The sequence below is a fragment of the Gopherus flavomarginatus genome, chromosome 2 (assembly GCF_025201925.1).
Source record: "Gopherus flavomarginatus isolate rGopFla2 chromosome 2, rGopFla2.mat.asm, whole genome shotgun sequence".
Taxonomy (NCBI): domain Eukaryota; kingdom Metazoa; phylum Chordata; order Testudines; family Testudinidae; genus Gopherus; species Gopherus flavomarginatus.
The window spans coordinates 85534277-85678455 of NC_066618.1; the positions used below are offsets into that span (position 1 = coordinate 85534277).

The 144179-nt window shown below is 42.7% G+C and overlaps 2 protein-coding genes across 4 annotated transcripts; one reads left to right on the forward strand and one right to left on the reverse strand.

The window, feature by feature from the left end:
* Positions 1 to 2328: 2328 nt before the first annotated feature.
* MYRIP (myosin VIIA and Rab interacting protein) lies at positions 2329 to 93213 on the reverse strand. Of its 3 annotated transcripts, none has more exons than XM_050937991.1 (14): positions 93080 to 93213; positions 88608 to 88688; positions 84104 to 84201; positions 83672 to 83752; positions 74500 to 74649; positions 54827 to 55004; positions 49950 to 50605; positions 37896 to 38135; positions 15763 to 15951; positions 9311 to 9472; positions 7716 to 7820; positions 7568 to 7628; positions 6103 to 6221; positions 2329 to 5111 (listed from the first exon to the last, which is right to left on the reverse strand). In XM_050937991.1, the coding sequence occupies exons 3-14, from the start codon at positions 84191 to 84193 to the stop codon at positions 5079 to 5081; spliced, it is 2064 nt and encodes a 687-aa protein (XP_050793948.1). In that variant the 5' UTR covers positions 84194 to 84201; positions 88608 to 88688; positions 93080 to 93213; the 3' UTR covers positions 2329 to 5078. The 3 variants fall into 3 exon arrangements, with proteins under 3 accessions (XP_050793948.1, XP_050793946.1, XP_050793947.1); XM_050937989.1 differs by having other exon boundaries at positions 88608 to 88685; positions 93075 to 93145; XM_050937990.1 differs by lacking the exon at positions 6103 to 6221 and having other exon boundaries at positions 88608 to 88685; positions 93075 to 93145.
* A 19375-nt stretch (positions 93214 to 112588) lies between these two features.
* On the forward strand, positions 112589 to 114572 carry LOC127043857 (uncharacterized). The gene is made up of 2 exons (XM_050938080.1): positions 112589 to 113305; positions 114075 to 114572. Exons 1-2 carry the CDS (start codon positions 112783 to 112785, stop codon positions 114485 to 114487), a joined length of 936 nt encoding a protein of 311 aa, XP_050794037.1. The 5' UTR covers positions 112589 to 112782; the 3' UTR covers positions 114488 to 114572.
* The last annotated feature ends 29607 nt before the right edge of the window (positions 114573 to 144179 follow it).

The following is a 144179-nucleotide window of genomic DNA, read 5'->3' on the forward strand; positions in this document are numbered from 1 at the left end:
AGGCAGAAAAATGGACTGCCTGCCATCAGGAGGTGATTTTATTTTTACAGACTTGATTGTATTTCTCAGTTGTTTGATAAATAGTTTGTGTGAAGGAATTTGAGCCCTGGGCTTGTTTGTAGACTGCTTGCTATGCATATCCACTATTTGTTGCTCATATGAGGTGTGACCTGAGTCACATATTATTGCAGTTACCTTTTTTAGGAGTGTGTGGATAGCTTATGAACTAAGACTACTCCAGTTCTTAAAACCAAGCATTCCGACTTGTTAGACACAGCTATTGCTTGAATAATAATAAAAAGACAATCTACCAGCACCACAATGAAGCCTCTGTCACACCTATCTTAAAGATAGCAGGCTTTTAGATAACATGGTGTTTTGTCAGCATTATACAAAAACCTTCTGAATAGCTTAATCAAAAAGCTAGTTACAGTACCACACAATCCTATCAAATCTTGGCCACTGTGACCTGTTGAAGGAACAGTGTCTCCCCTCAATGGCTTCTTGGAATCACTCTGGTTCTGTTAACCTGCAAGGGTGTGTACTCTTAAAATAGATCCTTCATGTCACTGAGGTAGGTAGGGCCCAATATCAATGCAAGAGATAATGGAAATGTTCAGTTCCTGATGCTATTCTAGTTGCTAACTGCCAGCTAAGCTAAGACAGCTGTATCATAGGTGGGGGCAGGTATGTGAACTGAGCCAGAAATCCAGGGTTCTCACTATGGTCCTCATCCATTTGGCTGTTAAAATAAATCCACTATCAGCCTTGGTAGCTCCTGTGCCACTACAGAGAGAAAATTCAACAGCTCATATGGCCTTTGTAATGGAGTAGGGAAAACACTATACCAGAACTAGTCCCAACTTGGCCTGGGATTCCCACACAAGGTGAATACACTGGATCAGATGCTCAAGATTGTGCCACTGGTCCAGGCCTGATGAATTTAGAGTGGCACCAGCTGCTGGCTCTCAGTAAGTCATTCTGGTGGTCAGGGTTGACTGGAACTCAGCACTGCTGCACCCATACCCCTTATTTCTAAGGGGCTGGAAGATATGTACTGTATAACTGCTACTCAGGCTTTAGGTCAGTCAGGGGATTCTACTTCTGTGAGGAAAACCTTTAGAGAGCTGGTTGAGGCAGTTTTTTGCATGTACATATTTTTTTTCTGTGAAAGCATTCTGCAGCCATATTCTGACAGTTGACACTCACTTAAAGGAAGGCTTGTTATCCACAGCACTGTGAATATGAGCACCACTGAGGGGGACGACATTTCCCAAAGGAACAGGCCAAATGCAAACTACTCCCTGCTTGGCAATGCAGTAATCCACACTAAGAGTAGTGGCACTGACTGCCCACAGCATAGTGATGGAACAGTGCAAGCTACAGCAGTAAAAGCCTCAGACTGCACAATTCCAGCTGGGCTAGGAAAGTGATTCTCCTAATCATGAGGAGGACAGAGCCTGGGGTTTAGGACATATGTTATCACTTGCAAGAAAAAAAGCATGGGGGCAAGAACACAGACCAGAAAGATAAAAGTGAATGTGCTACCTACAAGGAACCTGCCACATGGCATGAAACTTGCATTGGACACATTAGAACAGAGAAATATGTATTTAGAGAGGTCCAAAGCCTGAGGTTACCCAACCCAGCTCATAAACCCCCACTGACATCTATGGGAATTTTGCCAGTTGAGGGACAGTATTTAGCACAATGTGCATATGGTTTAGAACAGGGGTAGGAAACCTATGGCACAGGTGCCAAAGGCAGCACTCAAGCTGATTTTCAGTGGCACTTACATTGCCTGGGTTCTAGCTACCAGTCTGAGGGGCTCCGCATTTTAATTTAATTTTAAATGAAGCTCCTTCTATATTTTGAAACCTTATTAATTTTACCTACAACAATAGTTTAGTTATATATTATAGACTTCTAGAAAGAGACCTTCTAAAAACATTAAAATGTATTACTGGCACGCAAAACCTTAAATTAGAGTGAATAAATGAAGACTCAGCACACCACTTCTGAAAGGTTGCCAACCCCTGGTTCAGAAGGATGTAATACATTTCTTAAAGGGCTCTTTTCTTTCTCCTCCAAAATCAGTCTGAAGGGAAGAGTACGTCTCTTTATCCCTCCGTGGCTAAATTGGTGCATTTCACACACTGGAATACTGCAGTCCTTTTCTGAGCTGTATAGCTGTGAAAGAACCAGTGGAGAAGTGATCATTTATGTACAGCAAGTTCCAATACTGCCAGGGTGGAGCACCTACCATACTACTCAAATGTATGGCAGTGCATTGCAGTCGCCACCTTTTCTGAGTAAAGTGCACAGAAATCCAAACAACAGGAGATTTATTTTCTTTTTTCTTTATGACTCAGGTCCCTGAAAAGGCATTCTTTTGCATAAATTGCTTTTACTCATAATTTCGCTTAACAATAATTCCTGGTGAATACGCAGATAACAACAACAAGGCAAGCTTTACTTTCACTCAGACTTAATCAAACAGATCATTATGTAGTCTTATTTTTTTAACCATTAAAATATTTTCATTTATAAAAATTAATCTAAATATAAATATTAACACTAAAGGTTGAAATCACTTGATGACAAAATCATTCTGTGTGTGCTATAACATGTTTTTATGATTTTTTTAACACGGTAAATTAAATCTTTGCACATATTTGGCACAAGTAAATCTGTAAAAATGCAAATACCATGTAGCGAGGTGGGGCAGAGTTTGTTTTGTTTTTTGTTTAGCAATATCTACACAATACACATTTTTGTCAAAGACGACTTAACACTGTAATAACAGTAGTTGCTTTTCATGCCTCTTATGGAAAACATCCTACTCCAAAGTCTGTTTTTGAAATCACACTAACAGAACAAAAGCCATTAATCTATTAAAATCAGTCATTTCTGAATTGATATTACATACACAGTATTAGCTTATTATTAGACAAATATGTAAACTGACCACTATTAGTGACATTTCATGACATGCATACTTGCATAAACAAAAATCTGGGAATGTATTGTACACACATAAGAGAACAGTCTACTGGATGGAGATTGAAAAATGTATTAGGCATCCTACTCTGTTTAATTGTCTTCATTAGATGGTGTGTGTATATATACACAAACACTCTATTTTTAAACATACTGGACCAAGTTCTGTCCTCAGACTTGTGCAAACAAATTGAAGATAATGAGGTCTGCAAGAAAATAATACAAGGCATAATTTAGCTCAGAATGACCATCCTGGGCTGGATCTTCAACTGGTGTAAATCACCATAATTCCACCAATATCAATGGAACTACAGGGATTTCCACCAGTAGGGGATATGGCCCTATGCTTTTAATTGGACCCAATTATTTTCAAATAATCGGATGATCCAATTGCACTGGTGAGGAGACTTCAAATTTGGATGGAAGTTCACACCGGACCCATTTATCTGGCTACTTTGACCAGGTCTGGGTGGGCTTGGACAAAATGGAAGCTGGATCTGACCCGCTCCTTACTTTTAGTAGTGCAGAATCCAAGCCTACTGATCAGATCTTGCTAAACTAAAACTATTCCATCTCTTTGATACACAGGCCTGAACTGCCAAAATGGCTACCTACAACATATGTCCAATTTTCAGTAGTGCTGAGCATCCGCAGTTACTAAGGAAGACATGGGAGCTGCGAACGCTCAGCATTTCTGACAACCAGGCTGCTCTTCTGTAGGTAGCCTAAATGTAGCTCAAGGTGCCTAAATGGAGGCACCCAAATTTGAACATGTTGACCATCATTTTTTGAATCAGTCAGAAGCTGTTTAATGTCCCCAACTTTTAAATTACTGCATATTTTAAAATTTATTTCTAAACCTCTGTGGTTAAATACACTAATCGCTCCTTAGGGTTCTGTACTGCCCACTGGTGGTCAGTACAAAGAGGTGCTACCCCTAGTGCAGCTTCAGGAGGCATTCTGGGATACAGGGAGAGCATGTCTGTTGCTACACTCCTGTATGGTGTGCGGCTCAGCACCCTCAGTGAACTGATCCTGCTCTGGGGGTCAGCATGGAAGGGGGAAGAACCATGGCCCCATCTCCTCTTTGCTTCCTTTAGATTACAGGGGAGAGCAGTCCCAGCGCTCCTCAGAGCAAAGAGACTACAATTCTGAAAGGCCCTTCCACGCAAAGAGAGGTGGCCCTCGTAGCACTCGTACAAGGGCCTTTTATAACTAGCCCTTAATGCTTAAAAATACGTTTCAGGAAGCACTTTCTTTGAACAATATCCAACACCCAGCATTGTTTTATTCTAATTTTGTAATCTTAAACATTTGATAAGATTAATTCAGAGATTCACCTGCTGAGTGTAACAAATATTTAGGACACTGCCTAAAATGGATTATGCTTCTAAGCATAGAGGTGCAAGGGGTTGATTTTGCAATAGTTTTCAGAAGCCAAAATAATGACTCAGAATTTATCTTTTTGTAGACATGATACATGCTCATCCCCCACCACAGTATGGTGGAATGTGCCAGCCTATCGCAAATGTAAACTGCTCCTTTAGCATCCAAACAGCCCAGGTCTGGAGATAGAATAATAACTCAGACAAAGTTACGCTATCAGCATACAGAGGGTCTTTTAGAAAATGATATTGGGACTGATCTGTAAACACTGAACTCAGTTTCAAACGTGCCAGCAAATATGGATCACAGGTTTGTTTTTGATCTTTCTCTTCACATGAAATATTGACCAACAATTATGGTTAAATTAAGTATACAAAAACATATTGTATTTTAAAGACAATATACTTTAGTACAATCAATGGGGGGAAAAAAGTGCATCTTAAAACATGGAGCCTTGCTTATGAAACTCAGTATCCTTTCTGGAGTCTCATGAAAACTTTAAGGCAGAGTTTCCATTAGCAGACCACAATGCTGGACAGCTTTCTCAGTGAGGTATCCAAACAAAGCCCTATTACTGAGGCATTGTGGGTTCTCAAGGGTCCGTTTCTATTGGACATATACAATGGCTGTTAAATAAAGGCACTATAGTGTACAGCCTTAGGCAGTATGTTATTGGCAGTAGTTTTGTAAGTCTAGTACATTACAGCAGATCCTATAGTTGGTTCCTAGAATGGAGAGAAAAGGAAAACATTAGCAAAAGATTTCATAATGACACAAAATGTATAGAGTACAATGCTGACAAGGCATTTTAAATGAAAGGGGACCATCAATGTTTTATTGCCAGGTGAAATATACCCCATGCAGTACAAAGACTTGTATACCACTTAAGTCTCCTCCTGATTGTTGAGATGAGCTGAGCTGCTTCTGTTGACAGTCTTTAGATTTGAACTCTGGGGGTGAAATCCTGGCCCCACTAAAGGTAAAAGCAAAACTCTCATTGACTTCAATGGGGCCATGATCTCAATTTGGGTGTCTGGGGCAAGGTGTTTTCCGCTCTTGGACTTGTTCCCCCATTGGCCTGCTAGAGATTATTGATCTTCATGGGATCAAATGGCCCATTTGTTTACATGGGGAGGAAATTCATCCTAAGCAGAGAGCCAGTAAATGATCTATGCACCACTTAACTCCCACTAAATCCCTATGCTGAGCATTTCCCCGTAAGCAGCTGAGATATGAAGAGAGTGTCTTCTATTGTATTATATTGTGGCATTGTTGCTGTCTGGGTCTGCCCCACAAGTTTGTGCTGTGGAGTGAATGTCTACTAATTCTGTCTGTTTTGACAGGATTTTTTTTGAAATGCTTTATATTTATAATTCTATAAACACACCCAGAGAACTTGCAGTAGGAGCGTGTTTATACATGTCAATGTAGTACAGACTAGACTAGGGCTTGTCTACACTTACCGGGGGTTCGACATGTGGTGATTGATGCATCGGTGGTCAATTTAGCGGGTCTTCACTAGACCCACTAAATCGACCACTGATTGCTCTCCGGTTGATTCCTATCCTCCACCTGAATGAGAAGTGCAAGAGGAGTCGATAGGAGAGCTTGAGCAAGTGAGTAATGGCTAGGGACAATCTAGTCTTAAATGAGTAATCTCTCTCTCTGTATTTCCTGCTCTTAACAGTTTTAACAAAGTCTGTTCTCAGATGTTACCATCAAGTCCTTGGCAGTGCTTTTTCTCTCTTTAGTTCTTTGTGTTAGAGATCCTTGGAGCATAAAGTTTCTGTTAAATGTTCTAACAGGAGTAACTGGAGAAGCATCAATATTTTCACCTGGGAGGGAAAAAATGGGAACATCCTTTACGTGACAACTTGAACCAAGCATCAGACTTGAAAAAGCAACTCTTCTAGTTCTTTAGAGACTTAAACCTAAGTTTTGAGGAAAGTTGGGTTTACTTTAAATGGAAACTGGAAGGCTGTGATATTGTAAGAGAGGTTTTTGGAATTATGAGACAGCATGGTTCACTATCAAGTGACTTCACTTCCATCAATGGAGTTACACTGCCATATGATTAGAGTAAAGCAGTGGTGAATCGGGTCCAGAAGTTGTCTGAGATAGGTATTTTCATACCACTGAAGAATTAAAAAAATTGGAAGGCACACACTGAAAACTTAGGAAACGTGGAGTAAACAAGAAAGCAAAGACAGATCTATCGCATGAAAATGTTCATATGTGTACACTATATCACCAGATAATGTCACTAAGCCAAAAGTTATAGATGAATTCAAGAGATACATTTCTTAAGATGATTTGGTGGCATGGCAAAAACGTGACACTGGGATGAAGGTAAATAAAAGAGACAGGCATGTTAGCTGGGTAGCTTCACCTTGTCCCTAAAACTTCCTATGCCCTCCAGCCTGGACTCGGCAAGGCACTTAGAGATGTGCTTAAATTAAGCTCACATTTAAATGTTTTATTAAATAGTGCTTTACTGGATTCAGGCCTTAATTACGCTTTTCCATGTGTATATAGTAAACTCTAATCAAGTGCATTGACTCTCCAGAAACTAGAAATATTTTTAAGACAAGAAATGGGATCTGTTGTCTCTGGCACAGGTGGCTTCCTGACACATGCGCCACATAATTCCAGAATAATGCTTTGAACTACAATTGTCCATCGCTAACTAGCAGAGCTGGTGCTTGGCATAAGCAGACTATGCAATTGCTTAGGGCCCCAAGCAGCTCAAAGGGGCCCCCCATTTGCTTTTTACTGCATGTTATATGGGGGCCCCCCAATGGGCTAGCACCATCTCTGCTAACTAGCATGCTGTGATTGCTCTGTCTGCTGATTCTAACCTTCACTCACTCCAAAATACCCTTTTTGGGATCTTTTCAGGTCACACAGTCATCATTTCTTATTTGCCATAGCCAGTCTTCTGCTCTTGACCCTATTGACGTATGGCACCAAATTAAATCAAATGGGCAAGTGAAAGCACCTTCCAAAGGGCCAAATCAGTATTTGATTTTATGTACATAACAGCTCTGGGGTACTGTTTATTCTCATTGTATTCACTTTGTAATTTAATTCCCCTTAGCTGCCCTCTTTAGGCTGTACACTATAGTTTAACCAGAAAGAGAACATAATAAATAAAATGAGTTGAATGAATTTTTTGGTGCACCTTTTACTGGTGGAGCTGGAAGCTTTCTCCTCTGCTGTCTTGATGTGTCTATTGTTTGCATCTGTGAAAAACACATAGGTTTTACTAAGCTTTAATTCAGAAAGAGGCAGAGTCTTCCCCCATGCAAAACTGCATAATGTTGTGGCACCTGCTTCATTTGCTTTTGATCCCGTTTTCTTGTCAGGTGAACACATGGAGCCACGTTCAAGCCTGCAACACTGAGAGCTGAAATTCTGCTCTCGATATCTGAAATCTTAAAGCAAAACAATAAATTAAAAAGAAACAAGGAGAGGGAGAAGTTTCAAAATTACTGTAAACACCACTAGTTAACGGCAAATGGAACTCATGCTCACATCCTCATCAATCAGAAATATAAAGAAAGAGACAATTGATTTCTTCTGTAGCTCTCAAAGACAATCTAATTGAGACATTGTGGACTGCTGTGTTCTTTAGTCATGAGTGCCAAAGGGAACATTCACATATTAGAAAAGATGATCGCTCATTACATGGAGTAAACGAATGATCTTGTGGCACTGTACTCACATTCTCTATGACTATGGACACTTTCCTACATTTGAAAAATACCCAGTACTCAATGACTCATGGCTGTGTAATTCTAACTTCATTCAAGTTGTGTTTTTAAAAGTTATGCTTAAAGCAGTGAATTTTGTACTGCATTTGCTATATCACATTGGTTCTTATTCCTTTGAACGCAGAACAAAGTGGTTTCTTTGTAACAACACCGAATTCTTCTACCTTAAACGTTCTGTAATTCATACTTCAAATACCTCAGTAAAGACAGGTTATTAAACCAACAAGCAAACAAATAGCCAAGTAAATAAGCTTTTGGGGAGAAAGCAGGCTGAAGTGGACATAGAGGAAACAAATTACGCAAAAGGGACAAAACTAATAGAGAAACGAGAAAACAGCCAGACAGATAACATGTGCAGGGGCACACTGATGACGATATTTTCACTGGGATCGATTGCTTTTTAACTGTTTTAAGTAAAAACTTATTTTCCTTCGACACCTTGTATGGCTGTCTTTTTTCCTATTTATATTTTACCATACGCTAAAGATTCAAGCCAATACAAAGAAAACATCATCCTTGGTTTTAAAGCTACTCAAGTCATTAAGGCAAATCCTGAGGTCTTAGTCCTTACACAAGCAACTGCTGCTGAATGAAGGCAATGCAAGTTTGCCTGTAAAAAAAATTGTAGTAAAGACCTCAGAATGTGCCACCCAGTATCTATCGGCACAGTGAAACAGTTCAGAAGGTTGTTCAGAACAGAGGTGGTACAATAGCACAGGCACATTATGTGACTGCAGTTCTCTCACTCTGGTGTATAAACACCACCTGATTTAATTTACTGCACAGAGTCCAACGTCTTTGCTGAATCTGAAGATGTACAGCATGCTGTCAATGGAACTTGGGCATGAATCAGCACCTATTGACATTAATGGGTGTTTTGCCAACCACTTCAGTAATAGCAGGATTAGAGCCAACATATCTAGTCCAAAGAAGGGGATTCCTCCTGCATGTGATGTAATATGGTCCAAGCTACACACACCCTGCTCAGCTGCTGCTATATGGATACATATTTTTGGATTATTAAAAGCGAAGTCCAGCTAATTAATCTATGTGGGTACAGACAGAATCTGTATAACAGTGATGACAAGATTGAATGAGTGAAATATTAATATATAAGGGCTAAGCATGAGAAAGGTAGTGAATTTCCTCACCTGAAGCTCTGCATGATGAACCTGTGCTGCTGCTGTTGCTACTTGATCCTCCAGATCCGCTAGTTCCGATTCTGCTGTAACACTGTTGATTTTGCGTGCTGCATCCTCTAATTCATTCAGCTGACCCTCTAACCCGTACACAGTGCCTGCTGTCAGGTACACCTAAGGATCCAAATCATGGTACAGAGTAAGTCAGATTTGTTTTTATTCATGGTGTAACTCAAAGAGACCACAGACTATTGGCAGCAAAAGATGAAAGCCAAAAAACCCCAAGACCCACATAATCTCTGCATTCACCACAGTTGTTATGAAATAGATCTGGTTGGAAATTTATTTTTTCCCTATGGAAAATTTCAACTTTTTGATGACAAATCAAAAATTTAAAAAACTTTAGACTGAAAATGAAAATTTTGAATTGGAATTGCCTCCACGGTACCTCCTGGAAGTTGTATGTTTGGATACCTCATGACCTCATTTTTCATTATGTGCAAGGCTACCTATCCTGCCTATATCTCCAATTATGCAACACAGTTTCTTACAGAAGTCCTGGCCGTGGTGGCTCATGGGAGATGTAGTCTGGCTGGGGAATCTGCCCCCTTGAGGAGAATAGGGGCAGGAGGCAGCCAAACTACAACTCCCATGAGGCACTACAGTGCTGTTTTGAAATGGAAATATTTTCAGCCAAAAACTGAAAACATTTTAGTTTTCAGATGTTTAGTTTTTTGATGAAAAGTTGAAATTTTAGCACAAACTGACAATTTAGTAAAAAGTTTTGTTTAAACCCCAATTTTCTGTCAAAAGCAGTTTAGATGGAAAATTTTCAACCAGCCCTACTATGAAATAACATTATCTACATATTTAAATTTAAAATAAAAATGTCTATACACAAAGTCAAGGTAGTCTGACAATTAAAATTCCACATAGGAATAATCACTCAGCAGAATATCAGCACTTAGACCCAGTACAATAAATTATCTTGATAATTAATCAAAGCAGCAGACTATACGCCATCCCACACCATCCAAAACTCATACCTTATCCCCCTCCACAAGCCTTTCCAAATAGATGGGGTTTGCAGTGTGTCTTGAAGATCAACCAATTAAGCTATTTGGATACAAAGTGTGTGTGGGGGGAATTCCATAGTTAAGGAGCCCTCTCAGAGAGCATTCAGTTAGCAGCTCCCTCTCTTCTGTAACATGGGGAGTTCCAGGTCAAGTGTCCTTTTTGACTGCAGCAGTGGCAAGGGAGAGAGCAAGATTCTCAAGCAGGCTGGTCCCAATTCATGTCAAGCTTTATATCTTAAATCTAATACCTTGCATTATACCTGGAGACCAAGAGGCAGGCAGTGCAGATCTCAGACCATGGTGTCATGTGTTTCCATTGAAACACAACACTTGCTAAGCAGGTTGCCACATTCTGCACTAGCTTCAGTTTCTGAATGAGTCTCAGGGGTACCCCCACGTACAGTGCATTAGCAGTCTGACCGTAGGGAGATAAAGGCATGGATAATTTGTCCTTAGTTATAAGATGTTTGGGATAAATAAATGTATCGCTACAATTCTGTCAGATCTAATTTTTAAAAGAATCTCCCCTGCACAGCAATCTCAGCTAGGGAGAAACCACTAATAGACCGTTTATTTCCTAGCCAACTATTCAGAGCGATCATCCATAATACACAGTGGTCTATTTACTTTCTTTCATCTTACTCTGAGAACAAAGTATGTTGTCCAGCTGTTGGGTTTTCTTGACAGGACACATGCATCCACCATGTAGTGCTCTGCCTAAATGTCTGCCAGTCCACATGACAATATTGCATCTTCTACCCATTCCCTAAATAACTAGCACGCAATCCCACCAGCCACTGTTGTTGCACAGTGGAAGGAAACGAAAGAATGCTGCCAAGTATTTCAGCATCCCTGAATGATCACATTGTTACAAAAATACCATGAGTGAAAAACATGGTGCAGCTGGGTTCTGGGTCCCACTGCTGAGCACTGCGCACGCAGGGAGAAGAGCCTCCAGCAGAAACGCCACTCGCCCTCACAGCAGCATCACTCCCTAACAGCCCACACAAGCCTCCCAACCTAGCAGCAACAGTACCAGCTTATGTTCCAAATTCCACAACTTTTTAATACAGTGGGGTGGGATACAATTTTGGGGACCTTTTGTGGGTCATCATGGACCAAAAGGGCTGGAGAACACTACATTAGATGTCATCATTTTCTAACTATTTGAACAAGATTGTGTTTTCCTTAAATCAAAATAATTTTAACCCTCATAATAAAAATAAATGGGGCATCTTGAATTGGTTGCCGTAGAGCAGTGGTTTTCAACATTTTTTTCATTTGCAGAATCCTAAAACATTTCAAATGGAGGTGCGGACCCCTTTGGAAATCTTAGACCACAGGTTGAAAACCATTGTTCTATGGTAACAACCACCTTTCATGGACCCCTTAGACATAGTCTGCGGACTCCCAGGGGTCTTTGGACCACAGGTTGAAAACCCGTCTTAAGAGTATAAACCTGTATTGTATATTTTTACACATGTGACTATGCTGATAAGCTAATACACCTTGTCCTGCACTAGGTGAATCTCCAAAATCACAAGTTTTAGCATGGAGGATAAATCCTTTAATAAGAAGTGACCTGCCTTGACATCTTGGTGGAAGCACCTAAGACACAAAAGGATGAATAAAAGATGAAAATTCTGATTTAAACAAGAATTTCCATGCTTTAGTGGGTTTTAAAAAAGCCCTTTCATTTCAAAGCAATTTCTTTGTGGTGCAACATTTCCTGCACAGTAATTTTAGATTAAAAAGAGACTGTATGTCTATATCTATATCTGACTTCTTTTCTGCTAAATACATCCATGCAGCTCACAAGAGGAGAAAGAGGAAAAAGGAAACATTTAATCAGCAAATCCTTCAGAAAGCTGAAGAAAAGATTCATTTAAATGTTATGGCAAAGTTCAATGTACAACAGGCTAAATTTTTCACAAAGAAAAAATGCTTACGGAAAACAGAACTGTTTGGAAAACAGGAAAACTTTGTGAAAAATGTTTTCTAACTCCTCCACCCTCAACTTTTGTTGAAATTTAATTTCACTGCAGATTTTCCAGTAAGCTCTAATGGGGAGAGTTTCAAAGTCACAGAGAGTAGAGAAGCACCCGAACCCCATTCATTTTCAATAGGAGTTGGGCTAACTCCTCTTTGTGCCTTTGAAAATCTCCCACTAAATTATGTATCTATAAATTTAAATGTATGAACCAAACTCAGCTATAAGTTAGCGGTGTGCAGCTCCCACTGAAGCACATGAGGCTGTTCCCATGTATCCGGCAGAAAAGTGTGCCCTTTTTTCTCCCCTTTGACTCATACACATAATTCCCACTAATTGTTAAGGAGAGTTACTCGTGATGGATAAAATCCTGAAGTCTCTTCTCAGGCCCAGATCATGTGCAGAGGGGATCCTGTGTGTGCAGATCTGCGCTCAGCCGCACTTGAGGAGATGGAGCAGCTGACTTGGTGGCACCAGTCCTGGATTTGCAGATGGCTCATCACAAGTCTGCACATGTATATATGAGGTGTGAAAACCTGGACCATTGAAGCCAGCTGAAGTTTAGACACTGATTTCCATGGGCCAGGATTTCACGTGGAGAGGGAGAGGATGGGCTGAGGCTGAGAGTGGGGACAATGTGCATCATCCCCTCTTGCAGCTTGCATGGCTTTTGCAGGAAAATGAAATCAGGCTGAGGTTGTATGCCTCTCTTGTGGAGCCACTCTGTGCTGGGGAACCCCTGTTAGAGGGCAATTCTGGGCAGTGCTGCAAGTGTGGGCAAGCTCTGGCACTGTGACCGGGGTTGTCCTGCCACAGCCGATGTGAATGCACAAGTCCCTGTGCCCCAAAGGATCCGGGGGTACCCTCTTGGAATTTAAGGGTGAAGGTCACTGTTTATTCCTTGGTGGGTGGGCAGGGAGCAAAAGAATGAGGAGGAAATCTTTTAAACTGGCATCCTCTTCGGATGCCTCTTGTGAACTGGGACAATCTGGCTTTCAGTTTTCACTCTGTTCTCATTCTCCCAGTCCTTAGTGCTCCAGGCAGGCACAGGAGTCAGCCCACTAGAGGATCCCAGTGCAGGATTAAGGCTTAAATCATTAAATATTTCAAGTGACTAAAACATCTACATTTCCTGACACTCTAAACTTGCTACTTCATTACACTGATTAATGCACTATAAAATCAATTGGACACTGGCAGGAAACTGATTTAAGGACACGCTGGCATCTCTGTTACACATGCTGTAGTTCAGTTTAATTTTCTGACACCCTTTCAAATGCATTCAAACTAAGAAGTATGGTTGGGGTGAAATTCACAAATTCGCAACCATGAGACTCTTTACATCACCGAGGTTCCAGGGTTGGGCTGCACAGGAGGAGCAACTACACAAGGGCCTGGATCACCAGGGTTCACGCCAACCTCAACACATAGGATGAGGGTATGTCTGCACTGTGGTTGGAAGCAAGCCTCATACTTCCGATAGCGCGGCTTGAGTCAGTAGAACTTGAGCTAGTGCACTCATAATAGCAATATGGACCTTCTGGCTCGCATTGGAGCTTGGGCTCTGAAATCTAGGGGATTGTAGAACCCCTGCCTGAGCCAAAATGTCCACACAGCTATTTTGGTGCACTATCGTGGCCCTGCTAACCCAAATCTCTATACCTAGGCTCCGAAGCTCACTCCCAGCTGCAGTGTAGACATATTCATAGATGGCAGCAGTTGCAGCAAGGTGGGGAACCAGTCAGAAGAATGGGTCATGGGATTGGTGAGCTCCAGTGCATTTGCAAGTGATGCTAATGGGCAGCAGCCACTATTCCAGATCACTGGCAAGAATAGCAGTTACGGGGAATGGACTAAAACACCAGAGCCCTGATAGCCTGGTCCCAGATAAGAAGGTGGGTGGCAGATTTAACTTTTAGTCCAGATTTATTTTTACTATTTGTATTATTAGGACACTGAGTCCCAAGCCTGGACCAGGATCCCACTGTGTTAGGTGCTGTACAAAAATATAGCAAAAAGACAGTGCCTGCCCCAAAGAACTTACAATCTAATATGGATGAAGTGAATTCACCCACTGGGAGGAGCTCCTTTCTTTATGGGTTTTCAGACAGAGTCAAACAGGTGTCTATTTCCTTTAATTGTTATAATAGGAATCCCAACTATCCCATTACACTTTAAAAATCACTAAAGAAGAGAAAATACAGTAGTTTAAATATCAGCTAAGACAGACTTAGGAGACGATCAAGAGGCATGAAAGAACTATTATTCACTTCAGGATACACCAGAACATTTAGTTAATGATGACTTACAAATAGCTAAATTCTTCCTTTGGGTGACGTTAGGTAGCACCTGCTCATTCAAAAGGGCAGAGGAATTTGATTCTTCTGAGGAAATGTTTTTTTTGGTATTTTTTAGGACTACTTTATGGTTTTCCAGTCTGCTCTATGTAATGGGTGCAGTACCTAGCTGCACCAGCCCAGAAGATGTGCCGGAGTGCCACAGATGTCCATTTCCCCTTACTCCAGGCTCTTCTCAGATCAGACTGGTATGTTGGGGGTGGAGGTGGAATCAAAGCTGCTCTTACTCCTTGCATGCCTGGATAGGTTCCTGCTTACCCTTTGTACCCTGACTTGATGTCCCAGGAGGTTGTGCCAGGGCCACCCCGGGGGGTGGGGGGACGGCAAGTGGGGCAATTTGCCCCAGGCTCTGCAGGGGCCCACACAAGAGTTTTTTGGGGCCCCTGGAGCAGGGTCCTTCACTCGCTCTGGGGGCCCCGGAAAACTCTGCTCTGGGTCTTCGGTGGCAATTCGGTGGCGGGGGGTCCTTCCGCTCCGAGACCCACCGCCGAAGTACCCCGAAGACCCGCAGCAGGGGGTCCTTCCACCCCGGGACCTGCCGCCGAAGTGCCAGGTCTTCGGCAGTAATTCAGCTGTGGGGGGGGTCTTTCTGCCCCAGGACCCACCGCCAAAGTGTCGGGTCTTTGGTGGCAATTAGGCGGCAGGAAGACCCCAGGCCCTTGAATCCTCTCGGCGGCCCTGGGTTGTACAGGGACAGAGATATTTTGCTTCCCGGTAAGCCACTCCACAGTTGTATACATCAGGCCACCACTTGACTTTAAGGGATTAAGTTTCTTTTTAGAGTAAGATAATTTTACAACAGCTATAAAACCCAACAGATGTTCAGTTTGTTCCTATTATTATGAATGTTTCCCAAACTGAATCTAAAAAATAAATAAAAAATAGCTGATGATACTTTCAAAACAAGTTTTTATTTTTAAAGCAGAAAATTAAAACTATACTCAACATGCTATTGCTTAGGTCAAAACATATCACATGCCACTTTTTTTTTCCTCTAAAGACGACAATTTGCTATATTTGACATTGATATCATACTCTTACATTTTCTTCCAAGGTGGTGAGCTGCTCATCGAGTCTGACAGGGTCTGTACCTAATGGAAATGCCCCTCTCCTGCTGTCATCTGCTGGGAAATCACAGGGACCGGTGGATTCTGCTATCAGTTCCTCTGTGGCATTGATGACTCTTAGGACCTCTGTAGATATGTTGCAGAGAGAGACAGCAGAGTACTTCTGTTTTGTTACAAGAGCAGATAGGGATAAACAACAGCATTATGTTAGGATGGAGATATAATTATGGTAAGAGTCTCTTATCTGTAGCTTTACTTTAAACATGCCTTCTAAAAGAATACCTAGGTGGTTCATATGAAAAAAGAGGTTAAGCCATATACTTTAAATAGTCAAACACACACACAAAATAACTCTTCCTAGGTTAGGGCTCAAATGACAAGGACCAAACTCTATCCCCAAATGTGAACCACACATATCACTCCCTTTGAAATCAGTGGGAGCTGAATGTGCCTATTTGGTGGCAGAATTTATAATCAGATTTTAAAAACTTGCCCTCTCATACGTTAGGTACCTGCAAATAACTGGGATCATTAATTTATGGGCCCAAAGGAGGATATATAAACATCTATCTTACTGTCCCCACAAATAAGGAAGTGCCATCCTCATTTGACTATTAAAATAATAGTTTTCTAGGAGCTGTTCCTCAATTATTTGTCAGCCTCCCAAAAAAGAAGCTAAATTAAGGACACTTTAAAAATCAGCATCAAAATATTTGTCTGCTTCCTATATTTACTAACTAAATTACTTTAACTAGCATGGAAAATTGTGTATCCTCTCCAACCCTGTTCTACTGAGTCCTGTTTGCATATTCAATGGAACTTATTCTGATTAGTCTTACATTGGTTTTAGACCAGTGTAACTTTGACAACAATAAAGTTACACATGATTTACACCAGGATGAGAGGATAATTAGGACTAGTGAAGACAGGAACTAAATCTGATATTGTAAATGCGTAGGGCTTGATCTAAAGTTTACTGAACTAAATGCAGATACTCCCACTGACTTCACATTGAAGCACATGGGAATACTTCAGTGCAACTACTCACAGGAGTAAGTGTTTGACAGGTCAGTCCTTAAATGTAATTATTAATTCCCAATCCTGCAAACATTACGCATGTGTGTTATGGGACTCCTCCTGTGTAAATTTACCCACATGCAAAGTGTCTAGGATAAGAACTAATGATGGTTAAATAGTGGAAATATTTAATCTATTGACTTTACATATAGTAATGTGTTTACACGACTGTCATTTACTAAAAGTAAGTCACATTAAACTTTCACATTCAATGGGGAACAGCAGAAATAATTTTCTTTTGTTTCCTGCAAACTCTGGTGCATTTATGTTACAGTAACTCTTATGTTATTTCTTTTTAACTAAATTAGCTGTACATTTAAAAAAAACCAAACCCATTTATCTACATGTCAGATGAGGCCAGTATTGAAAACTTGCTTTTTTTTTTTTTTTTCAGACCATGTCTGGATTCATCCCTTGTACACATACATTAGGTCATCTTTAGTTCTGTTATTCAGTTAAATTACAAGGAAAAATTAGAGGCCTGAGATTAAAGAGAATGAGAACAAAAGCAAAGCCAATTTGTTAACAGGTCACAGGTCGGCAGGTTGTCAGGGAGGCGAGAGACAGAGTCATTAACAGGCAGGATAAAGGACACTCTGTACAGAGCGGAAATACTTGAATCACAAAGCGTTACCTGCATCTCTCTTAAGATTCTAGTGTTTTCTCCATTTATTTTTAGAAGTGCCAATTAGGTTAAAATAGATCAATAATAATACAGGAGGGAGGAGGAAATCAATGTTACTTTGCTTTTATTATTTGCCTTCACAAGCATCTTTTCTTGTTCTAGCCTATTCATTAAGACAAAAAGGGATTCTGGATAGACATCTTGAATTTTCTTCAAAGTATACAGCATTGACATATGTTCCAAGCAATTGCAGATCTGAATTCAGTGTTTATTTTTTCATGAAATCTGTAGCACTTACTGCTATTATGGATCATTTATAAAATTCCAGCTCTTTATAGAGTTTTTCAGTCTAAGTTGCTGCGAGCATGTCTACACGGGGAGATAGTGATCAGAACAGCTATTCTGCAATAGCTCTTCTGGAATAGCTCCCTGTGTGGCCATTATTATAAGTTATAATACACTATTCACAGGCACCAACTTTCCAAAATGCGGGGGTGGTGGTGGTGGAGAGGGTGCTCGACCCACGGCTCTGCCCCAGGCCCCGCCACCAACTCCCCGCCTCACCTCTTCCTGCCCAGTTCCGCCCCTCCCCCAGTGCAGCATGTCCTTGCTTTCCCCCCTTCCTCCTCCCTCCCAGCATGCCGCGAAACAGCTGATTGCAGTGGGCAGAAGGTGTGGGGAGGAAGGCGAAGGAACTGATCAGCGGGGCCCGCTGGTGGGTAGGAAACAACGGGGGGAGCTAATAAGGGGGCTGCCAGTAGGTGCTAAGTACTCACCATTTTTTCCCTGTGGGTGCTCCAGCCCCGGAGCACCCACAGAGTCGGCACCTGTGACACAATTATATAATTATAATAAAAGTGCCTTTTTCTGATGTAGCTTAATCTGTTCCAAAGTGTATTAAGCTAAATCGGAAAAAGGCACTCTTATTGTGGAATAAGAGTATCCAAGACAGGCCCTAAGAAGTCAAGATTTGAAGCAAAACACTACTTGTTCAGTACATTACTGACCAAAAAAAATTTTCAAATTTAATGGCAGCTGTAGTACTGCTGCTTTTTAAAATTGTAGATCTGCCCCAAAATCAGTATATCCAAAGCAGCAGCAAATCCTAGAAACTGCCTTGAAAGTAGTACTGAACGTTTAGGATGTGTGACAGAGTCTGTGAATGTATCTTGAGAATACAGTAGTTGGACAGGAGTAATAGATTCCATCACTTCCTATTTTTCTCTAGAAGGTCCTGGAGAATCTACTCAAGCCGTATAAGAATGCTGCAATGTTTGATTTCAAAGAAATGATTACATGTAAACAAAAATCTGTTTCCCTTTAAATTAAAATATTTCTGATTACTACATTCTCTAAAAATTTTCAAAAACAATAATTAAATTCAGTCTAAACTTCATGAAAATGTCTCAGTGAAGGGCATTTACAACTCACCTTTCTCCTGGCCTGCATTTTGAAGAAAATTGATGGTAAGGTTTAATAACTGCCAAACAGAGATATCACAACCAAATGTTAGGGAGTTTAGGATCCCCTGTGAGCTCTTAGGCCCAACCAGGAAATGCTCCCTGCTTGATCACATTTTCCTCCATTTTTTTGGAGCATCTACAGAGCTGGTCAAAATGATTCCAGTTTCAAAATGTCAAATTTCCAAAATCGGGGTTGTGAAGGGGCAGGAGAACACCCAGAAAATTCTTTTGTGAAAATGGTCATGACTTTTTATTCCTAGTTTTTTTGACCTGCTGTTGTGTATGAAAAGGAGTTTCTGGGGCGTTCTCCAGGCAGCTGCAGGAGGTGGACATCAGGAGGTAGACCAACAGCTCTGATTGTGAGGCCGCAGGAAACTGCAGGGCTCCCTGGAGCTGGTAGGGACTGTAGCTGGGAAGAATGGAAGGCAACTCTAAATCTCATGTTAATGAGGGTCAAGTCACACACGAGTATCCCTCCCCTACCAAAATATGAACATGAGAAAAGACACCCTTGAAATCCAGAGATAACAGACAAGGGATTCAGGGTCCCTCACCTCTCTAGCGATCTACCTGCCTGGGATTGCTGATCCTGGATGCTAACGACTCTATTGACCACTCTCTTTAAAACATCTCTGTATGAGAGGGAGTCAAAACAAGAGGGAGTAGGGAGGGCAAAGTCCTATTTTAATTAATGGTGCAGATATCCAATCAATTTTGATGCGACCATATCTACAAGAAAGAAAAAATAAACATGAAATTACAGCTCACAGAATGATGCTATTATCAGTGAGGGCCATTTACTGTCCTCAACCAGTGGAAGAAACAGTGATGTCAATGGGAGTTCCATTCATGGGCTGTGTAATGACAATATTATTCTCAAGCTAGCGGCACAGTGTATTATGGAAACATCATTTAAAGTTCCATTTTTAAGGTTGCATTAAAGTTTGCACTTGGAGCAGAGGTTCAATCTCTTTTTTCTTTTAATATATGAAGGGTACAGAGTATCCTCCTTAAAATTACAGTACTTCCCTTTGGATAGAGAACAAACATCCTGATATTAAGGAAGCTGACAGGAGCAGCAGCTGCTTGATGAAGGCCTTGATCCTGCAAACATCTGAGCATGTGCTACACTTAAAAACATGTGAGTAGTCCCACTGAAATCAATAGGAGTAGTAATGTATGTAAAAGAAAGCACATTCATATGAGCTTTTACAGGACCAAGGTCTGACTGCTGATCTCATAAAGCTGATCCAAAGGCCACCGAAGTCAAGGAGTGTCTTTACATTCGGTTCATTGGGTTTTGATCATGCCTTCATAGATTGTAAGCTTTTAGGGGCAGGGACCATATCTTCATATGTGATTGTAAAGTGCCTAGCAATCTAGACTCAATCCTGATCTGAGGATTTCTAGGCACTAATGTGATAACAGACTATTCACTAACATCATGACAAGAAAGGCTATCGTTCATAACATTGCATTTACACATGGCTGAGGATTTTACTAAGAAAGAGAAAGATGTCTGAGCAGTACATGGAATCCTCAAACATGGCATGATCCCTGGACACATTTGGTCAGACCCTCAATGGAGCTACACTGATTTACACCAGCAGAGGATCTGGACTGCAATCACCAATGTCCATACTAAGAGTGAATATTTTAGGGGTACCTATGAGATTAGTTTCCTTTGTAAAAAAAAATATCGAAAAGCTATGGGACACAAACAATCTCCTAAAATTCATAGACACATACCCAGCCTAGGCATGTTTGTAGGTGGACATTTCAAACTGATAAAATGCTCTCTTGGCGGACATTTGTTATATGCCTCATTCATTGTGTCACTGGAAGAAGGGTCATCATTACCTCCTACAGGTGATTCAGAAAGACAGCCATCATGCCGTGATAAAGTCCCTCACATCTGCCTTGTCTCATAGTCAAATAACTAATACGGGTGAGCCAGACACGGAAGCAATCTGTATTACAAATATATAGCGCAGAACAACTAAACACAACCATGATTTGGAAGCACTAGGCCAGATTCTGATCTCAGCTATACTGGCATAAATCTGGAGTAACACCACTGATTTCAACGGCATTCAATGGAATTACTCTGAAATTTAACATCTGTACTTGAAATCAGAATCTGCTCCATTGAGTTTGAGATAATTTAAGACAATCGGAGCGGGGGTGGGGGTAAGGAAATACAGGCCTTGAATATGTTCTTTTGCTTAATTAATGTCCACATTTTTACAATATTGCAACTCTTTATTGTGTTTTTAAATTTATATCAAGGGCACTCAGAGCTCTGGATGGATGTTCATTGGTGAGGAGTTTTAAATCTAATGAAATAACACAATATATATAAAGAAAACACCAGCATCTAATTCTTAGGCAATTTTTCATCCTTCTTTCAATTTGCTCCCTGTATATTATGTACAATTTTTCAATAGGGTAGGCAGCTCTTGCTAAGTAAATCATTTTTCTTTCTCCTGTACTGTGCTTTGTTTAGTTCGAAAGGTCTGCTCCAGTTAGATGGTGTCTTAGTTTATTCACAAAATGTGTGCTATGGGGTGGGAAATTGTCACATAGTAGAGGCAGCAGCTAGGGACATCAGGGAGCACATGTAGCTACAACAGAAATGCTTTACTAGAAATAACCCAGGAATGACACTGATAGACAACACTATTTCTGGGTGTAATGTGACTTACAGCATTAACCCTTCAAGTACTTTCCAGTAAATCTCATCTCTGAGCTTCAGAGGCACCCTTCCTGAACTTTGACCACTTCTAATACATGTTAGTATCAAAAAGAAAATGTGGTCTAACTATAATCTTGAACTCAGAGGCATTGACTTCCCCAGTTTCTGGGGGGAGCTTGACCCCTGCTCCGCCCCAGGCCCTGGCCCAGCTCCACCCCTGCCCCCAACCCTGCCTCCTCCTGCCCCCACTCTACCTCTTCCCACCCCTGCCCCTTCCCTCTCCTTTCCCCCGCCCCCCCCCGTGCATCCTGCATGCCACTGAACAGCTGATCGTGGTGGGCAGGAGGCACTGGGAGGGACGGGGAAGACTTGGTGGGGGACTGCCAGTGGATGCTATTTTTTTCCCCGTGTGTGCTGCAGCTCCGGAGCACCCATGGAGTCGGCACCTATGCTTTAACTAGAGGACAAAGTAGACGACCTGAACCTCTGAGCCTGCTGAGAGGATTATTCTACGCCAAAGTCATTTGACTCTCTAGTAATACTCTGAAATTCTTTCTTCTCTGGCTCTTCATGTTTTGTTCTCCTTGGCTTCAGACTTGGCTTTTTCCTCATTCTTTTCTTTTCACTTTCTACTGGTCATTTTAGACTTGGGGACTTTTTGCTGCCCTTTTTTTAAAACTTGGCATTTGTCTTCTTTCAATCCTTGGGTTTCAAGCTTCTTCTTTTCTTTTTTTCCCCTTCATTTTTGTCTGATTTTGCCTTGCTTTCTCTGTCCTCAAGGTCTGTAATGGCTCTTCTCTCATCATCAGGCTTATCACAGAAATCACCAACGGCAGCTCTAAAGCTCTCATTACAAATTTGGTCATTTACCACATGACTCCTGGGTCTGTGGAAAGGAAGCTAAATTTTCCTGACCTCAGTAACCACAATTTGCAAACTCTTTAGCAAGCCAGATTTTTAAAACCCCAGAGGGGGATGAAAATTATTGCCTGGAGCTTCCAATTTGTGTCTAGCCAACGAGTTACCTCAGCTTTCATCTGCCACAAAGTTCCATGCTCTTTCAGGTTTCAGTCTGTTTGGTTAGCATCAAAGGTCTCAAGTTTATGTGACAAATTTGCTGCTGTCTCCTCTATGGAGCTACCATCATAATCATCAGTATACTGCTCCTCACCAGGCTATGACAGCAGAGAAGATGGGAAATCATGGTCAGTCCTGCCTCAAAAAGATATTGTCAGTCTTGCCTTATCTACAGCGAACCATTCTCCAAATTATATCTCCTCCCCTTTTTCTGTCCCCCTCCAGTCTGCCCAATTGTAGCTTGCTTCCCATTTACAAGACAGTGTATGTTGAAAGAGGCTTTCACCTTGCTTCCTTTCCTCTCCCTCCCCTAACTAATCGGGACAGTTAGAATGCTATCACAATATACAATCTTGACCTTTCTTTTTAGAAGTGCTACACTGTGAAATTCTGTAGCACAGCATTGGTTTCCTAGGTGAAAGCTAATAAACAATGGAAACAAGCCAGCAGTACTGCCACAAATATATCATTAGAACAAAAAATTAAGACAAAACCAAAACGGTGCCACGATCCACACAACTGTGAGCCAGCAAGCATGCAAGTCTTCACTTATGTTCCAGCTGTGTATCAGGACAGCTCTGTATCAGGTTTTCTCATCCAGAACTTACTTACACTCAGAACATCTCCATGCCAGGTGTCCTACTCCTGGACTTATGTACATTACGAACGATGGCTCTTAAAGTGCTGTGCATTATTTTCACTAATCTTTTTTCCTCATTTTCCTTATATTTTTAACCAACTGCTAGTATTTGTTCACCTTGCTACCATACTGTCTCTGTTAGAGGTGAGGGCACAATCTTCAGCCTCAATACAAACATCTCTCCTTCAACCAACGTCACCGCTGTGATTTGCGATATAACTGCGGAAATTTCACATCAACATTATGCTCAAAGAAAGAACAAAGAAAGAAAGTTTCCATCACTAATGGCCCTGACAGTATTGATCAGATTCTTCATCACTGTTAGCGCAAACATTACCAGTTTCATTCTCAAGTTGCTTTATCACGCTCTCTGCAGTGTGGCTGTTTGATGAATATCTGTCGTCTTAATTTATGGAGAAGGAAAAGTTTTATTTCATAGGATGTGTAACTCCCTTTGTGATTTAGAGAGCATGGCCCCTTTAAAACATTGTCCTGAGGCAGGGGAAGTGCTGTTTTTTCCAGGGGGAAGGGAGTATGGAGAGGGAGAGTGACAGAATGTGTGTGTCTCAAGTTCCAGACAAGAGGGCCTACAGGGAGCAGACCCTCGCATAGGGAAGTAGCCAAGAACTAGCTCAAAGCTGGGGAGGGACAAAGCGGCCAACCAGGGATATCCCAGGACAGGAGCCAGGAAGAGAACTGGGCCAGGGAGGACTCACTAGAGAAGGACAAAGTGGAGCCAGATCCAGTATCATTGCCACCCAGAGCTGTATGGGACCGTGAGTATTGAGGCTTGTGACTTTGCATTGGGAATACGGAGGGAGGTTGTAGCCAGTTGAATGAAGAGGTTGTCGCTCTGCATAGGTTTGCAGAGAGTGACAGAAAAAGGCACCGGAGGGGTTTGTTGGGGAAAGTTTACTGGTGCTGAAGATGACCAGGAGCACCCAAGACTCACCGCCAGACTGGAACTCTGCTCAGGAATCCTGAACTCTGGGTCTAGACGCATTGCTTGGCATCTACCCTTGTATTTTGTGGTACCACCGGTCATGTGGGTCCGCGTGTTGGATGTAACCTTCTTTTATTGCTCCCTCTATCTTCTTTCCCTGTTCATATTTCCCTTTCTTATATTCATTGTACTGATCCGACGTGTTTACTCCAGGGAGATTGGAACAGGTGCTTCTGGGGTAAAAGTGAGTTTCCCTGTTGCACTCATGCCTGTGCCTCTCCTTGGCTGGAGATGCCAGCACAGTGCACTCCATCTTGGTCATAAGGACGCTATAGTTACATGGGGTCATAGATTCCAAGGCCAGAAGGGACCAGACTGATCATCCTAGTTAGACCTTATATATAACACAGGCCACAGAACTTCCTCAAAATAACTCCTAGAGCAGATCTTTTGAAAAACATCCAATCTTGATTTTAAAATTGCCAGTTAATGATAATCCACCACAATGGTTCCAATGTTTAATTACACTTACTGTTATCCTTACTTCCTGTCTGAATTTGTCTACTTTCAAATTCCAGATATTGGCTCGCATTATACTGTTCTCTGATAGACTGAAGAGGCCATTAGCAAATATTTGTTCCCCACATAGATACTTCTAAACTCTGTTAATCACCCTATAGCCTTCTCTTTGTTAAGTGAAACAGATTGAGCTCCTGGAGTCTATCACTATAAGGCAGGTTTTCTAATCCTTTAATAATTCTTGTGGCTCTTCTCTGAACCCTCTCCAATTTATCAACATCCTTCTTGAATTGCGGGCACCAGAACCAGACACTATTCCAGCAGTGATCACACCAGTGCCAAATACAGAGATAAAATCACCTCTCTGCTCACACTCAAAATTCCTCTGATTATACATCCAAAGAACACATTAGCCCTCTTGGCCATGGAGACACACTGACAGCTCATGTTCAGCTGATTATCTACCATGACCCCCAAATCTTTTTCAGTCACTGTTTCCCAGAATAGAGACCCCCATCCTGTAAGTATGGCCTGCATTCTTTGTTCTTAGAGGTATACCTTTACATTTAGCTGTACTAAAACACATTGTTTGCTTGTTCCCAGCTTACCATGCAATCTAGGTTGCTCCTTGTCAGTGACCTGTCTGCCGCATTATTTACCATTCCTGCAATTTTTGTGTCATCTGTAAACTTTATCTGTTATAATACTATGTTTCTTCCAGATCATTGGAAAAATGTTAAACAGCATAGAGCCAAGAACCTATTTCTGGAGGCCCCCACTAGAAACACACTTGCTCAATGATGACTTCATGTTTACAATTACATTTTGAGACCTATCAGTTTACCAGTTTTTAATCCATTTAACATGTGCCATGTTAATTTTATATCATTCTAGATTTTTTAATCAAAATGTTGTGTGGTACCAAGTCCAAGTACATTTCATCAACACTACTGCCTTTATCAACCAAACTTGTAATCTCAACAAAAAAAGATATCAAGTTAGTTTGACAGGATCTATTTTCCATACACCTGAGTCACCTGTTGAGAGCAGTAAGATTCACTCCAGCTTTTACACAAAGATGTGTGGAGCTTATTCCCAAGAAAGCTCTATCTTCTGCACAGACGAGCTTTGCCTTTGTGGTGGATAGCTCCACTGTGTTTCAAGAACAGAGCTGTTCACCATAGTCTTCATCTGGAGCTTTAGGTGATCTTTAAGGTATCCTGGGCCCAGATCATTTTGTACCATGAAGAGAAACACAGAAATCTTGAATTTGACTGAATATTCTACGGGAAGCCAATGTGGAGTGCAGAGCGGTGACATGCTCACGGTAGCTTGTGCTGTTAAATGGATGCACTGCCACCCAAGTGTGAAAATTCTGGCCTTCTTTTAGCATCAGTAATTTCTTCCTCAAGGAAAACTGAACACTCATTTAGCAGCAGAAGACAGAATCATCTTTGATAATGTTCTATTCCACCAATATTCTCCAATACACAGTAAAGTTAGAGAAACTTTAGTCTTTCTTTTGAACTGTGCTGATACTTCTCTGTATTAGAATTTATTTTTTTGTAATGAAATTAAATCACTTTCCCAATATAAACACTGAAGCTACTATTAATTAGAACTAACATTGTTTCTGGAAATCAACTTGCCACAAGATAAGGAGGAAGGCTATTTTGTCCAAATGAAATATTCTGACCCAAATTGTAAATACAATATTTTTTAAATCTCATAAAATACAAGGCATACAAGATTCCATAGCTATGTAAAAACAAGCACAAATTTATAAATATTGAATATATGGAATGAAAAGATAAGAAATATCTTCTGTGATTTTTACGAAAGGAAGCCAGAAAAATGGTAGTTCAAATGGATTAACAAAATAAGTGTATAAAAGGGATGAAAAGAAAAGGGTGAGGGGTTCATTTTATTGAATTAAGGATCAAGCTTTCATCCAAACAAATGGGTCTCTGCTTCATGTCTATTTTGTGGAACACAATGAAATGAGTTCGTTTAGCTGTATACTATATGTTAGTGATTTTTGAACATTAACTTTTATTAACTATATCACTGTAAAATTAGTACAATTTTTTTATTTGCCAATCTGATTCAGATATGCTACGATTCAACTAGCACTGATCATGAAACAACCCCAATGCTGGAGGGAAAAATAAAGGTAAGGCATTAGTAACAAAGAGTGGGGAAGGTATATTATTAAGCTCCCTACATAGTGCCTTGATTGTTAAAAATTAAGATAGAGAGAGTGAGACTTAAGTGTGATTGTAGTCAGAAACTACTGTAATTCACCTCATCTAAATCTTCATCTTTTCTATTTATTTATTTTTCTTATTTTTAAAAAAAGATTTTCTTTATGGTAAAAACCACTAATAAACAACTTTATGACAGTAGCAACTTTTTTACTCTACAGTAGAACTTCAAAATTACAAACATCAGAGTTACGAACTGACCGGTCAACCACACACCTCATTTGGGACTAGAAGTATGCATACACTATAAAAATAAAGGGAAAGTTTAAAAAAAGATTTGATAAAGTAAGGAAACTGTTTCTGTGCTTGTTTCATTTAAATTAAGACAGTTAAAACTGCATTCTTCTTCTGCATAGTAAAGTTTCAAAGCTGTATTAAGTGAATGTTCAGTTGTACATTTTTGAAGGAACAACAACATTTTGTTTGGAGTTTCAAACATTTCAGAGTTACGAACAACCTCCATTTCAGAGCTGTTCATAACTCTGAGGTTCTACTGTACATATCTACCCTCCGCTGCTTCTCACTTTACTGATAAAAGAAGTTCTTTTTCCTGATAGAACTAAGAAAGAGCAAGATAACTACTATTTGGCTTAATGGAGCATCAACAAATTGTCTGCTAAGTTCTGATTCCAAAATCTTTTCTTTCCTATCAGTGATGAGGCATGAGCCAGACAAACAAGCTTGATTTTTCAGATCTATATTTTTTCAAAGCTGACAGTCAGAAAAATTATCTTGACTTGTAAAGAAAACAAATTTGTTCTGGAACTATGGAAACCCTCAATATCATTTTTAGATCCCTTTTACTGAATAAGAAAACACGGACAAAATAAAGCACTCTCACCTTCTGTAGTACTGAGGATAAAACCTGCAGTTTTAAATGGAGATCAAAAGCCTTTTGTTTTTCCTAGGTAGTTGGTCAGCAATTAAATAGAAAGGCAGAAAAGATACGTTAATTCCTAAACAGGTTAAGACAACTTGCTTGCAGAAAACTATGGAATTAAGGTAAGGGATAAGATGCAAATGAATATAAAATACAATAAACCATTATATTTTACATGTGTAACTAAAATATATGAAATAAAGCATTGTCTATTTCTTTTTATTTGCAAGATTCAGAGTAGCATAGCTCATTAAAGACAGCTATATTGCAAAATGTTTGGATTCTCAGGAAACATTTTTGATAATATGAAATAAACATGAAATGATGATTTGTATCATCACTAAAGAAAGTGGCTCCAGACAGATGACTTCCGTAGTAATGTTGAGAAAGAAGAAACTTGCATTCATAGCTTTTGGATGCACATGATGACTCTCTGAAAACAGATTTCTATGCTTCTTTTGGCAACAATCATCTATGCAACAAATGCTGCGTGAGTCCATGTCAACAATGTTAATATCTCACTTTCTTATATCATTGTCAAGTTCTATCAGATGCTGATGAAATAAATTCAAGATGCAAAGACTTTTTTTTTTGGGGGGGGGGTAAGTCAAGGTCTCCTGGAGGTCTTTACTTTTTCTTTTATTACACGGTACATTTCTTATGTGTAGCGAGTGCTGGTATCTGAATAAAAGGACTCTAAAGTTCTTTCTGAAGAAGGTGAACCTTTTGTACTGGGAAATCTATAAAGATTCAGGTTCCTAATGTGCTGTGGGGGATTACTTCAGGCTAAATTTTCAGAAGTGACCATGGATTTTGGATATTCAATTTGACATGACTTGGATCTGATTCTCAAAGGTGCTGGACAACCACAACTCCAAATGAAATCAGTGGAGTTGCAAGTGCTCAGCACTTCAACAGGCAGACCAAAAAGGTGTCTCCGTTTGGGCATTCAAAATTGGGGGAACCCAATATCAATATTCATTTTTGAATTTTTTTCTTTTAAGTGTTTACCCTGGCATCCTTAGCCAAAATATTTCACCTCACAGTCGTTCAGAATGGCGTGTGTGAATTGGTTGTCATTCTCCACCCTCGAGATGGCTCCATATCTATGATGCTGCGTGCATACAATTTGTGAAGTGCTTTAGGATAAAATAAGATTGTCTTAATTATTAATATAATAATAATATAAATCATGCCGTACCAAAATGCAAGAATCATTCTGTGTGTATCGTATATAAGTGTAAAATATTTAATAAGAAAAACATCTCTCAGGGCTTGTCTACACAGGGACATTTGATGGCATAATTATACCCATATAGTTATGTTGCTATTGTAATACTGATATAACTCCCCATGCTGATGCTCTTATTCTGGAATATATGCTGGTGTATTTCTCCATGTAGACAAGCCCTCAGTTTTAGGTAGAGCAGCAGTCATTCAGATATTTATAAAGCTCATTGATACCTGCACTTAAGAGAGCATTTTTCTATTAATTCTTTTGTAAATGGATTAAGCTAATTTGGAATAAGGTACTCTTTTTCTGGAATAAGAGTGTCCACACACAGAGTTAATCAGGAATAGATAATTTACTTTAAATTCACATCCTATTTTATTCCAGGTTAACTTTCATGTGTAGATAAGTCCTGAGTCTTAGGCGTGGTCTACACTATGATTTTAGGTCAAATTTAGCAGCGTTACCTCGATTTAAGCCTGGACCCGTCCACACGACAAAGCCCTTTTTTCAACTTAAAGGGCTCTTTAAATCGATTTCTTTAATCCACCTCCGACGAGGGGATTAGTGCTGAAATCGACCTTGCCTGGTCGAATTTGGGGTAGCGTGGACCCAATTAAACGGTATTGGCCTCCGGGAGCTATCCCAGAGTGCTCCATTGTGACCGCTCCGGACAGCGCTCTCAACTCAGATGCACTGGCCAAGCAGACAGGAAAAGGCCTGCAAACTTTTGAATTTCATTTCCTGTTTGGCCAGCGTGGCGAGCTGATCAGCACAGATGACCATGCAGAGCTCATCATCATGATGGGCACATTGCTGGGGCACATTGCCCAGCCCATACTTTGTGAGAAGTCTATGTTCAGTTTTATGTCCTCACCACTCTCATCACCACACTGCCATAGTCTCCTCACCTGGTTTTGCTTTTGCAGCTTCTGGTTCTGTGCTGAAAAAAGGCGTGAAACAATTGTCTGCCGTTGCTCTGACGGAGGGAGGGGCAACTGACGACATGGCTTACAGGGAATTAAAGTCCACGAAGGGGGTGGCTTTGCATCAAGGAGAAACACAAACAACTGTCACACAGAATGGCCCCTTCAATGATTGAACTCAAAACCCTGGGTTTAGCAGGCCATTAATTTCACAAAACAAATCGGGTCAATTTCTTGTTTTGATCCACTCCATCTATCTTTTACATCTTATTCTGGCAGCAGACAGTGCAGTACAACTGCTAGCCATCATCATCTCCTGGTTGCTTGCCAGAAGACGGTGCAGTACAACTGTTACCCATCGTCATCTTTTGGGTACTCGGCAGACAATGGGAATGACCTGGCTGAGTCACTCCCATGTCTGCCCAGGCGCCCCTGACCGACCTCACTGAGGTCAGCTAAAGGAGCACCCAGGAGTACGATGAGGATGGCTACCAATCGTAATACACCGTCTGCTGCCAAAAGGCAATGTGTTGCTGCTGTGTAGCAATGCAGTCCCATGTCTGCCAGCACCCAGAAGACGTACGGTGACAGTGAGCTGAGCAGACTCCATGCTTGCCGTGATATGGCGTCTGCTCAGATAACCCAGAAAAAAAAGGCACAAAATGATTGTCTGCCGTTGCTTTCACGGAGGGAGCGAGGGAGGGAGAGGGGGGCCCGACGACATGTACCCAGAACCACCCGCGACACTGTTTTTGCCACATCAGGCATTGGGATCTCAACCCAGAATTCCAATGGGCAGCGGCACCTGCGGGAACTATGGGATAGTTACCCACAGTGCAACACTCTGGAAGTCGACACTAGCCTCGCTACTGTGGATGCAGTCTGCTGACTTAATGCACTTAGAGCATTTTGTGTGGGGACACACACACTCGACTGTATAAAAATGGTTTCTAAAAAACTGTCTTCTATACATTAGACCTAATTTCGTAGTGTAGACATACCCTGGTGCATCTTAATGTTTTCTTTAAAAGAGACTGTAGCTACCGGGTTACTCCCATTCATGAGTATAAAGGCTGTCCTTTGCCATAGCTGGACCCTGGAAACAGCAGCTCCTCTTCAGACGAAGTCCAGACTGGGAATGATTTTTTCCCTGGATGCAACATCCATGGCCCACACTTCTGCTTTCACAGCTTCCCTTAATGAACTCCAGCTGTTATCTCCTCCCTCTATGACTGGCACCTTTCCACAGCCTTTGGGGTGTGTCAGGGCTTCTCTCTCCCTTCCCAGGGAGTTGGTTAATTTTCTCCTCTCCTTGCTGATGGACAGGGACAATAACCCAGGTGCAGTCCCCTGGGATTTTTGCCACATTAGAAAAAGATTTTAATGCTTTTTCCCTACAATTATTTTTGATGTTGGTTGTTCACGGAAGTATGATCTCATGGGCATAGTGATCACTTTATAGTAGAGAATCAAGTAATGCTGTTTTTCAAAATGCAAATTGACATCTTTGCGTATCAGTCACTATAAGGGAGATGTTCTTTATTTCAAGTGGGTACTATCCCTGATGTGTACAATCTGAATTAAGGGGACACTGGCAGGTCACGCTTGCCCCCAAATATAGGCTTTGTAAATGTATAAAATCTAAGATAAGTAGAAAGGTTTCCATGAATTTTAAAAAGGAATATTTTAGTGCAAAAGGAATTTTTATGATTGTTAGTTATATTGTGAGACTCTGTAGAGGCTCCAAACAGGGATCCACTGTGCTCGGTGCTGTACAAATGAGTGGGGAAGAAAGAGAGAGTCACTGTTCCAGGCAGCTCACAATCTAGGGAAGTATTTATTTTTAAACAAATAAACTTTCAGGTTCTGATTCAGAAAACCAAGCCTATTTAGGAAAGCACATACGACCACCGTCCAAAAGACAAAGCTCTGGCTTGAAGTTAATAAGCATTTGCTTATGTGCTTTCCTGAACAGGGATGGACTTTTTCAAGAGTTTAAGTGCATTAGACTGTAATCCAAACACTGAAGCATAAGTAGGGAAAATTAAACTGGCTGCAAAAGTTAAATTAGTTAGTCTATTTTTATGACCTAAGCAAAAAGAAATAGAAGAAGTAAACAAAAATAGACAGATTTAAATAACATAATTTTTAAAAATTCTGTTGGTTTTAATGGTATAATGATGACCTGTAAACAGGCCACGAAAGTTTGTTTTTTATAATATATGACATGCCTCTGTAAACTATAGCTCTTCTCATTAGTGGGGCAGAGCGAATCTCAGGGCTAGTGTTGAGGAAATTGTTGTCCAGGGAGTATGATAAACTTGGAACATTACTATTCATTAATATAAAATATAAGAGAGCTAAAATACGCATCTTATCACAAAGCTTACTTCCAGCATCGTATCATTAAGACTTCCACAAAATGGTTTCAATATTTTGTCTGGTATTGAAATATTTTGCTGCGTGTTTAGAAGGAAAGAAGTAAGATATAAAAAGTAAATCTAGGTTAATTTCCAGACAATCGAATTAGAAAAAGAAACGTATATCATGTCTCATTAAAACAGAATTTATGCAATAGGCTCGAAGAATGTCTGTGTATGAGAATAAATCTTCAGGAATACCACATATATCAAATAAAATGTTCAAGGCCAACATTTTCAAACTTGTGTCCTAAAGTTAGGCTTCTAAACCCATACTTAGACATCCAAATGTAAATGACCTGATTTCAGAAGTGCTGAGCACTCACCAAGATCCATTGAAGCCAATACCAACATTTCAGTAGCTTGAAGACTCAGTGTTACCAGTTCTCACAACTATACTGCCAATGTCTTGATATAATGTGTTTTTCTTAAAGCATCAGCTCATGAAGTCATGAGATTATGCGAGATTCTCAACTTCTGCTTTTTTTAAAAAAAGTTTCTCTCTTTCATGGTTGCAGAAAAAAGCTTGAAAATATGAACTCATAAGGCTCAAAAACCAGAAAGCAAATAAACAGAATCCCAACATTTATTATTTTTAATAATATTGTGATTTTAAGCCAATCTAATGATTTTTTGGAGCCTGACTGTTTAGGTTTGGCAATATTGAGGATGTCATTAGCATATACAGCTTTCCCCCTCCTGCCTAGTCTTTCATAAATTAAGTATCTCACAAACAGCCCAATTTTCAATTAGGTTCCTAAAATTAGGGTGCCCAATTCTACATTCAAGAGGAGCTGCAACCAGACACCAGTCACCCAATCACCTGCTTTAGACACGTAGAGTAGGCGCCACTTTCAGTACCCGAATATGAAATTGGGCACCGACTTTTGATACGTGGATTCTCAGGTTAAGATTTTCAAAACTGGGTAATGATTTTGGATGCTCAGCTTCAGACACCTTAAAAAGAGCTTGATTTTCAGATAGGGTGAACATTCACCCTCTGAAAATCAGGTCCCTTTAAGGTGTCAAACTGAAACACCTAAAATTTGAGGCACCAAAATTTCTTAGTTATTTTTGAAAGTCTTGTTTTTTGTGTTTATTCCCATTGAGTATCTTCATCTACTAAGGTATCAGTTATATAATGTATCTATCACATATGCTGTACGAATTTAGATTCCTTTTCATCTTTGGGTTGCTTAGGCCTTGAATTTGTATCTTATCCTCTCAGTTTCGGTATTTCATTGCAACATGTTGGTCAGCCACCTTACTAAGTAGATAGCCAGTTGAAAGAGAGATTAAATAACATCTATGAAATACTTGCCAAGAACAGGAATGAAGTCAGCTCACATTTTTCTATATAGTGAGGCTTTAGCAAGTTCCGCTATAAATTCCTCTGAGGCCATGACTGTGGATAGCGTTGGGAAGTCTTGACTTCTTTATAACAGACAAAAGAACGTATACAACAGGCTTGGATGGCTAACTCTGGAGGATCTTACTTTCTTTTAAAAGCAGAAAATACACTTAGCCAGGGATGCTGGACATTCACTTTTTGTTCATTTTTAAAGTTCCTTTCTTTCTGATAAGATAGTTTTACAGAAAAGAATAACATTCTTTGGAGTTTTTTTAAACAAAAAACATATATTTTAAAATTTAAAATGCTAAAATAAAAATAATGAATAATCCAATATCTATTCAGGGTTAAAGTTAGAGGGAAAACACAGGCATTCCTGTGGCCTTAAAGGTCTATAAACTTATTCACAAAAGAAAAGTACATCCCCAAAACTACAGAGGTAAGGTCTCGATCACAAATAGCAAAGAATAATTTCAAGGTTCTCATTATCACAGAATTGCTTTTTTGCAATGTAACTATGTTAACTACAGCCAATTTAAAAAAAAAGCCTAGACTACAAATCATTAGTTCCCCTTTCTATCTATATGATGCTGATGTTTCTGAAACAACTTTAGTTCCTTCTCAAAAGATCCATAAAGTAAAGGGCTGTGAATAACAGAACACACAGTTCCTAATAAATGAAAGATATAGGTGGAATCGTCACTCATTTTGAACTGTCAGACCCTGAGCAGGAAGGAGTTGGGTGTTTTTCACGGGAAACAGAAGCCTCAGGTGTGGGGCATACACTGCATCATTTGAGTGGCATTACAAACTTATCCTAGACTATTAGCATTTTTTGTCACTTGACTTTTGCTGTAAGATACTGTAGCTTTAGTATGTTGCTCACACACTGTAAACTAGGGACCTCTTGGTGCCAACTTGCACCAGGCATAAGGAGTACATAGGGCTTTACAGAGATCCCTAGGTCAGCCATCCATGCAACAGTTTGCCAAAGAGTGGCATGTAATCTAGTGAGGGCCAGTACCTTACTGATCATCATAATCATTGCAAAATGGATGGATAGATGCAGGAGTGGTGTCACAGTTTCTGGTGCCCTAGGCAGAATTAGGGTGGCGGCATTTTGTGCGCTCCCCATGGGACGCGTGGGAGCTTCCGGTTTCACTCCCATTGTGCCGCCGAAGAAGGACCCTTCGCCGAAATGCTGCAGGTGACAGCGGCAGTCATTGAGCTGCTCAATTGCCTGCTGCTGTTTTCCGTGGCACGTTGGCAGAAGGTCCTTCTTCGGCAGCGCGACAGGAGCGGAACTGGAAGCTCCCGTGCGCCCCGTGGGAAGCCTAATGGAAGCGCAGGCCCAGGATAGATGGATATTTAAGGAATTAGATCTCTATACTGAGAATTATGTCCTTAAGTTTGTAAGTTAAGACACGACACCAGAAGGTAACACCCCAGTTCAGCAGGGGGTAGGGGACACTTTTCTCCCTGGCTGGTCATTGTGTATTCTCTCTCACAGTTCAAGTCCATTGCATTACTGAGCCTAAATGAAGAAATTGTGAATTCATATAAGAAAAGATCTGCAGGAATAAACAAAAACAGCAGGGCAGGGGTGTCATTTTGCCAATAAAGACAATGGATTTTTGTGGTATAACTAGGTGTACTGAGGCATACTGGGGATCTAGCTTTCACTGAGGAGAAAAACTGTCAGTGCATTCTGTATTATGAAAGGAGAGTCACAGCCATCCTGGCTGGAAATCACTGCAAAGAGGTTGAGAGAGCTAAATTTCATTGGACAAGACAGTATCTTATTAAGTAAGTCTAGACTCTAGAAGACTTGTTATGATTTTATTTTACATGTAACCATTTGTTTCCAATACTTTGACTTGCTATTTCTACTTCTCAAATCTCTATACTTTGTTAAATAAACTTTTACTTGTTTTCAAGTACATAAGTCCTGTGTGTTAAATGGAACAGTGATCTGAAGGGAAACTGGTAAGATGATGTATACTACTTCTTTGGGAGCAGCAGATCTGTGAACTCTGTGTCTAGTGGATCAGGGGCTAGTTACCTCAGACGGATGGCTCAGAGGGCTCAAGCACTGGACTGTGCCTATCATAATCTGCAGTAGAGAGAGAGCCGGGGAGTGTTTTTGTTGTCCATGGTGTAGAGCTGAAGAATGAAATTGTTTCTTTTGGTTGTCACTGTTATAACATTGTAACACTGTTTACTGTTTGCCTCTCAACATTGTAAATTGTTCATTACCCTTGTTTTAATAAGCCTCCATATTGTAACTCAAACTCCATTTTGAAATGCTCACTCCATTTTGCAAAACCTTGCTGTAACCCTATTAGTTTAGTTTAGATGTGTGAATAATGTATGCATGAATAATGGAATCAGCCTCCAGCCCCAGCCTGTCCTGATAAAGTTAAGTGCAAACACCAATGGCTGAAGATGCAGACAACAGCCCTGACAAAGTAAGAAGAGTCCACCCTAAAAGAAAAGAACAAAGGTACAATTAAAGCAAGATCAAAGTCAGGTCCGAGGCTGAAAGTCACATCTGCAATTGACAGGTGATCAATCACACACCACCCAGAAGCAGCGTGACACATCAAGACCTATAGACTCTTGATGCAAACTAAAAGCCTATTAAAAAGAGGGGTGAGATGGAAGACTTTGGGTAACAGTCTGCTGCCAACATCGAAGGGCACTGGTGCATGCCCGACAGAGACCTGTTTCTTCCTCGGGCCTGGCTTTTCTGGCCAGTTAGCCGCCATGAGCTACGCATCCAAGCTGCGAAATCAAGCCATGGATTCAAGCTATGTTCAGGACTGGTAACTATTCAGCAGCTGCAGAACATTTGAGGTGTGTGTGTGTGTGTGTAGGTATTAGGTATTAGCTATTGATTATAGATCAAATTGTTATCATAATAAATGTGGCATCTTGCCTTGTCCCCGAAATGATCCTGTGTAGTTTTATCTGCGTAACAGTGGCTGGTGGGGTAGGAGAGCTGACCCCCAGCAAGAACAGACAAGGCTTCCTCACACTTATAAGGGCAAGTGGTAGTGAGGTGCCTCACTAACCCAGGAAGTGTCACTTATATACAATCATCTTGGTCATCAGCTAAATCACACACACATTTCATGAGGAACTCAGGCTACAGGAGCCCATCTTATACGTTTGAAAAGCTGGATTTCATCGAAATAGAGGAGAGTACATTACAAGGTGAAGAGAGCACTGGTATATTCAGGTGAATATGAATACCACACGAAAAGACATTCAAATAAGGACAAAAAAACAGGTGGTAAATACCCTTCTAGGTTTTGGATTTCAGCACACTTCATACAAACAATGGATCAAACACATTCTGTCAAGAGGGACTCTGCACTTCAGAATCTGTATAACATTTTGATATACATGGGATCTTATTATCAGATAGAAAACAGAATCAGTAGATATGGTAACAGGTCTGGAAAGCATTAAAGAGACACACAAACTACCCAGATAGAGAGGCAACAGGAGACTCCAATGTATCAGCGTCAATTAAACAATACTGGGTAAAGGAGAGCAGGTAAAGGCTGAAAAGGTTTTCATTGACCACTTAACGAGCAGAGGTGAAAAAATAGATGCTGATATGTGTTTAGGTAAAAACAAAGGGTTAGATCCTTTGCTGGGGTACATCAGTGTAATTTCATTAAAGTCAATGGAACTACACTGATTTACATGAACTGAGAATCGGACCAAACAAAAATTAATCACATTTGGCCTGATCTTGCAGGCTTTCCGTATGCAAAACTCTTCATTCATGGAAATGGGAGCTTTGACTGCACAAGGATTGCAGGACTGGGCTTCACTTTTATCAAGCAAGTGTATTTAAACTCTTCACCATTCCCAGTGAACGTTATATACTCTATCCCTGGTTCCACTATAAACAGGGTAACTTTCCAACTTCCCCTTCAAGAATTCTAGTTTCTAAGCTATTATCTCCCTTCTCCTTTCACTTACCTTCTTCAACTCCTCCTGAATGTTTTTGCCATTTTCTTCCGAGGACAAACTTTCCTTCTGGGTCTCCGATTCTGTTCTAGGCTCTGACTCCTGCTCTTCACCAGAAGAAGTTTCCTTGTCACTCATTTTAGCAGCTAGTTCAAATAACTCGGATTTAAGCTTTTCTTCAACAAGGTCTGTCTGGATTTTATGGTGTTGATCCTCACTGCTTATATCAGCTTCTGATAAATCCTCAGAAACCTACGATGAAAATCAAAATAGCAAAAAATTCAAATAAAGTGCAAAGAAAAGAAAATCAACGTGGTTTCTATAAAGGCTATATTTAAGTTCACAAATCATACAAATACACTTTACTCTGCAGGAAATCTAGAAAAATACCACAGTATGAATCTCTAGGCAGATAGATTTTTACTTCTGTGTAGAATATGCCCAGCATATTTACTTTCAGAAGATGATAATGTTTCTCTTTTCTTCTCTTTTCCATATTACATGAAAAAAAAGCAACAGGTCCATAAATAATTAGCTCCCTCTGCACAAATAATAAAACTCTCTCATATTATAGCACTCTTCACCAAAACTCTGTACAAAGGAAACCCTACACCATCATCCTCAGAGTCATTTTACAGATGAGGAAACTAAGACAGAGAGGTGAAGTAGCTTGCACAAGGTTACATGTTCAGTGACTGACTTTCAGTCCCGTCTCCTAGCCAGGTCCTCTGACTCCCAGCCTGGTGCACTGTCCAGGGGTCTACATTGCTTCTTTAAGAATTATTGGAAACAAGTTCAACCTTTAGATGCATGTTTTGTTAGAGTTTGATCCTGAAAGGTGCAGAGCACTCATAGTTCCAGTTAGCAACAATGGCAGTCTTGGTGCTTAGCACCTGTTAGGATAAGGCCTTAAGCCTGGGGACAAAATGGAAAAAGGAGAAATCCCTTTATATAGTTATACGTACTTCTGCTAGGATGTCTGCCCCACATTTTACAAAATGGAGACACTTCTAAGCACTGAAAGCTATCATTAAAAAACTGAACTTTTCATCTCTTCCAGTAGGGATGAGAAGAAATATCAGATCACAATTCCCCAGTACTAAGGATCCATCTACACTTTAAGCTGGGGTGTGATTCTCAACGTGAGGAGACATACTTGTGCTAGCTCTCATCCAGCTTGTGCACCAAAAATAGTAGTGAATGGGCTAGCTGCCCCAAGCATGTACCCGTCCAACATACTCCAGTTGCTAGCCCCTCCCATGGTTTGTGATGCCACGGCTATGTTCTGTTTTTAGTGCACTAGTTCTATCAGAGCTAACCCAAGTATGTCTTCTGGAACTGGGAATCACACCCCTAGCTCAATGTGTAGACATAGTCTAAGTGTCAGGAATTCTTTGAAAAAGAACAGTCATGATCTAAATGTCTAGGGAGAGAGGAAACAAAGAACGCAGATTCTAATCCACAAGCAGCAACTGCACAGCACTTGGCATAAGCAGATGATTGAGGGCAACTCTAAGAAAGGAAATAATATAGATTATGAAACTAAGAAAAGCAAGCTAGGCAATCTTATTTACCTGGTGCTCTCCCACTGACAGGACTGGAGAATGCCAGGGAGATTAACAATCTGGATTCTTCATTTCCATTCATAAGAAGCAGAACAGTAGATTTGTTTTGTGTGGCTAGTTTGTTTGCACTCCCAAATGCAGTATTCCCTGGATGTATCTACCGCTTGGAAATCTAAAAACTATGGTAATTTTGACATTTCCCTCATAACTTGACCAGTTATGCTTTGTCACTCATGATGGAAATCTTGTTTTTCTATGGAGCCCTTTCACAGTTTTGTATCTGCCATTATTTGTAAGCACAAATGAGATCATGCAGCTCTTTAACTACTAATGCAAATCAGGTAGCTGGACAGTTAAATGTTATAATTTGCACCCACAAAACTGGAGGTTGTTTCTGAAAATTGGGATCAGGTTACCACTGTTGCTGCAAAAATGGCTGCCACAATAGAAGGGGACTCCATTTGGATTTAATGGATTTACATTAATTTTTCCCCAAAGCACCAGTGTTTGCATAGTGAATAGTTTTCTCATCACTTGAGCTTCCAAATTGTTCTGAACAAGATGGAAATGTTTCCACTCTGTCTTTACAATGTTACAACAGAACTTTCAGTATGTTTAAACACTTATCTCCTTCCAACTCTTTAATTCAAATTCCTTCTCCTTTCCCTGATCCGAAGACTTACCCAGCACTTGCTCTAATGGCACCTCTTAGGAAAATGTCAACAGGAAGGGTGAAAGATACATAAATTGTGCAGAAATATTTTGCATGTCTGTCAATAGATTTGCAATGGAAGGCGTAGACTCATATTGTCTCGACTATCAGAGTTTGTTGCTGAATCCCTGAATTTGAAGCTTGGAATAATTACAGATATAATTAATTTGGGGCTAGGCAGTGTGGTGAATCCTTGCACTAATATTTCAGGTATGCAGATCTGTTTTCAAAAACTGGTTAAGAGCTGATGTGAGACATCGATGGTCTCCATGTACATAGAGATTGGAGAATTTTGTATTACAAAGCCATCACAGGATTCTCCACAATCTAATCAAGAAAGGCCAAGACTGAAATTTCAGAAGGTATTGCCTGTTAGGACACAGTGGCAAAGCAGGTCTGAGGGAGGATTTCAAACTGAGACTTAACTTAAGACTGCGAGTCTTTCATTGAGGTCACAGAAGTCACGGATTCTGTGAGTTTCTGGGACTGCCAGGACTTCTGCAGCAGATGGTGCGGGTGACCCTAGGGCTGCCCGAGCAGCTGGGGCGCCCCCAGAGCCAGCTGCACTGGCTGCTACTTGGGAGGCCCCAAGCAGCTGGTCCCAGTCGCTGCCCCAGAGCAGTAGCGCGGTCCCAGACTATCCCCCACCCCCAGGCAGCAGCGATGGGCGCCTGGGCCACCCTCCCCAACAGCAGCACCCCGGGCCGCACCCGCAGAGGCGCCGGGGTCCAGGCTGCCCTCCCTCGCAGCAGCAGTGCTGGCGCGCCGAGGCGCCACCCCCCAGCAGCACTGGTGGAGTGCCGGAGTCCCCTCTCCCCCAGTGCAGCAGCACTGTCTGCTGGAGTGCACCCTCCCCAGCACCTGCGGCACCCTGGAGCCCCCCAGAGCACCTAAGATTTAGTCAGGGATATTTACAGTATAAGTCATGGACAGGTCACAGGCATCAATTTTTGTTTATTGGCTGTGACCTGTCCATGACTTTTACTAAAAATACCTGTAACTAAATTGTATAATATCTCGGCACAAGCCAGTGCTATTAAATCCTAATATTTAGGGGCACCAAATTCACAAATTAGTTTAAAGAATCCATATTGAGGTTGACTGGACCACATGTCCTCTTGATACTGAAAATACTCCACCAGCCTTTCAAACCAAGAACTGCAGCACTTAAAACGCTTGCTCTCCAAGGACCTGATCTTTCTAGGGACTCCCATGTGCATTGCATCAGGGCCTAGCAGAGCAATTCAACCAACTAGCCCACAGGGGTATTGTCTTCATTAGGGAGATAAAAGGATGTGTGTAAGTTGAGCTGTCTAACTTGTTTTCACTAGAATTTACTTCCTGTTAGCTGACTTCACTTAAGGACACCTTTTTCCCCTACAGTGAAGAGACAACCTCAGAGGATTGAGTTTGTTGAGATCATAGATGTAGCTATGCTTGCTGTGTAGGGTTGCCAATTTTGGTTGGATATATTCCTGGAGATTTAATCACATCACATAATCTTTAATTAAAGATTAATCTTTAATTTATAGAGACTCCAGGCCAATCCTGGAGGGTTGGCAACCAAATGCAGTGCCATCCTTCCCCCGCCCAGCCTGCCGCTTTCTTGTGAGTAGCCGCCTGAGTATTTATATTTGAGTCAATGCTGGGAGAATTATGGTCCAATGTTGCACACTGTGGTCACTGGGTTGTTTGCAGACTTCTTGGCTGAAACACTGAGCTTTTAACACAGTTACAGTGAAAGTTTTGCGATGGCATGATGCATTTTTCTGTTTTTTTGGGTTTTTTTCAGATCAACTGAATTTTTAGGGCAGGTCACTTTGAGGGCCTTGTCAACCTTAACCAGGGCCAGCGCTTCCATTAGGCGACCCTAGGCAGTCGCCTAGGGTGCCAGGATTCAGGGGGGCGGCATTTTGTGCGCTCCCCATGGGGCACACAGGAGCTTCCGGTTCCGCTCCTGTCGCGCTGCCGAAGATGGACCTTCTGCCGATGTGCCGCGGAAAACAGCGGCAGGCAATTGAGCAGCTCAATGACTGCCGCTGTTGCCTGTGGCATTTCGGCGGAGGGTCCTTTTTTGGCGGCAGCTCACCCTTGCCCCACCTCCTCCCCGAGCACGCCGTGGCTGCTTCAGTTCTCCTGCCTCCCAGGCTTGCAGTGCAATCAGCTTAGGTGCCACAAGCCTGGGAGGCGGGAGAAGTGAAGAGGCCACGGCGTGTTTGGGGAGGAGGCGGGGCAGGGGTGAGCTTGGGCGGGGAGCTCCCCTGTGTGCCGCTCCCCCCCCATTTGCTTCAGGTGGCCCTCCCCGTGCTCCCCTGCCCCAGCTCCCTCTGCCTAAATGCTGGCGGCGACTGGGGCAGCCGAAGATCCAGCTGCCGCGATTGCTGCTGAAGAAAATGGCCCCCCCAAATCCCAGCGCCCTAGGCGACTGCCTAGTCGCCTAAATGGGTTGCACCGGCCCTGACTGAAGGTCACATGGAAAATGAGGGCCTACGATCTAAATGAGGGCAAAGACATTGTATAAAATGTTCACTTTACCAGTTACTTTTCAGTGTTTGTTTGCACTTAGGAGGACCATATTTCCAATAAATAAATCACAAGCGCCATCTAGTGGGGCTTGAAATTCAGAGCACACACTGTATCCTGCCTTCATTTATAGCAGGGGTAGGCAACCTATGGCAGGGGTGCTGAAGGCGGCACACAAGCTGATTTTCAGTGGCACTCACACTGCCCGGGTCCTGGCCACCAGTCTGGGGGGGTCCGCATTTTAATTTAATTTTAAATGAAGCTTCTTAAACATTTTTAAAGCCTTATTTACTTTACATACAACAAAAGTTTAGTTATATATTATAGACTTATAGAAAGAGACCTTCTAAAAACATTAAAATTTTTACTGGCACGAGAAACCTTACATTTGAGTGAATAAATGAAGACCCGGCACACCACTTCTGAAAGGTTGCTGACCCTTGATTTATAGCTTTGTCAAGCTAGCATAGAATTATATGACAAGATTTTAATTAATGGATAATGTCATTTTATAAGAGCAGTAGCTGACTTTATAATGAAATTAGGTCAAATTAATCTAAAGCAATCAAGGTACTGTAGTTTTCATCATACGAGGTTCCCAATGGAATTAAACACAGTTATTATTCCCCCCAAGATATAAAGTGAAGTTAAGATTGAAGATTCATGTAAGTGGTTTGAGTGTATACAATTTTTCAAGACTATTAGTTAAAAATAGAATTAGAACCCAGAGATAAGGTTGTACTTCCCAACCAAGACAGCCAAATTATCTTAAGTCTGCTCTGTAGAGATACTAGCCTACCATATTACTTCCTCTACTGTTTGGCTATTGGAAATGTGGTCAACAGTACGTAGATTTCATCATTTGTTTCGTACTAATTTCTAATACCAAGTATGATGATTTGTCATGCACAAACTTTTGTTTTTTGCATGCAAGTGCACCAGTGTCATGATTTGTGCACATAAGCATTGTGCACAGCTGGGAGAGACCAGCGAAGCAGGTACTGATTTTGTTTTTCTCTCCCATGAAGTGGCAAAAAAAAATTAAACGTGAGAAGACTTTTTGAAGTGTGGTGAACCTTATTTTTAGGGTCTGGTTTCCAGACTAACAGTAGTTTCCTCAACTAATTCAGTTCTGATTTTATCACACAAATTCTGGCTTACTAATTTGAAAGCTGATGTAGGATTTTAAAATGGATTTTAGAGAACCAATGTGGAGAGCAGCAAAGAATCCTGTGGCACCTTATAGACTAACAGATGTTTAGAGAATGTGGAGCGGAGAATCAGTCTTGTAATGGGAACTCAACTCAGTTGCAACCTTAACTATGAAATGACTGCAGTTGTTCCATTATTTCTCTGCTCACAATATTACTGCTTCATAAACTCAGAATTGTGTGGCTCCTAAGAACAGAGACATAAAAAGGTCAATTTTTCTTTTCAGTGTAACTGATGGGATAGCAAGGTGGATGTTGACCTTATGATATTTTACAATTAGAAAAGAAAACTGACTTTTTGAACTGAGAATCAAATCCTATTCCATGATGCAGGTAATAATGGTCAATAAATAAATATCTATTATTATACCATGAAAGGACAGGAAAAAGTAGCATTTCTTTATTGTTATGTGGATCTGATTAGCTGTTTAGTTTCTGATTTTCAGACAACTATTTTTGAGAATGAGAGCACTGTCTATGGCTTCAGTAACACTTCTCTTTATAATACCAGCACATGAAAACTCATTACTGATTTAAAACCCTCAAAACAAAGCTAGAAGCTGTACACCCCAATCTCCTTCAATTTATGCTCTGCAGTTTCTGAAGTGTTTATGTTAGACTGCTCCTCAGCTTCAGACTCAATCACTTCATTGGTATCAGTGCATCCCTTTTGGGATTGTACAGATTTCTGAAATTCCTCTAATCTCATTTTTAAGCAATATAGACTAAATCTGGTTCATTTTTCTTCATACTATAACTCAGATTCCAAGTCCCCTGAATTATTTTCATTCCCCCTCACTAGATTTTTTCAATCCCAGCAATGTCCTCCACAAAAATGTTTTATTATAATTGCACTCGCCATGATCAGATGCTCTCTAGTGCCAGGGATTTGAGTAACTCTTTTCTGAGAGCATGAACCACATTTAACAGAAATAAGCCGAACATATGCAAATTACTTTGCATTTCCTTACTCACTTCCTCTACATTTTGTTTGTCTCCCCCATTTGTATTGCAAACAAATATTACTACACCAGTGTGATTTGGAGCTAGATTCTGCATCTGCCTGCATTGGTGTGCTGGGGGTGGGGAGGCACTACAAGCCCTTCCTTGCCTTGCACTCCTGTGTAGAGGACCAATCAGAATCCCACATTTTGCACTCTGTGAGCAGCACTGGTAGAGGGACAAGGAAGGGACAATGGTTTTCTGCATTGGCTGGAAATCTGAAGCACACATTGCACCCTAATAAAGAGTACAGCCCAGGGTCCCCAGAGCTTTGCAGGAATGGTCAGCGGTGCTCAGTGACTTTAAAGATTCCATTGACACTTACATACTGGGCCTTAAAACAAACACACACACACACACACACACACACACACACACACACACACACACACACACACACACACACACACACACACACACACACACACACACACACACACACGTGTAAAACAAGTAATGGGAAGAAGATAACATTCATAGATTCAAAGGCCAGAAGGGGGTCATTGTGATAATCTAGTCTAACAGGGGCCAGAGAACTTCCCCAAATTATTCCTACAGCAGATCTTTTAGAAAACATCCAATCTTGATTTTAAAGCTTTCACTGATGGAGAATGCACCATGACTCTTGAGAAGTTCAGTGTGATATAATTCGGGTTAAATGACTAGGGCATGGCTATAATTAAGGCTACAACTATGTCACGAAAGTCACGGAATCCATGACTTCCAGAGACCTCCATGACATTTTCTGCTTCACATGGTTGGAGCTGTCAGCCAGTGGGGGTCCCAGAGCTCTGAACTGCCATAGGCAGGGGTCCCTCGCAGCTCCCAGCTGCCAGCCCTAGAGCTCCGAGACGTGAAGGAGACCTCCGCAGCTCCGAGACGTGGTGGGATGCTGCGGCTCTTAGCTGCCAGCCCTGCAGCTCCCAGCTGCAGTGGGCGGCCTCTGCAGCTCCCAGCCTCCTGCCCTGGAGCTCCGAGCCTCCATGCAGCTCCCAGCCGCCATGGGCAGAGGGGGACCCTGCAGCTCCCAACCACTGTGAGCAGCAGCAGTGCTGGACCCCCCAATCGCCATTTTGTCACAATTATTTTTAGTAAAAGTCATGGACAGGTCACAGGCTTCTGTGAATTTTTGTTTATTGTCTGTGACTTTTACAAAAAAAAGTGTGACAAAATCTTAGCCTTACCTATAATGTCCCAATAAAGAATGCCTACGTTTGTCAATCGTGCAAAGGAACAGAGTAGACACAGAACATGTCTGCAAGACATACTTCAGTACTTAGCTAATATTATAAACCTCTTGAGACATTGAGCTCTGAGCATAGACTATGTCTACACTAAAGCCTATGTCAGCAAAACTTATATCACTCAGGGGTGAGATTATTCCACCTCCCTGAGCAACATAAGTTACATTGACATAAGCATTCACATGCACAGTGCTATGTCGGCAGGAGAGTGTCACCCACGGACATAGCTTATGCCGCTCACAGGGGTGGTTTTTTATACTTCATGAGACATGCTGAAAGGGTGCAACTGTATCGGCACTATGTTGTGTCTAGTGGAGCAACAGGCCTTCTATCAGAGATAAGGGCTAGAGGTGTAAACACGCAAACCAAATAATACCTGCAGAAACAGAACGATTGCTCGGAAGAGTCAGAAGAGCAGAGCTGATTGCTAGCCTCCTTATAGAGAGAGGGATGGGAAGAAGAAATGGTTCCCTTCCTTGATTCAGTCACACCATCCTGATACTTTAGCAGATGACCTAACCATGGAATTTATATGTTAATTTCTCTTAATACCTGTGACAGGATGCAGGGGAACTACCTAGTCCCTAATAAATAATGGGGTTGAAGCCAAGTCTGCTTGCCCCTTGCCTTACTCAGGTGTAAGAGTGACTACTTGGGAGACTGCCTTTGGGACAATTAGGCCCCACACTGGACTCCAGTCACATGACTGGTGTGATTTCCTGTGTAGATTACATTATTTTACTTCCTTGTTATAAAAACTGTCCTTTGAGGAAAGACTTTGCTTTCTGCAAATCTGCTAATTATTTCTGAACCCGAGTCATTACTTTCTGTCAGTCTACAATTTTCTCTCTTTTTGTTATGAATGACAACATCCTTATAAAAGCAGCATGGAGAGAGATACCCACATGAACAATGCCTAAATACAATACAGTGGGAAATTAAAAACAGCCATTACTTGGATTATAATTCAGTAATACTCCATAGGTTTTACATTCCTGTCAACAGCAATCCACACCAGTGTTCTCCATTAAAAGGATGTTTGCCAGCAGTTATCTCACAACATTATTTGAGATAACTCACCTGTTTCCCGTTCCAAGAAGAGTGAAAAAGGTAGCTACGCACATACCACTGTGTGCTAAATGTTGGGAAATTCTAATTCTTTTAATAGCAACCTCTGTATTGTACTGTACTACTAATGCCACTGTATCGCCTGGAAGTGATGGGGAACAAAGTGATGAATATACAGGAAAGACCAACAACAGTTTATGCATCACATTGCCTTCTACTCAATTCTGCTATACCTGAGGGATAAAAAACTTGAGTGTGCTTTCTTTCCTGGATATGATCAGTGCATTGCTGTGAGTGAGTAAGTGAGTCTGAGCTGATTTTGTAAAGTTCCTTCTAGTATTGTACAGTGTTCACAGATTAAGGCCAAAAGGGACCATCGTGATAATGTGGTCTGACTCCTGTATAACACAGGCCACAGAACTTCCCCAAAATAATTCCTAGAGCAGAGATTTTAAAAAAAACATCCAATCTTGATTTAAAAATTGCCCGTGATGGTGAATTCACCAGGACCCCTAGTAAATTGTTCCAATGGTTAATTACCCTCACTGTTAAAAATGTACCCATTATTTCCTGTCTAAATTTGTCTATCTTCAAATTCCAGTCTTTGGGTCATATTATACTGTTCTCTGCTAGACTGAAGAGTCCATTAGCAAATATTTGTTCCCCATGTAGATACCTTTAGACTGTAATCAAGTCACCCCTTAACCTTCTCTTTGTAGAGCCCTGCATGGATACACAATTTATATCCTCGGATGCAGATATCCATGGATATAAAGTGGATATCCACGGAGCTGCAGGGTGACAACGAGCGAGACCAGCAGGGCCATGGCCAGCGACAGGTCCAAGAACCGCAGCAGCGAAAGCAGCAGCGTGTCAGGCCGCTGCTCACAAGACCAGCGCCCAGCTCTGGCAGCTCCTCCAGCCTGGCTGTACCGCCCCCAGCCCTGCCTACTGGGGCAGACACCAGGCTCACTGGCAGCTGTTCCTAGTCACGCTAGTGTGTGCAAGCAGCTCACACGCTCCCGAACAGGAGTTGCACATTGCTGCAGCTTAACATGCTGCTTGAAGGACCCTGCTAGAAACACCCCCACTCAGTGATGATTCCTCATTACAATTACATTTTGAGATCTATCAGTTAGCCAGCTTTTAATCTATTTAAATGTTTGCCATGTTAACCATATATTGCTTTAATTTTTAATGGAAAAGTTATTGTAGTATTAAGCCAAATGTTTTACAGGAGTCTAAGTATATTACATCAACATTATTATATTTATCAACCAAACTTATAATATCATAAAAAGATACCAAGTTAGTTTGACAGGATATATTTTCCATAAACTAATGTTGACTGGCATTAATTCTTTATTAATTGAGTCCTGTATCAGCCGCTCCATTATTTTGCCCAGGACTGATATCAGATACACAGTCCTATAATTACCTGGATTGTCCTATTTACCCTTTTCAAATATTGGCACAACATTGGCTTTCTTCAAGTCTGCTGAAACTTCCCTGCTGTTCTAAGACTTATTGAAAAACAACAGTAACTGTCCACTGAGCTCCTCAGTCAGCTCTTTTAAAACTATTGGATGCAAGTTACCCAGACCTACTGATTTAACTACATCTAACTTTAGTAGATACTGTTTAACAGCCTCCTGAGATATTAGCGGAATGGAAAGAGCGTTATCATTGTCATATGATGAGACTGCATCGTCTGTTTTTCCCCAAATACAGAACAGAAACATTTACTGAACACTTCTGCCTTTGCTGCATTATCACTGATAATTGTAACATTTCCATCTAGTAATGAACCAATACTATTGTCAGGATTCTTTCTGTTCCAATATACTTAAAAAACTCCTTTGTATTGTCCTTCTCTCTGCTGGCCATAAATTTCTGCTTGTGTCCCTTTGCTTTTCTTATCAGTTTTCTCCAACATGCAATATTCATGGCTATCAACTTCCCCTTTCTTCCATTTGTTAAATTGTATTTTTTTTTTATAGTTGCCTTCACTTCCCCTCTAAGCGAGATCAGTTTTTAAACCAATATGGCGTTCTCTCTCAATTGTGGTTTTTGGGAATTTAATAAAATGTTCTAAAACAATTACCAATTATAATTCATATTTTCCTGATTTAATTCTTCCTCCCAGCTAATTTGACTCAAAACTATTTTCAGCTTTGTGAAATTGGCCCTTTTAAAGCACCAAGCGTATATATTGCTGGTTTGGACTTCATTCTGTTTGCATATTATAAATAGATTAAGTCATGATCACTTGTATGTAAACTACCATTAATTTTTAGTTATGTGATCAGTTCTTCTTTATCTGTCAAGATGAGGTCCTAATGTAGAATTACCCTGTGATGATTGCAACACTTAAGTCAGGTTGAATCAGGAAGTTGTCGTCTATGATATTTTGAAATTCCACGGATGTTTTAGTACTGGCAGCCTGAGACCTCCAGCATATGCCCCTCAAATAGAAGTCCCCCATGACCACACAATTTTTTTCCCTACAGATTATACATAGGTACTTAAGGAGCTGATCATCCCACTCCCTAGTGTGATTTGGTGGTCTGTAGCACACATATACAAGACCTCACTTTGTGCTTTACTTCTTAGGACATTCTGGATCATCTTCTGAGTTACTAGGGACTCAGAAACAGGTAATGCCATTTTTGACAAAGTGTGCCACTCCCCCCGACCCCTTTTGCTTGCTCAGTCCTTCCTATATAAGCAAATGTAGTTACCTGATTTGTGCTCAAATTCTTCCTGTGGGTTTTTGTGTGATTTTTTCCTTCACTTAATTCTTCAGAGACAATTTTGCTCTTTCTCCACCTTTTAGACCTCTTTTCTAAATCATAATGGACTTCCTCAGTCTCACTGCTATCTGAATACTCTAAACTGTCAGCCTGTGGATTGAAATTTACATCCAGTTCTCCATGTAAATGTGCTTTTTCCACTATGGGTTTGTCATTCTGAGTTCTCCTTTGTAGCCAGGGAAGTTTGCTAGATTCTCTAGCCTCCCTTGAGGAATTTACTGAAGATGTTTCAGAATCAGAGTACACCGTCTCTGTATTGGTGTATAGCCCAGAGGAAGGTGAGGTTACTGGATGGTACGGATCACTGCCATAAGCCCATTCAGTATTGTACTGGGAATCAGTATAATAAGACTCCTCGGACAACTGCTTGGGCCTAAGACGCAGCTTGTTCAAGGCCACATTCCAGTCATAGTCGTCCTCGCTGTCCGAGCCCATCTCGTCATAAGCAGACACAACACTAGATTCATTCTCCAAAGCTTTGAATACTTGGCTCTTTGGTTTGGCAAGCATTCGAGGGCGAGGCAACATAATGCTCTGCAAAGCCACCCAGTTACCATCAGTGCTTTGTAAAACAGGAGGTGGACCTGTGAAATTAAAACAAGAACAAATTGCCTAATTATTATTATTATTATTTATTTCAGTTTGACAGGCTGACTTTTGCACAATCAAACAAGGATTTTAGCAGCGACTAGCCATTTCGGGTTTGTCTAAGCAGCAAAATTGGTCGGCTAGTGAGCTGAGTACATACCCAGGGTCCTTGCCAGGCTTGTCTACCCATGCTGAAGCACCCACCATGTTGTCTTTATTGCTATTGCTACCTATACTATCTGGATTCAAGCTAGCTTCAGTAGGCTAGTCTGTGCACAGCTTCTGCTGTGCAGACATATCCTTTATGATGGGACCAGCACAAGATAACAGACATCAACAAATATGTGGTTCGCTACATAGATTTTATCATACCCTGAATCAGGGATGCTCCCGATTATCCCATTTTAATCAGAAGTCACCACAGAATTCTGTGGGGACATCTTTTTAAAATATATGTGACAATAGGGTCCAAGGTTAGGCTATACAGCCCGTGTTTCAGGTTAACCTAAAATTCAGAAAAGAAAAATATGCAAGAAATACTATCTATCTACTCAAACTGTAAAGCGTACATTGCTTCTAAATATAGACTCCATTGTCAACAGGACATGAAATGTCTTTTAATGGTAAGCTTGAACATCTGATGGGTTTATTATTCATATTTCTCATAATGACTGTAGAACTAAACAGTATTGTGGATTTGCATACTCTTCTTAGCATACTGAATCAAATAATATCTGCCATACAGATTTCTTTCAGAGGCACAATTGACTGTTCAGGTTAGCCATTAGAAAGCCACAGCTACAAGCTACAGGCAGAACATTACTGTTCTAATGTTTAAAACCATATTTTTTACACAAACAGTTACATTTAAAATATTGATATTTTTATGTATCTTTATGTATTTTTCTCTCTTCAATTTATGTCTGTAAATATATGGAACTCAAGATCACAAATTTTATTTGGCACTCTTATTTTCCCAACACAGAACATAATTACGGAATAAATATGCCATGCAGTAGCCATGCTTTGAGTTTTGGAACAATTTTTCCCTGAAGCATAAACAAAAATACAAACAAAAACAAAATCAAAAACAAACCCCCCAGAATACTCTACCAACAAAATGATAATTAAACTGATAAGCTCTGTCAGGCTTTTTATTTTTAATTATTCATTTATTTAAATATCTTTGGCCTGTTTTCACTCCCAAATTTTATGTTAATTCAAAGAAATTCAGTAAGTGCCCCAGGAAGTAATTCTACTTCTTGTAAACAATTTTTGAAGATCTAAATCTGTTGACAGGTTTGGCTGTTTAGCTTAGACCTGGCTTAATATGGACCAAGAACATTTGCCTTCTTTTATCGCCACAGAAAAATTAAAAATTTGTTACAAAAGGGGTGATACCTGTTGGTGCAGTGTAAGAAAATTAACAAAGATCCAAAACCATAAAGTTAAATGTGAAACCAGTACAACCCATATGGTGTGGAAGAAGTTTGTTTTCCCTCCTCAAATACTGTAGCAAGAAAATGCAAGGTCTAGCAGGCCCCAGACTTGTACTATTGTTTGCCCCTGGGGAACACTTACACACGCAGATGTAACATTTTACAGACAGAGTTGCTGGTATGTGGGTTGACTCTGGGGGAACAATCTCCAAAGTGCACAGTACAGTTGAGACACTGGGATGTTGGTAAAGTAAAAACTGTCTATGCTGATAACAAGTATTGTGTGGTGGCTAAAAACAACCACTTCTGGTATGGACCAGAGAATGTTATTTTAATTAGCCTCTGTTCTGTTTGACAACTATATTTCCTGTGGTAATAAATATTTTATTTGTATTTTGTACCAATTTTTTATAATGCAATTAAAATAAAAGCAAAATAAAAATATGCGTTAAAGACAAACTACGCTTGCAATGTAAAATCACACCCTAGTGGGCGATATCATAGGAGGCGAGCTTCTACGGCCTGCTTCGTACTTTAAGCCGCGCGTTAATAGTAATTTGAATAATTACAATTACTATGGTCTTAAAAGTGTGTTGCTGAGTAATAAACTTAAAAAAAGAAAGAACAGAAAATAAAAACTATAATGCAAATAAAACAAATGCTAATATAAAAAGGACAAAAATAAAACCAGTGAAATGTAGTCCTGGCTTGACATGAGTAACTGGACATGGGTAAGGCCTCATTTCTTGGGAGACAAGATTAGGAAGGTAAATGGATCATCAGGCTAGAAACAGAATGACTGTATTACCTAAGATAAGAGGGAACACCAGCAAACCATTTACAATGGACAAGATAACAATGGATAAGCCTGGAAAGTAAAACGAGGTAACGAGTAAGTTGCTCAGTGACTGTGTGCTGTACAGGGATTGGTTTCTACAAGGTGACCAAGCCAATCCTAAAATGTGATGCAATGAATACTAAACGCAATATATTGTGTTAATGCATATAAAGGAAGAGGTCTGTTGTGTAACTTTGAATGTGTGGTAAGTCCTATAGCCACCCCATGCTTGAGTCTGATCAGTTCAGTACAGCTTTGCTGTCTGCCAAATAAAGGAACCTGAGTGACAAGACTGGTGTTGAACCGAATGTGTCTCGGGGGAACCCCAACATTCAATGCTTAACTAATTAAATTCAAATGAGTTGTACTTCTTCCCATTGTCCCAAAACACATACAAAGTTCATGCTCATTTGTTTTGAATAGCTGCTGCCTGCCTGTGGCATAGCTGAATTTGTTAAAATTTATTTTAGTTGATTAGAAAAGTGAAGTATGTTAGCTGATTAGCAGGGGGAAGGCAACAACATACAGAGAAGTTACTTACAACGAGCAACATTGACTTTATCCGTCCAGTTAATGATGTCAAATGCTGTTTATTAGAAACCTCTTTGATATAAATCAAAAGGCACTTGGCTGACATAACAAAAGACATGAGGCACAAATTGTGACGTCACTGGTGCCTTACATTATGAATTATTTGTGTAAAAATAAGAATGGCCCGAGAAATGAGCTCAGTGTGGAACCGGTCATTTGTAAATGAACATTCAGAGCCTGTTTCTGTGCCACCTGTCCCTTGTGCAGTCATTTACATCTGTACAAAGCAGTTGCAAAGTAGATGTAAACACTACTAATTTAGGGCTAGTCTACACTAGCAATGCTAAAGTGCTGCCGTGGCTTGTAGTGTGTGTAGTCATGGCAGAGCACTAGGAGAGAGCTCTCCCAGCGCTCTAAAAAACCCACCTCCATGAGGGGCATAGCTCCCAACACTGATGCACTGTTTACACTGGTGCTTTACAGTGTTGAAATTTGCTGCGCTCAAGCGGGGTGTTTTTTCACACCCCTGAGCGAGAAAGTTGAAGCGCTGTACATTGCCAGTGTAGACAAGGCCTTAGAGTGCTTGAGATTTACACTCACTTTTCACAGGTATAAGTAACTAATCGAGGTGCATGGCAGTGGGGAATCAGGCCAGTGGTGTTTACTACTACTACACTAAGCTACTGGTTGAGATCCTCTTGGATTTTGTGTGTTTTAACAAAAAGCTGCAAACCAGGGCAGCTGGGTTTACTGCACAAATTCATGTGATACCTATTAAATATAAAATAGCCTCTATGGGACACCCATGTTTTATCTCAACTGTGAAATCAGATGACAAACAGGAGCTAGTCTGAGCAAGGGACTCTTGGAAAGTAATTGTATCAACTTGGCACTAAGCTATGGTTAAGTAATTGCTAAATACTAAATGACTGTGTAGTTGACTTCAGTGGGACTTAAGTGGGTGCTTAAATTTAAGCACATGCTTAAATGCTTTGCTAAATCCAAGGCTTGGACAGGAATCCTACCCATAAGAATAACACTTTCAATATGAATGACAAGAGGTTATTTGGAGCAGACGTTAACACAGCAATGAATATTTCATTAGCTCACTGTTTACTATTACTTTATTGTTATTTTATGCACCAAGGGCCAAATTCTGAAGTCCTTATTTAGGGAAAACTAGTAGTATCATAATTAGTGCCATTGTTTGATTATTGTTGTCATATGGGACATCACAAGGTAGTGCAGGCTTTTCTTTTTCCATTTAGTGCTTGACCCTGCTCTCAGTGAAGTCAATGGGAGTTTTGCCACTGACTTCAATAGGAGCAGGACTGGGTGCTTCCTTCAAGTTTAATTTGTTCAACAGGAAAAACAGAAGCAGGCGTCATATTGGTACTATAAATATTTACTTGTTTCATTCAGTCTGTCCACACTTTTCCAGCTAGGTAACGCAGACAGTTTGTGTTCCCTCTGTGTCCTGACTAGGCCTTTCTGCTGCCTCCAAAGAATCTCAGGCATAGACGACGCTAGGTCCAGATCTTTGCTTGGTGTATCTTCACTAGTCAGTGAGAATGCAGACTGAGACCTCTGTTGAAATAAAATTCAAAGAACATTATCTAAAAATAGTCATAGCCAACTGTTGAAGTATTAATTCCAATTAGCAGTAAACAGTAACATTCTGATAATTGGATAAGTGCATGTCAAAGAAGTGTAAGGAAGTCAGACTGAGAATGGAATTTTATTAGTTCAAAACAACATTCTCGGGCTTGGATAGCATGTTTACATGCAATTAAAATGCAATTGCTTCCTGTGAGGAAGGCAGAGAATTGTTTGTATTGCTAGGCACAAGATTAAAAGTGGTTACCCAAGATGAAGCCGTATAAATTTGTCAGTCTGGGAGTGCTGCTTGAAAGCATCAGTCCACTTACATGTTAGCCAGGGACGAGCCCAGAACAGTGATATAGAACATTCTGACGCATTGCTTCCAGTGGCGCCAAATTGAAGAGGTTAAAAGAAAAAAGAAAAGAAAAAGAAAAGAAAAGAAAATAGAACAGAAAAAACAAAATAAACCTGCATCTCAAGCAGCTTTAATTCTTGGATTCTTCTGCCTGCCAGGGAATACACATAAACAAGAGCAGAACAGAGCAGGATCCAGCCAATGGATTCCACAAAAATTCTTATACTGTGTTTGCTACCCATTTCTAACACAGGGTCTGTTATAGCATATCATTCAAAGGGAATGTAAGTTATGAGACAAGGTACTACTGAGATGGAACCGTGATTCCATATCTGTGAGGAAAGTGTTTTCTTTAGGAACCATATAAGTAGATCAGTCATTTTAGTTCATGTTTAGCCACAGCACCAGATAATGGCATTACACACAGTGGGGGGTAGAGTGAGGGCCCAATGAACCAAATGAGAAAGTAAAATGAAATATAAAAGCATATACTAACTACCCTCTTATTTTTTAAACAACCTTTTCTTTTGGGGGTTGGTGGGATACTAGCGCACTCTGCTAGAAGTTTTAGATCTTCAGTCCTAATATTAGGTTTGTGGCTCTACTTAGGTATCTAAATGTTGCCTCATTTTCAGAGATGCTAAGCACTTGCAGCTCCCACGGATTGCACAGGGATTTATGGGCTCTCGGCACTTCTACAAATCAGGCCACTTATTTAGATGTAGAGATTTGGATAAAGAAACCTAACTTCAGGCACTTGACTTTGAAAATTTTGTTCATTATCAGTCAATATCGTTTAGCTGCACAATTTTTTTAACAGATAATTTTGTTTCCAATTACAGTGTGTTCTTAGACTGCCTAAATGGCATAGACACTGCATTTTCCAATGACAGTCTAATTTTTCCAGTTCACTCTTGGGGATTAAAATCTCTGTCACTAGAGAGTACAAGGGACTGTCTTTGTAGGCCCTGGTCAAATAAAAGGGTTTGCTTTGAAGTTGTGCAACATCTTTATGCAGGGGGTGGTGACATTTTTAGGGCTCTGTGTTTTTCAACTGGTGTTCAAATACTTGACCAAAGTAGTTAATCTGAAAGGACCAGACCCTCAGCTGCAACAGAGATCTGCTTCGCACAGGCAGGGATGAAAGAGGTGGCAAAGTTTACTTTAAGCTATTTTTGTTTCCTCCCTGCGCCTCATTCCAATTGATCCCTGGGGCAGCATCAGGGCTGGTCTAAGTCCCTTTGGCTTGTAGCAGCCCTTTAGGGACCAATATGCTGACTAGAGATTGCCAAGTTCTGCTTCTCTGGCCCCGCCCTTCTCCTGCCAGAAGCGTCCCTATGCCAGCTAGGGAGTCCCCCATGCCAGAGGAATTAATTGTGAATCATTCAGTACTCTTGGCTTAGTTCTATGATATCACAAGAGAATAGTAAAACGGCAATGAATCAAGCAAGAGGGATCTGGGAAAATGCCAGAGTATTGTCCTAGATTTAAACCTTCCATAACATTGTAATGGCCTGGTAATATTGTTAACACTGCCAATGCAGAGCCACAAGTTCTAGCACGATACACTGGAGTATTTCCTTTCAGCTCATTGGCATATGTTAATTAATAGATCCCAATGAGAACACTGTACAAAATAATTGTGAGTTGCATTGGATGGTATTTACTTATATAACAAAAATCTTCAACATGTGAAAATAATTGTGTCATTGCACTAAATACCTGTATATAGAGTACAAGTAAGGTTATCTCACACTGAATTTTAAAAAGCTGGGCTATGACAATTTATTATTTTTTTAAATTAAAGGAAACTATTCTGATGTGGAACCAATCTGTGTGAGTTCAGTGAACATTAGCTTAAATGGTAATAGTTGCAACTGGAAAAACACATGTACCCACGGCAGTTACTCTAACTGAAATAAATTAGAGAAGAAAAACTTTTTTCTGTACTTTTGAGTGTGTTTACTTTGTACATTTGAAAGTACAGTCAGCAGCACTGTCTCCCCTGAAGTCAGCCAGTCATTTACTCCCTGGCTGAAAAGACCTTTATAGACAACAGGAGAATAGGGTTTTCTATCAGAAAGAGGAATTATTTCATATTAATCACTTTAACCATTAACAAAAAACAACATTACACCTTTGGATTCCAGTCAATTTCAAAAGACATACTGTATCTATCTTTAAGCCAATTTAGACCTTGGACCAGATCGTGACCTGGTTTAAACCATCCGAGGATCTAGCTCCTTGACTTATTTTAAACGTTCCACTATTAAAACATGGTACCAATAGTTACACTAATTTCTTTTGGTGTAGAGTTTTGCTTTATACTTGGATTTTGTCCTACTCTTCAAAATTCCATCAGCTAAAATTAATATAGTTATTTTAATTTCTCTGCATTTTGGTAGTAAATCAGGAGATATGGGGGCCACAACAAGCTCTGCCACTAATTTGTATGAACTTAGGCAAGTTTTAACTCCCCCTCTCCACCCTCCGCATGAGAGAATGCTAAAACCATATTATAATGTTCAGTCACTAGGTGGCGCAGTGTGGAACATGCCTTATCTGAGCTGGTAACAGCCATACCTGGCAGTGCATTAAAGTATCATAGCTTTTCTCCATGACGGAAGCTCTGTAGATACCAAATCTGGTACAGAAGTCTGATCTGCTATTAGTGCCCCTGCAATCTACCATGTACAAGGAGTACATGACACCCTTTGTGGTTCAATTTACTCCACTATAAAATGGGGACTAGTTCCCGCCCTTAGAATTAATTAGGCTCAGCAACTGTTTGTAACGTGCTTTGAGACCTTTGGATAAAAGGTGCTCTGTACTGTAAATGCCAAGTTGTTGTTTATTTAGTGCTGACAGCAGGCTTGGCACCACTCAAGACAGAATGATGATGAAGCTCAGGAGCACTTATCGAAAAGGCTTCTAGAAGGCAAAAGACTCTGGGAAATCCAGAAGAGGGGATAATGTGTATTATCAATAGCTAATACATATTTACAATTGTTATTAAGAATTCACAAGAAGTAGTGAATTTTCAGGTAGTATTGAATGAGAGTTTGACATTCTATACCTTGGGGGAGTGCCCTGTAACCCCCATAAACCTCATTTACACATAGTTGTGATATTGCATGTAAACAAAGAAACTAAGCTGGGGAAAGGCAAGGATTCAGTCCAGGCTGAGACAGGGGTTTAGCTTGTGAAGAGAAATAACTGGCTCTGAGCTGCAGAAAGTCTGCAACCTGCCTATAACAACATTAGGGTGAGAAATTACTGTTTGTAATCTGTTTCTTCAGTGTATTAAGCTTAGTCTGTGTGTTTTGTTTAATTTGCTCAGGAATCTGCTTTGTTCTGGTTGCTATCTCTTATAATCACTTAAAATTTACCTTTTGTAGTTAATAAACTTATTTTTTGTTTACTTCAAAACCCAGTTTGTGCAATTCATATTGTGGTGGTGCTGGGGAGCTATGCATAGCTCCCTCCACATTGAGCAACGGGACAATTTTTATGAGCTTGCGCTGTACAGATCTCTCTAGACAGCGCAACACAATATTATTTTGGGTTTACACCCCTAAGGAGATGTGCATGTGAGTGCTGGGTAAATTTCTGAGCTGAATCCTCCCACAAAGAGCTGATTTCAGTCTGTGTCTGCAGCTGGGTGTGGCCTTACCTGTGTGTGCGCTAGAGAAGGTTTGAGGGCCTGGCACAGCAAGGACAGGGTAAGGAAGCCCAGGCTGGTGTTATGGGCAGACTCAGTGAGGCCCCAGTATATCAGGTGGCATCCAGTACGGGGTGTATGTGTGTGTCCAGCCCATCACAACCACCACAGAGAGGTGGGTGGTACTTGTGCAGACTGGGACTAGAGGGTCATTTCATTCATAAGGGACAGCATGGAAAAGGCGTTATTAAAAAAAATACTAAATCTAAGTATGTATGTAATTTTCTTTGTGCGAGTTTATCTTTGCGGTTGTACTATCATTTTTTATTGGATAATCTCCATCACACCAAATGCTATTAATTCCTGACAGATAAAAACAGATAACACAGGAATGATAAACACCAGTAACAGCAGAAGTTTAGGCCATGTCTACACTTACAGGTCGATCGGCACTGCTGTGATCGACGTGGCAAAGAAGACCCGCTAGATCGATGGAAGAGTGCTCTCTCATTGACTCCAGTACTCCAGCTCCCCAAGAAGAGTAAGGTAAGTCAGTGTGAGAGCGTCTCCCGGCGACACAGCATGGCATAGACACTGTGGTAAGTCTACCTAAGCTACATAGACTTCAGTTATGTTATTCATGTAACTGAAGTACTGTAATTTAGGTAGACTTACCATGGTAGCATAGACTAGGCCTTAAGAGATAAGCCAGGCATCATCAGTTAATCTGCTTTCATGTTAAATTGACCTTGTAGCAAGAAAAGAACTATCAAAAGATGTCATCACTGTATTTTGTGTAATATTATGTTATTTCACTAAGTTCACTTATTGCTAGATCATAAATGTAAACACAAATATTGAGAATAAAATCATAGAAGCAGCTGTATAATCTGCAGCAATTTAAACTCCTCTATTAATCCCCAAATAATAAATAATAAATAATAATAATAATAATAATAATATCTGAGCAGCTGCAGCCCGGGGGGAAGGGAAGCACCAAAAATATTGATTAAACTAAAGGGTCCAGTTTGTATGGTTTATTTACAATAAGGCATGAATGTCTTTGGGCAGCAGCTGGTAACTGTGAATGACCATATATGAAGGTAGGTAAAATACCGTCACATTGCTTAATGAACTACTGAAAGGAACTCAGATGCTATAGTGATGAGAGTTGTAAAAGAACCTATATAGAACAGAATTCAAAACATTCTGTGCTGGTCCCTGTTCTTTATTCACTTAAGATATATGTCCTTCTAGCTAAGTTTTTATACAAAACACATCATGGTAGTATCTTGAATGCCTTGTCACTTAGGTAATGAGGCCTTGTCTAATCTATAATGGGTTCACCAGGGCAGCTATACAAGTACAGATACACCAGCAAATCCTCCTAGTAAAGACACTGCTTATAGTAGTGAAAGAGTGCTTTTCCCAGTATAATTTACACCAGTTTGCTGAACAAAATAAGTCATAGCGGCAAAAATATCAAACCCGTAATCAACATGGCTATATTGGCAAAACTACGTGTGTCGTCATTTGGAGACAGGCTAATAAACAAACTAGTTGTATCTTTCCTGTATAACCGTCACTGATTAAACAAACAAAGAAATAGTTTTGTTCTCTATCAAGACAGATGATTTACGATGGTCGGCATAATACATGAGGCAGTTCTTGGAGATGGCCTCCAGCTCATCAAAGCAAAATTATATTTTTAAGGCTCTCCTTGAACATTAATTCGTTGATAACATACACTGGAATTTCCTGAAGAGAAGTGCTAATATAAAAATCAATTAGCAGTAACTAGAGGCTTCCAATCTGCAAGGAACTATGTGCTGAATTTTTCAGTCTAAATCATGTTAGTGGGCTTCAGCGACAAAGTGAAGGCACTATATACAGCCATTTAATTTTCACTTGTTTATTTGGAATATGTAGAGTTCAGATCAAGGCATCTCCTTTCAAGGCATCTTGGAACCTGATTCAGATAAATCCAATTGGGAATAAATACAAAACTGCAAGACTGCTCTAAAAAAATTATTATCCTGTCATTTTTCATGCCCCTGGATTTTCCCCTAATTACTTGCTCCTATATTTGCATTTGAGCACAGAAGTGAATTAATTGGCCAAAAAACCTTAAGGCAACAGCAGTTCTACAAATGTCCAGATGCAATGCAAAAAATTCTTGTGGGACATCATTGCCTTGAAAAATGGTGGAGCCTATCAGAACCCACAATCAGTTACAGGCATGCCCATATTCATGGCACAGATAATTAAATCCAGCCTCCCCCCACCCAAAAAAACCTCCTCTTCTGCAGAGGGGGAAATTCACTCCTCAGCAGACACCCAGCACAAGGCCTTCTCAGCATCTAAGTCCCCCAAATAGGGCTTACATGGACTTCAGCGGTGCATAGGCCTTTTGCTGCCCCTCCTTCACCCACAAAGAGGCAGGCCCTGAAGGATGGCCCCACACAGCTTACTTTCAGCCCTTTTCCTTATTTTATGGTGTTGCTGCTTCTTACAGCTTCCCTGGACTCCTTGCTTCCCAAGCAGCCGCTGCAGGGAATCCTCAGCTGCCTGTTGCTGCTGCCACTTTAGAGTAGCCCAAGAGAGCTGCTCATGAGCAGGAGTGGAAGGGGACCACAACCCCTGTAGGAGCCTCATTATGAGGCAGCTGCTGTTGGTGTCCCCAACAAGCTCCCATAAAGGGCAAGAGGAAGAAGGCATCCTGGGTGCTGCAGGAGCTCCAAGACACATCAGCCCTGAGGAGGGGAGAAGCAGCTCTGGTAGAGTGGTCTGAGGAAGCTGCTTGTGTTGCGTCCAGGAAGAGGAAATGGCTGGTGCTATGCAACCACAACTGCTGTTCCCCAGGAAACCCCCACCAAGAGCATGATGAAGAAAGGTGCCTCAGCCCAGCCTAGTATCAGGCCGCCTTCATCTCTTCTCCACTCCTTACGTAGGCTCCTTGGGCTTGGCATCAGTATCTGCCTGAGGTTGGTCTGCTGGAGCTACTCCTTCCCTTGCTCCTTTTGATGATGCCATGTGATGTCCCAAAGGGCGCAAGGACAGAAGAAAGCCATGCAGAGCTCAGAAAAGAACAAGTCCATCCACATAGGTGTGCACAGGGAGTGTGCCCAGGCACAACCTAATGCCCTGAGCAGTACCGGCGAGTTTACAATGGCATCACAGGTACCCTGGCGCCAGGCCCAGGCTCAACAGGGGCCCGTCAGCTGGCCAGGTGCTGCACTTCACTTGCGCTGCCAGCCGAGGGGCCACAGCAGGCTGGCTCTTCTCCTCTCCAGCCCCTCCCCCGTGCTCTGCTCAGCTGTCCATCCAGCCCAGGTATCTTCGCTCCATCCCCTCCGCCCACTTGCTCCTCTTGGGAGTCACGTCCCTCAGGGGTCTGCCTGCCCTGCTCCCCAGCGAGGCTCCGGCTTGTCTTGCTCAGCCTGCCACCTCCTGGGGCTGAGCCGCCTGGGACCAGTGCAGGGGCCAGGTCATGCTCGGCCAGCATGGGGGGTGCGGGGGCACGCGTCTGGGCCCCAGGCAAGGAGATTCTGAGGGAGCCTGGCCCAGGCAGGCCCCTCTGCTCCCACTCTGCTCCCCCACCAACCCCAGCTGTGACGCTAGGTCAGCCCAGGCAAGGCAAATAGCCCCCGCCCAGCAGGCTGGTGAGTGTGGCTGGGGGGCAGGCAGGGTGGGGAGAGTGGGTCTCTGGGCGTGGCGCTGGGCAGTGGGGGTCTCTGTGGGGCACTCCTGGGCCCCAGGGGGAATGAAAACAGCTCAGGTCCCCCTCCTGCAGGGTACTTTGCTTCCCTGCAGAAAGTGAAGGAGAAATAGGGGTATGTGATTGGGAATGTTCATGGCATAGTTTGGGGGCATTGTCCCCGCAAATAGAGGTGAGGAGTGGGGGCCACATGGGGTGCAAGGTCACATGCCACTCTCCCCCCATTTCTGTGAACGCAGAGTTGCTGTGCAGCCCCGCTGAAAAAAAGGAGGTGCTGCTCAGCTCCCTGGACTTTGCAGCTGGACACCACCTTCTGGGTCCTAGTGCTGGTTGAGCTCCCTTCTGTGTGCTAGGAGCCATCCTTCATCTTGTACAACAGTGAGTTGTGGGGCGGAGCAGGGCAGGGCAGGGGGAAAGAGGCAGTGGAGAAAGAAGGGGTGGGATGGGGAGGAGATGGAGCAGTGGGAAAGAGGCATGAGGTGGGGAAGAGAAGAGGATGGGGAAGCAGGGGCAGGGGGAAGAGGCAGTTTGGGAAGGAAGGGGTGGGATGTGGAGGAGATGGAGTGGTGGGAATGGGGCATGGGATGGGGAAGAGAAGGGGATAGGGGAATTGGGGGCTCAGTGTGCAGATCCCCTTGGCAGCAGCTGGGGCTCCCCTGTTAAGCAGGCCCATCAAACTTTCACTCTGACAAGCCCCACCTCCCCTGCATCTGTACCACCCCGATGAGCCTCCCCAACACCCTCCCCACTGAGTCCCAACCAGCTACACCTAGACTCCACCCAAATGAACCCCACATGCCCTGCACCCAAACCCCCACCCCTGCTGAGTTCCAAACACTTTCACTTGGTCCCCCCTGCAGACTCCCATTGCCCCTGCACCTGGAATCTCCCTGTACATCCAGATCCCCCACTCAGCTGCCTGCACCCAGACTTTCCCACACAGAACCCTCTTACCTCTGCCTGTCCGGGCCCATCCAGCCAATCGCTGCCTCCCCAGCACTACACGTAACTTTTGTTGACTTACATACAGGCATAGTGCTCTTCCACCGTTGCGCTCCAGCTTGGCTGGTGCTCTCTGCGCCTGCCCCATAAGTGCCATCACATCATTGGTCAAGGGGATGTCAAGGGGATGTCCAGGGGGTGGGATTTCATGGGGACTCTGTTCTGAGTGGCGGCGTGGTAAGGGGGCTGGGTCGGGGGGGTTGGATATGGGCCAGATGGTCTCGGGGGCAGTCAGGAGACGGGAAACGGGGGTGTTGGATAGGATGTGGGAGTCCCAGGGGGCCTGTCAGGGGCGGGGGCATGGCTAGGGGTCAGAGCAGTCAGGGGACAGGGAGCAGGGGGGTTTGAATTGGTCGGAAGTTCTGGGGGGGGTTGTCGGAGAGAGGTCAGAACAGGCACGGAGCAGGGGCAGTTGGATGGGTCAGGAGTTCTGGGTGTCCTGTCAGGGGGCGGGAAGAGTTTGGATAGGCGTGGGAGTCCCGGGGGTCTGTCTGGGGGTGAGGGCGTGGATAAGGGTTGGGGCAGTCAGAGGACAGGTAGGGGGTAGAGTCCTAGGGAGGCAGTTACAGTGTGGGGGTGGGGGTTCAGGAGGGGGCAGTCAGGGTACAAGGAGCGGGGGGTTTTTTGGAGGTTCTGAGGGGGGCAGTCAGGGGGTGGGAAGGGGGAGGGGGTGGGGCAGGGGCAGGGCTAGGGTGGGGCTCCCTGAGTGCACACCCTAATGAAATGTGCTGCACACGCCTATGTCCATCCATCATGACCTAACAGTGCTGCCGAACCAGCACTCCATGCTCCTTCATGCAAAGCTCCATTTACTCCTGGATCGGGAGAGGTCTGAATTCAATGGAGCTGACTGCATTCTAAAAAGCCCTTGTGAAACTATTTCACACTGCTAACGTCAGTTTTAGATTGGGGTTAGAAGCTAGGTAATAAGATTGTGTTTGATTAAGATAACCAGGGGGATAATTGAAATTGGTAACAGTTAAAATCACTGGTGCAAGCACTAGAAACCCAGACAGCTATAGATGAAAAGGAGTCAGCACTCATGTCAAGTGCAGGAAGAAAGGGGAAGAAAAGCTTGTCCTGAGATGAGAAGAAAACAGACTACATTTGGCTGAGAAATACTTCAGCTAAATGGCTTCCTCAGCATTCAGAACACAGAAGCAGGCATTTAGCTACAACATGTGTCAACAGGTTCAATTTCTGTAATATGATGTACATTTATGATTAGTTCTAAGGCATGGATGATTTGGGATCTGCTTTTGGTTCCTCCACAATTAATGGTGAGGGCAACTTGAGAGTTATGCATTTAGTGGCAAATCAACAGATGCCATTGGTCATAGAAGAACCAACATATTATGGGATGGGATTTAAGGAGCTCAGGTAAGGGCTTGCGCCTGGGTGTGCTTCCTTATACACAGATGCAGAAAGGTGGTTGAGGCTGAGCCTGACATATCAGCAACTATGTGGATCCACTGGCCATGTGCCCCACCTAAGGGAGATGTAACCCAAGAAGAGGCTACTGAAGCTTTTAATCTGCAACAGTGGCTATAAAGTGGCTTTACAATCTAGAAATAAGATTCATTCTCCTTAGTCCTGCAGCATCCCCTGTGACAAGTATTGTTACTTGAGTTTGGTACATACATTACAGCACTATATTAAAGTGGCCTAAGGAACCTTTAGTGCACACCAGCAGGGTCTACACAGATCAATTAATGAGCAACATCACACTCCAGTAACGCACATTACCCCATCTGCAGATAATCCATAAGTCCCATTTTGAAAGAATGACTTGGACACCTAGGAACTTAGGGCCAATTTTTTAAAGGTATTAGGCACCCACGGGAATCAGGTGTATAGGGGCTTTTGAAAATCTCAGTAGCCGCCTATCTGTATCTTTAAGCAGCTAAATATCTTTAAAAATCTGTCCTTCATCCCACTGATTTTCAGTAAGATTTAGGCTCCTATGTCAATTTTTGAAAATGGGACTTACGTGCTTTTTAAAAATTTATCAAGTGTACAAAGTTTGATTTTAGTGGCAAAAGACTGTTCTGTGTTTGTACAGTAGCTAGTACAACTGGGTCCTGGTCCATGACTAGGACACCTAGATGCTACAGTAATACAAATAAAAATAATAATAATAAATGTAGGCATTAAAGGCAGAGAGCATCTGCTTGATCTGTAGCAAGATTAGCCATGTACCATAGCAATGGGCTCTTCGCAACTAGCCAAGCTGAGGCCTTAGCTACACTGGCACTTTACAGCGCTGCAACTTTCTCGCTCAGGGGTCTGAAAAAAACACCCCCCCAAGTGCTGCAAGATACAGCGCTGTAAAGCGCCAGTGTAAACAGTGCCGCAGCGCTGAGAGCGTGGCTCCCAGTGCTGCAAGCTAAACCCATGAGGAGGTGGAGTACGTGCAGCGCTGAGAGAGCTCTCTCTCAGCGCTGGCGCTGCGACCACACTCACACTTCAAAGAGCTCCCGCGGCAGCGCTTTGACGTTTCGAGTGTAGCCAAGCCCAAAATTGCGGTTGGTGCACCTACCACGCCAAGCAACACACAGAAATAAGAATGGCCGTACTGGGTCAGACTAAAGGTCCTAGCCCAGTATCCAGTCTTCAGACGTCGCCAATGCCAGGTGCCCCAGAAGGAATGTATAGACAGGTTATTATCAAGTGATCCATCCCCTGTCACCCATTCCCAGATTCTGGCAAACAGGCTAGGGGCACCATCCCTACCTGCCCATCCTGGCTAAAAGCCATCGATGGATTTATCCTCCATGAATTTATCTAGTTCTTTTTTGAACCCTGTTATATTCTTGGCCTTCACAACATCCTCTGGCAAGAAGTTCCACAGGTTGACTGCATTGTATGAAAAAATACTTCTTTTTATTTGTTTTAAACCTGCTACCTATTAATTTCATTTAGTGTCCCCTAATTCTTGTGTTATGAGAAGGAATAAATAACACTTCCATATTTACTTTCTCCATACCAGTCATGATTTTATAGACCTCTATCATATCCCCCCCTTACCTGTCTCTTTTTCAAGCTGAAAAGTCCCAATCTTATTAATCTCTACCATGGATTTATATAGAGGCAATATGATATTTTCTGTCTTATTATCTATCCCTTTCTTAATGATTCCCAACATTCTGTTTGCTTTTTTGACTACTGCTGCACATTGAGAGGATGTTTTCAGAGAACTATCCACAGTGACTCCCAGATCTCTTTCTTGAGTGGTAACAGCTAATTTAGACCTCATAATTTTATATGTATAGTTGAGATTATGTTTTCCAATGTGTATTACTTTGCATTTATTAACACTGAATTTCACCTGCCATTTTATTGCCCAGTCATTTTGAGAGATCCTTTTGTAGCTCTTCGCAATCTGCCTGGGACTTAACTATTTTGGTTCATTTTTTAGCTAAAAGTTCTGTTTCTCCAAGTGGATCAATAACTATCAGTTTTACATTTTTTTTAAACCATCTTTAAAGATTCCTAGCCAAAATGGAGTAATGTTTAAAAAGTATATCCACCTTCATTCAGTGCAATAAATAAATGCATCAGCAGGTGGCACTGTAACCAAACATGTTATTCAGTTACCTGCCCTGCATATACTTTTTTTTTCTTTGGTTATTTCAAGGTACAAATCACTGCAGAATCTTAGTACAGTATGTCATAGACTGGAAACAAAGGTTATAGTATTGACAGAAATTTTCAGACACTTTGCTGTGATGAGTCTACTCTCTTCCTGTAAAATCCTATCTAGTAGCATTCTGCTGTAAGAATATTGTTAGAAAAAGAAATACCGGGCACTTACATCCTCACTCCAATTGTGTGTCTTGACATAGTTCCTAATGAATAATTACAGCTGCCTTTTGATGGACAGAACTGACCATATTGGAATGGCATCGCTTTTTCTATAAACAGACTGGTTCATTGGGAGCTTCCAACATAAGAAGACAGTGTGGTTCTTAACTGATTGGAGGAGCACTGGTAACACTGTCCGCACACCAATGCCTCCTATCACTTAATGAATACCAGTGTACACTTTATAAAGCTCACTGCTATAACACTATTGGAGAGCGAATTTTAGTGAACCCTGGATTGTAAATAAACTATATAAAGGACCATCAGTGTAAGATCAATTTTTTAAAATCGTTCTTACAATGTCTGAATGAAGGGTTAATGTTCTATGGGCATATTTTGGAATGTATTTACTGGAATCAACAGGAGTATTTTTATTTACCTGAATATTTTCAGGGGAGATAAACTGATATTTGTATCTTTTATTCTCTCCTTCCCGCCTTCACCCCAAAAAAGAAAAGAATGGATGAATGGGTAGTTTATTCATCATTTGATATCGTCTCTTGTTTCTATCTGGAAGCTCAACTGAGGAGTAAAAGAAAATATTCCAAGCACATCTGACTGAATTCTAGGAAGGTGATAGTCACTTTTGTTTTATTTTCTCATCCCTCTTATTTCACTGTACTTCAGCATCTAGATACAAGAGATAAAATCCTCACCCCATACAATCCTTTAACGGAGGGATGAGCATCTTGTAATTACCATTTTTAATTTTTTTTCAAAAGTAAGTAATTTGCTGTTAATTTCATGTTCTGTACTGGGCTTCAGTGAGGAGGTGCTGCTGCTGCTGACTTTCATAAGGAGGAAACTGACAGAAGCTAACACATTCAAATCCAGGTGATTGGCACCCAGGTAATTGGGAGAATGTCCATACAACACATTCTGTAGAATACATTTCAATTATTCTAAACAATAGATACCAAATTATGTCTAAAAATCTGTTTATATTTTATCTGTATTTTTATATTTATAGAATACATTTTACATGTATTTCTATAGCATGGTTTATGACATACAGTAGTTAAAAGATGGGAATCGGTGTTAGCTGGCATATATTTCCTGCTTTGTAATCCTTTCTTTGCTCCATGCTGCTGTCCTGCTCTGTGATGTCTGCTAAACAGGATCCACTCTGTCATACTTTCTTTGAAATGTTTTAATGCTTTGTATAAAGTTTGGGACAAATGCTAAGAGGTGCTGAGCCTTACGGCTTCCACTGATTTCAATGGGTATTTTGTTTGAATAAGAGCCAAGTAAGGACGGCAGGTTGTTGGCTCCTTTTTTTCAAGCAAATCATTTAAACAAGTAAATAACTCTCAGTATATTGTATTCCTCACAGGGAGTCAAACTGAACCCAAACCTGAAAACCAGTTCAGAGAGGGTTTTTGAGTGAACTGGAAACTGAATCCGAACTGAACTCCAAGTCGCAATGAACCTGAACTGGAACTAAACCCAAAAAGAAAAAAAATCTGTAACTGGTTCAAAAAGGGGGGGGGGGGGGTCTTTTGGGTTTTCTGAGGAAGGATGTCTCTCTACTCCACCCCTAGAGAGAGAGAGAGAGACTAAACTTCCCAAGAAGCCATTGAAGGAGGTGAGGTAGAGAGGGGTTCTGGGATTGGTAGTTATCCTGTTATGCCCCACTTGAGGACTGCCCATAGAAGGGAATATAACTCCCAGAACACCTCCCTTCTCCCACTTTGGGCTTGGTTCCTGCTCTGCAAGTCAATGTAGAAAGGGCATTTTCTGGACTGAAATTTATTTTGTCACTTCAGCGGTCAAAATATGACTGACAGAGTACTGGAGGATATTTTACTAATGCGTACAAATAACTTGTTTTAAAACAATTTTTTGATAATGAAATATTTATCATGGTATTCTTTTGCTAGAAGTTACAAGCATAATGCAAGCATAAGTCTGTGTGACATTAATATGCAGGAAATGTACCTGAACTGGTTCAAACAGGTTCAACAAGATTGAAATGGTTATCGAACCATCATTCTAAGTTAGCGACTGAACCAGAACCGAACCAAAGAGTTAAAACATGTTGATGAACCTGAACCACAAATGACCTGCAATTTTTAATAGTTCGACTACCTGATTTCTCACATAATTAGCTTAACTAGCACATTTCTATTTCCCCTCGATTGCACCAATAATGTGGATTTTAATAAAATACTCCTCTTTCCTATATTCCCAGCTGTTTTAAATACACTAAATTATGAATTATTTCTATTTACAGAAGCATTATTTTAGCCAAAAGATAAAGACCACTTATATACCAATTACAGCACATTGGGATGCCTGCATCCCATCAGTACACCAAATGGTTGTTTGCTTTAAGTTGCAGTGACTTATAGTAATGTAATATATTGAAAGGATACAAAATAACCTGTCCCTTGTTCAAAATTCCTGACATCTTAACATTGTCTAGTGCGCCAAACAGTGCTAATGACAAACAGATGGGGTCATCCATCTCTTTTTATGGGACACAAGGAATACAACATTCAGTCTTATATCAGAAATTTAATGTTGGCATGGGACCTTGAGGAAATTTGGGAAGAAAAAAGGTATATTATAGCTAGTGCCACAGCATAGTACTTACAGTTAAGTAATCAGAATATATTTCAGAGGAGATACTTTTAAAAATACATATACACCTCTACCTTGATATAACGCTGTCCTCGGGAGCCAAAAAATCTTACTGCATTATAGGTAAAACCGCGTTATATCAAACTTGCTTTGATCCACCGGAGTGCGCAACCCTGCCCCCTCCCCCGAGCACTGCTTTACTGCATTATATCCGAATTCGTGTTATATCGGGTCGCATTATATCGAGGTAGAGGTGTATATGGCGATCAACACATTTTTCCAAAATCAAAGCAGTCAAATATGTCATACAGTCTGTTTCTATTTACTCTGTTGCCCTCGATTTATAACTTGGGCTGTATTCATACACTATTTATATCAGAACTACAAAATGCTGTCTTAACTAAACTAACAATTATTTAGAAACAAGCAATTTTGGACAATTGAGGAGGTCATGCAGACCGCCCAGTAGCATTTTCCAGCAGACACAGATCAGACATGTACAGTGGCTGACATTAAAAGTCAGAATTTCACATCAGTTAGAACACGGTGGTATTTAAGACTATAACAATTTCCCTCTATACTTCGATAGATGATATCTCCAATAAACTGTGTGGGTAAATGCAGATTTGTAATGCTTTCTTCTGTAGCATGCAATCTGTTTAAACAACTGTATGTGATTTAATTTAATCAGGATGACAGACCTAATGTGTTACCATCTTACATACAAAAGGAATTCACTTTTTGCACCTATGGTAATTTGCCAGTTTTGCATTACAAAAAAGATAGTTGTCCTATCTCTCTCCCGTATTCTGTGCATCTTTCCCTGTACACAGTCTTGTTCCACTTGATTTAATCAAACCTGCTTTTGCTTGCTTCACCCAGGAATTTGGCTGGTTGGTTGGTTGTGAAGAAATTCCTAAACAGAAGAAACTCTGCCTACAAAATACTTATTAGGAGATGAGTCTATGTATACAGCTCTGGCCCTGATAATACTCTGTCTGGGATGGCTCTGAAAGAGTCGTGAGCTGGAGAGGCTGAAACTGCTTCTATTAGACTGGTCACAGCCTTTTTAGTTTGTGCATATATAATCTCATTTATCACTGGTCAGTGTGAAGCTTTCTCTAGTGAGCATGTGCACCTAAATGTCAATTTCTGTAGAACTTATGCTTCCATTTAAGAACAAAAAATTAAGTTTCTAGTATCTAGTTTCTAGTAAATTAAGATAACCTTCTCAAAGGACAACTCGTAAACTAATGCAATTCAGTCTTGAGTCTGCAGACAGATGCAGGTCACCTCTGCTGCTCATATCTTTGCCAAGCGCAGCTCTTATTCAGAACCATGTGGCCATGGATCGCTCTCTGCCTGCTCCATGTGAGGCACGTTGCAGCCACAGGTTCCACAATATTCACTGGGAACTCAGAGCTATGTTTTGCTGATTTGAGGGTAGATTAGAGTTTCAATAGAATCCAGATGGACAGGCTTACTTCTGTTCTATTCAAATTCTTATATGGCATCCATCAAGTCTAAATACCCAATACAAACTGATGGCAGTTAAAGATTTGTAGCTGGTTATTATAAAGGTACCAATTCTAACATGACCAGTTTTATCTGTCCAAATTTCTCTGCTGAGTCTAGTACAACCGAAAACAAAGAAGAGTTTCACTGAAGTGAAATTACAAAAATAGGGATATGCCCTTGTTTGCTATTTCTGTACTGAATCCCAATGTGTATTGATTGCATGTTGAGTCCTATAAATGCAAAGGAATAGCAGGATTCAGTTTGCTATTAAAAACTTTTAAAATACCTGAAGATTTGAACAGAGCATTCCTTTTGTCCCAGAGGCAAAACTTTCATTGACTCAGTGGGGTATTTACTTTTTTTTCAGCCTCCAACATGGTGTCACAGACAAACTCTCCAATAGTTGGATATCACGGTGTCTGATATGCTTGTAGAACCATAATAGGGGTGTGACGGAGGAACAGGGCAGAGGGATACATACATAGTTTCACAGGGATCCCCTGGGTCAGCTATATGCGCAATGAGTAACTAAAGGATAGAGTGAGGTCTCTAACAACAGCCAGTAGCCCACTGGTCAGCATAATCATTGAGAAATGTCTGTACAGATGATGATTATTATGAAGTTATGTGCACATTGTGAAAATTATGTTAAGGCAGTATCCAGAAGGTGGCATGTCTCAGAAGGTTCCTTTCAGGCAGGGGGTAACAGACATTTATCTTCCTGTCTGGTCATTGTGTGTCCCAGTATATGCCTATTTGTAGCCTGAGCCACATGTGGTAAAGTGTTTGTGAAATCTACCAGGAAGGAGTATACAGGAAATAACCACTTTATGAATAAGGACAATGGATTGTTCTAATATATCTGGAGTGCAAACAGGCAGCTGGGACCTATCACTGAGAAGACAGTTGACAGAATGACTTGTCTTATGAATGGAGGGTCACTGCCAAACGTGGCTGTAAAAAGGTAGAAAGACTACAGTGAGCACTGCTCTACAAGACAAGTAAGTAGCTAAGTAAGTCTAGTTCTACAATGCGTGTTTTGATTTTTTTTCTATAGGTAACCATTTGCTCCCAGTTCGTCTACTTGCTAGCACTTGAATCTCTATACTTTAAATAAACTTTTACTTGTTTTCACTAATGAGATGTCTCACAGCCCAGGGTACACCTGGGAAGTGTCACGAGGGAGTCTAAAAAGGGAAATGAATCTCTCAACATAAAACATCCAATCCAAAGAAACTACTGATGCTTATTTTCACCTACTTTCTCTTACTGCTGTAACTGAAATCTTACTATTGCAGCCCGTGTAGGTTTTCTTCACTGCCTAGCAGGTGCTAACAAATGTTTTGCTGAGAAAATAAGCAAAAGGAGGGGAAAAACACTCTGTAATATAACATGGAGACTACACGGTACTCTGCAGCTGTGTTTAGTTTATTTGTTTAGAGAGCTGGGAAACAAAATAAAAATCAACAATTAGACTTGTGTTAACAGCTCACAAAACAAGAAATAACATTTAACAGACTCAAACTACAGCAAAACAAGCTTCAAAAATTATTTTAGAGAAAAAAGCACTAAGGATCAAATCTTGACTCCAGTGAAGCTCACACAAGTTTTGACTTAATGGTGAACATTAAGAATTTGCGCCCTCCTCCCCCAAAAAACCCACATCCCCAATATAGTAGGAGGTCTCCACTGCAAAAAAGAGGATCAAGGTCTGCAATGAAAAAAATGTAGGCACAAAGTTGTGTCTGTATCTTTTTGCACACCTCATTGTGTGTAGAGAGAGTCCTGATATTATGGTTTAAATCAGTCACCCCTTGTATGGCTGATCCAGAGCACAGTGGAATAACCGGAAAGGACCCTGTTGACTTCAGTGGACAAAGTAGTAGTATATACATTGGAAAAGACTAGCTTGAAACGTATTCATTTCTCTCAGTCCAGGGGATACTCTGGAACAATGGTTCTCAAACTAGGGCTGCTGCTTGTTCAGGGAAAGCCCCTGGCAGGCTGGACCAGTTTGTTTACCTGCCGCATCTGCAGTTTCGGCCGATTGCAGCAACCAGGGGCTGTGGTTCGCCACTACAGGCCAATGGGGGCTATGGGAATCAGCGCAAGCCGAGGGATGTGCTGGCTGCCCTTCCCGCAGCCCCCATTGGCCTGGAGTGGCGAACCGTGGCCAGTGGGAGCTGCAATCGGCCGAACCTGAGGATGTGGCAGGTAAGCAAACCGGCCCGGCCCACCAGGGGCTTTCCCTGTACAAGCGGTGGACCGGCTTTGAGAACCACTGCTCTAGAACACAGTCTCTGTTCATCCTGTGAAAGAAAAGTTAGGGCAGCCGTGCCAGAGCGGGGATTTTCAAAATGATCCTCAACGTTTACCATCCAGGCACAACAATATCTGTTCTCCCACTGTTCGATTTACGATAATGAAAAATACTGCCTGGGCTGCATTCTGTGGTCTGTCTGCTACAGCGGTGCCAAGTGGATGAAAACTTAACAAAAGTGGCCAAGAGAACATTCCTTTTGCCGCGAGGAAAGCTTCACTGACATAAAGCTGGCATAGAGCATGTCGGAAGAGAGAGGTAGTGTGACAGGAATGGCCAAGGGCCCTACGTCTCACCTGATCATCAGACTGTGGTATGCAAACAACATTTACTCTTTGGGTTTATGCTCATGCTTTGTATATTAGCATTTAACATTCTAGTCAGCACGCCCATCTCTATCATCTCTATTTTCCAATTTCTTGCAGCAGAAAATTTAGATAGTTGAGTTTGGTCACTCACCCATAATGTGTAGGATCCCCTGCGACTGCCTGGAAAAGTCAGCATGCTCTGATCTGAAACAGCAACAGATGCCAGACCGCTGCTTCTGGACTGTGGCCAATCAAAATCAGCCTCCGCCTGCTCAGCTTTACTTTTTTGCTTTCTTATAATCTGTAGGGTTGAAATAGGAAAAAAAAAAGAAAGTTACTGGAAATTACAGCTAGAGCCATATGGCTCAAAATGCACTGGCTGTGTCAAGATGAACAGCGTGGAATAGAAAGTTTGAGTTTCCTTTAGCTTCGGCCCCAGCTAATTCAAGTTTGATTTTCACAACCTGCACTTCTTTCTTCTTATCTGAAGTCAGAGGGTTTGCAAGTGCACAAGAGAGTTACAATAAAGTCATTATCTAATATCTTTAGGAACACCAGAGCTGAATTAAAACAATATGGAAATCTATACCCCACCAATGGTACTTAATGTGATCTATATCTGGAAGCCAAGTATACATTTCCTCAGAATAAGAATGCAAAAGTAGATGAATATTGGTATGGAATCATAGAATAAAGGATATGGGCTTAATTTCAAAAGTGCATCTAACTCCTATTGACTTCTAATGGGAGTTAGGTGCTTAAGCACCATTTTCTTAGATTCATAGATTCTCAGGCTGGAAGGGACTACTGTGATCATCTAGTCTGATTTCCTGCATAACACAGGCCATTGAACTTCTCTGGATGTATTCCTATTTAAACAAGAGCATATGTTTTAGAACAACATCCCATCTTGATATAAAAATTGCCACTGATGAAAAATCACTTCAACCTTTGGTAAATTTTTCCAATGGTTAATTACCTTGACTGTTAAAAATGTACACCTTGTTTCCCGGTCTGAATCTGTATAGTTTCAACTTCCAGCAACTGGATTATGTTACATCTTTGTCTGCTAGACTGAAGAGCCCATTTTCTAACATTTGTTCCCCATGGAGGTACTTAAAGACTATAATCAAGTCACCCCTTAACCTTCTCTTTGTTAAACGAAACTGGTTGTTCTCCTTGAGTCTAAGGGTATGTCTACACTGGCAGAGTTACATCGCTGGCAGCTACATCACCACTTCGAGAGCGCTGAAGGGAAACCGCTATAATGTGTTCACATTGTCAGCTGTCTGCGCAATAGTGTGTTCACACTTGTGGCACTTGCAGTGGTATTTGGAGCAGTGTACTCTGGGCAGCTATCCCACAGAGCATCTCTTTCTCTTCTGCCACTAAGAACCGTGAGAAGGCGGAGGTGGTCGCAGGCATCCTGGGTCTTGTCCCAGTGTCCTGTGATGCATTCCTTAGCGTCCCAGCAATCCCTGTGCTTCTGTCCACATTTGGCGCCATCTTTCAATGGTTTGTGTACTGCGCTCTCTGCCTCTTCGGTCTGCAGGAATGGATCCCAAACTGTTGACCAATATGCTGCTCGCTCTGACTAACACGTCACAAGTGGCAGTGGAGTTATTCCTTAAACTGCAAAGGCAAGAGTTCTACATTGATCTTGCCACACATAGTAGCTATGACATGAGATTGCTTGTGACATTCATGGAGGCGGTGATGACAGTGGAACGCTGCTTTTGGGCTCGGGAAACAAGCACTGAATGGTGGGATCACATTGGGATGCACGTCTGGGATGATGAGCAGTGGCTGCAGAACTTTTGGATGAGGAAAGCCACATTCATGGGACTGTGTGATGAGCTCACCCCAGCCCTGTGGAGCAAGGACACGAGAATGAGAGCTTCCTTGCCATTGCAGAAGCGTGTGGCAATTGCACTGTGGAAGCTGGCTACTCCAGACTGCTACTGATTGGTCAGTAACCAGTTTGGAGTAGGAAAGTTGACCTTTGGACTCATGTTGACGGAAGTGGGCAGGGCCATTAATCGCTTCCTGCCCCAAAAGACCGTGACTCTGGGCAACATACATGACATTGAGGATGGCTCTGCACAAATGGGCTTCCCTAACTGTGGAGGAGCAATAGATGGCACACACACTCCAATTCTGGCACCAGACCACCTAGTCACCGAGTACATTAATCGGAAGGAATATTTCTCTATGGTTCTCCAAGTGCTTGTCGATCACTGTGGGCGTTTCACGGACATTAATGCAGACTGGTCTGGAAAGGTGCATGATGCACACATCTTTTGGAACACTGCCCAGTTCAGAAAGCTGCAAGCAAGGACTTTCTTCCTGGACCAGAAAATCATCATAGGGGAAGTCAAAATGCCCATTGTAATCCTGGGAGACCCTGCCTATCCCTTAATGCCGTGGCTTATGAAGCCATACACAGGGAACCTTGACAGCAGCAAGGAGTGGTTCAAAAACAGGCTGAACAAGTACAGAATGACTGTTGAGTGCACTTTTGGCTGTTTAAAGGCCCACTGGCGCTGCGTATATGGGAGGTTGGACCTGGCTGATGACAATATTCCTATGCTTATAGCCACGTGCTGTACATGCCATAATATTTGTGAAGGGAAGGGTGAAAGCTTCACTCAGGGCTGGACCACTGAGGCTCAGCACCTGGAGGTTGAATTTCAACAGCCAGAGACCAGGGCTATTAAAGGGTTGCAGCATGGGCCATAAGGATCAGGGATGCCTTGAGGCAGCAGTTTGAAGCTGAAAGCCACTAATATTTTTTGCTACGTTCAGGAGTGCAGTGCTTGTAATGCTGGGAGGTGATTGTAACTGGTGCAGATGATGCATTGTGAAGGTTTAAGAAAATTGCCTGTTGCTTTGCAGGTCTCTGTTTGCTTTCAATTAATGGAATAAAGATTGCTTTCAAACCAAAACAATTCTTTCATTAAAAAACAACAACTGGAGGACAGAGACAAACCAAAAAAACATCAGCACTATGGGGATGGGGGAAGGGAGGGTCCCAGGCAGAGGTCAAGTCCCGGAACAGTTAAAGATTTGTGTATGTCCAGGTATCATATGCAACCTTGTCCTATGGAGTACAGTGCAGCGGGTACTGTACTTCAGCAGGGCTAAACTGCAGAGGGACAGGTGTTGAGTGCAGTGGGTACTGGGAGTCCACAGGGCTGCACTGTGATGGGGCAGGAATGGAAAGCAGTGGGTACAGACTGGAGTCAGGAGGTTAAGAGTGTGTTGGTGGTGTCTGGGGGGTACATGGGAAAGAGTTTTGCGACAGCGGCTGCAGGGGAGGGTGGGTGTGGGGCTGCTCAGTTTGCAGTGCTAGTAGTGCCTAGAGCATGTCCGCTTGGCACTCCATAACGTTTAAGAACTGCTCCATGGCTTCGTTCTGGCATGCCGCTTTCGGTCCCTCTTCTCACTGTCCTGCCACTCCTTCAATTCTTGTTTTTCGGCCGCAGCATGCATCCTGCAGCAAAAAAACTTCAGGACCAGACTTCAAAGAGAAACTGCTGAGCTTCAGTTCATCTGCAAATTTGACACCATCAGCTCAGGATTGAACAAAGACTGTGAATGGCTTGCCAATTACAGAACCAGTTTCTCCTCTCTTGGTTTTCACACCTCAACTGCTAGAACAGGGCCTCATCCTCCCTGATTGAACTGACCTCGTTATCTCTAGCTTGCTTGCTAGCACACATATATATACCTGCCCCTGGATATTTCCATTACATGCATCTGAGGAAGTGGGTATTCACCCACGAAAGCTCATGCTCCAAAACGTCTGTTAGTCTATAAGGTGCCACAGGATTCTTTGCTGCTTTTACAGATCCAGACTAACACGGCTACCCTCTGATACTTGACAGCATGCATCATGACATCATGCAGAAAGTCCTCTTTAGTTTTTTGTGGCCACTTTCTAATTCAGTGCAGCCATTCAGCCGGCGATAAAAAAGAGGGAGGCTGGGCTCCCAAAGTCATCTCTGTGAAGCCAAAATGCAACCTTTTACAGAAGCAGTATTGTTTGCAACACACAGACCACTGATTCAGTGATTTAAAACACAGCCACTATTCACACACCTGTCACTAACTGGCTGACCCCAGGCAAGCACACATGAGCCACAAGACCCCCAAAATGGTGAGTAGCCGCAGGGGCAGGGGAAATCAGTGTTTCCGGACGGACCCTACTGTACACTGGGCATGTGGCTCTTGCGGAGAGCCAGCACTGCAGGTGGCGCCTGATGATCATTCCTGTCCCCACATTTTCCACAGGCTGTGTTCATTATGGAAGATATCTCACTGCTGAGGGTGAGCAGGAAATCAAGGGAGGGTCTCCCCCGTACTGCAGCTTCTGCCCTGGCCCTTCTGTGGCTCCCCCCTGTGTGCAGCAATGGTCCCCGCCCCCATGATGGCAGAGTGGTGTGGGAAAGTTACCCTTAATGGGACAAGAAACAAAGCAGTTCTGCCAGAGAACCTGCAGCAGTGGATTGCCCAGTATCTCCTTGAGAGTTTCCTGGAGATCTCTGAGGCAGATTCCCTTGAAGTGAGAGAGTCAATCAGCACCCTGTTCCACCACTCAGACTAGGCATGTGGTGGTAAGAGCATCATACAGACACAAACCTGCTTTCTATAACCCTCCTGCCCCCAGCAACTTGCTTCAGTGATTCCCAAAATCAAAGTCACTTACCAGGGACCTCCTCTCCTGTTTGTGCTTTGCCAAGATCCAAAAGCTGTGACTGGCGAGCTTCCTTCATGATACAGAAGACCTCCTGGCTGCATGCAACTCTGACCTCTGAGTCGTCCTCTGCCTCTGGGTCTCCCTCCCACTCCACATCCTCATCCAAGATTTCCTCTTCCTGGCTCAGTCCACTCTCAACTGGCACGCAAGCCACCAAAGCATCCACTCCAGATCTTTGTAGAACTGGCACCTCGAGGGCGCAGCACCGGAGAAGCAGTTTGCCACCTGTGCCTTGTGGTAGGCGTTCTGCAGCTCCTTCGCTTTGACCGTGCACTGCACTGTACCAGTCATGGCCCCTTTCTGTCATGCATCGTGAAATTTGTCCATAGGTATCATAATTCCTATGGCTGGAGTGCAGCTGGGACTGTACAGCTTCCTTTCACTAAATACTGATGAGGTCCAGCAGCTCGGCATTGCTTCAAGTGAGGGATCGCCTGATATGTGGAGCAGGCATGGTCACCTGGAAAGATGCGCTGAGACCACTGCATGAGTCATCAAGTAAACAGGAAGGGGACTTTCAAAATTCCCAAGGAATTTAAGAGGTGGGGCTCACGGGTGGTCATCTTATGGCAGGGCGGTGGAGTTCAAATCAATGACCAGAGAGGTGAGAACAGGCATTGTGAGACACCTCCTGGAGGCCAATCACAGCGCTGTAATCAACCAGGGTGTCTACACTGGCACCACAGCTCCGGCACAGAAAGCTGTATGCCTCTTGTTGGGTTTTTTTTTAATAGCACTGCAACTGTGCAGTTTCTGTGCACTAAGTGGCTTGGCAGTGTGTACACCTCAGGAGTTACACACCACAGAAAGCTGCTTTGCTATGCAGAAACTTGCCAGTGTAGACAAGGCCTAACACTGTAAGGCAGAGCTTAAATTCCTTTAATCATTCTCGTGGCACTTCTCTGAACCCTCTCCAACTTTTCAACATATTTCTTGAATTGAAGACACCAGAACTGGACACAGAATTCCAGGAGTGGTTACACCAGTGCCAAATACAGAGAGGAAATAACCTCTCTACTCCTATTTGAGATTCCTCTGTTTATTCACCCAAGGAACGCATTAGCCCTTTTCGGCACAGCATTGGACTGGGAGTTCATGTTTGACTGATCCATCATGACCCTCAAATCTTTCAGAGTCACTGTTTTTCAGAATACAGTCCCCCATCCTGTAAGTATAGCCTGTGTTCTTTGTTCTATATTTAGCCATATTAAAACACACGTTGTTTGCTTGCATCCAGTTTATCAAGTGATCCAGATTGCTCTGTATTGGTGACTTTTCCTCTACATTATTTACCACTCCCCCAGTTTTTGTGTTATCTGAAAATTTTATCAGTGATGATTCTGTTGGGATATGTTAGATTTAAGTAAAGACCTGGGAAGCTGCTGGTATGCTGACATGGCATTAGGGAAGAAAGGCAGAGACAGGCAGTATTTCTTTGTTTAATAAATAAGTTGCCATATTTTTCCCTTCCTTGTTGCTTGTTGAGAATTGATAAGCCTTCCAGCTGCATAAGAAATGTAGATGTCTAAAAAAATACCCTTTGTGTAAAAGAACTGTTATATCCCCCTCCCTTCTTTCCCAGCTACACAAGAGAGCCCTGGGTCATGGCCCCTCCCTTCCTCCCCTGAGAACTGCTGATTAAGGAAATTTGTAGCAACAAATTATTGCAACTAAATGCATTTTCAAGGTAAAAATGCCTGTATAACGTGTAATGTTGTGAACAATAGAGAGGAGTGGATATACTAATTGTATGGGTGTTTCTATTACTTAATAAGCGTTTTTCAGGTGTTGTGCCAGATGCAGGCATTTACATACTAACTTAAATAAAAAGAGTGTGCTGCAACTAATCGAGTGCTTACTTGACATTTGGGTTGAGGGGAACAAGTATCGCAATAAAGGATCCCATCTAATCAATCTGCCTCTGGGTCAACCTGCTCCTTCTTCTAATAGAGTCTATGTTTTCTTCCAGGTCATTAATACTAATGTCAGCTAGTATGGGGGCAAGAACTGCAGGACCCCACTAGAAATACATCTACTTAATGATGATTCCCCCTTTACAATTACATGTTGAGACCTACCAGTTAGCCAGTTTTTAATCCATTTAATATGTGCCATGTTAATTATATATTGTTCTAGTTCTTTAATCAAAATGTTTTATGGTACCATGTGAAATGTCTTACAGAAGCCTAAGTATATTACATCAGCCCTATCACCTTTATCAGCCAAACCTGCAATCTTACCCAAAAAAGATTTCAAGTTACTTTGAAAGGTTCTATTTTCTATAAACCTATGTTGATTGGAATTAATTAATTTACCCTCCTTCAATCAAGGCTTGCGTCAGCTGCTCCATTATCTTGTTTGGGGTTCATATGAGGCTAACAGAACTATAATGACTAGAGTTGCGTTTATGATTTTAAAATATTGGCACAACGTTAGCTTTCTTTTAGTCTCCTAGAACTTCCCCAATGTTCCAGGAGTTTTGAAAATCAACATTAAAACTAAACGAGCTGTTCGGCCACCTCTTTTAAAACTCTTAATTGTCTGGAGCTGCTGATTTAAAAAATGCTCAATTTTAGTAGCTGCTCTTTAACATCTTCCCAAGTGGAATGGAATGGAAAGTGTTTCATCATCATCTGATAAGACCACATCATCTGTTTCCCCGCCCCAATACAGAACAGAAATATTCATTGAACACTTTGGTCTTTTCTGCATTATTATTGACAATTCTACCATTTTCATTTAGTCATGGACCAATACCATAGTTAGGATTCCTTTTGTTCCTAATATACTTTAAAAATCCCTTTGTTTTGGTCCTTAACTCTGCTAGCCACTGATTTTCCCTTCTGTCCTTTTGCTTTCCCTATTAATTGTCTGTAATTGCTAGTTTCTGATTTATATTCATTACTGTAAACTTCCTCTTTCGTTCATTTGTTACATATATTTTTATAGCTACCTTCACTTTCCCCCTAAGTGTTTGAAAATGTACCTTTGAAAATCTACTTCATCTGCAGACAAAAAAAGATCAAGTAGATTATCTAATCCATCTCTCTGCAAGTGTAGGATTGTTTTCTGTAATACTTAAGCTCAGTGAAATATTTTTTACACAAATTCGCCAAAGAGATTCAGCCAGAAGGTTTTTTTTGCAGGCTAGATTCACAAAGGCATTTAGGTGCTATTTGTAAAACAGCAAGAGGAGGTGGAGGTGACCTGTTACTAGAGGTGAAAGTAAGCCTGTACGGTCCGGTACGGCGTACTGGCAAGAGCCAGTACGCTGTACCGGACCGTACCAGCTTCCTTAGGGGGGGATTTAAAGGGCTTGGAGCTCCCCTGGCTGCAGGGAGCCCAAAGCCCTTTAAATCCCCCCCGCAGCTCCGGCAGCCGGGCTGGGGCTGGGATTTAAATGGCTCAGAGCTCCCGCGGCTGCAGGGAGCCCAGAGCCCTTTAAGTTCCCCCCACAGCTCCAGCAGCCGGGCTGGGGCCGGGATTTAAAGAGCTCAGAGCTCCCCACCACTGTGGGGAGCCCAGAGCCCTTTAAATCTCCCCACAGCTTGGCGCCTGGGCTAGGGCTGGGATTTAAAGGGCCCGGAGCTCCGCCGCAGCCAGAGCCCCAGACCGTTTAATTTGCTCCTGAGCCCCAGGGGCTCCCAGCCACCTCTGCAGCTGGAAGCCCTGGGTTGATTTAAAGGCCCTGGGGCTCCCAGCCACAGCTGGTGCACCAGGGCCTTTAAATTTTGAGAGGCCCTGCCTCTTCCAGTTGAGGCCACGCCTCTTTGGTTGAGACCACGCCCCCTCAGGACTCTGGCAGTACCGATAAATCCTGTAAGTTACTTTCACCCCTGCCTGTTACCTAATAGACCACTTAGGGCACTCATCTGCAATATGGGACCCCCCATACAGGCAGATTAGGTATCTGAACCCCAGTCTACCACCTTCCAGGTGAATGCTCTAGCCACAAAGCTATAGAGGAGAACACGCTTCTCCCCTGCCTTCTACCAATGATGTTTCAAATTTCCTTTGTTTGAATTTTAAAAAGCAGTTAAAAGTGCCTAAAATCAAAACAAAATATTTCATTTGACTAGAAATGTAATTTTTGGTGCTTTGTTTTGCCAAGAAAATTTTTTGTTTCCGATCACTCCAGAACAATTTTTTTCCTCGATTACTCACACAGCTCTATGTAATGTATGTATGCACATTTCCTTGTCTGATTTGTAATGGTCTCTGGGAAATTATTCTATAGTGAAACAGATCTCATTGACAGGCAGCTTTTGACAAACTTGCCAACAGTTCCAATTTGTCTGGGATGGTCCAGGTTTTTAAAATCTATTCAGGAGAATCAGTCTTCTGACCAGTTTCCCAGGAGCTGCTGCAGCAGGAGGCAGGATATTTTCCATTGAGCTGTTCCTCTTCTGGATATTCTTGTCATCCACACATACATATTCAATCCTTTTCTGATATGTATCATCTTGCGTGAGTTAAATTAAACATTGACAGACTATAGGGCTGTCTTCTAGACATTCAATATTCCAAAGAATACAATTCACAACAGCAAAGCTGCATCACATACCTTCTGCACTATGGTAGTGGCAAGCTCTTCAATCAGTTCCTCCTTATGTTCCCGTAAATAACAAGCCTCGTTCTGTTTGTCCTGCACAAAGATACAATTTATAAATACTACAGAATAACATGTGAGTGGTATTTTTACAAGATCAATATAAAAAGGAAAATGAGTAACATCCTACTTTGCATTGTATGCCGAAAGAACTAAATGTAAGTAACTCTAATTTATTGGAATACCTTGTATTTCTGAAGTAGAACATGCATGCTATCTTGATGATAACTTTCAGAGAAACAACACACAATTCTTTTAGCTAATGCAGTATGCTAATTCGTCACTGCATTACATTTTCTTTGATTTTCACTCATCTTTCCACTATTATTTGAATAAAGAAAAAAAATGATCTACATAAGCCAGCTGAATGTTATTAAATTTGTTTACCAGGCTTTCACCATATGTCTCTGCCTTGGAAATGGCTTCTTCTACTGCTTCTTCTGCCACACGTAAGGCCACAGCTAGGGTGTCCATCATACTATGTCCTAGTCAAAAAGCAAACAAAATACCCACATTTATGCTCAGCTGCAAAATCCAGACCAAGATTCTTCAGCTTCAGTAATTCTTAGATCTAGGATTTTGGTATAGTCTACTACAGAGATGCAGAGCCAGACTCCAATCCCAAGCTGATCAAGATGCACAGGAATATAAGAATAGCCATACTGGGTCAGACCATGGTCCATCTAGCCCAGAATCCTGTCTTCCAACAGTGGCTGGCGTCAGATGGTTCCGAGGGAATGAACAGAACAGGACAATTATCAAGAGCCATCCCCCGTTGTCCACTACCAGCTTTTAGCAGTCAGACGTTCAGGGACACTCAGAGCGTGAAGTTGCATGTTTGACCACGTTGGCTAATGGCCATTAATGGACCTATCCTCTACTAACTTCTCTAATTCTTTTTTTGAACCCAGTTGTACTTTTAGCCTTCTCAAATTCCCTGGCAATGAGTTCCAGAGGCTGACTGTATGTTCTGTGTAGAAGTACTTCTTTATGTTTGTTTTAAACCTGCTGCCTATTAATTTCATTGTGTGACCCCTTTGTTTTAATTGTGTTATGAGAAGAGGTAAATAACACTTTCTTATTCACTTTCTCCACACTATACTTGATTTCACAGACATCTATCATATCCCTTCTTAGTCTTCTCTTTTTGAAACTGAATAGTACCAGTCATAGAGAAGCTGTTCCATACCCCTTATCGTTTGTGTTGCCTTCCTCTGTACTTTTTCCAGTTCTAATATCATTTTTTAGATAAGGTAACCCGAACAGCATGCAGTATTCAAGATGTGGGCTTACCATGGATTTATATAGTGGCATTATGACATTTTATATATTTTTAACTATTCATTTCCTAATGGTTCCTAACATTCTTAGCTGTCTTGCTTGCTGTTGCACATTGAATGCTTTCAAAGAGCTATCCACAGTGATTCCAAAATCTCTTTCCTGAGAGGTAAGAGCTAATTTAAACCTCATCATTTTATATGTATAGTTTGTAGTATATTTTCTAATGTGCATTACTTTGCATTTATCAACATAGAATTTCATCTGCCATGTTGTTGCCCAGTTTTGTGAGATCACTTTGTAACTCTGCAGCCTGCTTTGGACTTAACTATCTTGATTAATTTTATGTTGTCTGGAAACTTTGCCAACTCACTGTTTAGTCCTTTTTCCAGATTATTTATGAATATGTTGACCTGCTCTGGTCCTAATACAGATGTTTGGGGGTCCTGTTATTTACCTCTCTCCACTGTGAAAACTGACCACTTATTCCTACTCTTTGTTTTCTACATTTTAACCAGTTATTGATCCACGAGAGAACCTTCTCTCTTATCGCATGAATGTTCACTTTGCTTAAGAGCCTCTGGTGAGGGACATTGTCAAAAGCTTTCTGAAAGTCCAGGTACGCAATATCAACTAGATCACTCTTATTCACATGCTTGTTAACCACCTCAAAGAATTCTAATAGATTGGTGGGGCATGATTTCCCTTTACAAAAGGTGTGTTGACTCTATTGTGTTCATATATGCATCTGATAATTCTGTTCTTTATTATAGTTCCAACCAATTTCCCTGGTACTGAAGTTAGGCTTACTGGCCTGTAGTCACCAGGATCGCCTCTGGAGCCTTTTTTTTTTTTTTTTTTTTTTTTAAATCAGCATTACATTAGATATCCTACAGTCATCTGGTATAGTGGCTGATTCAAGGGATAGGTTAAATACAACAGTCAATAATTTTGTAATTTCATATTTGAATTCCTTCAGAACTCTTGAGTGAATGCCATCTGGTCCTTGGTGACTTCTTAATACTGAATTTATCAATGTGTTTCAAAACCTCCTCTATTAACACCTCAATATGGGACAGTTCCTCAGATTTGTCACCTACAAAGAATGGCTCAGGTGTGGCAATCTCCTTCACATCCTCTGCAGTGAAAACAATCACTGCAAAGAATTCATTTAGCTTCTCTGCACTGGTCTTGCCTTCTCTGAGTGTTCCTTTAGAACCTTAATCATCCAATGGCCCCACTGACTGGGAGACTACATGCTTCTGATGCACTTTAAAAAAATTTAGCTGTTAGTTTTTCTGTCTTTTGCTAGTTGCTCTTCAAATTCATTTTTGGCATGCCTAATTATACATTTACACTTGACTTGCTTGAGTATATGTTCTATTCTATTTTCCTCAGTAGGATTTGACTTTCAGTTTTTGAATGCTTGCATGCATTTCACTTGTGACTGTTCCTTTTAATTTCTGTTTAACTAGCTTCCTCACTTTTATGTAATTCCCGTTTCTGAAGATCAATGCTATCATGATGGGTTTCACTGATCTTTTTCCTCCAAAAAGATGTTTAAATTTAATCACATTATGGTCGCTTTTACCAAGTGGTTCACCTATATTCACCTCCTGGACCAGATCCTGTGCTCCATTACACCTAATCAAGAACTGCCTCACCCCTTGGGAGTTCCAGGACTAGCTGCTCCAAGAAGCAGTCATTAATGGTGTCCAGAAATTTTATCTCTGTATCATATCCTGAGGTGACATGTTCCCAGTCAATATGAGGACAGCTGAAATCCTGCATTATTATTGAGTTGTCTGTTTTTGTAAGCTGTCTAATCTCCCTGAGTATTTCACAGTCACCGTCACCATCCTGGTCAGGTGGTCAGTAGTACATTCCTGCTGCTATGCTCTTATTTTTCAAGTGTGGAATTTCAATCCATGGAGATTCCATGTTACAGTTTGAGTCATTTAAGACTTTTATTATATTTGACTCTATGCTTTTTTTCAAATACAGTGCCACCTCCCCTCCCCCAGCACAACCTACATAGTCATTGCTATATATTTTGTATGTGTCTCATTACTGTTCATAGTTCCAGCAAGTTTCTGTGATGCCTATTCTATAAATATCATCATTTAATATCAGGCACTTAAGTTCACCCATCTTGGTATTTACACTTCTTGCATTTGTATATAAACACTGATACAATTTTTTAAGTATTTAGTTGTCTGACTTCATGTGATGTAATTGAATAGGAATTTTTTTTGTTTGACTGTCTCTCTTCATTTCCTGCCTGTACTTTATCACCTTCTAGTCTCACCTCTTTACTAGGCTATGGAGTATCCCCAAGGAACGTCTCTGTCTGAACTGTGTGCTCCTCCGCACCTGTTGACTTTGCCCCCAACCTCAGTTTAAAAACTCCTTTATAACCTTTTTAATTTTATATGCCATCAATCTGGTTCCATTTTGGTGTAGCTGGAACCCATCCTTCCTGTATAGGCTCCTCCTTTCCCAAAAGGTTCCCCAGTTCCTAATAAACTTAAATCCCTTCTCCAAAGGTCATCCTCTCATCCACGCAATGATACCCTACTGGTCCTGCGCATGGAATTGGAAACATTTCAGAGAAGGCTACCATGAAAGTCTTGGACTTAAATCTCTTACGAAGCAGCCTAAATTTGACCTCCATGACCTCTCTCTCCTACCTTTTCCTATGTCATTGCACATGCACCTTGATTCTCAGAACTATGGTGATGAGCACTGGCACAAACATCTCAATAGACAGAAAAAATGTTGGGTGGTCTATACCCATTTCTGTATTCTGCCTCTCTGGCATGTCTATGTGCTGTGCAGTTCAGATTACGGGGTTGTGACAGCAGAGCTCACCAAAGTGCTGCACTGTAAATCCCCCATGTGGACTTCGTAGGCGTGAACTCAAATGGTCCTGGTCCTAGTTTGCATTAATTTAGTCCTCTTCAAACAGGGCTACATCAATGCAAAGTAGGAACCTTTTGCTCGTGTCTGCAGCAGCCACACCGAGGACCTATAGTGCAGCACCTTGGTGTGCCCTTCTATTCACACCCTCATAATCCGAATGGCGAGACATTTCCCTAAAAATACAGTATTGGCAGAGGCCACTAACTTTCTAAACTTAAACAATACATAACTTACAATTTTAAATAGAAAAACACAATATTTCTACAAAGTCCATTTAGGGAGACTAACAATGTGCTTACTTTAGTTGGGTAGTTATGATGAGAGGAATATTTGTAACAGAATTTAATAAAACTGAGACCTATATGAAAAACAAGTGTGTATAAGCATTAGGGGGAAATCATGTGTGAGAGAAAGAGAACAAACTCTGAACATGTGTACAATATGGTTTTCTTAATACTGAAGTAAATGTATAATAGCCCTGATGCAAAACAGATGAAGTCTAGCATGTGCCCTGTGAACCACAGACACTCTGGTAACTCACTAAAGGTTTTAGCTAAAAGATTAGTGATCCTGTAAACTTTTCATCACCAGGGATCAATGCGACTTGGAGACCCTCCAACACCGTAGGCTATTTATCAAATAACTCGGTAACAGCTCAGTTTTAGTGCAAATGAATTTTAAGTAGAGTTACCTTCTGTCTGTCTGTAGAATGTAGAGTCACTGCCACAAATGCTCCCTTCATTTTCTATGCTTCCTTCAAAAAAGCTTCCTTCTGCTCAAAAGGACAGCACAACACATACTGTATATGAATATTCAATATATTATTAGCTTATAGTACTCTTTCAAAAAGTAATGGTGTTTCTAATTATACCACATGTATAGATGTGATAGCAGATGGATTTCTTCACCAAGTAGTTGAAGAACCAACAAGAGGAGATGCCATTTTAGATTTGGTTTTGGTGAGTAGTGAGAACCTCATAGAAGAAATGGTTGTAGGGGACAACCTTGGTTCGAGTAATCATGAGCTAATTCAGTTCAAACTAGATGGAAGGATAAACAAAAATAGATTTGGGACTAGGGTTTTTGATTTCAAAAGGGCTAACTTTAAAGAATTAAGGAAATTAGTTAGGGAAGTGGATTGGACTAAAGAACTTGTGGATCTAAATGCGGAGGAGGCCTGGAATTACTTTAAGTCGCAGCTGCAGAAACTATCGGAAGCCTGCATCCCGAGAAAGGGGAAAAAAACACAGGCAGGAGTTGTAGACCAAGCTGGATGAGCAAGCATCTCAGAGAGGTGATTAAGAAAAAAGCAGAAAGCCTACAAGGAGTGGAAGAAGGGTGGGATTAGCAAGGAAAGCTATCTTAGTGAGGTCAGAACATGTAGGGATAAAGTGAGAAAGGCTAAAAGCCATGTAGAGTTGGACCTTGCAAAGGGAATTAAAACCAATAGTAAAAGGTTCTATAGCCATATAAATAAGAAGAAAACAAAGAAAGAAGAAGTGGGATCGCTAAACAATGAGGATGGAATGGAGGTTAAGGATAACCTAGGCATGGCCCAATATCTAAATAAGTACTTTGCCTCAGTCTTTAATAAGGCTAATGAGGAGCTTAGGGATAATGGAAGGATGACAAACGGGAATGATGATATGGAGGTGGATATGACCACATCTGAGGTAGAAGCCAAACTTGAACAGCTTAATGGGACAAAATCGGAGGGCCCAGATAATCTTCATCCAAGAATATTAAAGGAACTGGCGCATGAAATTGCAAGCCCATTAGCAAGAATTTTTAATGAATCAGTAAACTCAGGGGTTGTACCGTACAACTGGAGAATTGCTAACATAGTTCCTATCTTTAAGAATGGGAAAAAAAGTGATCTGAGTAACTATAGGCCCGTTAGTTTGACATCTGTAGTATGTAAGGTCTTGGAAAAAATTTTGAAGGAGAAAGTAGTTAAGGACATTGAGGTCAATGGTAATTGGGACAAGTTACAACATGGTTTTACTAAAGGTAGATCATGCCAAACCAACCTGATCTCCTTCTTTGAGAAGGTGACAGATTATTTAGTCAAAGGAAATGCAGTAGATCTAATTTACCTCGATTTCAGTAAGGCGTTTGACACGGTTCCACATGGGAATTATTAGTTAAATTGGAAAAGATGGGGATCAATACGAAAATTGAAAGGTGGATAAGGAACTGGTTAAAGGGGAGACTCCAACGGGTCGTACTGAAGGGTGAACTGTCAGGCTGGAAGGTGGTTACTAGTGGAGTTCCTCAAGGATCAGTTTGGGACCAATCTTATTTAACCTTTTTATTACTGACCTTGGCACAAAAAGGGGGAATGTGCTAATAAAGTTTGCGGATGACACAAAGCTGGGGGGTATTGCTAACACAGAAAAGGACCGGGATATCATACAGGAAGATCTGGATGACCTTGTAAACTGGAGTAATAGTAATAGGATGAAATTTAATAGTGAAAAGTGCAAGGTCATGCACTTAGGGATTAATAATAAGAATTTTAGATATACATTGGGGACACATCAGTTGGAAGCAACAGAGGAGGAGAAGGACCTTGGAGTATTGGTTGATCACAGGATGACTATGAGCCACCAATGTGATATGGCCATTAAAAAAGCTAATGCAGTTTTAGGATGCATCAGACGAGGTATTTCCAGCAAAGATAAGGAGGTGTTAGTACCGTTGTATAAGGCACTGGTGAGACCTCATCTGGAATACTGTGTGCAGTTCTGGTCTCCCATGTTTAAGAAGGATGAATTCAAACTGGAACAGGTTCAGGGAGGGCTACTAGGATGATCCGAGGAATGGAAAACCTGCCTTATGAAAGGAGACTCAAAAAGCTTGGCTTGTTTAGCCTAGCCAAAAGAAGGCTGAGGGGGGATATGCTTGCTCTTTATAAATATATCAGAGGGATTAATATTAGGGAGGGAGGGAGAGGAATTATTTAAGTTTAGTACCAATGTAGACACAAGAACAAATGGGTATAAACTGGACACTAGGAAGTTTAGACTTGAAATTAGACGAAGGTTTCTAACCATTAGAGGAGTAAAGTTCTGGAACAGCCTTCCAAGGGGAGTAGTGAGGGCAAAAGACATATCTGGCTTTAAGACTAAGCTTGATAAGTTTATGGAAGGGATGGTATGATGGGATAGCTTAATTTTGGCAATTGATCTTTGATTATCAGCAGATAAGTATGCCCAGTGGTCTGTGATGGGATGCTGGATGGGATGGGATCTGAGTTACTGCAGAGAATTCTTTCCTGAGTGCTGGCTGGTGAGTCTTGCCCACATGCCCCGGGTTTAGCTGATCGCCATATTTGGGGTCGGGAAGGAATTTTCCTCCGGGGCAGATTGGCAGAGGCCCTGGAGGTTTTTCGCATTCCTCTGCAGCGTGGGGCATGGGTTACTTGCTGGTGGATTCTCTGCAGCTTGAGGTCTTCAAACCACAATTTGAAGTCTTCAATAACTCGGACATAGGTTAGGGGTCTGTTATAGAAGTGGATGGGTAGGGTTCTGTGGCCTGCTTTGTGCAGGAGGTCAGACTAGATGATCATATTGGTCCCTTCTGACCTTAAAGTCTATGAGTCTATAGAGGAGTAGTCTGAAAATTCCTGTTTGAATTTCAATTGTTATACAAAATGTTATTTCTTTTATATGAAAGATTTCTCAAAGTGTGTGTGTGGGGGGGCAGGGATGAAGTTACTTAAATGCAGAACTTGTAAAATGAAAGCTAGTGCAGTGAACTTCCTTTTAAGGAAGACATTTGGGACTTGAAACAGATCCTGGATTTTAAAGGCCACTACTGAATAAATAAAACAAACCCAGACATTTAAACTTGTATTTATCTTCAAATGAAACAAGAGGGTTATCTTACAGTCATACTGAAAATAGAAAAAGAAAAGACATTTAGATGCTGAGGCCTTCTACAGAAAGGTCTCCTATATCCTGCACATCCTTCCTTACATATCCTGCATGTTATTACTCATGGGAGCAGTCTCATTTAAAGGCATAATTCAGTGAGACTACTTTTGAGCATAAGGAATGCCTTGGTATGTAAGGTTTTGCAGGATCAGTCTCTTGACTTTTTTAAATTTTCTGTATGTATTTAAATTAATTCTTTTGTTCCATTTGCATCACACCCACTAAATGTAGCATTCCCGCCTTTATTTTTTCATTTCCATTTTTGAAGTTTTTAAATTTGATAGGAAGAAAAAAGCAACCTATCAAAATGGAATCTTTTAGGACGGCATTCTCCTGTTCTACCTACAGGCTTGCCGTGTACTCCTAAATAGTATTAAAAGAGCCACTCAGAGTTGCCTTCATCCAGGTGCACACAGCCTTGCTATTATTTTTGTTTTCCAAGTGCTTAGCTTATCTTCAAGAAAGAAAAAAAGACTTTATAGAAAACATAAACCCTTTAGAAAACACAAACTCTGTACAGATTTCAATCGAATTACACTAGGAATGAATTTGGCCCAGCAGAGGCAAATCATCTCAGAAAGATTAGACTGGTGCCAGCATGACAGCAAGAAAGCACTGTCCCCAAACTCACTGAATACCTTCAATTACTAGTTTTATAGGGGGATGCATCGTCTCTCCATAGTTAGGAAAGAATTACACTTCATTCTAGAAGGCTGATATTGATTTTAAATTGATCATATTTCTTCCCCATTTACTTGAGAAACTTCAAATGTAAGCAGCAGCTGCAATTCACATGGGGTCAAATTCTATGGCAAACAGGCAAAACTCCAGTTGAGGTATGGACTGCAGGATTTGGCCTTTGTTAGTCAAATTTTGCATTAAGTGCAATGGAAAACCTCAACTCCAAAATTCTGTGCTCATTCATTATCTACACAGAACTCTCAGATCCCTAAGCACATTCATGGAAAGCAGAAACAGAGCTGACATTTGCTTTGTAGATCTGAGAGCAGAATTTTGCCTTATAAATTATCTAAACTTTGATTAGTTAAATAGCTCAAACCTAGCCCAACTCTCTAGATATTTAACTCCTTATAACCCCCCACTGTAATTCTTCTGAAAAATTGTAATTTTCTCTCCCACCCCCCAAATACTCTCAGAACTCTGATTGGGTCCATCATGTGCGTTAATGTGGATGAGCCTATAAGAAATTAAAATTGTACTGTACCTATTATTTCAGAACAAGCACCACTCTCCAGTCTATGTTTTCTGTATAAATTCTTCAGGACTTTGGCACTACCAAAACGCTTGAAGCGACTTTTCACATTATTGTAATACCATTCCAGGGACTGGGTCCGTAGGAGTCTAAAGAGAATAAATGAGCAACATTTCAGAATGCTTAAAATGAGTCTACATCGAATAAAACCAAAAACTCTCCCTGGTCTTTCCTAAGAATTATATCTACTGGGCTCTTTTAAATCAAAAGCCTTATAGCATAATATTTTTGAAAATTGTTTCTTGGTTTTAGCTTGAACAAGTCTGGTTTTATGGCAAAATAAGTACTGTAAATGATTACAGTAGTAAGTTGCTTGGTTACCATATCAAAATAGCAGATTATATATTTTAACAAATGCACTGAATACATTTTGAGAGGCCATCTACGATATTATAGAATAACATATGAGGCTATGGTTTTAAAAGTGTTTAATATTTACATGGATTTATAAATAACTCACGATGGAATGAACACTTAGTTAAGATTTTACAGGGATTGGAGAGCTCTCTTTTTCTCTTTGATTAAGATTTTTTTTAAGATTTATTTTTCATAAACATATATCACTACAAAAACATCTACAGAAAAGAGCTCACGGGCAAGGTCTGCACAAAGAATCTTAACTCATTGCAAGCAAATAAGAATGGGTGGAAAACTTTATTGGGAAACATTCAAATAAATAGTGAAAGTGCCATCATACGGCAATGTGAAAGAGCAAGAACTGTGAGGACAACAAGCCAAAAGACATTGTAAACATCTACATCTTTTCCCAAAAATCAACATGGAAACCAGATTTAGCATCTGTGCTCTGAATGGAAACCCTCTCCCACACCACCACCTTTGAGTAGATTGTTCCAAAGCCCACTGAATGGAAAGACTCACAGAGACTTCAGTGGGTTTTGGATCAGGTCCCAAAAGACCAAGCAGATGATGCAAGCCATATCAGCCCCTGTAAGCAAGGGTGCAGGGCTAGCAGCAGAAAGACTGCTCAGAGAATGATTGTGGGTAGCCCACAGCTGACCGGCACAGTCATGTGGAAAGAACTCTACAAATTCCCAGCTGTAACTTAAAGCTGACCTCCACCAGCAGGAGCCCCAGGAAAGAAAAGGAGTGTTTGCACCAGTGGTCTGAATCAACTCCCATGTGTTTTTTTGTGTTTTTTTTTTTCCACAAATTGATCTGATTTATTTGGTTGTGTACTGTCACATTAGTTTAGTTTAGTTTATGCCACACCTACTTACATCAAGTCAGATTACGTGTAGCAAAGTGACTGGTATATTGTGATGTGACAGTATAGCATGGCTTCAAATGTGACAGTTCCCCCTCTCCCTCCCCCCGTAATAAGGTTTCTCAGTTACTAAAATGGGAGGGCCAAATTCCATACAAAGTAGGAGACAAGGAGTTTACATTCTAGCACTTTGTATGTAATTAAGGCAATCTGTTGCTTCCTAAATCCAAGATTTTGAAACTTGGAAGCCAAAAGTTCGCCTTCTAAGACTAACTTAGGTACCTAAAAAAGTGGCCTGATTATCAGAAGTGCTGGGCAACCAGCAACCCCAACTGACTTAAGCCATGATTTTCAAAAATGGAATCAAGTGGAGACATTTTTTAACTGGCGACTAGATTCAGATGGGGCAATTCACTCCTGACACAACTCGAGTTAGCTTGTATAGCATTAATCACTTGGAATTTCTGTGGGATTCCTCTCAGGCACCAAAATAAACACACACTAAGAGAAAGTGGTGATCTCAAAAGAATGTAATTGTAAGACTTGTTTTCTTCAGCAAACAAACGACAATCTCCAACACACGTTGAGGCAAACGATAATCTCCAACACACGTCATTTGATAAGAAATTGTGTTTTTCTTTGAGAGTACTAACTGTATGGGTCTGCCAGTTATATCGTTTTTGTCAATTACCTCCACAGATTTTATGCTATGACCAACCCCACTGTACAATACATGACCCAGGAGTTTCACTAAACGTTCCCATCGGTCTCAAGTGTTCAGGGAGGTGCCTACAATGGTAAATGGAATAGCACCAAACAGGTCCATTTATATTCTAGTCCACTTACATGTCATCACTGAAAAACATCTGATAGAGAATACCTATAACCTGCAGAGTGGAAACTAAATAAAAGTGGTAAAGTTTTGTTTGCTGAATTCTTGCACATCAAAGCCCAGCTATAGATTAGTGCTGCAAATAACAAGAAAATGCATGTATAGAACACAAGTGTCCTTTTTCTGCGTGTCTCAGCTTCAACTAGATTCAAGGCAGCAGCTTTCTCCTACTATGTGTTCGCACAGTGCCTAGCACAATGATGCCCCAAGCCTGACTGGGGTCTCTGAGAGCTATTGTAATACAGATACTCTGTTAGTATACAAATAATACTAAGACTGGTATATGTCCTGACAGAGTTGGCCAAAAATCTGTTTTCTATATGATGTCCTCACAGGTCACCTTGGTATGCGCATGATCTACAATAGATGAGATATATTGGGCCAATGTCAAAGTGGCGGTCATTGTGTCCAAATCTGTTTGACTGTGAAATAGAGGGCCTTTGAGTCCCTACGCTGTGGCTGCCAAAAAGCATTTTGTTCAATTGTAGGATGTCTGTGAAGTCCTAATTAGCAGAACTGTGCTTGACAGTGGGCAAAAGACGGTTACTCACCTTTGTAACTGTTGTTCTTCGAGATGTGTTGCTCACATCCATTCCAGTTAGGTGTGCGCGCCGCGCGTGCACGTTCGTCGGAAACTTTTTTACCCTAGCAACTCCAGTGGGCCGGCAGGTCGCCCCCTGGAGTGGCGCCGCCATGGCGCCCAATATATATCCCTGCCGGCCCACCCGCTCCTCGGTTCCTTCTTGCCGGCGACTCCGACAGTGGGGAAGGAGGGCGGGTGTGGAATGGATGTGAGCAACACATCTCGAAGAACAACAGTTACAAAGGTGAGTAACCGTCTTTTCTTCTTCGAGTGATTGCTCACATCCATTCCAGTTAGGTGAATCCCAAGCCATACCTAGGCGGTGGGGTCGGAGCGAGAAGTCGCGGCATGGAGCACAGCAGATCCGAAGGCCGCATCCTCTCTAGACTGCTGGACCAGGGCATAGTGGGAAGCAAAGGTGTGGACCGATGACCAGGTCGCTGCCCGACAGATTTCCTGGATGGGCACACGGGCAAGGAAAGCCAGCGACGACGCCTGCGCCCTGGTAGAATGCGCAGTCACACGGCCCGTAGGGACGTGGGCCAAGTCGTAGCAGGTCCTGATGCAGGACGTTACCCAAGAGGATAACCTCTGGGAGGAGATAGGAAGCCCTTTCATGCGGTCCGCTACTGCCACGAAAAGCTGGGGGGATTTGCGGAAGGGCTTAGTCCTCTCCACGTAAAACGCGAGAGCCCTACGGACATCAAGCGAGTGGAGCTGCTGCTCCCTGCCTGAGGAGTGAGGTTTCGGGAAAAAAACCGGGAGGAATATCTCTTGGTTGACGTGGAAGGCTGAGACCACCTTGGGGAGAAAAGCAGGGTGTGGTCTCAGCTGCACCTTGTCCTTGTGGAAGACCGTATATGGGGGGTCTACCACAAGAGCCCGGAGTTCCGACACCCGTCTAGCTGAGGTGATAGCTACTAGAAAGGCCGTCTTCCAGGAGAGGTAAAGCAGGGAGCAAGTAGCTAACGGCTCAAAGGGGGGCCCCATGAGCCGGGACAACACCAGGTTAAGATCCCAGGTTGGAGCAGGGGGACGGACGTTAGGGTATAAACGTTCCAGCCCCTTAAGGAATCTAGACACCGTCGGGTGGGAAAAAACAGAGCGACCATCCGCACCTGGGTGAAAGGTGGAGATAGCTGCTAGGTGGACTCGTAACGACGATATGGCCAGACCTTGCCCTTTGAGGGACCAAATGTAGTCTAAGATGTCGGCTACTGAAACTTCCATAGGGCGGAGATTTCTCTCCACGCACCAATAGGAGAAGCGCTTCCATTTAGCCAAATATGTCGCTCTTGTGGACGGCTTCCTGCTGCCCAAGAGCACCTCCCTCACCGGCGTGGAACAGCGCAGCTCAGAGCCAGTCAGCCACGCAGGAGCCACGCCGCTAGGTGCAGCGACTGCAGGTCCGGGTGACAGAGGGTCCCGTGCTCCTGGGTAATCAGGTCCGGATGAAGGGGCAGGGGAATTGGGTCGGCTATGGTCAGGTCCAGCAGCATGGGGTACCAGTGCTGTCTGGGCCATGCCGGGGCTACCATGATCACGTGAGCCCTGTCCCTGCGCACCTTCAGAAGGACCCTGTGGACCAACGGGAATGGGGGAAACGCATAGTACAGGTGGGTCGACCACTGGATGAGGAAGGCATCCGCTATCGACCCGGGCTCCCTGCCCTGAAAGGAGCAGAACGCTTGGCACTTCCTGTTCCCCTTGGACGCGAAGAGGTCCACCCGGGGATAACCCCACCTCCGGAAGATGGAGAGGGCGACGTCTGGGCGAAGGGACCACTCGTGTGACAGGAAGGATCTGCTCAATCGATCCGCCAGCGTGTTCCGTACTCCGGGAAGGAAGGAAGCCATGAGGTGAATGGAGTGGGCTACACAAAAGTCCCAGAGTCGTATCGCCTCGTGGCACAGGGAGGAGGATCTGGTGCCGCCCTGCTTGTTGATATAATACATGGTCGTCGTGTTGTCGGTGAACACCGCGACACAACGACCCTGGAGCTGATGACAGAACGTTTGACAAGCAAGACGGACTGCTCTCAACTCCCGCATGTTGATGTGTAGCCCCACCTCCTCCTGGGACCACAGGCCCTGCGTCCTCAGGGTCCCTGCGTGGGCCCCCCAGCTGAGATCTGAGGCATCTGTTGTTAGGGACACCGAGGGCTGAGATGGGTGGAAGGGGAGACCCGCACACAACACTGACTGGTCCAGCCACCAGCCGAGAGAGTCTAAGACCCTCTGGGGGATCGTGATTAACATATCTAGTGGCTGTCTTGTCGGCCTGTAATGACTGATGAGCCACAACTGGAGTGGCCTCATGCGGAGCCGAGCGTAATTGGTCACGAAAGTACAGGCCGCCATGTGGCCTAACAGGGTTAGACACGTCCTCACTGACGTCAAGGGGGCTGTCTGTAGCCGTTGCACGATTGCCGACAAGGCCTGGAACCGCTGTAATGGCAGCAAGGTCCTGCCCACAGTGGCGTCCAGGACGGCCCCGATGAATTCCACCCTTTGTGTGGGGGCCAGGGTGGACTTGTCTGTGTTCACCAAGAGGCCCAGAGTGGCGAACATGTCGGTGATCACACGGACATGGCTGCAGACTTGTTGTTCCGACGTGCCCCGAATCAACCAATCGTCCAGATACGGGAACACGTGGATACGACTGCGCCGAAGCTGCGCCACAACAACTGCCATGCATTTCGTAAACACTCTCGGGGCCGTGGACAAGCCAAATGGGAGGACTGCAAATTGGTAATGCAGAGACCCCACAACGAAGCGAAGGAAACGTCTGTGGGGTGGCCAGATAGCAATGTGAAAATACGCGTCCTGCATGTCGAGGGCGGCGTACCAGTCTCCCGGATCCAGGGATGGGATAATGGTCCCCAAGGAAACCATGCGGAACTTCAACTTCACCAGGTACTTGTTGAGCTCTCGCAGGTCGAGGATAGGCCTGAGGCCTCCCTTGGCCTTGGGGATCAGAAAGTAGCGGGAATAAAACCCCTTGCCTTTCTCGTTCTCCGGCACCGCCTCTATAGCTCCTTTGCCGAGGAGCGTCTGCACCTCCTGCCGAAGGAATTGCTCGTGAGAGGGGTCCCTGAAGAGGGACGAGGAAGGGGGGCGGGGAGGAGGAAATGAAACAAACTGCAGGCGGTATCCCGACTGCACCGTGCGTAAGACCCAGCGGTCTGATGTTATTAGGGACCACGCTGGGAGGAAAAACGAAAGGCGGTTGGAAAACGGGGGGAAAGGATCCATTGGGGAAACTGTTACTGCGCCCTCGGGCGCACCTTCAAAATGAAGGCTTGGGTCCGGGCGGGGGCTTAGAGGAGCCTTGGTTTTGCCCCCCTTGGTTCCCCGAGTGCCTGCGCCTTCCGTTCCTGCCGCGGCGCCTGTTAAGGTCCTGCCGCTGGCGGAACTGGGAATACGGCCTGCGCTGTTGTTGTTGTTGTTGCTGCGGCCGGAAGGGTCTGCGTTGCGTCACAGGTGTGTGCATCCCAAGTGACCGCATGATGACTCGGTTGTCTTTCAGACTCTTGAGTCTGGGGTCTGTCTTGTCCGAGAATAATCCTTGGCCTTCGAAAGGAAGGTCCTGTATAGTGTGCTGGAGCTCCGGCGGAAGGCCGGAAACCTGCAGCCAGGAGAGGCGACGCATTGTTACACCCGACGCGAGGGTACGGGCAGCCGAATCCGCAGCGTCCAACGAGGCTTGCAAGGACGTGCGTGCGACCTTCTTGCCTTCCTCTAAGATGGCCGTAAACTCCTGACGAGCATCTTGTGGCAGCAGCTCCTTGAATTTATCTGCTGCCACCCAGGAGTTGAAGGCGTATCTGCTTAACAGGGCCTGCTGGTTGGAGACCCTGAGCTGCAGCGCCCCAGCCGAGTACACCTTACGGCCGAGGAGATCCATCCGCCTGGCCTCCCTGGATTTGGGGGCTGGAGCCTCCTGGCCGTGACGCTCTTTATCGTTGACGGATTGGACCACCAGGGAACACGGAGTCGGGTGTACGTGGAGGTACTCGTAGCCCTTAGAAGGAGCCATGTACTTCCTCTCGACGCCCTTCGCAGTGGGAGGAATGGAGGCCGGAGACTGCCAGATGGTGTTGGCGTTGGCCTGGATGGTTCGTATGAACGGCAGGGCGACCCTAGTGGGAGCGTCTGCCGAGAGGATGGTCACAATAGGGTCCTCTACCTCCGAGACCTCCTCGGCTTGCAGACTCAGATTTTGGGCTACTCGCCTGAGGAGGTCCTGGTGCGCCCTGAGGTCCAGCGGGGGGGGGCTGTTGGAGGAGGTCCCAGCCACCGCTTCATCCGGGGAGGAGGATGAGGAGACCCCCGGCAAGAGAGTGTCTAATGGGGGGTCTCCCTCGGCCCCCGCCTCTGCCTCAGGAGCCAAAGCGGAGTCTTGATGCTTGGACCCTTCCTCCCCATCCGGGGAGGGAGGGGGGCGAGACAACGAGGCTTCAGGTGCCCTGCGCTCCGCAGTCGCCGGCCTAGCAGGGAGCTGCTGGGGGCCCTGGGCCTGATGATATGCCCAGGGTGTCCAGAAACCCCATTGCTGCGGGCCTTGGTCCTGCTGTGGAGGCTCACTGAACAGCGCCGCCTGCCGGTCGGTGCCCAGCGCGTACCCACTGTCCGTTAATGAAGACACGGAGGGCTGTCTAGAGGGCCATGGCGGGGCGGATCCTGGATGGTAAGGGTCCGCGCGGGCCGGCACGGGCGATCTTCTCGGTGCCGGGGACCGGTGCCGGGAGTCGTATCGGTGCCGGGACCGGGACCGGGTTCTGTCACGGTGCCGGGATCTGGACCGGTACCGGGCGCCGCTTCGGTGCCGGGATCGGGACCTGCCACCGGTTCGGTGCCGGGAGGTCGACCGGGACCGGGACCTGCCACCAGCTCGGCGCCGGGAGGTCGACCGGTGCGGCGAATAATGTCTGGATCGGCTCCTGGAATCGCAGTGCCGGTAACGGCGGCTGGAGTCTGACCGCGATCGTCTCGATGTCGACCGGCGCCGCGAGTGCGACCGGTACCGCTGAGGGGAGCGGTGCCGGGACTGCGAGCGGCGGCGGGATCTGGAGCGACCGTGACGTCGGGACCTGGATCGAGAACGTGAGTCCCGAGACGGTGCCGACATCATAGGCTTGCCTCTGGACACGACCCGCACCGGAGGTACCGGGGGTGGTAGCTGAGTGGGCTCGGTCATGGCTATGAGGTCCCGTGCCGAGGTGAAGGTCTCTGGTGTGGATGGCACCACTATCTCGACCCCAGATGTCATGGGGGGAGCTTGGCGGCACCGGACTCGACGGACCCGCCGGGCCCGGAGTCGACGGTGCCGGCGGCGCCGCGGCCGATGTTGAGGCCGGGCGCTCCACTCGGGTCTGCCTGGCCGGAGTAATGGACTTCGACGGCCTAGGCTCTGTCCCCGGTGCCGGAGAAGGTCGGTGCCGGGGAGTCTTCTCGGTGCCGGTGCGATCCGGTGCCGGCGCCGACATCACGGCCTGCGAAGCCGCCGGGTCAAGTGCCGCCTCCATAAGGAGAGTCCGGAGCCTTTGATCCCTCTCCTTCTTAGTCCTTGGCTTAAAAGCCTTGCAGATGCGGCACTTGTCGGATCTGTGCGATTCCCCCAGGCACTTCAGGCACGCGTCGTGGGGATCGCTGGTAGGCATGGGCTTCTTGCAGGCCGCACACTGCTTGAAGCCCGGCGAACCAGGCATGAGCCCGGTGCCGGGTGCCGGGAAGGGCTAAGCCCCCGGCGAAGAACTATTTACAAACTACTTATCACTTAACTACTACTATCTACACTTAACAATCTAATTAACAACTACAATAGAGATAACGATAGAGAACAAGGAGAGCTAGGGACGTGGAGGACAGCTATGCCGCGCTCCACAGTTCCAACGACCGACACGGCGGTAAGAAGGAACTGAGGAGCGGGTGGGCCGGCAGGGATATATATTGGGCGCCATGGCGGCGCCACTCCAGGGGGCGACCTGCCGGCCCACTGGAGTTGCTAGGGTAAAAAAGTTTCCGACGAACGTGCACGCACGGCGCGCACACCTAACTGGAATGGATGTGAGCAATCACTCGAAGAAGAACCTGGTAAATCCACGAATTCAGTCAACCTTTACTCAAAAACAGCTTTCAGCATTTCTTCCCACTATGAGAGTTTCTTCCACTTTATGGATCAATAGCATGATTGATAGCACTATTTGCACCCATGGCATTAGAACTGTGTCAGAAAGGGAAAAATGCTACATCTTCTCTTGCTGAGTTTCATTCAGATTTGTCCACTAATGTTCTGGAGTGTTGGAAGGTTTGGCCTTCAACCTCCAACATGTACACATGGTCTTCATGATGGATAAAATCGAGTTCATGTGCATGGGAGAGGAGAGAGGGCGGGATGCCCACTATTAGTTGTAATTGCTCCTAGCTTAGGACAGCGTTCAAATGCTTGCTTCCCTTAAATGAGCAGTTATTAAATTAATACTCAAGAAACCATGTCTTCAAGTTGACAATCTTCCCAACTACCACTCTGTTCCTAAGCTTTCCTTTATGTGGTAGAAAAGCTTGCAACAAAATTATTTCCTTGACCCTTTTCAATGCTCCTTTCGGCTGAACTGTAGCATGGAAAATGAATTAGTATCATTAGATAGATGATGATCTAGTCGTGAGCAGAAGTCAGCAATCCATGCTGACTTTTTTTTCTTTTACATCTGTCAGCAGCCATCGATACCACTGACCACAACAATAGTGACTTGCCTGCAGCTGTTGACGGGACTGGATGAGACTGCACTTTAGTGGCTTCACTTTTTCCTCTCCAAGGCTGTACTCACACTAGGGAATGTTTATGAAAATTCCTAACACCGTTATCACCAGTGTATCTGCGGCAGTGTTAGCAACATTGGGAGCGCTAGCAAAAATTGCTCCATGGCTCTGGCATACATTTTAGCACCATGCTAAGTAACTTAGCGTTGTGCACTAGAGGCATGTGCTCACTAGCCACCATGCCATCAGGTCTCATTACCACTTTTATGAAAGTATCAAGCTCTTGCAAGTTAGCACCATGAATTCTAGTGCTGAGAGTATCACAGAGCTACCACAATTGCACGTGCAGGTTTATGGTAAGCCTAATGCTTTAAATTTCTGTATAGGAACTCAGAGACTGTGAGAAGGGCAGATATGATAGAGCTTGGTGGGGAATGGTTTTCCCATCTCATGAACACTTTTGTGTTTTAAAAAAATGTCCAATGCTGCATCAGGATGAACGTAAGATCTTTCAAAAAACATTTGATGAAAAAATTCAGAGAGAGAGAGAGAGAGAGAGCACTCCACTCCAGAACAGCCAGTAAACTGGAAGTCAGGATACTTGACTAGGATGTGGGAGTTCCTGGTTTGAATCAGGCAGGGGTTCAAATCCCTGATCTGCCTGTTTCAGATCAGGGACTAGATCCAGGTGAGTTCCCTGATCACCAAGCTATTCTGCAGTGAAGTGCTCTCCTTCTCCCTCCAACCCCCTCCCCCCAACCCAAATTCCATGCTGGACCCGAGAAACCTTTTCCAATTATAGTTTGGTTAAAACTGATATGTTCCTGCAAAAACTTTTGGTTTAGATGAATCCAAATTTTCTAATGAAAAACATTAAGTCAAAAATTTCCTGACCAAGCCAGCGAATGACTAAAAATGAGGCTTGCTTGCCTACGGCACCACATCTGGTTGAGGAGCAAAAACTGGGAAAAGTTTTGAAACTTCCTCAGTTGTGGGGGTTGAAAATTTGTAAGAAACCTTATAATCTCCCTTTTGTGATAGTGAGCCATAACAACTCCAAATCTGTGCTTCTATTCTGCATGCATTCTATAACAAATTGCAATGACTCTTCTAAAGCTTTTCAGCCTCTTAACATTCAGATAAGTCACCATGTCCCTGCTGATTTCTACTGTGGAGAAAGGATTTGGAGAAGAGAATAGCCATCCCTATGGATACCAAAATAAAGGACTTATTCACAAAAGAAATATGGACACTTTCTGCTCATTTCAAAATCCTTTAATGTTGGTCTGTATTTTAAAGCCATGGCTCTTCTACATACTGCAAAAACAGCTTTTCTATGTGGCTAGAATTATGAAAAGCTGCATCATAGCAACCACCAAATCTTACACTGAAGCACTTTACTCCTCTTATCTATATTGCAGTGTGTGCAAATTCTTTCCATGAAATAAAAAGTTCATATTTAAAGACTATTAGTCATACACACATAAAAGAAGCAGCACTGGCCGAAGTTATTTATTTGTATTTCTGTGCTACAAAGTCAGCTATGTCTGTATATGCAGACGCTCTAAAATCCAAGGCCATTATTTATGTTACATAAAATCATTAGAAAGGTGAATCACATTTCAAAGCCTTTTGTTATTGAAACAACATTGTGGGTTTGGAATCAGTATTACTACAATATGTAAAAATTATTACTCAACTTCTGTTCAATAAAGAAAAGCTTGACAGAGTATGAGCGATTGATTTTTTTGAGAGAGAGAGAGAGAGAGAGAGAGAGAGAGAGAGAGAGAGAGAGAGAGAGAGAGAGAGAGAGAGAGAGAGAGAGAGAGAGAGGCACTAATAGAACAACAGACTCAGAGCAATGGATAAATCTGGGCATTCTGTGAACAGGTCCTGTAGCTGCTGCCTCACAGCATGGTCAATACTCTCCAACCCTGGCCTGCAGTACCCACCTACTCATTCCAGGCTCTCTCCTGAGAAGGAACAACTGCAAGTTGTGCTGTGTGATTGTGATGTGAACAAAAATTCCCTAGGGATGAGATATCCTAACACACTTTTTCCTTATGATCATAGGGCAAACATTTGAAAGACTTCACTCAAACATTTCTACAAGCAGTCAAAAAATCCATTACACAACATACAGGAGATAAACAAAGCGATTTATCATTTAACATTCAGTCTTCTAATAACATGACACAAGTTAGGGGCACTCATTTTCATTAAAGGTCAGTGCAGCCAACCCCTTTCTCTAGATCTCTAAATGTTAACACAATGGAAATGGAAATGGTGTTCATGTTTTTAGAGGCTGTTCATAGCATAGTTTAAACTGGGAGAAAGTACACAAATTTTAGAACAGTGACAATATTCAGTGACCATCATAGTGATTAGGAGTAAAATTTCAAATGTGTTTAAGTGATTTAGGCACTTAATTGACTTGTGAGCTCAGGTGCTACTGAAGACTTTAACATACTCACAAGTTGTCTCAGCCACATGTGAAAGTGAGGGAGGAAATATATAGTCTGAATTTCATCCCTGTTTATGTAAGCTGATAGTGAGGGCCTCGTTTTCAGCTCAGCCTTAACTGGACCTGTATTTTTGCAGGCGCAAAGGTCATTTAGACATTCAACTCCTTGAATATGCCCCCCCAAAACATCAAAGTGACCTAAACTGCAGGTGCAAAATGGTACAGTAGAACTTCAGAGTTATGAACACCAGAGTTATGAACTGACCAGTCAACCACACACCTCATTTGGAACCGGATGTACACAGTCAGGCAGCAGAGGAAAAAAAACCCACTGTACAGCACAGAACTGTGTTAAACAAACCACCAAAAAAATAAAGGGAAAGTTTAAAAAAAGATTTGACAAAGTAAGGAAAAGGTTTCTGTGCTTGTTTCATTTAAATTAAGACGATTAAAATCAGCATTTTTCTTCTGCACAGCAAAGTTTCAAAGCTGTATTAAGTCAATGTTCAGTTGTAAACTTTTGAAAGAACAACCGTTTTGTTCAGAGTTATGAAAAACCTCCATTCCCAAGGTGTTCGCAACTCTGAGGTTCTACTGTACTTGCAAATATTTGTGCCTGAAAATCCACTTGTCTGTCCTGGCGAATCCCTAAATACTCAAGTTAAATCTTTTTATGTACATTTTATGTCATCCTTTTAGGGCACCTTAAGTGCAGTAGCCCTTTGTATTTGGATGGATCTGCACAGAAGAATGTCTTGGCTTTTTCAGCTTTACTGATCCTGTTATGGCCCTTCCCCCTCACCTTATAGGGCACCTTCTCAAGTTTTCTGATTCCACGGTGGAAATCACACTGTGCGTTAAATTATGCCCTCGGTTACACCAGTGCAACCTCACTGACTCCTGTGAGGTTTCACAGGTACAAATGGAGTTCAGAAATTTGGCTCTATGAACACTAAGTAACTAACTAGATGGTAATAATTATGTAGTAATATACTTTCAAGTAACATTTGGGAGATCATATGGCAGAAAATATACATAAAATTTGTTCCCATTAGAGCCCAAATGCTAGATTCAAGAGTTTATTTATATAAAATCACTGTAATCACTGCAGCAGCACCTGCCAATGCTGAGATAATTATGGGTTTTTGTCAATGTTTCCATTATAAGCCCAATTTTTCAGGTGTTTATAACTCAGTTACCAATTTTCTCCTAGCTTCTTAATTCATAAGACTGGAAAAAATAAAGGACATCAGGGCAGACCCATTAGACTCTAATGATTAGAGTAAAGTTAGTAATATAAAAGATCTTCATAACATTACCAATAAATACACCTGAAGGGCCTTCAGCACTTTAATTAGCCTTGAAAGCTGTCAGATATTCAGCAGCATTTTTCCAAACATTGATGACCAGAAAAGAATGCATTAAGTTCAACAGAAACCAAATTAAACTGCTACTGAATACAACTTTTGTGTATTATAAAAAAGGCTTTTGAATTATTGATGTATATACTGTGTTTTAAAGTAGCCTGACACTGAATTAAGAAGCTGTGAAAGACCCACATACACACCTACAGTGGTCACTATTTAAGAAGTTTTCCACCTTTGCCAACAGCTAGTGTATCTGACATGTCACAGTTGCCACCCAGGGCTAGTACAGGAAATAGAGGGAGCTATGTGGCATCAATTGACAAAGAATGCCTTTATAATGGAAACCACTGCATACGAACGGGAGTGTGACATTTACGCTTCAAACAAAGGGAAATAAAGAGTTCAGATTGAAATAGGAGATGGAGCATTTCACTACTTACTCTAACTAGAGCTTTGTTTTCAAAAACCTTGAACAGGAAGTCAAGTATCAGAGGGGTAGCCGTGTTAGGCCTTGGCTACACTGGCGCTTTACAGCGCTGCAACTTTCTCACTCAGGGGTGTGAAAAAAACACCCCCCTGAGCGCTGCAAGATACAGCGCTGTAAAGCGCCAGTATAAACAGTGCCGCAGCGCTGGGAGCGCGGTTCCCAGCGCTGCAAGCTAAACCCCATCAGGATGTGGAGTACGTGCAGCGCTCGGAGAGCTCTCTCCCAGCGCTGGTGCTGCGACCACACTTGCACTTCAAAGCGCTGCTGCGGCAACGCTTTGAAGTTTCAAGTGTAGCCATACCCTTAGTCTGGATCTGTAAAAGCGGCAAAGAGTCCTGTGGCACCTTATAGACTAACAGACGTATTGGAGCATGAGCTTTCGTGGGTCAATTTCGTGTATTCACCCACGAAAGCTCATGCTCCAATACGTCTGTTAGTCTATAAGGTGCCACAGGACTCTTTGCTGCTTGACCAGGAAGAAGAGGGTAACAAGACAAAATAGAACATAGTGTTCTTCATGTAACGCAGACTCACAGGTGGCCTTCTTGCCTTTGCTGACCACCTAATCTTGTTGACTTAATAATCAGAAAAAATAATATATGAACCAAGAATGTGAATTTGGGATGAAAACACAGGAAGTCAAAATTCTGATCAACAGAAATGGTGACAGATATCATTCTTAGTTCAAGACAAATGGTTGGACAGATAAATTTTGAAAGGTTGATGTCGTAGGGCAAGTGTACCCCGTCCCTTCTTGGGAGGAGGTGGGGGTATTGATGGACCCGTAGCTGAGTCTATACAACCATCCCTTGTCTATCATAGCTTGGCCTAAGGGTAAAAGTCAATATGGCTGTCCTCTCTCAGGGCTGTGTGGCCTAGTGGTCAGAGTCAGTCTAATTGCCAGAGTCAGTATAATGGTCCTCTTCAGCAGGGCTGTTTGGCCTGGAGGCGGATATGGGAAGTGGGCCGCAACCTGCGGGGAAGAGAGAGGTGTGGCGGCTGGGCAGGGGGACCCAGTCCTTCCCTGCTCCACCGGGTCCCAGCTCAGGGCCATCAATGGCAAGTACGCCCACCACAGGGTCAGCGGGGAATCCGCCTGAAACACGCTGACCCCACGCAGCACAATAACTAGTCCCCAGGAGCTACTTCCTACCATGTTGCTGATGCAGTGGCCCCAGTGCGTCTGGGCTCCTCCGTTAGTGCAGCTCCCAGAAGCCTGCGGAGTCTCAGCGTCCCTGGCTTCCACTGTCTGAGGCTTCCCCAGTTTCCAGGCTGGAGCTCACAGCATGTGTCCTCCCTCCTCAGCAGTCAGCTCTGAATAAGCCTTATATGTAGTCTCTAGCTGGAGCATGCGTGGCTCCTTGGTCCACAGAGTAGAGTTAACCCTCAAGGTACCAGTGCAGAGCAAGTGTGTCCTGTCACAGTTGACTATAACAAGCAAGCTCATTCTCAGTTTCAAAGAGGGGTTTGGTGTCTGCTATACATTTAACAGGCTGATTCTGACCTGCAAGAGTGCACTGTGTCAATGGTTTGCATTGATATTATGAAGTAACATGGTTCATTGATGTAATGGCTCTATTGTGATAACTAAGTATCATGGATTGATGATATCATGACCAGATATGGTATTTTGCAGTAAATCCAAGGGAGTCTTTACAAAGGTCTTGTGTAACTGGTCTGCCTTCATTTTGATCAGGCTCTTGTATTCCGTGTTTGTGTGTCTACCTAGAGATATGGCAATGCATTCTCAGCACATTGCAGCACTGTATAAAATAAGGGTAAGAAAAGAACAAGCCAAACAGTACAGTGATGAAAACAATTGCCTTTTTTCTACCTTTTAAAGATTACTCCTTTAAATTGCTTATGGTACTTCAAAATTATTCCATAAACTAACCCAGAGGAAATAATCAAACCACACCAATGCAGTTAATGTTTAAGTCAATCCATTAACTTTATATCTATAGCAAAGTAACGGCTAAGATTTTCAAAGACACAAATAGCAGTTAGGTACCCAACTCTCATTGACTTTCAACTGCACTTTTGAGATTTCCCCCCTAAGAATCTGTCCTTAAAGGACCTTTCTTTTCCTCTCTGCTGTCTCTCCACTTAGGCTATGGCTATACTCGAGAGTTTACAGCGGAGCAGTGCACCTATGCAGGTGTGCCACTGGAAGCTCTCTTGTTTAGCTGGTCTAAGCCGACAGAAGAGAGCTCTCTCATCGACTTAATTAATCTACACCAACAATGGTGGCAGCTATGTTGGGGGACAGCATGTCTCCGTGCACTGCCTGCCCCCGCAAGCGCTGTCCTCAGCCAATAGGAGCTGCAGGGATGGGGGCAGCATGTGGACTTGCCTCCCCCCCCTTCCCCGGCAGGAGCCGCAGAGACATGTCAGCAGCCAGCTGCTTCTGGGAGCGACATGGGGCCCCGGCATGCAGGCAGCTTGCCTGAGCCCTGCTGCACCAGGGCCCCCGTTAGCTTGAATACTTTAATTGCTTTATGCTGCAGTTTTAACACCACAGTACTTTGTTAGAAGTTATTTTTTATATCCTATATATACACACACACACAGGGGCCAAATTCTTCCTTAGATGCACTCTAGAGCTGGCTGGAAACCGGAATTCTCATTCTGCATTAAATTCTGAACATTTAAAAAAAATCAAAATTTCCCATGGAACAGCAATTTCAACATTTTGTTTAGAAAATGTCAAAACAACATTTCAGTTCAATCTTTCTGAAACACTTCTGAGGCTCCTGAGCTGCTTGGAGCCCGGGCAACTTGGGGAGTCTGGGCGCTGGAGCTTTCAGATGGCAGAGGAGTTCAGGCAGCCTCAAACATTTCAAAAAGGCAAAAATGAAGTGTTTTGACTTTTTCAAAACAAATGATTGGAATTCCTGGTGACAGGAAATTTCAATTTCTCATTCTGTTTGGAAACAATTTGTTTAAAATTTCAGTCTGTATCATGGTATAATTCCCCATTCTGAACCTTAGCGTCCAAAAGATGGGGTACCAGCATGAATTCCTCTAAGCTCAATTACCAACTTAGTACTTGTAGCGCTGCCACCAACCAGGAATTCCAGTGCCTCGTACACTCCGGTCCCCCCCAAAACCTTGCCCTGGGACCCCCCAAGACCCAGTCCCTCTGGATCTTAACACAAGGAAAGTAAACCCTTTCCCTCACTGTTGCCTCTCCCAGACTTCCCTTCCCTGGGTTACCCTGGAAGATTACTGTGATTCAAACTCCTTGAATCTTAAAACAGAGAGGAAAATTCACCTTCCCCCCTCCTTCTCTCTCTCCCTCCCAGACTCTCCCTGAGAGAGACAGTAATCCTAACACAGAGAGAAATTAGCCTCTCTCTCTCCCCCTTTCCTCCTTTCTCCCCACCAATTCCCTGGTGAATCCAGACCCAGTCCCCTGGGGTCTCACCAGAATAAAAAAAACAATTAGGTTCTTAAACAAGAAAAACTTTTAATTAAAGACAGAAAAACAGTAAAATTATCTTTGTAAATTTAATATGGAATAGGTACAGGGTCTTTCAGCTATAGACACTGGGAACACCCTCCCAGCCTAAGTATACAAGTACAAATTAAAATCCTTTCAACAAAATACAAATTTGAACTCCTTCCAGCCAAATACACATTTGCAAATAAAGAAAACAACCATAAGCCTAACTCGCTTTATCTGTCTAGTACTCACTATTCTGAACTTATAAGAGCCTGTATTGGAGAGATTGGAGAGAAACCTGGTTGCACGTCTGATCCCTCTGAGCCCCCAGAGTGAACAACAACCAAAAACTAACAGCACACACAAAACTTCCCTCCCTCAAGATTTAAAAGTATCCTGTCCTCTGATTGGTCCTCTGGTCAGGTGACAGCCAGGCTCACTGTTCTTGTTAACCCTTTCCAGGAAAAAGAGATATGTAGTACTTTTGTTCTATTAACTCTTACTTATCTGTTTATGACAGCCTGGCAGGCTGCTGAGCAGTGAGGGCACCACGGAGCTGTGAATGATTTTCTGATGGAAAAATTTCAATTTTCCCATGGAAAATTTCAATTTTGCATAAAGTGACTTTTCCTGACCCGATGCTCTGTGGTGTGTGGTGTCATGGCTGGCTCCAGACGGGTGGCATGGCTGCCTGTCCTCGGTGCTCTGGGAGGCACAACCGTAGCATTGCCAGCCACCAGTGCTCCACGCAGTGCGGTAAGGGAGTGGGGGGGCGGTGTTGGATAGAGGGCAGAGGAGTTCGGGAGGGGTCAGGGCAGGGGGAAGAGGGGGGTTGAATGGCGGCACGAGTCGGGGGGCAGTCAGGAAGGGGGGGTTGGATGGGGCAGCAAGGGGCAGAGGTCCCACAGGTGGATGGGGTAGGAGTCCCGGGGGGCCATAGGGGAACACGGGGGATTGGATGGGGCCGGCCCATGCCTGGCTGTTTGGGGAGGCACTGCCTCCCCTAACTGGCCCTCCATAAAATTTCAGAAACCCAATGCGGCCCTCGGGCGGGCAAACTTTTTGGCCTCTGTCTTAGTCACTTCTGAACTAGGCTGTGTTTGAAACTTTGACCTACAAATGACAGGTACATATCCCATTGCCCATCCTCTGAGACACTCAGTCAAAAGTCTTTCTCCAAGTATCAATATTTTCCTTATTGTGTTTAACTGAAATAGTAGAAATTAATGTAATAGCTACTGATTTCAGGTAAAATCAAACATGCTTCAGCTTTAAGAATGCAATTTCTTCTCTCTTTTCTTTTAACATAGAAATTTGAATAGAACACATAAGCTGTAGGTAGCTGAATACTCTGCCAGTACTCATTGCTCTAAATATCTGGTGCTGGATTGAGTTCGTATTCAGGTTTTGAACATTAATGTGTGTTAGTATCAAGGCTGGACAAAGGTAATTAGATCTTGAGGGTTATTCTTTTGTGTTTTTATTTTTTGTTTTTTTGCATAGATTTGCTGCCTGTGAAAGGTGCTATGTTGACGTTTCTGGAGAATTAAGTTCTCTGTCTACTCACAAAATAGGTTAAGCATGGAGAGTGGCAATGTAAGCTTCCCCACACTGCCCCACTAACAAGCCTCAACCCTGCATCAGAGAGATCACCTATACTAGGGAGAGAATAATTAAGTTTAAATATCCATTCAGTCCCCACTCTCCCTACTGAGGTTACCAGCAAACTTTTACCAACTACCTCATTGGATTTTGTGCTAGGAAACCGTACTGAGACTCCTAACTCACTTCACACAGGCTGCCAAGCAGTCATCAGACAGTATCAACTTTTGTCATGATGAGGTTTCATGTTTATGCAGCTACAGTGGGCTAAAACCACTCCTGGTTTATGCTGGTGTAAACCAGGGCACGGGCCCTCAGTGGTGGAAGATATGCCACAGGGCAGATTAAAGCAGCACACAATGGATGTAATGTCTCCTCCAACAGATGCCTTGCAAATGGCCTTCAAAGCCCAAAAAGCCGGTAGAGATAGTTGGAGAAGGTACACAGGGCTTGGCTACACTGGAGAGTTGCAGCACTGGTGATGGGGTTACAGAGCTGCAATTCACTCTGTGTCCACACTTGCAAAGCACGGTCAGCGCTGCAACTCCCTGGTTGCAGCGCTGGCTGTACACCTGGTCTGCTTGGGGTGTAGCGATTCCAGCGCCTGTGATGCAGCACTGGTCATCAAGTGTGGCCACCAAAAGCACTTTTATTGGCCTCCAGGGTATTAGGAGGTATCCCAGCATACCTTTTCAGCCACTCTGCTCATCGTTTCGCACTCCACTGCCCTGGGCTCAGGTGACCCACCCTTTAAATGCCCCGGGAATTTTAAAAATCCCCTTCCTGTTTGCTCAGCCAGGTGTGGAGTGCAATCAATCAATCAGTGACCATGCCTCCACGCCCCAAACGAGCCCCAGCATGGAACACTTCCGAGCTGCAGGACCTCATCAGTGTTTGGGGTGAGGAAGCTGTGCAGTCACAGCTGCACTCCAGCCGTAGAAATTATGATACCTATGGCCAGATATCAAAGTCCATGCTGCAAAGGGGCCACGAACGGGACGCATTGCAGTGCAGGGTTAAAGTAAAGGAGCTGCGCAGTGCCTATTGCAAAGCCCGTGAGGGAAACCGCCGCTCAGGAGCTGCCCCCACAACCTGCCGTTTTTACAAGGAGCTGGATGCCATACTTGGGTGTGACCCCACTGCCAATCCGAGGAGCACGATGGAGAGTTCAGAGCAGGGAGAAGTGGGGGAGAGTGTAGAGGAAGCTGAGAGTGAAGCTACTGGGGTGGAGGGAGACACCCCGGAGTCCCAGGAGGCATGCAGCCAGGAGCTCTTCTCAAGCCAGGAGGAAGCTAGCCAGTCGCAGCAGCTGGAACTTGTTGGTGAAGAAGCAGCAGAGGAGCGGGTTCCTGGTAGCTTTTATTTTAAGGATGGAAATGTTTTGGGAGAGGAGGGGGGGGGGTTATGGCTGCATGCATGCCTAGGTGAGGAATAGCCCATTGATTTGGTCTAACATGTCTCTGTAATCGGCCTCGGTAATCTCTTCAAAAGTTTCAGCCAGAGCATGGGCAATGTGCTTGCGCAAGTTTATAGGGAGAGCCACCGTGGTCCTTGTCCCAGTCAGGCTAACCCGTCCGCGCCACTGTGCAGCGAGGGGTGGGGGGACCATTGCTGCACACAGGCTAGCTGCATAGGGACCAGGGCGGAATCCACATTGCTGTAGAAGACCCTCCCTCTCTTCCCAGGTAACATGCAGCAGTGATATATCTGGCAGTAGAAAATCCTGTTGAAAATGTAGGGATAGTGTTCAGTGCAGGTCCCCCCCAGCTGCTCTCTGCTTTCCCCAATGCACAGAAACCCCAGTGAGCCCTGACACAAGCAGATCCCCTTCCCAGAGGAGTAACTGCTGTGGCAATTGTGGGGGTGGTGTTCAGTGCACTTTCCCCACAGCTGCTCTCTGCTTTCCCCAATGCACAGAAACCCCAGTGAGCCCTGACACAAGCAGATCCCCTTTCCAGGTAAGTCGTGGCAGAAACACTCACTCCATTACTCACCATGTCTTCGCTGCTGTGGCCTCTCTGTGCTATGTTTGCTATGTGTAAATGATGCTACAAACTCCTTCACTGTGATAATAAACAATGTAGGCTCTGTATTAAATGTTTCTATTTCTGTTTTTTTAAGTGTCCTTGAATCCTCTGGCCCTATCACAGCCTTCTCAAAGACTACAGAACTTGAGGCGCAAGCCAAGGAAAAGCAACGAAGATTTGGTGAAAGCAGTTATGAATCAGTATGCCAGAGAGAGTAAGAGGCTGCAGGACTGGAGAGAGAAAATGCATGAGTGGATGGAAACACAAAGCAGGAGAAAGGAATTGGCTACCAAGAAAAGCACAAAGCAGCTGATAAGCCTCCTGGCGCGCCAAACGGACTGTATGCAGTCACTCGTATCCGTGCAGGCAGATCACTACCGTGCTAACGCCCCCCTCAAGGCTCTCTCCCTTGTGCCCCAGTGTTTGTTCAAACTCCCTTCTCCAGCATCCTGGTTCTTACCACCACCAGCTGCCCCCAACACCTGTACGTTCACCTACCAGCCCTGAGAACTACAACCCTTACCCTATGCGCTCAACCCCCATCACCATGCAGCATATTAATCCTGAAGTGCAGCAGGCATTGCACAGCAATCCAGGCACAACATATTCAAACCTCTGAATGTACAGTCCACCATCCTACCCTCCTGCCCTTTTATGTACTGTATTTTGAATAAATGATTTCTTGGCTTTTAAAACATTTTTTATTATTGCAGAAAGTGAGAAATACTGTACCCCAAGGGAAAAACAGGCACAGCAAATCATTGTAACCACTGCACTTCACACCCGTGCAAGGCACCAAACATTACTGTTGGCTTTCAGCCTCAAATTGCTCCCTTAAGGCATCCCTAATCCTTGATGCCCTGTGCTGGGCCTCTCTAGTAGCCCTGCTCTCTGGCTGTGCAAATTCAGCCTCTAGGCGTCGAACCTCGGAGGTCCATTCCTCACTGAATGTTTCACCCTTCCCTTCACAAATATTATGGAGGGTACAGCACGCGGATATAACAGCGGGGATGCTGCTTTCCCCCAAATCTAGCTTCCCATAGAGACACCTCCAGCGTCCTTTTAAAAGGCCAAAAGCACACTCCACAGTCATTCTGCACCGGCTCAGCCTGTAGTTGAACTGGTCCTTGCTCCTGTCAAGCTTCCCTGTATACGGTTTCATGAGCCAAGGCATTAAGGGGTAAGCGGGGTCTCCAAGGATCACAATGGGCATTTTGACGTCCCCAACTGTGATCTTGCGGTCTGGGAAAAAAGTCCTGGCCTGCAGCTTCCTGAACAGGGCACTGTTCCGAAAGATGCGTGCATCATGCACCTTTCCAGGCCATCCTGAGTAAATGTCAGTGAAACGCCCACGGTGATCCACAAGCGCTTGGAGAACCACAGAGAAATACCCCTTGCGATTAATGTACTCGGATGCCAGTTGGGGTGGTGCCAGAATAGGAATATGCGTCCCATCTATCGCCTCTCCACAGTTAGGGAAACCCACTTCTGCAAAGCTATCCACAATGTCCTGCACGTTCCCAAGAGTCACAGTTCTTCTTAGCAGGGTGCGATTAATGGCTGTGCAAACTTGCATCAACACTATTCCAACGGTCGACTTTACCACTCCAAACTGATTCGCAACCGATCGGTAGCCATCTGGAATTGCCAGCTTCCAGACTGCAATAGCCACCCGCTTCTCCACTGGCAGGGCAGCTCTCAATCTCGTGTCCTTGCACTACAGGGTGGGGGCGAGCTCCTCACACAGTCCCATGAAAGTGGCTTTTCTCATCCGAAAGTTCTGCAGCCACTGCTCGTCATCCCAGCCTTGCAGGACGATGTGATCCCACCACTCAGTGCTTGTTTCCCGAGCCCAAAGGCGGCGTTCCATGGTGCTGAGCACGTCCGTTACTGCCACAAGCAATTTAGTGTCTTGCGCGTCAGGCAAATCAATATCATCGTCTGACTCCTCACTGTCACTTTGCAGCTGAAGGAATAGCTCAACTGCCAAACGTGATGTGCTGGCAACATTCATCAGCAAGGTCCTCAGCAGCTCAGGCTCCATTTGTAACAGAAATCGCGCTGCAGACTCACAATGGCGCCAAACTGCTTGGAATGTGTAGTAAAGCACCACGGGGCGTTGGGACAGGAAGCGGAATGACCCGCACCCTTCCGTCCCCTTCCCACAACCCACAGCGCCAAAATGGGACGAGGTGCTCTGTGGGATAGCTGCCCACAATGCATCACTCCCAACAGCGCTGCAAATGCTGCAGATGTGGACACACTGCAGCACTGTCCCTACACAGCTGTACGAACACAGCTGTAACTCCCAGCGCTTCACAAATGTAAGTATAGCCATACCCACAGTCTGCTGTATGGAACTCCTACAGAGCCTCCAGTTGTAACTGAAGCTGCCAGTCCCAGCACACACACCACCGCCAGGGAGCCAATCATCTGAGAATTAGGCTTCACTTGCATAGGGAGGCGAAATTAGCACCTCCAGCAGGGGTGCATCCAGCCCAGTAATTTTATTGCAGTAGAGTGTGCTCTAATTAGTACAGTGTGTTCAGCCTACAGCTTGCCTTATATAAGGTATATCATCAAAATATATTTTCCAGCAACCTTCCATGTAGCAATAAGAAGTTTTATTTATTAAGTACTGATTTCTGTTTTAAAATTCCACTTTGCAGGCAATGATAAGGAGAATAAATTGGATAAGTCTAGCACAGGAGGAACAGGAGGCTCTCTTTTTTTAGGAATCAATGTGCCATATGTAAACATTTAGTTTGTCTCTTTTTCAGTCAGCTCCAGCATTCCCTTTTGAAATGCTGATATGCAGGTTGTACATATGTGAGGGGAAGGGACAGAACAGATGGGAGGAGATACGCTGAAAATACATGGCTCATTTTCAACCTGGAAATAAGAATCTACATTTTTGGCAGCGAGGGCAATTAACCAAGGGAATACTAAATTCTCAGTCACCTGAGACCTTTAAATCAAGACTGAATGTTTTCCTAAAAGGCAGGGTCATCTAATTCAACCACGGGTTGTTAGGTTAGATACAGGAATTACTGGGTGAGGTTCTACGTCCTGTGTTATGCAGAAGGTCAGAGCAGATGATCATAATGGCCCCTTCTGGCCTTAACACTGATTAAGCTCTCTTTTTTAAGCATTTTAAAAAAATCACAATCACAAACCATTAACATTTTTAAAGCCTTGTCTTCTAGAATTTCTCTTCAGATTTCCTCCTGTTGCTGGTGCAGCTCCACTATGGGGAGCGCTAGTGGAGATAGGGCGCTGGAGCTCTTCCCCTCATGTCATCTAACCCCTGCTCAGAATGGGATTACAAGAGAGAGTTCTTAATCAGCAGGTGCTCTACACTAACTGTCACTCCACTAGAAGCACCAGTGAGCTGCCCTTGTGTTAGTATGCAAAAGTGAAGAAAAATGCTCATGTAGATGTAATGCTGGCAAACCAGGTTCCAGCTCATGCCAAGGCTCCCGAGCCTCACCTGAATACTGACAAACACATAGCTGGAATCAGTCGGGTTCATCTCTGTGTTAGTATCAGTAAAATAGATATTACAGTTATAAAAACGTGCCGAGTGTTTAAGCTTCACTGAATGCACTTAAACTGTGGCAAGCATTAATCTCACTTATAACATGTGTATCCCATACCGTAAGGTAATATTTGAGGATTTGCAGCATAAGCCTCTGTAACTGTGTAAAATCACCAGACAGGAGAGAAGCATTAACTAGTTTGCAATACTGGTCTGCAATAGAATGAATTAGGTCCTGCCTGACAAAGAAGGCCCATCAACCCCAGACAAACTATTGTGGAACATCAGAGGACAAAAGACTTTGTTGATTGCTCTCAAAACACACACTGAAGAGGAGACGTGCAAGTGAATTCCTCCCATCAGCTAAGTTTGCAACTTGAAGCAGAAGAGGGGAAGGAATAAAAAGCCCTAACAAAGAGGAACTGTATCTTTATGCTTACTGGACTGTGAGGAGCAAGGATTACTAAGCATAAGCAAAAGATTCCCAGTGCTTAGCCTGGGTTAGCCCTAAAGGACATACAGAACTTGCTTATCAAAGAAGCTTCTATTACTTTTTGAAACTTAAGATTGGAATCTATTTGTGTATATATATGTTTACCAGCTTTAACCTTCTAATTAACTCTCGTTTCCTTTTCCTATATAATGAATCTTTACGTAGTTCATTATAGGACTGGCTACTAGCACTATCCTTGGTGTGAGATCTAAAGTGTAATTGACCTGGGTAAGTCACTGGTCCTTTGGGATTGGGAGTAACCTGAATGTTACTGTGACTCATGGTATAAGTGACCATCTAACACAAAATAAGCTTATCTGAATGGCAAGAGAGATTTCGAGTAATCAAGGGGACTGTATGAGATTCCATGTTAAGCCTGTTATAGTGCCCAAGGAGTTTACATTTGATAAGTGCCTGGTGAAATCTAAGTATAGCACTCTCAACGAATTTGGGGTTTGTGTTCTGTTTCCTAACACACTGCATGTTCTTGAGCCACCGCAGGATAGCCTGACAGTAGACACTAGCTAGTGAGTATTTAGTAAAATCAGCCAGAAAATCTGTCGAAATCGCATTAAGGTTCAGAGAATCAGATTTCAATCTACCGTATGACATTTCAGTGCTTAGCAGCAGAAAAGATGTTTCTTAAAATATGCCACCTATAGAGTTCACTATAAATCCCCATCAGAGCTAATAAACACTATCAAGTACTGCAGGTTCGTAAACAAGACTCCCTAAGGTGGTAGCTTAATTATTCAGTTTTCATTAAAAGACTCTGTGAGATTCCAGTTCTTTGGAACTTTGACTCAATTTCCTGAAAAGAATGTAATCTGACTGTAGAAACCAACAATAAAGTATCTGCCTCTAAAGAGTGTGAACCAGACTTTGAATAAAACAGACCCCCCAAAGGCTGATCCCTGGCTTCTGAGGATCACTGACATAATTTAAGTTTTAATTAAAAAAACATACATTGTATACTGTTGTTGCAGTTGTGTTAGTCACAACATATAAAAAAGACAAGGTGGGTGAGGTAATATCGTTTATTGGACCAACTTCTGTTGGTGAGAAAGATAAGCTTCTGAGCTCCACACCCACTTATCTCACCCACTGCGCCTCGCTCATGCAATACACTGCAATTCATAATTCATGCAACCACAAAAACAACATTTGTGTGTGACTCAGCAAAAAAAGTGCCCTGTCTAGACAACACATCAAGTCTGTTGTGTTGCAAATAAAAGGATTCCACCCTAGGTGTAAATTTTGACCAAATTTTGTTTAACTGAAAAGAAAAACAAAACATTTTGATAAGGTCAATATGTTTTTTAGAATGGAATGTTTTGATTTTTCATTTTTAAACATCATTTTGTTGTTATAATATAAAATATAAATGTAAGTAATAATATAAAATGAAATGAAAATTGGAACAAACATTTTGATTTTATCAGAACAGAATTTTTCAATTGACTCTCACTGATTTTTTTTTTCAAAAATTTTGTTTTGCAGAAAATTTAAAAAATGTTGATTCTGTCTCAATTCAAGACAAAACAAATGTTCAAAATCTCAAAATTTTTCCTGGGACAGAAATTCTGTTTCCCAGACATAGGAATATTTTGTAGATAAGTTGCATACATGAAATAATAGTGAAACAACACTGTGTGTATTCTACACGTCGCTGTCATATTGAGACTGCTCCATGCAAAACGCAACTAAATGTGAACCAAAATATAAATGTTACAACTAAACTGAAGTGATAAACCATCCCCTCGAAGAACTTTTTCAGTCTCATTCCTGTTAGCTCCTGTTGCTAAGCAAACTGAAATTGACTGTCAATGTCGTACCAACAAGATTTCTGAAATGAAAATATGAATACGCAGAGCTACAAAAATTAAACCTATAAAGCAAAACTCTTATAGCAACTGTAGGTTTTTAAAAAAGAAAAAACTAGACACTTTGAAAAATCCTCAGCTATACATTCTTATTAATTTTTTGTCATTTTTATATCTAACATTAAAGATTGCATCCTTTAGATTTTAGATTCCTTTAGAATCTGTCTCATGAAGTGAAACCAATAAATTCAATAGCAATTACAGTCATGTATACGCTTTTGTATTTGAGCCATGGCACACAAATACTTATATCAATAAACTCACATGAAAAAATGGTCAAAGAACTTTTGCATTAATGTTATTAAATGAAAACATTTTCTCTCAAAATATATATCAACATAACTATCTAGTAAGAATGTACCAGTCTCTTACATGAGAAATATTTTCCATTCCCATGGCAGATACAAAACAAAGCAGCAGAACAAAGACAAACTTTGATTAGTTATTCAGATTACCTTAGAGAAAGGTTTTTTTCCTGCAAACTTCATTTCTAGATACAGATTCTTGAGAAACAGCTGAACAAAAATGTGCAGCTGATGAAGCAAGAAAATATTCACAAAACAGATACAAAGTCATCTCCGAGGGGGAGTGGGGAGAAGCAGAGGCTAAACCATGCAAATTAAATCTGTAATCCCGATTAGAAAAATATGCCAGGTTTTTAACATAGAGCTCAAGAACACCATAAAGGACAACAACCTGCTTTATGATCTGTTTCTTCAGGAGAATGTTTCTAACAAACACAAATCCCAGCAATGGAGATGAAAAAAGCCATCAGCACATAATATTAAAGAGAAACCAGGACCCATTTCAAGCTTTGTTGATATATTTATATACATAAAACATGTCTTTCTTTTTTTTTGATTTCTCATTAAATGTACTCAGATTCAACTCCCCTTTTAAAATAAGGAGTATCTCACCCTGCAACTTCAGCTTTTGCAAAGCACAGATGCACAGACTACTTATGGAAGGCATAGATATTATATTTCATCACTGCACACTGTGATTAGGACATCTGAAGCTTTACAAATTGTGAGAGGCAGGAAATTGCATAGGAAAAATATTTATGATGCTCATGCAACAGAAAGCACTATTCATAGCAAACAGCACAACATATGATGGACTTAATTCTTAACCCCACTGTACATCCCAGATGATAAAAAGCCAATGTAGCTGATTCATATCCACCCTCTGAAGCCCTCAGGGTAGGGGGAATTCTAGGGGCATTGCAAGGGGAAGGAGGCATAGACAGAGAGATGCTGCACTCCAGCCATTCTCAAATGGCAGGCAATCCCTGTGGGCCATTCCTAACCAAACATAGTTTAAAGCACCAGGGCTGTACCAAACTACACCAAGTGCCAAATGAGCCCCTACCCAGCCAGAGGAGTGGAAAGCAGCAAATAATTCTCCCTTTTCAGTTCTGCCCTTTCAGATAAGGTCTGAGGCCAGTGTGGGTAATGTACATGTTGTAGCGTGACTGTACTACATGTATTTTTTAATACAAATGTGTATCTAAACATGCTGTATGTGCACAGTAACTCTACCCCCGTTCCTAAGAAACCCAGGTAACACCTTCTGTGTTTTCACAATTTGCGAGCAAAATGTGATTAGGAAGCCTGCAAACCACATGGGACCGTTATTTTTATTTATTTCTTCAAACCACTAATTAGAGAAGTACTATATTTAAATGTACATCTCTCTCTGGACTGGTTTTCTCTGCTATAGAAGCAAGACATTTTCAGCTGGGATCCTGAAGCTGGAAGCTTTATTTTGTAAGCTGCCTAACAGCCTGTCAAAAGCTAAATTCCAGCTTACAGCTGAAAACCATGAAGAAATTCTGAAGCCTTTAAAAATTATACAAATGAGATTTTAATCCCAGCCTGCCTCACCAAAGGAGACTCTAAATCTGGGCAAATTTACTTTGAATGTTTGTTTGCAGCTATTTGAATAACTGGAAAACTAGAGAAAAAAAGTCTATTTTTGTTGGCATTTGTGATTCATCTTCACACTTCTTATGACCATAATAAAACAGCAGAGAGAGCCCTGAAACCACAGATTAGTCAATCTGGAGTTATGGTGCAGTTGCTGCCTCAATTTCCCCTCAAAGACAGTTTTCCCCAGAACTGATAGGGTGAGTTGAGCCTCTGACCAAATCACAAAAATCCCTTTCTGGGGTAAAGAAGAGTTCAAAACAAAATAAAGTGTCATTCACCTCTCTCCAGGTCAAGTCTTTCCCCATGTTTCAGGGGAATGTCCTGAAAGGACCAGAATTTGGACGGGAATGGGTCATGTCTACTTTTAAAGAGACAGCCCACCTATGACCAGTCCCAAGTATTTGTCTGTAGGAGCTGCCAGGACAAGTCTTCTACAGACAAGTGATCAGGAGCAGCCTTTACTTAAGCAAAACAAAAGAGAACACACAAAACAGCATATAAGACAAGAGAATGTGGAGGTGGGTCAGATCCTGGTAGCAGAGCTGGGTTAAAGTTTTCAGCTGAAACTTTTTTTTCCGGTCTTCAAAAATGCAGGTTTGGGTTGACAGAAACATTTCACAAATTTGTGTCAATTTCAGCAAACTGTTTCAGTTAAAACAAAAAAGGAAAATAATTCGGAAGGTGCTATTCCCAAAAATAAGGAGAAGAGGGCAGATCGGGTCCACAGACTCTTGCTCTTAGGCATCGCTGTCTTGAGAGCCAGGGCAGCTCCGTGGACTCTGGCCATTAGGCTTCGCTGCCCTGAGGACAAGGGCTCCTCCCTAATCTCCATCTGCTAGGCTTGCTACCTCGACTGCGAGGAGCCACATTCACCGAAAGAGAGTATTCCCCCGACCATGACGGCCTGAAACCCTGCTACACGTAGTATTTGAATCCAAAGAAGAGTAATTTATATGGCACTCCCAAGGTGGTATAATGGACTGTACTAAATCCAAAAGATACAGTTTTATGATTTATTAATTAAATTGTAATTAACTCATGTATTTATTACTACAAAGAGGTATGGGATACTATTTTTGCAACTATTTTATAAAGAAATTGAACAATTAAAAGAGAAAACTTGAGATATATGATGCTTTAAGTTGAAGGGTGAAGCTATCAGTATCTTACCTTAAAAAGATGTCAGCATACACATGCAGCTACTTATACAGATCTAGAAGGCAGGATTGTAGAAATCAACAGACATCTAGAATGCAGATCTACGTTAATCACGACTATGAAATAGATGGACCCAACTCATTCTCTCATTGATAGTATTTTTAAAATACTGCAATGTTTAATTGACATGGAAACTATCTTACAAAGTAACTCAGCCATGATCCCAAATCTAATGAAATACAGAACCAGTCATATAAACAAGGCACAGAACAAATTAGTCTTCCATATGGCATACAAAGTTAGATGGATACATTAAATCTGGTAAGTGTGTGATGAGAAATGCATCCAAATGAAAAGGGTTTCCTTTTAGTTGTAAAACAAACCATATGTACTGACCATTTCCAAATGTCTGTGTTTTCATAGGTATTTTCCTTAGTTGAGCTGCTTGGGAAATGTCTTTTCTTGCTATGCAAAAAAAAGTTTAAAATTTTCTTCAAAAGTTTTTGTTTTGTTAAAAACTCAGACACGAAAACACTTTTGGCTTTAAATATCAGAGGGTTTTTTTTAGATTTTCAACAAAAAAAATAATAAAAAACAGATGTTCCTTTTGGAAATTTCCATTTTGATTAAACCATTTAAAAAATAGTTTCAACCAGCTCTATTTGTTAGCACACCAAGCTCCATAAATAACGTGTTAATACAAATAGTAATAAAATAGTAATACTAATAATTACCTAGGGAGCTGGTGGAATTTCCTTCCTTAGAGGTTTTAAGGTCAGGCTTGACAAAGTCCTGGCTGGGATGCAGGGGTGAAAGTAACTTAAAGGACTTACCGGTACTCTGGAGTTCTGAGCAGGGGATGTGAACTCAACCGGAAGAGGCGTGGCCTCAACTGTAAGAGGCAGGGCCTTTAAATTGCCCAGGCCCTTTAAAGCCAAGATTTAAAGGCCGCAGGGTTCCATCTGCAGCTGGGAGCCCCGGGGCCTTTAAATCATCCCCGGAGCTCCCAGCTGCAGAGGCAGCTGGGAGCCATAGGGCTCCCACCGCCACCACAGTGGAGTTCGGAGCCCTTTAAATCATGGGAGCCCTGCCGTTGCTACCCCAGGGCTCCGGCAGCGGGACTTGGGTGGCACTTAATGGGCCCGGGGCTCTGCCGCTGCGGAGAGCCCCGGGCCCTTTAAAGTGCCACCCGAGTCCCGCTGCTGGAGCCCAGGGGCAGTGGCGGCAGGGCTCGGGCAGGGATTTAAAGGGCTCATTAAATCAGCAGCCGGTCTGGTCCGGCATGGCATACTGGCTCTTGCTGGTACACTGTACCGGCCATACTGGCTTACTTTCACCTCTGCTGGGATGATTTAGCTGGGGATTGACCCTACTTTGAGCAGGGGGGTTGGACTAGATGACCTCCTGATGTCCCTTCCAACCCTGATATTCTGTGATTCTATAAACCACATTTTATTTCCTCTCAAGCTCCATGTCCATGGAAATCTCACTCTCTCAGAATGAAACTCAATGTAGGTAATGACAGCTTAGTTTCTACCTTTTGGAGTATCCGGCATGTGCACACCTAAAAGTCCTGCTGCAAGAACTGATGAACTAAAACAATCCAAGCTAGGACTATTGAGCGCCCTAAAGGCTACAAGCATGGAGTGATTCATAAACTATGCTCAAATTGAATTATAATGAAATATAGGGCACAGGAAAGAGAATCTCTGGACAAGACTCAAATAGAGCTGAAACACAAGTGCTTATTAACAAAGGACACAGAAAACTTTTTCAAAGTAGGCCCAAACTTCAACCCCTCATTCATATACAAGTGCTTATGGCCTTATATTATGTTTAATAACTGCTAGAGAAAGCAAACACTGCACATATTTTACTGTATTCATTATAATACAATGAATAATCATACCGTAGTAATCATTATTATAGGTATGACTGGTAGTACCACCAATTAATTATTATTATTATTAATGGAGTACTGTAATTCATTTTATTATAATAAGTAGTACACTAAAAATAGTTCCAACAAAATTCTGCCTGATGCAGAGGTGCTGCAAGGAAAATTTTAGACCGAATGATTAAAGCTTGTTAAAGTTGTAAGCAACTTAAAACAATGTCTTATAACAGAAAGTGTTGGGCAACCTTAATGATGACATATATGTATATTAAAATAATTATTTAAATCATGACTTAATAATACTGTACCTCATTTTTACAGCACCTTTCACTCATGGATCTTAAACATTAGTTAAGCCTCAAAAAAAGAACAGGCAAGTTAGCGCAATATTATTACCCGCATTTTACAGATGAGAAACTGAAGCACAGAGAAGTGAAGTGACTTGCCCACAGTTAGAAAGGAGGACTGTGAAAGTGAGAATAGAATTCAGATTTCCTGACTCCAGATCCCAAGCTTCAATCACAAGATGATTCTTCTCCTTATGAAATATAAAAGCACTCTAGAATATCTTCTTGATATCTCCAGATAAGGTGCAGTTTACACAGAAATAAAAGACAAAACATACTGCAGTGTGAGCAACTTCTCTGTGCAAATTATGTATCAATGGGTGTGTCTACAGTGCATCTGGAGGCATAATTCCCTGCTCAGGTAGATGCACCTGCGCTAGGTACACTCGAGCTAAAATGCTAAAAATAGCAACGAGGCCATGGCAGCGCAGGTAGTGATACAGAGTAGCCACCCGAGCACTTACCTAGGCTACCTTGCCATTTATAATGTGCTAACCCGATTAGAGCTAGCATTCGTACACATACCCAAGTTGGATATTACAGTGTAGATGTACTCTAAGAAAAAAAGAAATTAGTCCTTGCGAAATCTTTTGTATAAGTATGAATTACAACCTTCTGTGAGATCTAGGGTCAGAGTTACATAGCAGCTAATGTACACAATTCTCTTCTAAATTCACTAGACATGCACTGTACTGGGGCTTGGAAACAACACATATCCCATAGTTTTGGGGACTGTTTTGTTAAGTTACAAGAAAAGAACTATAAATGGCTGAATATGTAATGACAGATGAAAAGCTTGATACAGTAATGATAAGCTGCACTGAGCTTATTTAGCACTCTTTCCATGACAACTTTGCTCAAACAGCAATCAGGCAAACAAGGAATTCCCATTTTTAATGGAAAATTCACAATTACACAATATATTCCTCACCCAGCTCTTACCATATAGATCCCGTTGTATGATGTGTGGTCTCTCTGGCAGTCCCACTATTGGGAATGTTGTGGTTTGAGTGACTAATGCTTTTAGGCCAAAATGAGCTTCCTTACTCAATTGTTAATATTTTCTTATTTGGAAACAGATCACTGCTCAAAAGATTACGGTCTGCCCTTTTATCACCAAAACCACATTTTAAAAAGTACCGATGGCTAACATCAAAAAGCCTTCACGTTCACATGGCTGTTGAAAGTCAGTTGTCATTCCAGTCTGATGCTTTCATCATGGTTTACAAACAAGATCACAATATTAACATTTTGGCATTTGCTAGGATTATCGGCAGCTATACACAGTAGGAGACAAAGCGGAGAAATGGAACTGCCCGCACTCTCCATCATGCCCAGATGCAATGTCACTCTCCAGATCCATCTGCAGCGTGACATTTATGTAAAAGCTCTCCTCTTTATGATGATCTTGCTTTGATGCTGTCATAAACAGATAGTTAAGGGTTAATGTCTCTTTTACCTGGAAAGGGTTAAGAAGCTCAGTGAATCTGGCTGACACCTGACCAGAGGACCAATCGGGAGACAAGATACTTTCAAATCTTGGGGGATGGAAGTCTTTGTTTGTGCTGTTTGTTTTGTTGTCTGTTCGCTCTGAAGGCTAAGAGGGACCAGACATGCAACCAGACCTTTCTCCAATCTTTCTAAAACAGTCTCTCATATTCAAAATAGTAAGTACTAGCTAGAAAAGGCCGATTAGGCTTATGCTTGTTTTCTTAACTTGTGAATGTGTATTTTGCTGGAAGGATATTTCTACCACTGTTTGCTGTAACTTGTAACCTAGGCTAGGGAGGAGGGAGTCCCTCTAGTCTATATAAGCTGAAGACCCTGTAACCATTTTCCATCCTGGTTTTATAGAGATAATTTTTACTTTTTCTTTCTTTAATTAAAAGCTTTCTTTTTTAAGAACCTGATTGATTTTTTTTCCTTGTTTAAGACCCAGGGGATTGGGTCTGAACTCACCAGGGATTGGTGGGGGGAAAGAAGGTGCGGGGGGAAGGTTAATTTCTCTCTGTTTTAAGACCCAAGGGGTATGGGTCTTGGGTTCCCCAGGGAAGGTTTTGGGGGACAGGGAGTGTACCAGACACTGGAATTTCTTGTGGCAGCACTATCAGATCTAAGCTAGGAATTAAGCTTAGAAGGGTACATGCAGGTCCCCACTTTCTGGACGCTAAAGTTCAAAGTGGGAATAATACCTTGATAGATGCTGTTACAAAATGATACATCCACAAATTCCAGAATATTCTGAAAGGCTAAACGCATAGCTATACATCTATTAAACCACTTAAAATCTACAGTGAGTTCACATTAGGGCTCTGGTTTAACCTGCATAAGCATGGAAAGGAAAGTAGCCTCACTTCTGAGTAAGTCGCTGGGACAGCAAGGAGGTTAGAAAAATGAGCGATGTTACAGACATTGTGATAGTTTGGCATATGGAGTGAGTTATGTACAGAGCATCAGCCTTAATTCTAAACATTCTTTCTGTTTGTCTAATGTAGACTGAATTTTTTAACCTATTTCGTTTCCATATGTTAGGCAGTATAGGGAGGAATCAGCAGCAACACAGCTTGACAGCAGGACTGTGCATGGCACAAAATTCCTTTTGGAGGACATCAGACCTAAAGGAGTCTCATGTTCAAGATGTTTCTGCTGTGTCTGCCAGCACAAAACTACCGTGTGCGCTATCACCAGTACTGTAGCTGGGCTTTGTCCAAGTTCCCCACCATTCACTGTCTGCTGAGTAGGTGTTTAGTACAGAGATACAACTTAATTGACAGATGAACATGCTCCTCCACATAGAGAAGCTCCTGTTTATCACATAAGCGCTTGATACTGTGGGAGTACTACGGGGGTGAGAATATGGTCTATAGAGATGAAAACTTAGCAAGAAGGTCGGGGAAGACCGAGGAAAATATTGAAAGCCTTCTCCAGCATTAAGTCACCAATCACACATGCACCAATTTGTACAGTTGCCAGCTACTCCCTTTTGACAGAATACATGATGCCTTTTTGTGTTCTACAGGCATTTAACCTTAATCATCAATTTAGGAGACAAGGCCAAAGAAAAAGAGTTACTTGACTCCACAGCATTAGTTTACATCCCGGGACATAAATTCACTTATTTGTTTTTATGTGGCTTGACAACTGCTGTATATAGCTGCTGCTGTAACATAAATATCATGGGTAGGAATGGCCCCATACTGTAGAATGATACGGTTAGAAGGGACTGCAAGGGTCATTACATTTGGCTCCCATAAATCAGTGCTTACACATGCATGCTAATGGCAGGCTCAAAGCAAAATCCCAGCTTAGAATATTTCTGAACTTGTTTTGAAACACGGATCAAATCCAACTTCAGGGTGTTTGGATTTGGGCCATTAAAGAGCTATTATTATGCATTATTTTTGAGCTTGGAGCCAAGGGTTTGATTTGCTTCTCCCTAATAAATGTGTTTACTTCATTCTCTGAAATATCTGTGACTTTCCATTGTGCAAAAGCCCAGCTCTGCCACTCTTGGTACTACTGAATTATATTTTGGTTTGTTCATCATCAGTCCATGTCAGATTAAAGGATGCTTTGGCTACATTTTTGTTCAGAGTGGGATCCTGCCTGGCTCAGCTGCTATCATCCTTTGTGCTACTTGAATATTCTCTCTCATCTAAACTTTCTGCAGTCTTCTAATCCTGCTACTACCTGTGCAACATTTCTGAGTGATGCTGATCTTAGGCCATCCAGGCAGGGCACCATCACACTTAAATGCAAACAGGCAGAAATGCTGGCACTCAGTTTTTGCTGCTTTTATTAACAGGGTTCAAATCAGCTATTATCTTTGTGAAATTTTCATATAAAAGGAGGAGAATCTCTGGGAAAGCCTCAATATTATTATATAAGATTCTATGCAATACTTGTAATAGTCTATATTATACTATATTTTGTGATTGAGGTTTACATATTTCTTTAGGCTTAGAGCTGAGGAAAGGCCCAATCTCCTCACAGTATCTCAAATGAGGGATGAAGTGCATGCTTCATAGGAAGAGCATTATTCACTTACACAGCCCCCATCTGAAGTGCAACACTGCTGGCTCAGCTATGTAACTCGTTTCAGCAACAGCTTTCCCATCAGTGCCTCCTACTGGAAGTGTCTCTTTTGGATCCACACGGGAAGCAGCCAAGGCCGCATGAAATATCCAAAGGAGGCTCTTCACTTCCCTGCACTGTTTTTGGCGTTTGTCTACTTTAAGTACTTCAACTGCCCCATGTGACTATCACACTGCTGACAGTGCTCAGGCAGAACCTTCATTGGGGTAGCAGCTGCTGCCATGCTCCCACAGGACTCAACAGATGCCTGGACCTCACTTTGGGCACTGAGGCACAGGGTCAGAATGCTCCTTTGTTGATACTCTTCAGATGTGTCCACAGAGCCCTGGTACCTACGTGTATCCCAGAAACACAGCTCACCTCTTTTGGACAATGAAAGCATTGTGGCTGTGGCCTACTCCATGCCTCATATAAGGTAAGGTGGTGCCAACATTTGGAGTGCACTCTGCTCCCTTTTCTTCCATCAGCATCAACATCTTCAGCTTCTTTCCTAGTCTTTATCTTATTCTTCCTCCCTGCTCTCCTCCTCTTCCTCTACCTACCACCAAAATACCAAAAGTATCTAAGTAATGTGCTAATGCACGTTTGTACAGCAACTCTCTTTCTTTCTCACACACTGCCACTTTTTTCTTTCCTTAAAACTCATTTGAAAGATACAATTTTTGAAAGATGGCTGCTATCCCAACTTGTGTGTCTAGCTGACAACAGTCTGTCACAGTTGCATAGATGTCTGTGCAACACCCAGCCCTCCTTGAGCTAATTTGCATCATTTCTTTTTCAACCAAAGCAAATGTTTCTTCAAAAATTTCCTAAATCAATCAATCAATCAATAAAGGGGTCTGAAAACATGAGACACAGTTTTGGTGGGAAATTCCACAATAATATTAGGAAAAAAATGGATGTGTTCATAGAGCACTAACAAGCACACTGAAACCCATAAAGAATCCAAAAAGTAATGGGAAGTGCTTTCAAGTTCACATTTTGAAAATGTTCTACAAACCTAGGGAGACAAGACATTTTATTTTAAAGCACTAACATAGGGCAGTAACCTTTGAAAATTTGGATTGTAAAATCATTAGAATCACTTTTAGGAAAAAAGGGTTTCCAAAGGACTTGGGCACATTCAAATGTATGCAATTCCAGCTACATTAGAAACATTTAATGATTAAAGGGATATTCAGTTATTGTTGGCATATTTTTTCTCTCTCTCCCTTCCCCTCACCCCCAACGCCCCTCAGTAGCCCCGCTGGGGCAATGCAGTCCTGCACCACCCTTTAAACCAGTCTGTCACTAAATGGCGCAGACTAGTGCCAAATCTAGAGGATTTACCACTTGTCGGTGTCCTTTTCACAGCTCATACTAGTGTGCATTAGAACTATTGCAACATCACCCTGCAAATAACCACAGACTAAAAGAGAAACAGATTGCCAACTCTTATGATTTCATTGAGAGACTTGTGCTTTTTGGTGTACTTCTTAGACCCTTAGTTTCTGAAGCCAAGTGATTATGTGAAAATCTCAGCTTTCATTAAAAAAACTTTGTAGCAGTGATGGGTTCAGAGCCAGGTAAAGGTTAAGTGTGCAGGCTGAAAAGAGCATTCTTGGTACTATGAGCAAAAGAAGCTGTTTCCTCTGTTTGATCCCTTCTCAATTCAGATGCACAGGCCTTTGGACATTCTTTGTAAATAAACTAAACTGCATCAAAGAAATACCTATCACCAATTTCTACTCCCTACTGTTTACTACACACTGCAGTTTCAATACCTTTTCCAATATGAAACCCTGTAATAAAAGAATTTCACAACTAAATTACTAGGATTTTAACATACTCGTTCTTGCTGCTTTATGCTGCTCAGGCAGAGCAAAGCAGCCAGAAAGCTCTCATAAAGGGGTGACTGGGCACACCTGACATGGGGGAACCCCAGATAACATAAAGGCGGTATACCCAGTTCCATGCACAATGCAACCATGACTCCTGCTGGCATAGGAATGTTGGGAGCAGAAGAGAACTGGACCATGCTCTACTCTGGAGAACTTTACCATCACATACAGTCTCCAGCTAAAACCCCTCCAACGCATCATCAGGAATCTACAACCCATCCTAGACAATGATCCCACACTTTCACACAGGCCTTGGGTGGCAGGCCAGTCCTCGCCCACAGACAACCTGCCAACCTGAAGCATATTCTCACCAGTAACTACACACCGCACCATAGTAACTCTAGCTCAGGAACCAATCCATGCAACAAACCTCGATGCCAACTCTGCCCACATATCTACACCAGCGACACCATCACAGGACCTAACCAGATCAGCCACACCATCACCGGTTCATTCACCGGCACATCCACCAATGTAATATACGGCATCATATGCCAGCAATGCCCCTCTGCTATGTACATCAGCCAAACTGGACAGTCTCTACAGAAAAGGATAAATGGACACAAATCAGGTATCAGGAATGGCAATGTACAAAAACCTGTAGGAAAACACTTCAACCTCCCTGGACACACAATAGCAGATCTTAAGGTGGCCATCCTGCAGCAAAAAAACTTCAGGATCAGATTTTAAAGAGAAACTGCTGAGCTTCAATTCATCTGCAAATTTGACGCCATCAGCTCAGGATTAAATAAAGACTGTGAATGGCTTGCCAACTACAAAAGCAGTTTCTCCTCCCTTGGTTTTCACACTTCAATTGCTAGAACAGGGCCTCATCCTCCCTGATTGAACTACCTCATTATCTCTAGCTTGCTTCTTGCTGGCATATATATACCTGCCCCTGGAAATTTCCACTACATGCATCCGACGAAGTGGGTATTCACCCACAAAATCTCATGCTCCAAAATGTCTGTTAGTCTATAAGGTGCCACAGGATTCTTTGCTGCTTTTACAGATCCAGACTAACATGGCTACCCCTCTGATACTTTACCAGCATAATAGCCCCTAGGTGCAATTACAAACCGTAACGAGTTAGAAGAGCACCACTGCTGGATCCTAGATAAGGGAGGCAAAAAGGTGGCTTAGAGCTATATTTGTTCCACCCTGCACACAGCATCACCATTCCAACTACTTTGGTGCAAATAGGGTGACCAGATCATAGAAATGAAATATCGGGATGTGGGGGGGGGGCGGAGGGAAAAAAAAAGCCATTTCGCAGGGACTGGGAAATTAGCAGGCCCCGGCTGCACCGCGGCCGCATGCGCTGCCATCCCCACAGCCCCAGGCCCATACAGCGCGTCCCGCCACCCTGCCGAAAAGGAGCCGCACCTGGAGCGCACCCGAGCGGAAGAGGTGCAGGGCTCTGGACCCCGGCAGCGGCGAGGGAGAGCGGCTCAGGGCTGCGCGAGTGGGTCATGTAAAGTTTATCGGCTGGGGGGGACCCCGGCCGGCTACTCGCCCCTGTATGGGGGTAGCGTCCCTGCCCCGCTTCAGCATATCCCCCCGGCCACCACAGGCCAGGTAAGAAGCCGAGTTCCCCCTTCCCCCCTCGTCCTGGCTCCTCAGCAGAGGGGCATTCCTCCTCCCTCCCAGGCTTGCAGCTGTAATGGCGGCGCAAGCCTGGAGGGAGGGGGTGGTGGCGCAGCTTCCAGTTCCTGGAGCTGGTGGTGAGTACGAGCTCCGCCACCGGGCAGGCAAAGGGCGCTTGCACGGGGACTGCTCTCCCAGGAGGGAGACAGGGGGGGGGGGCAGCTGAGGAGCCAGGACAAGGAGGGGGACTCTGCTCCTTACCTGGCCTATGGCAGCCAGCGATACATGCTGAAGCTGGGTGCGGGGCGGGGACGCTACCCCCCTACAGGGGCAAGGAGCCTGCTGGGGTCTCCCTCGAGCCGATAAACTTTACATGGCCCGCTCGCGCAACCCCGAGCCGCTCTCCCTGGCCACTGCCGGAGTCTGGAGCCCCGGAGCGCCCCCTGTCTCCCTCCAGGCTTGCACCACCATCACAGCTGCAAGCCTGGGGAAGAGGCGGGGCTAGGGTGGGGATTTGGGGAGGGATCCAATAGGGGAAGGAGAGGGCGGAGTCGGGGGGGACAAGAGTCCTCCGGAAGGGCAAAATTGCTTGCTTGTCCAGTGTCCTGACCGCACATGGGTCGGGACACGGGACAAACAAGCAAATATTGGGACAGTCCTGATAAAATCGGGACGTCTGGTCACCCTAAGTGCAAATGAGGGCTTAGCCCAAATCTTTGCTGATGGAAGGTTAATTTGTTTATTCCCCATCTGAAGTCATAATCCTTTGTTTGTGACATCATAATTAGTTGCTGTGGAGAGGATTATGCTGGCAAAGAAAGGCTTATGGCTGCATGTGAGAAATAAGCAGCCAGGACAAAAACTATTCAGCAACAAAGACCTTGTTTTCATGGAACTGCCCCATAATAACTAACAATAAGTATAATTTAAAAAAGAAAGCAAAGGGGAATTACACACACACACAAATAGAACGAGGCAACAAGTTTTCACATTTAAAACACGTTTTATTTATGGAAATACTGGGTAGATGTACTTTGCTCAATATTAGTTCATCTTCAGAATCTTAGAGAAGTCACTGGTGTTAATTTAAAGCATGGGCAAATACATTAATGGTTGTCTTAGTTTGTTTAAAGTAATTTCCATTCGTACTCAGCTAGAAGGTTTGGAATAGTTTCAGAACCAGTGAGCGCAACATTATTTTTCATGATGGTTGACAGGAAGCTGTAGGTAGTGACAATTTGTGAAATTAAGTTACAGTGTGTCAGCTGACTTGGCTTAACAGGCTCCCCCGGGGTTTCAATAACCGTTAATAGAAAAATGAAGCAGTAGAATTTTCAGGCTCTCTGGGCCATAATCTGCATTCAGTGCGCATAGGTAACTCCTAGAAATGTTAATGAGTCACAAGCGTACAGTACGCTAAACTGGGAATATGCTCCTCTGTTTGTAAGGAAGTGTTTGCATTGGAGACTAAAAGATCTCAATTAATACGTAACAGATAACATCACTGAAGATATGTTTAATACAGATCACAAGTCTGGCTCTGGGGGGAAAAAGTGTGGGTATCTGGGTAAGGGAGGGCATGGCTGGGCATTGGGGATGGGGGAAGGGGACAGAGAAACAGGAACTGGGTAGGTCCTACCAAATTCATGGTCAATTTCACGGTCATAAGATTTTTAAAATGGTAAATTTCATTATTTCAGCTAAATGGTGGTGTAATTCATGGGGTCCTGACCCAAAAAGGAGTTGGGGGGGGTTGTACGGTTACTGGGGGGGGAGAGGGGTTGCAGTACTGCCACCCTTACTTCTGCGCTGTGGGTGGGCAGCTGGAGAGAAGCAGCTGCTGACCAGGAACTCAGCTCTGAAGGCAGAGCCACTGTCAGCAGCAGCGCAGAAGTAAGGATGGCATGGTATGGTATTGCCTCCCTTTCTTCTGCACTGCTGCCTGCAGAGCTGGGCCATCAGTCAGCAGCCACCACACTCTGGCCACCCAGCTCTGAAGGCAGCAGCACAGCAGTAAGGATGGCATGTTCCGGTATTGCCACCCTTACTTCTGTGCTGCTGCTGGCGGGACACCACCTTCAGAGCTGGGCACTCAGCAAACAGCTGCTGCTCTCCAGCCACCCAGCTCTAAAGGCAGCACAAGAAGTAAGGGTGGCAATACCATGACCATCCCTAAAATAACCTTGCAACCCTCTCACCTCCAACTCCCTTTTGGGTCAGGACCCCCAATTTGAGAAATGCTGGTCTCCCCTGTGAAATCTGTATAGTATTGGGTAAAAGTACACAAAACCAGATTCATGGGGGAACACCAGATTTCACGGTCTGATAGATAGCACAGACTACTAGTACTACAATGAGGCAGAAAATTCTATAGATCTTTGCACAACTTCCTAAATGAGACCACACATCCTCCAGCCCTGTCTGATGCTTCTCTCCTTAATTTGTGTAAAAGCTTTAAGGTAGTGATTACAGCAGATCTGCCATTTTTGATCTTGGAAAAGAAGTTATTTATATTAACATTCATATTAATCTGAAAGATTTTTATAGTAATTGTGCTTGAAAATAAAGCTCTAAGGGTGGGACTTTTGAAAGAGTTTAAGGAAGGCAGAAATCCAAAGCCCTTGGGCCCGTAACTCAATAACCCAGCTTATTACCTTGTCCATTTTCCATCTTTGACCAGTGTAACATAAACAAAAGATGAAGACACTTGGACTGTAAGTCCCTTGGGACAGGGACTATCCTTTTGGTTTGTGTTTGTCTAGCACCAAGAACAATGGGGATCTGGTCTATGACTGGAACCCCCTATCTGCTATGGTAATACAAATAGTAATAAGAAGGTGGTAAAGAGAAGAGTGAGGGAGAGGGGAATGGGAGGAAAGAGCCAGGAAAGTGCCTCCTAGCTCTGCAAAGGGGCACAAAATTAAAGAAGCCTATATTGTACGATATGGGGGCGGGTGTTAAATTTCACTCTCAAAGGCACAAAATGCTACTATCTTAAAAGGCAGTTCATTGACATACAGAAATTTAAAAGTAAAAATCTTGTCAAGAAGACATTGTTAAGGCTGACAGGTCCTGAAAATCTGGTCTTTCTTCACTCCTCACCATTTTAAATGTATTCACAAGAGTGAGGGAAAAATAGCTGTTCTCAACAACAGACAACAGGATTACCATGCCTGAGCGTACTCATTCCCAATGATCTTCCCGTCAGCTCTTGTTCCTTCTCAGTTTCAATCCCATGACAGTTCACAATAATGATGCTGGCAGACTACAAAGAATGGTGTGATGAGCATGCTCACATCATTTGCACCAGCACATCTGTGATTGCCACAAATGACTACAGTTTGTGAAGGCTTCTCCCTCTCACCTCAATTCTTTTTCTAAAATCTTGAGAGGGGGCAGGGGAATGTAATTTTCTGTCTTTTTTTTTAATTCTGTCTCAAGTCCTTTCCCCATCATTCTCATAGATAATAGCTGGCAAGTTTTCCACATTCTAGAAGGCTGACACTGCTTATTCTTTTGAATAAGAGCCACAAACAGCACAACTTTTCTGATCTAAGTACATGTTAAAATCCAGAATGCATGAAGTGCATGACTATGAGTGGACTTAACTCAAATCTACATGTTTTCATTGCCATCAGTGTGGTTTCTCTTATAAAGAGGAGGGGGATCCATTGTTCTCCATATCCACTGAAAGTAGGACAAGAAGCAATGGGTTTAATCTGCAGCAAGGGAGATTTAAATTAGATATTAGAAAAAACTTTTTAACTATAAGGGTAGTTAAGCTCTGGCATAGGGTTCCAAGGGAGGTTGTGGAATCCCCATCACTGGAGATTTTTAAGATCAGGTTAGAAAAACTCCTGACAAGGATGGGTCTAGGTTTACTTGGTCCTGCCTCAGTGCAGGGGGCTGGGCTTCATGACGTTTTGAGGTCACTTCTGGTTCTCTGAATAGAGGATAATTGAGGGAGCCACGCAGTAGCAAGGACTGCATGACCTCCAAGCCATATAAGTTCCAGAACATGCTGGTAACAAAGTCCCATGGAAGGATGCCCTGCTGAAGCACTGCCTGGCTTTTCCCTCTCATCAGCACATCTTCCGGAGAAAACATTGTTGCTGGCAATTATTGTGGTTAATGCAGGAGACTGCATATGATAGAGATAAGTGCGTTATTATCAATAGCTTAGAAATGAGTTATCCTTGTGGATGTAAACCTAAGGTATTAACTCTTCAAATAACTTTTAGGACATTGCCCCTCTTTTAGCTTTGGAAATATTAATTTTTTAAGGCCCAATGAGGCCAAATGAGGTAGACTACCTGAACCTTGGCGTCTGCTGAGAGGACAATTCTGCTTCATATTCAGCTGGGTCTCTGTTAACGTACTGAGTTTCTTTCTTCTCTCTGACTTTTAGACATATTCTGTTTCTTCCCTTTCCCTCCTGCTTTTTGACTTACTTTCTTTTTTTTCCAGGTTCCCAAATTCTCTAGCTCAGAGTTCCTGAGTGGCTGATTCTCAGTTTACCATTTCTTAACCAAAGTGACCAGACCAACCACTGAGGTATGTGGCCTGGATGTTAAATTCCAGCTCTGCAGAATCTAAGCTTCCATTAAAAAAAATGAATTGGACAGACCAGGGAGCAAACTGTCCCAGAAGTCTGGAAGCCCTGGGGCCCCCGACTCTGAGGAAGTCTGAATGGTGGACTGTCCAGAGCCATGGACCATAGAAATTTGTTCCCTGACTCCAAGGCACTTCATACAGTGCCAGCTCCAGGGTCATAGACCCTGGAAGCCTGGGCCTCCCAATGCAGGCTGAGGAGGAGCAGTGCAGGTGAGCTGGCAGGAAACCAGGCAGGTTTCTGATGAATCTGCAAATTCTTACAAAAAATGTTTCACTTGAATTTTTCTGATTGGCTCTGTCAGACAGCCCAGACCTACAGTGTGAGAGGAGACAGCACATGTAACTACATTCTCTTCTGCTCTTGTTCTTCAGGGCATTTGAAGAGGATAAGTTAAATTAGAGCGTGTTATTTCAAGCTTAAAAGCAGGTGTTCAGCTTGCAGGCACTGTAATGTTTAGGTAGCAAACTTTTCACATAATTTTAAAATGCTACTATTATTGGATAGGACTTTCAGTACACAAACACTTCACATTTATACTGCACCAAATCCCTGAACCAGGGCCTGATCCTACAAGGATCCAAGAGCCAAAACTCGCATAAGTCAAGGGAGCTGAGAGCTCTCAGACCCTCAGCACCTCACAGGATTGGGCCCCTGGTATATATGCTTGACAACCTCATTATTATAATGGACAGTAATGGGCACAAAACTCCATCCAGTTAAGTACACACACATTACCTAATCCCTGGCTAAGCACTCACACTCGAACATTAATTGCATTTGTAAAAGACTGCAATAAATCTTTACAGAGCACACAGTAATAGCTCACTGGAATCTGCATGGGAAGTCCCAAAATATGAAGTTCTACAATAGGCCATAACTCTGTTAAAAAATCTGACTTTAAATCTTTGGGCAGGAATTTTTAAAGTTAAGGCTGCCGCTCTGCCATGTGTTCACCGATTATTTTCACACGCTGCAGCACATAAGGGCCAAATTATGTCCTGCTACATCTGCGTATCTTGGAGTTGCCCAGGGAGTCAGTGGGCACAGACTTGCCTCTTGCTATGAATAAGATCAGTCCTAATTTGGAAACCCCTGCAATACTCAATGAATCCTGAAAAGTTAGGCTAAGGATAAAGCTCAGCTTTGAATGTCAATATTCTTGCTATAGTAGGTTTAAATTAGACCTTTGTTCCTACATTGTTTATTTAATAGAACTATCTACATGACAGAGGAGGCATAGAAGGTTATTGTTTATTACCTTTGCACAGGGAAAGAGAATCTAGGTTAAAAAACGTAGCATTTTTTCCTCTGCGCTAACTAGCTATTTGGTGCATGCCAAACAGTACACATAGAGAGGAGATTGCATCTGTGCACGACCCTCTCCACTACAAACATTACACTGCATCCGTCAGACACAGACCTGGCCTTTCAACAACTTTGGAACCTCTCTGGGTTATATCACTGGCTTAATGGAGGAAAAATCGCAAGCTCACTAAAATGAGTCAAACAGACATTATCGTTAACTGACCCAGAATAACAAGTGAATAATGGGGATTATGAAAGAACAGATCGTGTTTCTTGATGCCATTTATAAGACTTTCATTCCCCAGAGTGACGCAAGTGAACTGTATGAACCACTGTTGACTATTGGATATATGACTTCTATCTCATTAAAAGCAGCAAAGAATCCTGTGGCACCTTATAGACTAACAGACATTTTGGAGCATGAGCTTTAGTGGGTGAATACCCACTTCATCAGATGCATGCATTCTTTGCTGCTTTTACAGATCCAGACTAACACGGCTACCCCTCTGATTCTATCTCATTGTTTAAAGTGCAATTTAGTCAAGCAAGGTACACTGATGTACACTGAACAGAAGACAAATCACAAGTTCCAGTAACAGAAGACAGGAAGGAAAGAAAGAAAAACAAATTAAAGTTTTAGCTCCTAGCTCAGAAGGAATTTTTATCATATAGGTTTACCATAATCATTTGCTCTTATTCATCTAATATGATCATTCATTGACCAATATTAATCCACTGAAGAGTGAACACAAGCTCTCCACACCACTTCAGTGCTATCAAGTTTCATCAACTTGCCTCCATCTCCTACTTCTCTAAAGAAACTTTATGTCCTGTCTATAGGGTTGCCAACCTTCTGATTGCAGAAAACTGAACACCTTTGCCCCACCCTTAGCCTGCCCCTTCCATGAGGCCCTCCTTCTCCAAGGCCCCACCCCCGCTCACTCCATCCCCCCTCCCTCTGTTGCTCGCTTTCACCCAACCTCAGTGGTGCTCACCGGAGCCACTAGGAACCCTTTTCAACCAGGCGTTCTGATTGAAAACCGAATACCTGGCAACCTTACCTGCCCATGTTTTCAAAATCATCCTGAATCAAATGATACATAGATGATATCTAAAAGACATCTAACACATTTTAAACCTGGCAGCTGCACTGTCAAAGTCACCTTCTTCTAACACCAGTATTGAGCATAATATGTTTGCAAAATAGTAGTCTGCTACATCACAAATATATTCAGCATTCCATGACATCCAATTTATCTGTGTCTATACCTAAACCTCTCTTTTTATTTTTGCATTTATCTTTGCATCTTCATTCTTCTAACAAAGAAGTTCATATGTTCACCAAATTTACTTCCAACAATACTTGGCACTATCTCATCTCATGAGATTTGCAGTGCAAACACAAACACACAAGAAACAACAGGCAAATTAATTAATCTCAGTGCAGAAATGCCTCCACAGCCAGACCAATCACTGTTGTAATCATACCTATGCAGTGGGCCTGTCTCCTCAGCAACATTAGCTTGAGGCGTGCAGCTTCTAACCCAGCTCCCATCCACACGTGTCCCTAGCTCGAGTTAAGGTGCTTTAAACTCATGCTAGTTGGCTCATCAGGAGGGGTGGCAGGTTTGTATAATTTTTGATGGTGCCCAGAATAGGTCTAAATCCCACCCCACAACACACACACCTGCCTAAGGCTCTGGGAGTTTGGGTGCGGGAGGGGTGAGGGGTCGGGCTCTGGCTCTGGGAGGGAATTTGGGTACGTAGTGCGGGCTCTGGGCTGGGGCAGGGGGTTGAGATGCAGAAAAGGGTGAGGCGCTTACCTTGGGTGGCTCCCGAAAGTGACTCTCACACCCCCCTGGCAGCGGCTCCTAGGTGGGAGGGCCGGGGGTCTTCATTTGCCACTGCCTGCAGGCACTGCCCCCTCAGCTCCCACTGGCCACAGTTCCCGGCCAATGGGAGCTGCGGAGTCGGCACTCAGGCAGCGTGCAGAGACACAGACACACCCATCCCAGGACCATAGGGCCATTCCAGCCACTTCCGGGAGTGGCGCAGAGTGAGGCCAGGCAGGAAGCCATCTTAGCCTCGCTGCGCTGCCAGTGGAGGCGGCAGCGCCTGAGGGCCCTTGGGCCCTTTTAAATCACCCTTGGGCAGCAGAAGAGGCTGGGGGAGAGACCCGACCCTGAACATTGGTGGAGCTGGGCCCCCGGGCCCTGAATATTCCTGGAGCATGGGCACCACAGGCCCATATAACTTGCTGCCCCTGCCCATCAGAGGTATGGATTGAAACTAGAGTGCTATCGATCCTTGAGCTAGTAATGCAGTTGGGACTGCTACAGACTACAATTTTGAATTAGTACAATTCATCAACTGCTAGTCCAATTACTCTGCTAATCTAATCCTCTGTTAGTTTGAGCTTTGTTTCACAGTGTGGCCAATACTAGAGTTAGGCTAATTTGAATGGAGTAATTTGAGATAACTGTGGCAATAAAGACAAGACTTCGCTCTACGAAGGGCTGCACTTGCCGATATTCAGATGGAAGACTTCCAATGATCTATGTGGTACAGGAAATGGCGATGGTAAAAATGCAAGTAGATTCAGCACTTGCTAGCATTCAATATATGTGAGCTTCCTTTTGAAACCATACTGAACAGATGCCCAGCGTTCTAGGGAGCACTGTGGTATTTGAGGGGCCATATTTTGGATGAATCATAAAAGCGAGATCCTGACCACTTGCAGCCATTAAGAATCCCATTACACTTTTCATAATAATAAAGATGTTAATCCCTTTGTCCAGGCTAAAATTTATCTAAATCCCCCCCGGCAGTTTCAATTGGATATGCTACTCTTCTATATACTACCTAGTTTCTAGATTAAGAAATAAGAGTTTATAAAAAAAAATGGAATTCTTGGCTAGATATGTTACCAAATCGAATATTCTCTCCATTATACTTCCTACATTTGTACAACAGAAATACGTCTTGTAAAATCCTTTCCATTTAGACTTTCTTTTTCCTAAATGGAACAATTTTTACTTTGTCAATGTACATAACAGAGAGCGGAGAATTAAGACAGGGCTTGAATAGGAACTGGGAGTGGCTGACTCACTACAAAAGCAATTTCCCCTCTCTTGGTATTGACACCTCCTCATCAATTATTGGGAATGGACCACATCCACCCTGACTGAATTGGCCTTGTCAACACTGGTTCTCCACTTGTAAATTAACTCCCTTCTCTTCATGTGCCAGCATATTTATGCCTGTTTCTGTAATTTTCACTCCATGCATCTGAAGAAGTGGGTTTTTTACCCACAAAAGCTTATGTGCAAATAAATCTGTTAGTCTTTAAGGTGCTACCAGACTCCTCGTTGTTTTTGTGGATACAGACTAACACGGCTACCCCTCTAATACGTAGCAAGAATGGTAATTGCTACAATGAAGAGCTGAAACACATTCCTCCAATCTCAGCAAAGGACATACACCAACATCTGAAGCAACTTTTCCCCAAAAGGGATGCTATTTTTCTTGCACAAACGATCACATTCAAAAGTAGGACAGAAGCAGCACAAATGATCCTGAAAAGAGGCACAGAAAGATGCCAAGCTCATTAGAAGCACTACTGCAGGGGAGTTAAAAATAACTTTATCTTCTTGCCTATTCACAAAATCACATTTTCTTTCAAATTACAAATCTTTGTCTGTGTCAATACTTAATGATACCTTTTTAAAGTATAGAAAGTGAGATAAAGGATGGGCCAGTGTTTAGTAGAGAATTGACTTGGGAAACTTAGGTTGAATTCCCGATTCTACCACTTTTCCAGGGTGAGCTTGATTTCAGGGGAGTTAGGTACCTAAATATCTTTGACAATCTGGGCCTCAGTTCCTCTTCTGTAAAATGGGGATAATAGCACTTCTCCACCTCACTGAGTTATTGTGAGGACAAATATATTAAAGACTCTGAGGTGCTCAGATACCATGGTAATGTGACCCATATAAAATATCTTACATACAAGCTGTGTTCCTACAGTTTACACATGCTATGTAAGATCAAACTTTTCACATACTTGTAGTTTAGCATTATTGGTAACTCAAATAATAGTGCCAGAGCACAATCCTTTTAACTTAAACCTTCTCACTAAATCCAGCTGTTCCCAGGATTTCCTACAGAACGTCTAACCTTCCCTCCTTGTTTCCTCTCATCAGAGATTCATTTCAACCCCCCTCTTTTATATTCTGGTGGAGCTACCAGAATTTGCTCAGTAGTTTTGTGCAGAGCTCTACATTCTGTTAAGCAGGTGGATCAACTGAAAAATCCTGAAATCTCTAAGTGGGGTTTTAAGTCCTGTCAGCCCTGTTACATGCTTCCATACTGGATTTGTTTTGCAGTTTTAAACGGCTCTCTTAAGCTGTTTAACAGAAAACAAGCACTGCGAACAGCTACCGATCACTGTTTGGAATTATCCAATCAGCTCATGAGAGCATGTTATATAAGAGAGCGCTTTTAAGTTTATATTAACAAATGGAGTGTTTTTGAAATGGCATTCTTGATACAAAACCTAATACTACAAATCTAGCTTTTCTCTCCCCTCCCAAGGTTGCTTTCTGCCTCCTTCATTTCTCAGCTGTAATGTATTGTGTCTCGTTAGAAATACTTGTTCTGATGAGTACTTTTAGGCTACATTAACCTAAACACTACATTCACCAAAAAATTAATCTGTCATTTGTTGCTTCACTGGAGCAAAAGTCACTCTTCTCAGCTATGTATTCTTGACTCTGAATTACTGTAGTAGGGTCTGTTGGCCCTTTGCAAGTGTCCAGCAAACGTAGATGCTGGTCAAGCAAACATTAAAATAGCTTCTTCTAATAAAGTTTCCTCAGAGTTTAAAAATCAAACTTCTTTCCCTTCCCTGAGCTGTCACTGAATAAAGCACTAAAACTACATGTCCCTGACATAATACCATGTCATCACATTCACAAGAGTAGTGCCAAAACCTCTGACAACACAATGGCCCTTATCATCATTCTGAGACATCGGTCCAGTTCAGACTCAGAGGGAAAAAAAATCTTAATCACAAAAATTACATCCTGGAACCAAGCATTCTGTTACGCAGATCAAGCTTGCTTATCTTAAGAGATATGATATAATAACATAAGCCGATACGGTTGTACACTATGATTCTGAGAAAAAATATACAAAAATACATTAGTATAGTGAAACTTAGAAATAAATACATTCTGCCTTTGTACTAATTTTTTTTAAATATCATCTTTCAACAGGCTTCTGCAAACCTTACAAATGGTCATCCTGTATTTTGACTCAAACTGAAAAATCATACAATTTTTTTCATTTCATGAAAAATTTTGAAAAGTTTAAAAAATTTTTCATTCTGAAGGAATGATTTTCCATGTATACAAAATGTTTCAATTTTTCCCTCTACCTTTTTGTCATTCCCCCACTCCCATTTTCCTTT

Coding starts and splice junctions, on each gene's coding strand:
- MYRIP (XM_050937991.1), bottom strand. CDS start 84,193: ATGATGGACACCCTAGCTGTGGCCTTACGTGTGGCAGAAGAAGCAGTA. Junction 74,650..83,671: donor CCACTACCATAGTGCAGAAG/GTATGTGATGCA, acceptor TCAACCCTACAG/ATTATAAGAAAGCAAAAAAG. Junction 7,629..7,715: donor ATCAAAAGCAAATGAAGCAG/GTGCCACAACAT, acceptor TGTTTTTCACAG/ATGCAAACAATAGACACATC.
- LOC127043857 (XM_050938080.1), top strand. CDS start 112,783: ATGCCTCCACGCCCCAAACGAGCCCCAGCATGGAACACTTCCGAGCTG. Junction 113,306..114,074: donor AGCAGAGGAGCGGGTTCCTG/GTAGCTTTTATT, acceptor TGTTTTTTTAAG/TGTCCTTGAATCCTCTGGCC.